Here is a 142,428-nt window from a genome sequence, read left to right as displayed (position 1 = left end):
CACTTACAAAGGAAAACTGTTAGATAGGACAAAAGTATAGCCATAAGCAAACCCTGCAAACTCCGGTACACTCTTCAGTAATTTAACGGGAATACAGCCTACAAGCCTGATGTGCCCTGCTTGTCCCTGGGGGGTTATGGCACTATGGAACACAGCATGGAAAAACAGGGCCTGAATGACCTTAACTCTGCTTTTCAGATGTCATTCCATTCCCTTCCAGGACCACAGACCTCGTGGAAAGGACAGAAGAAAGGTCTTGGGGCTCCTGTGTCCAGTCTTAACAACAGAGAAGGTTCCTGGCTATTTTATTTATGCATCTGTTTTCAAGCATGGCTATGGCAAAAATAAGGCATGACATGAACATTAGGAGAGGAATTAAGTGTAAAATGAACAACTCTCAAGATGCAAGTTTGTTTCTCATAATCTCCCTGTCAATCCCATTCTTCCATCCCAGCCTGCTTTTCATTGCCTTGTGTAGGGGTTCTCATGACTGCTGCCTTTGCCTCTGCAGGCAGGAATCACACCACCTTCCCTATGTCATACCATCAAATGTTTCTGAACATTTCTGGAGGCAAGAGAAGCTCTGCAGAACTTGTGCTGCAGGCACAGGCTAAAAGTATTCATGAATTACAGGAACATTGTCTGAGACTGAGGAGAGGTGTGCCTGAGGTAAAACATTAAGAATCAGCTGGGAAGTGGAAAAGGAAAGGAATTATTCTTTCTGCAAGAGATTATCCAGCTGTATTTTTGATGGGCTGTTAACTGGGATGCACATGAAGAGAAAATGTTTAAAATACATATTGTTTCAGCTGTGAGGTGGTTTTCTTCCCTGTCAATGCAAATATTCAGAGGAAAAAACAGATATTTTTGCAGGCCTGTATAACAAATGTGTAAAGCAGAAGGATTTCCTCACTGTGTCAATTTATGAAGAGATAGAGAAGGTCAGAGGGATAATGGGAAGAGACTCCATCCAACAGCTATAAATGCATGTCTGATTAGATTCATAATGCCCACTCCAAACTCAAATCTGAGTCTGTTCATAAACTAATCCTTCTTCCCCATCCCTCTCTACAGGATCGGGCCCTACAACAATATAAAAGTCAATGCACGGATAGGGGTGAATTATATAAACAGTTTTCACAGAGGACAAGATGCCTCAGGATGATGGAGCTGAGAATTCACTGTCTCATACCAGTGAGAATGAATTCTCTCATAGTAGCTCCCTTACTATGTCACAGAAATGTTGTCTGCTTAGTTTTAGGTTTAAAATGAAGGCAAGAAAAGAATACTTCAATGAAAATCTATGCCACTCATGAAGCTCCCTATAAGTGCCCTGTTATTTTTCTGTTTTACAAGGGGAGCCAGAAAAATATGTTGGGAATGTCAGAAATAACACAAAGGGAACTGAGAATTTATAGTGTAAATAATGGTGTTGGATTTTGTGCACATCTGACCACAACTGTATGTTTTAGCTTTGTCCAAAGACATGATTGGAGCCTGTGCCCAAAGGTGCAAGCCTTGATTCTGCTCAGTGCAGGGAGATGGCATCCTTGCTATTACAGAGACCCAAGCAATTACTTACAAACTTTTAAGAAAAGAGGACAGAGAACTGATCAGACTGTAAGATAGAGCCTCTAGGATCCAGGAAACTTGTGTACATCCCTCTGGCCTTAGGCACTCTGAAGTTGCAATATTCAAACCAACAGAAATCTTCCACCCACTTGTCTGCCCTTCCCCTCTAGGCAATACATCCAGGCGTGGCATTAATATTTGCCACAACTCTGTGATGAAAGGGAGCTGGGTACAGGTTCAGATGAAAACTCCCAGGGCAGAATAAGACCCAACCAAACAGTTCCACATCTTCCTGAATCCATTTCACTCTGCAGCAGCAAAAAGCAGCTCAGCCACACAGCAGAAGGTGGAAAACAGGAGCAGGGATTTTGTCTGCTGCTGCTGCCCCCAAACTGCAGACTGAGCAGCCTCAGTGATAATTTGCAGGACTCAAGACACCCACTGATGAGCTTAGCCAATGCTAGCAGCAAAAAAAATTAACAGAAGCCTCTAATAATTACTTGCTCGTTTCTAATAAATTCTTTGTAAAATACCTAGGACTAAATATATTCAATTCTTCTTCTATTTAAAGGCATTGTATTTGAAGACTTTTTGAATGGACTTTCTACAAGGGCATGTAGTGAAAGGGTTTTGACTTTAAACTGGCAGAAGATAGGTTTGGTTTAGAATCCCGGGTGTCCATCAATATGAATTAAATGGCAACTGCCTTTGCTACATTGTCCCTCATCAGCTTCGTCACCAGCATGTCATAGAACCAATTTTAAGGATCCTAAATTGCTTCCTGCACTGTAGCTCTGCAGTTATAACCTGTTCTTTTTGGAAAGGCTGTTTTTGAGCAAGTCATGTACAACATTGTCTTTAAGAACATTTTCCTGTAAGATGAAAAGGAGGCAGTTTTGCTAATGGCTTTTCACCTACTTTTCATTGCTTTGCTAAGAAGAAAGTTCTAAAAGTAATCCCTGTGATTAGAACAGGATGAAGAGTGGGAGGGGGTGGCAGACAGAAGTCTGGTTTTCCTCACCTTCATGAATATCTGCCATTCTTTCCTTATCACATTATCATCAAGGGTGCATATAATGTCACCAAGTGGCTGAAGAGAACTTCTGTTTCTCTACCCACAAGTTTTTTAGTTCCAAATTTCTACCTGACAGCTTTAGCTGATGACAAAAAAAAAAAAAAAATTCAATTTCCTCCTTGACCATTTTCCCATAACTAAACAGATCTCTGCAAAAATGGTTTCCTGCATATGGTCTCTCTCTCTCTCTGTGGAGCATAAATACATTTGACAAAGGTAATGCTCATTTTTTGGCAAGGAATAACCCACTGTACTGGCACTGTTTAACATCTTTGTCAGAGACACAGACAATGGGATTCAGGGTACCCTCAGCAAGTCTGCTGATGGCACCAAGCTGTGTGGTGGTGTTGGGGTGGCATCCAGAAGCACCTGGGTATGCTTGAGAGCTGAGTCTGTGCAAAACTCATGAATTTGAACAAGGCTAAGTGCAAGGGGCAATGCCAGACACAAGAACAGTCTGGGTGGAGAAAGGACTGACATTAGCCCTGGGAACAAGGACGTGAGGACGCGGGTGGGTGAGGAGCTCAACACAACCTAGGAATGTGCGCTTGCAGCTCAGAAAGCCAGTTGTGTCCTGGGCTGTATTCAAAGCACTGTGGGCAGCAGGAAGAGGGAGGGAATTCTGCTGCTCTGTTCTGCTCTGGAGAGAGCCCTCCTGCACCCAGCTCTGGGGTCCCCAGTATAATGTGGGCCTGTGGGAGGAGGCCACAGAGGTGACCAGGGGGCTGCAGCACCTCTCCAAGCTGAAGCAAAAAAGGCTTCAGGGAGCTCTTATAGCAACTTCCAGTACCTAAGAGGCTACCAGAGAGCTGGAGAGGGACATTTGACAAGGGTATGTAGCAATAGGATAAGGGATAAAGGCTTTCCACTGATAGACAGTAGGTTTAGATGAGATATTAGAAACAATTCCTCACTGTCATGGTTGTGGAACAACGGAACAGGTTGTTCAGGGAAGCCACAGATACCCCATCCCTGGCAATGATCAAGGCAAACACTAAAGGCTTGGAGCAATCTGGTTGCTAGTGAAGGGTGTCCCTGTCCATAGCTGGGAGGGTTGGAATGAGACAATCTTAAAGGTCCCTTCCTACCAAAACCAGAGGCTGGTAGGACAAGAAACTTGTCCATTTCTTTCCAATAATACTAAACAAAGGTAACACTAGATGTGAAAAGAAGAAACAGAATGAAGGGGGGAAGGGCCTTCTCTGCTGAAAAAGAAACCTTGCATTTCAGGGAACAATACAGCATATGTTCTGTATGATGCATTATAAACCATGGATTTATGATCAAGTTCTCTTACAAGAATCCCTACAAACGACAAACAATTTGAGGTACAAAATCATTTCAAATGCCTTTGCTGCCATCTCATGGCATATTTGGAGAAAGCCAGCACAGCTCTGGCTTTGAGAAATGCTACAGCCTCATCAGGCATTCTCAGCACCTTCCTAATGCATGGACCAGCCCAGCGTCCTTGAGGAGCAGAGCTGGGAAAGAACACCAGGCAGCTGCTGCAAGGTGATTAACCACCTTCGTTAATGGCTTTGTTAATACATTCAGACTGATTAACCACCTTTGTTAATGGCTTTGTTAATACATTCAGACTGGGGGGAGCATGAGTGAAACCAGGCACCCTGAATGACCAAGTCAATGTTCAAATAAAGAAAATGGAGGTGGCTAGAACACAAGACAATGTAGTGCATTTCCAAGCTCTGAAATGAATGACCTAAACACACAGTAAAAAATTGCCATCATGTAGACATATATACAGAAATAAGAAATTAAGACATTCAAACTAATAAACGTTCCAAAAACCAAAATAAAAATCACTAGAGGAAAGAAGATACTCAAAAATCAGCTGTCAACTTATACCTAGGGTACATGTACAAGACCCTGTCCTTCCCTTGTCTGCCACTCTGGCATTCATTAGTGGGTAATTAAGATGTTTCTGTAAGGTGCTCACCCATGGCATCTCCAAAGGATCTTAAAGCATTTTTCTAAAATAGCATCTGCCATTTTTGGACAACAGGCACCATGTCAGGGCAGCAGACAACTCAGATTTCCATTCACATTGCAACATTTTAGTCACTACCTCGGCCCAGAAGTTGTGACTGAAAGTGCTGGTGAATTAAGGGGATTTCTCCTTTAAATATAGACACCTCTCTGAAAACTCAGTTCTCACAAAGAGTTCTGCAGTAGCAGCTGGTTTTGAACACCTTTTCTTCATGTGAACACTCACACCCCAATGTGACAGTCTTGTATCTGCTGCTCATCTGCCCCGTGGCACTGACCACAGCTTCAGCAGCCACATGCCTCCTGGTAAAACTCTACCCACCATTTTCCCAGGGCAAAGGTTTCTGCTACTAGAACACACTGTAAACAAATTTCGCAGAGAAAATGCCATCTGTAGAGCTTTTCCACTCAGCTTGCCTTACTTGAAGCTGAGACTTGCTATTTTAGTTGTTCCTTCAAGGCTCACTGTATTTTGCTAAAGGACACCAGTGGCTGCAAATCCTTTCATCAAATAGGCATGACTATTTAATTTTACAGTTGTGCCTTATTTCTACAAGGAATACGCAGAATTCATTGGTAATCACACACCAGAGAGTGCATCCACCTGTTCTCCTTTGGCAATTGTATAATTCCACAATCATTTCTTATCAAAGCAACTTTCCCCTTTAACTTCCACACAATAATTGCCCATGACTTTCTGCCATTTTTCTCACATGAAAAGAGGGAAACACTAAAAACCCAGTTATGTAGAGGGTTGCTCTGGTTTCCTTTAAACAGCAAGACACAGGATATGTGCAGAGAGAAATGTAATTGTAGTCCTGAAAACATGGAAAATAAAACTTCAGGAAAAAGTATTCCAGTTGGCAAATGACAACTGAATAGACAACGACACACTACAGGGAGAAGTTGGGCATTCCAGGTGTCACTGCACTCTCTCTCTCTCTCTATATATATATACATATGTATATATATATATATATGTATATATATATATATATATATATATATATATCTCAATCACCCCTTCTCTCACTTTTTAAATTCCTGTTTGCCATTTTCTTATTAGTCCCCACACAGTAAACAACACGCTGCAAATTCTGGCAAATTGAACTCCTGAAAGGGTTATTCATCCCTCTGTGAGATTGATCTGTGCAAGGAGAGCTACATGTTCTGCATTCTGTGACTAAGATACAGTCCCATGTGTTTTCCCTGTTCAATCAAGTGTGCAAAGAACTGTCACAACAGTTCTTGATGCCAAGGAAATAAACTTTGGGGTAGAATGGAAAAACCTGAGTTGTATATTAATGGCATTGTGCTTGCACCTGGGTTTTTTCTAATCTTGGTATTTTATTCTTTTTTTAATCTTTATTGACAGTTCATGATAACCTCATCTTCCCTCTCAGCAGAAAAAGAAAAGCAAGTCATTAGTTGTTACTGTTTAGATAATTGTTACTGAACTGTCAAACTTAGAAGTGGCCATATATCTTTTGTGTCTGACCAGTGGGATTGATACAAAAAGATTTCCAGGCTTCTGCAGGGTTTGGTGATTTGGATTTTTTTCCCTCACATTTAGAAGAAGACAGAAAAAGAACAAATAAGTCAAAATGATAAATTATGACAGGAAAAAAAAATCAACATTTGAATTGCTTCTCGCAAGAAAAAACATGGGGCTTGAGGAAAGATTAGAGCAGCATCAAGCAAGTACAGAACTGAAAGTTATTTAAAAGTGATAGAAACCCTCAAGGATCTGCAACCCCCTCCATTGTTTCTGTATGGAAAATCAGTTATCAGAAGCCCCAATTAGCCTTAATTGAATTCTGCATTAGCAATACCTAGAATTTTAATTGACTGGGAAGGTGATCATAAATCTCTGTTCTAAATATAGCTGGGTCATGAACAATCCCCAGAAGGCCCAACAAAGTGCCACAGAGATGGACCTGCTTATTCTGCAGGCAAGGCTGCCTCTAGAGCATGAAACAAATATTCAGAAGGGGAAATCCAAGTAGAAAAAGCCAGCCCTGCCGACAGTCATATCCTCCAGTGCAGATATCTGTGAATTACCAAGGAGTCACAACACGAACATATTCACGTACATACTGCCAACACCCTAAAAGGCTGGTTGTTCCATCTTACAACTCTCCAGTATTTTCCATTTCCATTACCATTCGAATGGAAGGAGTTTTGGACAACTTTCTTTTGCTTCTTGCTAAACACTCTGCAGACCTCTGTGCAACATCTAGAACAAGATAGGGGATGTCTTCTGTGCTGGCACAGTTTCTCCTTGCGAGACATAGTGGAAAAGCTTTTTGCTAAGATGTAGACGACAAGAGACGCTAAAGACGAAAGTACAGAGCTCTCCGGAGCTAAGCGCCACTCCCGGGCGCCTTTCGGCAGAGACCAGCACAATGCTCTGTGCACAAGAAGTCCCTTCTTCTCCTCCGGGGATCTGAAAGAAGAAGCACAAGCTTAAGACCTGATTGCCACAATTGTCTAGTGGTTTGGGCAGTCCAGGCGGGTTAATAATGCCATTCCTTAGGGCAGGTGTCGCTGCTGGTCAAGCTTTGACTACGCCCAGTAAGTTGGGATGGTCTAACAACTAAAGGTAAGGTCAGCTATTTTAGATCAGTTTCTCACTGACGTAGATACCATTAGACATGGCACAATGCAAAATTAAACTGCTATCAATTCATTGTTGTTAGCACATGGGCATGAGTGTGAGGATTTTGAAGGAATGTGTTGTATGAACCTCTCTGACCATTCTGCAGTCATTCACAGGAAACTCAAACAATGACAAGATAACATGAAGAAATTGATTGAGAATGGGTGGGGAATGCATGAATGGTTTGAGAGGCGGGAAACAACTGGATGGTTGAAAGATCTCGTAAAGGGAGCTTTGTTATTACTAGTAGTATTGCTTTTTGTTATTCCATGCATCATGAAACTGGTGGGCCTCTTGGAAGAAAATACGGTGGAAAGGGTTTGGCTGGTGTAAGAAGAAGAAGGGGGAATTGTAGCAGTGTATCTGAACCACTTAGACTACAGGGTGCACCAGCCATCTAGCTCGGATCTGTTCTTATCAATTTTCTCAAGGCCCTCTGGAATTCATCAAGGTTACTAAGACATAAGCCATGCTAAAATAAGAAAGAGAAGCTGAGAAACCAAATTCCAAGACCACAAGAACTCCATAACAGGGGGCAGCAAAGTTCCTGGACTGTAACCAAACGCATCTTCTGAGAGGTGCACGCAGAATGAGTGGACAAGACAAAGGCACCAATAAGAAATGAGGGACTAGCACGTGCAGAGGGTTAGAACATGTAAGTGCTTCAAGTCAACAATCAACGGCTTCTGCTTAATCCTCTTGGTCCGTTGTCCAGGACTCCTGAATTTCCCACAAGGGATACTTACTAAAAGGGCTCGGATTTTAATGATAGAGGTACTGTCTAGACGATGATTAATGGGAATAATTCTTTCAAATCCTTCCCTTGCTGATATCAGTAAGTTTCATCTTTTCCGGATTGTACTGGTGGCTATACATTAGTTATGAATAGAAGGAAATGAGTTTTAGGGAAATGTTGCAAGGAGCTAGACTGATAGCTCTGCTTCCATTTCCATTGTCTAAGAAGAACTCGTTTTGGACTTTTCATAGACCTCTGACTAAATTAGCACTTGTCTTTGATTGACCCCATAAATTTTAAGCTACTAGGCTTGACCAATGAATAGAAAGGGGAAAGTCACAGAGCTCAGGTGGTTCCCTTGTCAGCAACTTCTCAGTAGTAGGGAGATTTCTGTCCTCAAGTTTGTTACTTCAGCTAGCAGATTATGCTCACTCCAAAAGAAGGTGAGAAGTTTGCTTCCCTAAATGGTCCAATAATTCTTCCTGCTTCTTTGTAACCCTTTTGTATTACTGGATTTTGTATTACTGGAGTTTGGTAGAAAAAGTTGGACTAAATTGCATGCGTCCGCTCTTGGGGGAAACAGAGTATTTAGCCAATAGCATCTAAGCTTTTATCAACCTGAGATTGTCTGGACCGGACGCTTTAAACACAGTAATTCCTGCTAGTTCCAATTCTATTTCCAGGCTCAACAAACTGAATGGTAAACCTGCACCAGTAGGGAGGGACATTGAATTGGACTTTCTCCTTTTTCGAGAGAAGCTAATGAAAAAGTTTCACCAGAATCAGAGCAGGCTGTAAAACAAGAAAAGCGTCATGAAAAGAGGCCAGTCTTATCCTCTTAGTATTGCTATTGTGATTGGACATGAATGAAATGTGTCAACTCTGTGTTCCTGGGTATCACATCAGTAACAGGTACTTCAGCTGCTGTACTTCTCTCCCAATGTTAAGAACAGAACCCAAAGAATTGTGATTCCATGGTCACAATTCACCCTGTGATGCTGACAGGTGAAAAAGGAGTGGAAGGTGCATGGGTAAATTAACTTGAAAGGCCTATCTAAATCAGCGGCCACTGATTTCCTGAAGGCTTCAACAGGTCAGTTGCCTATGTTTTCCTTGGAATTCTTTTAATCTTTGGTCATGTTTTTCTTAGGATTCTTTTAACATTTCCCCATTAGTTCAGCCTCTGCTCTCAAGCCTTTGCTGACATTTCAAGTATCTCAATTGCCTGGAAATGTGTTGTCTTTATTTATAATGTCATTATTCCCTTCAAAGGGTTGTTTGCCTCAAGTCTCAGTTTTGCTGGTTTTCTGCTAGTTGATTGTCAGAGGGCAGCAGGTGTTTTGTAACAGCAAGTAGACAATCCTATAGCTTGCTTTTCTTTTTATTTGACCTAGAAAATGGAATGACTGAACATCTCTGAGAGGCTTTTCTCTCCCCATTAGGTTTCACTGGAAGGGCAGATGCAAATCGTCTACCCAAAGTCTTGGCACAGAAGAAAGTGGCCTTTCTGTCTAGAAGTATACTGCCCAGAGTCTTTCTAGCATTTGATGCCATTTCCTTCCTGTTGTTTTCATACCTTCCTTCAGTTGAAAGGATGATACAATCTTTACATTTTGAAGATCCCTGTTAGGAAACACTATGCCAGAGGAGTCATCGCTCCCTTTTCTTCTGCCTCCTTTGTCATTTTCAGAGACTCATTTCAAATTTCTGCTAATGTCAAAAAGAATACTGAGACTACTTAGCAGGGTTGACGCTCTCAGCTGCTTTCCTCTTTCATACTGCTTCATACTGGATGTGACTTAATGGCCTCATTTTGTCATCTGCATTTTGCTGTGATCCAAAGCTAAATATTCCAGGCCTGTGGACACAAGAAGAACTCTTAGTCTTTTGCAAGAACTACCCCTAGGAGGATTTGTGTTCACTTTGATCTCTAGAGTGTTTCAGAAAAAAGGAGATTGTACTCTCTTCTTGTGTACTCTCTTCTTGTGCTCTCATTTCCCTCTCTCTGCCTTGCACGCCCTAGTTCATCTACCAGCGCGACTCATTTGGCATCATCTCATGGTGCAAATTCTGCATAGTTTCATGTCCTTACAAATGCCAGTTGCCAAGGAGCCTATCTAACCATTCAAGGTGCAAAGAATTGTAGGGCTGGCAAGTTCAGGTGCTGAAACTGTAAGTCATGCCATATCAAAGTGACAGAGCAAATCAATTGATCTAGGACTTTCAGCTGGACACCTCTGAGAATAGCAGCTTGTCAGCAATGACACAGCCATCTTCCTAGCTGTATTCCAGAAAGAGGAAAGGGACACTTTCAATGGTGAATATGTTTGGCATGAGAAAACAGCAAGAAATGTACGGCAAAATACTTTAGTCAGATAAAGTGCGTTTCTCTAGTGAGAATTTTGCAGTTGTTCTTTCTTGTCTGTGCCTTTACTTTTCACATAAGATAGGGGAGCACTTAATTATTATTGTTCTTTTGTTTTCTTTTGTTGGCCTCCCTCTTTCCACCTGCAACCAACAATTTTGCCTTTCTTTACTGGCTTTTCTTTCTTTACTTATAGAAGTTTACATGAGGTCCTCCAACCTTGTCATAAACATTCTCATACAGTGGAAAGAAGTAGAAGGTACAGCTAAATGGATAAAACAAACCCACAAAAATAGAGGTTTTTTTACAGTCTTCTGTGAGAACATTAGGACACAAAATACCTTTGAACTGAGTTATGCTGTATTGATGTAACTGTTAGCTCGCTCATTACTATCATTAAATGTGTTTGGCCTTTAGTACAGAGCTTTTGAACTAATCCAGCCCAATATTTTGGCTAATTTTGTTTTATTTCTAGTGAGGACTTTGTTTCTTAAGGAATAGTCCAGAGAAAGAGCGTCCACGGTAAAGTTATGGATCATAAATTCTGGTACAGTTTGTGCTGGTAATACGTCTAGGAAAGAAAGGTTTGGCATCTTTTTTGACTTTCAAATGTAACCATTCTTTGAAAAACTTAAGAGTTGGGGTTCCCCCCCCCTCCCCCAATACTTCTCTCTGTAATATTACTCAGGGATTACACATAAAAGCCCACCCTGTAAAATACGTTGCAGATACTTTGCAATAAGTGCAGCTTAGCAGCTAGAGATGATAACGTGGGTTAAATAACATTGCTTCTGCAGTGATGGAAACTGTCTACGCAGACATACTCAATAAATGTTACGATGGCTTAGCTCCCGTGCTCAAGTTAATGTGCATTTTAAAACTTCCCAAGAAGGTGAATTCAACTGCCTTCATTGCTCTCTGCTGGAGTCCCAAGAGAATTTCAGTCTGCTTTTTGTCATTTACAGCTGTCACTGCTTAGCTCTTGAAGATGAGACTCCCTCATGACTGATGAAAGTTGTCTAGTTAAGAGTGGGTCAAAGACATGGTCCTGCTCTAGAAGGAGATGAGAAGGTTTCTGCAGTCTTTGTCATCTCTACTGCTTGTGATTTCTATACAAAACCAGTGGGAAGTTTTCTGAAGGCAGTCCAGAAGCTGGCAATATGGACAGCTTATGACCCAACACTTGCTGCAGTGCTACCATGGTGACACCAGAAAGGACTTCAAAAATTTAAAAGGGCAAACCAAGCATTTGGAAGGAAAAGAATATTAACCATTATTCCAATCTTCTAATCTATCCTTCTTTAAATCATCATTTTCATGCAGTTTTACGGCTTGCGTTGGTATCCCTCCAAAGGAATCTGAGACAGAGTAAGCTTTTAAATGGAGTGGATGTGACAAACACAGGACAAGTTGCCTTTTTTGCCATCAAATACCAATTATGCTTGAGCAACCCTTTGCTTAAGGTACTTAGCTCACACTAAGAATTTTACTCATGATTGAGCAAATTTTACTGTCATGATTGTGTCAATTTTATTCATGACTGAGTAAATTTTACTGTCACTCAGAATTTTGCTGTCATGACTGGCATTGAAACTTTTCAAGGAAAGCTCTGAATAGCAGTGTTTGTGCAAAAACAGTATTTTATCTTCTGTCTTTGTGTGAAGCAGGTAAGCCTTTTGCTGTCAGCAGTGTTGCTTAACCTTTCATGTCATATCCCTCTTCATATCCATCTTCTGCTTAAGGGTTATTAATCTACTTTAGAATTGGCACGTGGAATAAGACTACTTTTCCTTTTTGAAAGCTAATGTCATTTGACCTACTTACAGCAAATAATTCATTAATTGCAAGTCCCCAGCTAGCCTCTTTTAGCCATGTTCTAACCTTCTAAAGAAGTAAGAAAAGCCCTCTCCAATTCTTTACTTTCTTAAGCACACAAAATGCTTCCCTCCTTTGCAGTTGGCATCTCTAAAATGAACCACGTCTGCAGTATTTTAATGTGTGCCATATTTAGCCAAGTAATTCAAACAAAAAGCAGTTCCTTCAATTTGGAAATATTTTTAAATTATTTTTGAATATACAAAACATACCCTTACCGTACGCATTGCATGCAGATTTAATGGTCATGAAAGCAAACCCTATATTTCTTTTGTGATAGAACGGTTTTCCACAGTTTTCCACAATTGTTTTCCACGGTTTTCCACAATTGTTCTTGGCACCGTTTTACACTTATGTGACTGTTAGGACACTTGAGGGTACTTCTAAGGTACTGTAGTAAGCAGAAAAGAAGGAGAGGTTGTGCCTTATTTCTGGCTTCCTTTGGTTTTCTTTTTGCTTTTCTTCCTCTTGCTCTTTTTCATGTCTCCTTTCTAGATATTGTGATTTAGATTGGTAGTTTACTAAGCTGTGTTTTCTGTCTGGAATTCTTGTAAATTCTGGAACCCAACCAGTAAATATGCATCTTGTTATGATTTGCTAGCTACATAGACAATCTTCCTGCTGCTCTAAAATGCTTTGATTTGATACGCATTTTTATCACCATTCAAATGAAAAGACAATCGTTCCTCTAGCCACTGCTTTTGTATTGGATTCAGTTCATTGTTCGCTAACGGTGCAAAAAAGTCCTGCTGGAAGAAAGGATCTGCATAGAAATTGACCAAGACACGTGCTACATGGGTCTTGGAAAGGTTTGAAGTTTCTCTACCTTTCTGGCAGTCTGTCTTCACAGCAAGACTTGAGGAGGGCTTTTGCTAGCATTTCTTTGACAGAAAGCAAGAACAAAGCAAGCAAAATGGAGCAGCAAAAGAAGATGGCAGCAAAAGGCACATTATCCCCCCTGTTACTTATCATTGTCAAAACAAATTTTTTCTTGCCATGTTACATAAAATACCTTATTAGAGCTAAAGACTAGAAAAATGTAATTCTGTTCTGGATTAATTAAAAGCAAAGCCATCTGTGGACAGAAGTGTCCAGCGTGATGCTGGGAACTCCCAGCTGGTTTCAGTAAGCTGTCTGGAAAACTGCATTTTTGGTGGGCTTTACTTGCGTGTCTGTAAGGTGGGGAGTTCATGTGCAGCCTTGAGCCCTGAGAGTGCCATGGGCACAGAGACTAATTGTGTAGCTCTCTGACCAGCCATAGCACACTGAGGCATGATGGATTACTCCCAGAGTTCATGTGGTAGAATGGTTTTCTGCTCCCATGAAAGACAACACGTCCATTTTCTTGCATAGAGCCATTCTGTATGTTACAATGGTACCTTGAATTCATCAAGCGCTATTTGCACAATGGCCACTGAGCTTGGATTCTTAAGCTTCTCGTGTTTGATCTGTTTCCTGCTTCAGTAAACAGCAAAACTTCCAAGGACTGCAATGACAAGAAGATGAAGTTGCTACTGTATTTCAAATGCTTGCCTATTAAAATGGTGATTCTTGCACATATTCGCAATGGTAATTTCAGGTACCGAAACACCAGCTCTGCTCAGGGCAATTCTGAAATTGACTTGAGCTGTTTTCCATGTTTCCTAAAAGGTGAACTGAGACACTTCTAGCTTTCAAGGCAAGGTGTTTTACAGCAGCCTCAAAAAGGCTCAGGCTGTTGGATGGAAAGGTGAAAACACTGAGGTGAATGGGGGGAAATTTCACTTCTGGTTTATGTCATAGATTCAGACAGATGAACAACAATCATTAGTTTAATGAGGTACCAGCGTAGTCTTTCACTCTCACAGATCCTCAAAAGCTTAAACCATCCAGCAGCTTCTTCCTTGCAACAAGTGCCACAGCCAAAAGCCAGGCCTGGCTGTCACCTTCTCCTCGCAGCCTACAAACTCTGCCAGATGTACCGGTGATTCTCACTTCCCTTCTCAGCTACATGGACAAGCACGTCCTCTCCGTGTCACCAAGTCCTTAGTGAAACCAAACAGCGGTTCACCTTCAAACAGCTCAGTGTGCCAAGACAGAAAGCTTTCATTCACCTGTCCCCTTGCCTTTTCCTTGCAGCCTTTTATTTTCAGAGCACACACCGAGGCATTGTGTTTTGCTTCTCAGCTGAGTGCATTGCCGTATTGCTGGAGTCCCACGCGTCCATCTCCTTCTTGCACAAACTGCTTCTGTTGAAACATGCTGATGTGATGTGCTTTCCTGCTCAGCTCTTCACGCCGTCACATTCTATGTCCTGCTTGCAGTCTGAATCTAAACGGAGAAGTTTCTGGCTATGTCTCAAACACGCAGATGTGCCAGGATGAAAAGGTTGCTTGAACCTTGCCACTTAAGTTCAAAAAAAATCCATTCACTCCACAATCAAGAGACAGCTTTCTTTGCTTTACATCCTGCAAACTTCACACACACACACACACACACACACACACACGAGAGCTATGCACTTTCTTCTTTCTTAGCTGCAATCACTCACCTATTTCCCACCTTTCCCACCTTGACCTCTCTACCACTTCTCTCTTGGCCTTGCTGTGCATGGACACTTCCTGTTAAGATATCCATTGTGTTGCCTATCCCTCCCCCACACTGCCTTGCCTTTCCTACCCAGTCTTGCATTTCCTTGTCATTGCTGGCCATTCCTTTCTTTTCCTTTGCCTTCCTGACCCATGCATGTCCTTCCTTTGCCCTTCATACTAACCCAGTGGCTTGCATTGACTTGCTCACCTATCCTTCTTTTGCTTCCCAGTTGTCCAGCTCCAATCATTCATTTCCTTCTCCTTCTAGGACTCTTCTTGCCTTGCCTCCCTCTCTTTTGTGTTTCCTGGCAAAGCCACCACTTGTCTTGCCTTGCCCTTGAACCCCTTCCTTGCCTTGCATTACCTTGCTCACCAGTCCCCCACCTGGAATTCACCACCTCTCTTTTTGTGGAATTTCTTCAACTTGCATTGCCCTGCCTGCTTCTCCTAGGATTCTCCAGGCTTCCACTGGCTTTTTTTCCTCAAGCCCCCAGCGTTTCAGGAGCATGTGAGAGAAAGCCTGGAGGAGGTCATGTGCAAGCACACCTATCTGTCCTGACAGCTTTCTTCTGACATCTATCCTTACATGTCTTGAATTTTGGACAGAAATTTCATCTTTCACCCTTGGACTTTAGGAGCAGAATGACAGTTCTTTTGCATACAAAGGAAAGCAGGCAACCCAAGTGTCTTAGGTGCAGATTAGAGAAGGCCCATGCAAGATCAAGGCTGGACAGAGCGGTCTGTCCGGGCCATTTTTGTGTACCAGTAATCTTTGAATGGACCTGCCACTTGCCTTGCTTTGGCAACCCAACAGTTTCCTTGCCTTGCCCTCCTGATTCTCCATTGCTTTGCATTCCCTTGCATACCCATGCCTCACATTTGACCTGCCTACAGTTTTCCTGTTGGAGAATTTTGCTCAGACATGGCTTATAGAGTTTTGTTCAGACATGCCATAATCATATACAGCTGATTGAAAAGTAAAAGGCAGCTGTAAGCTTTAAATTCTCAAGCCTGTTCCTGTAAACAACAAAATTCTCAGGCACGTTTCTGTAAACAGCAGATTTCTCAGGCTTGTTTTTTAATAACAAGTAAATATCTTGTCCTTGGATAAGTATGGGAAAGCAAAGTGGCAAACATGGAGGCCTTGAGAACCGTTCATAACAGGATGAGAAAAACAAGTCTTGGTCTCAATAACAAACCACAGGTAAAAAAAACAAAAGGAGGGGTTGGTGTGTAATCTGTAACCAATGATGAGCTCGGGTTTTGCAATATGTATGAACTTAATTAACACGGTTATAAAATGTGCATGTTGGATCAATAAATCGGAGTTCGATGCTGATCAAAGGATGGGTCGTCTCCCTTCGCTTCTACATTTTCCTACAGGGCTTTGCCTTGCCTAGCCCTTCCTGTTACCGTTACTTCCTATGCCCAGCCTTGCCTCTAACTTCTGGGACTTCTCTCACCTGCCATGCATTGGCTTCCCCTCACAGCTTCAGTCCTGCCAACCTCTCCCTTGACTCACCTACAACTGCCTACACTTGCTTTGCATTGCCTTACCTGCATGGAAGGCCAGGCAAAGAGTGGCAGGCAAGGCAAAGCAAAGCCAGGAAGTTATTTGTAGGGCTAGGCAAGGCAGACATAGGCAAGCAAGCAAAGCTAGGGTAGGGTAGGCTAGGAAAACTAGGCATGGTACTGGAGGCAAGACAAAGCCAAGTGACCTGGAGTGCCTTTCTTGCTTGGAAAGTAAAAGATATGATGGCAATTTTCGCAAACATATTTTCATTAAAATCCTTTCATTAGGATTTTTCCTGCTGAAGCTGAGAAGTTTCAGCAACAAATGTAAACAATGGTTATCTGCTGCTGTGGAATGCAACAGGTGGATCCGTGATTGGTCTCCTGTGGATGTTTGGATTTACTGACCACTCATGGCAGAGCTGCTCTCCCTCTCTGCTGAGAGACAGATCTTTGTTATTCATTCTTTCCTATTCTTTGCTTAGCTAGCCTTCTGAGAACCTTTCCTTCTATTTCTTTTAGTGGAGTTATAATGTAGTATATATATCATAAAATAATAAATCAAGCCTTCTGATCATGGAGTCAACATTTTCCTCTCTCTCTCATCCTGCAAACCCTTGTGATCACAGGCACAACTGGTGACACCTGGACTGAGGAGGACAAATCATCACTTGGTGAGAACCCAGAGGAGTATTTGCTGCACTGGGTAAACCCTGAATGTGTGGCATTGATGGTTGCTTCACAAGTGACCACAGAAGTGGATTCTAGCCAGGAGCTGAAGAACTGAAGACCCTGATTTGGACAGAGTTCACAGCAAGGCTGACCACAAAGAGAACCTTCTGAAAAGCCTCCAGGAAGATGTTCGGAGAGCCTAGCAGCACCATGGAGCTGGCCAGAGAGTGCTGGACACTGTCACAAGGTACTGTTGGCTTTTCCCTTCCTTATGATCCTGGCCTTCGCAGGTTATGGCTGCAAAGGTGGTGGGGTCTTCCCATCAAGGCCGAGGTTCCTTTCTCCCCTTCAGAGGAGAAACTTATTGCCCTGTGGCAAAAATGGGGTGAAGAGGATGGAATTCTTGGAATTTTCCTGGCAGAGAGACACTTACATGAGTTTTTTCAATGGGCAAAGCTTTTTGGGTTTTTTACAAATGTGCTGTATGCCCTGGATGTGTTTGTACGGGAGTGTATGGAATCCACTTTCCAATTCCTTTTGGACTGTGGATTTGGACACCCCCCAATTTACCTAACATTTAAGGCACTCTTTCTGGTCTTGGAACGGAGAGGAGCTGTTTTTCCCTGGATTGGTAACTGCAACGGGCTCGCTCCATTTCCCCCGACTCCAGCAGGAGAAGATCCTTTGGAGGGGGATGATTTCCTGCTTCCCAACCCCCTTGAATCGCAGCAGGGTGGGGGACAGCTTGCCCAGAGCCGACGAAGTTTTTTTTCTCTGCATTTTCAGAGCATGCTCAGACAGAGCCGCCATTTTCCCCAGCTCGTCTCTCTGTGGGGGATGATGAGTGGTCTGCGCCACTCCTGGCAGCCCCGCAGGCCCCGCCACGGCGACCCTCCTGGACCCCGCCCCTCTCAGAGCTGGGGGCGGCACCAGCCATCAAGGTCCCGCCTGTCGGGCCTGCGGGGCCACCTCCCGGACCCGCCCCGCGGCCGCCTCCCCGGGCGGTCCCGCCTGTAGCTCCACCGGCTTCCACGCCTGTGTGTGAGAGCTCAGAAACACCGCCGGGGGGGCCTGGCTCCACCGCTTTTGCCTTCTGCGACCGCAATCTTTCCGACCTTGCCGCCTCCGCCAGCCCCCCTGGCGGCTTCACCGCCTTCCACCGAGCCAGTCCCTGTTCAGGATGATGCTGAAAACAGCACCAAACCCGCGGGACCCTCGGAGCAGTCCGCGGTCCCGTCACCCCCGGCAGCGGCAGCTGTCGCAGCGGCTCCTGCACCCAGCGTGACTTCCCCCCCGAGTTTCCCGGGCTGTCCCGGGGCTGCCCCTGCAGGGGGAGCTGGGACAGGGGAAGAGGGCGTCGGTCTCCCCTTCCGTGGAGGAGGCGTGGCCCGACAGCTGAGTGTGAGGGCAGCCCGGCTGCCGGCGTTCAAGATCGGCATTCTTGGCGGGTTGGGGGGTGTTTGGTTGCTTGGTCCTCCTTGGGGGTCCAGAAGTCCCTCCCGCCCCTCGCGGGATTACTTTCTGCACTATCTTTATTTTCTTGTATTCTATCCCCCTACAGTTAAAAGTTCTAACAGCAGCTTAAATTGTTTAATCGTCATCTTAATTGGGGTGGTGTCACAGACATCTTTTGTGAAAAATCCTTTCTTTAGGATTTTTCCCTCTTCTGGGAAGCTGAGGCCCCAGAAGAAGAATGTAAACAGTGGTTATCTGCTGCTGTGAAATGCAACAGGTGCGCCTGTGATTGGCCCATGTTGCATGTGTACAATTAAGGGCCAATCACAGGCCGAGCTCTCTCTGGGACAGAATCAGAGAGAGCTCCTTTGTTTATTCATTCCTATTCTATTCTTAGCTTGCTAGCATTCTGAGGTCTTTTCTCTCTATTCCTATTAGTATAGTTATAATGTAATATATAGCTTAAAATAATAAATCCAGCCTTCTGATCATGGGGTCAAGATTCTTGTCTGTCTCTTCACCCCTGAGGAATCCTTGCAAGCCCAGAAACAGGGTGGGAATTTTGAACAGTTGTGGTGACTCTATTTTGGTTCCTGGTTCCTGACTGGAGCTCTGTTTTAAGCAGAGTGGTGACATCGGATAGATGAGAATTCAGATGCAGGGGGTAAACCTGCAGTTCTGAGTTCAGACACCCTGGGTTCACATTCCTGGGTTGTGGCAGCACTTGTGCTCCCCTTGAAGGGACAGATCCCTTCCTCACCTTGGCTTGTTGCTTTTCAGTTTGCTTTGAGAAGCTGAGCAACACAGCAAAGCTCCATTTTAATGGACAGCCTTTCCTGTTCTTTCCTCTCCGACTTCAAACACAAGTGCCTTCTACAACACCAGAAGGATGTGGATTGATTTCACAAGTTTCTTCTGTTTCTCAGCTTTGTTCCTTCCTTTCACTCTCAGATCTCTGTTTTCCCCTTTCTCTGCCTGATTTTTCACATTTTTACCTCAGGCCTATCCAGACAAAGAAGCTGATTCTGTGTTTTGGAATGAAGATAAACTCAAATCCAACTGGCAATGTGAGTGGAGGTTCCCTGTGTAGCCCTAGGAATTTTTTCTCTGGAAGCACCTTTTGAATGTTAGTTGATGACTGCAATCCCTTTGATACCATGCAGAGCCTCAACATGTTTTCCCTCCTGTTATTTCCTCTTTCAGATGCCAGACTGACATTTTCCAGAGTTGAGCACATGGATAAGTGACAGTCAGCCCCAGCTGATTGTAGGTAAGTATAGGAAAGCCATATTTTTTGATTTGTTTGTTCCTGATTTTTTTATATAATAAACTTCCAGGGGAATTGCTATCCCAAGAGGGAATTGTTCATTCCTGGAGGAGTCCTGGGCTGATCCAGGAGAGCTGTGCCTTTTAACACTTGTGTTTTGTTCCATCCTACTGCAGATTGAGGTGAATGGCTTCAGGACTCCTGGGGAGAGGAAGAAGCTGGGCCCACTGGTGCCTGAAGGATGCCCATTATTTGAAATTCCTGACGCTCCTCCGCTTACATAAAGCCCTGCCTGGAAGGAAAAGAGAAGTTCTTCAGTGATAAGGCCAGGAACCAAGGTAAAAGGAGCTCTTCTTTTTCAGCCTTTTCATGCTTCCTGTGTGGCCATCAGCAAGTCACACGCTGGGTCTCTGTGAAAGGTAGGAGGGCCCACGTTATTTCATAAAATTTCTCTTTAGAGGCAAACTGGGGATCTGCTTCCTCTCGACTTCCAGGGTAGAACTAAGCAGCAGGTAGATTTAAACTAAGCCTAGTGTTTAGCTCTCCTGCCAAAAAGGCAGTAACAAGTGTGTAAAAAATGAGCTGAATTTCCTGCTTTTGATCAGATCAGGCACTCTGAACACTCAGGACAGATTCTGCTTCATTTTTGAAAGGGAAAAGCGTAGTAAATGCCTATTAACTAAGGAAAATGTTGGCATATATGTAGATCAGCTTAAACTGTGTCAATTTCTGGTTTTAGCACACAGGGGCAGTGTTGCACTGACGAACTTCATTTCAGAAAGAAACTTGGACTATTTGAAGGAATCTAGGAAAACACAAAGCAGTTGCCAGCTGCCTTGACTGATGATAAATACAGGGTTTGATTGGGACCTCTGCAAAGTGAAATCAGTGGTAAGTTTTCCTGCTTTAGCAGTGCTCAATGAGGGAAAGTGTTCTGGCTGAACTGTTCCTAATTTATTTTCCCTTACATGGCAACTGTGCAAAAACTTCAATTATATTGTTCTGTGTGGAAAGCCCTCTTCTGAGCCCGGGTTCTTTTGGTTGTATCCCATCAAAGAGTATGTCAGCTCTGTCCTGAGAGGAACTCCTGTGTGGAATAAGAGCCTGCTGAGGAGGTAGCACAGTATTTGGCAGCTCTTTTGAGGTGATTGATCAAACCTCTTTCCTTAGCTGGTTGTGAATCTCTGATACATGGAAGCACCTTCTTGTGACCTTTTTAGAGCTGGATTAACAGCATGAAAAAATAGCAAATTTGAGGGTGGTAAGAGGAGAAAATTCTGTGCTTGCAATGGTGACAAATCTGATGGAGTTTTGGCAAAATTTATGTTGGATTCAGCACTTGAAACAAACCACAGTGCTGGAAGAGAAGTAAAATTCTCTCTCAGAAGTATGTTGATAACTTTAAATCATCAGATGCAGCAGACCTCGCGAGAAATAGAGCTCTCACTGGAAATCTGGTGTCCACAGACAGCTGTGATGAACAAACGTTTCCTATGGGAAATGGATGCAATCCAGAGAAGTGCCTCGGGCTGTTGACAGGCTGCTGTGTCCTTACAGCCTTACCTAGTCCTGCTGGCTGAGGAGAGCAGGAGGCAGGGCCTCAGGAGAGCTCCCAGAGGCTTTTCCTGTCCCTGGAAGGGCTGTGCAGAGCATGGGCATGAATTGCTCTTTGTGGTGCCTTGGAGCGAGGGTTTTCGCACTGAAACATTAGGAGTGTAAAGCCTCAGAAATCTGATTTGAGTCAGGCTAAAGAGTGAGTTCTGGATAATAGCAATCTGTGAGCCTGACCAGGTTGTGAGGCTAATGAAAACTCAGCCCCTGGGAGGGAAGCTGAGGGAGCAAAGCTCAGGGTAAGCAAGGATTGAGGAATCATCTACCATGAAAAATAAAGCGAGGGGCCTCTTTCCTGCATTTGTCCCCAGGGCTGTCAGGAATGAGACCTGGGACGTGTGGGGCAAATAGAAGGCTCTGGGAACCTGCAACATCTTAATGGCTGGAATGGGAATGGGGTGGCACGGACAAATGCAAGGAATCTTGGGTTTAGAGTCCCAGCTCCAAAGCTTTTCCCCCACTGTTCATTAAGGTTTTGTTAACACAAGGCCCTGAGAGCTTGCAAAACCCGAAGGAGAAATAATGCACATTCCATGCACGGTGAGATCAAAAGCTGGGGGTGCCTTAGAGGCAGACACTACTATGTGTTTCCTCAGCTTTGCCAACAGGAGAGGCAGTGGGCTCTGGTCTCCTCTCTCTGTTGTCCCATTTGAGATCCAGTTAAAAGTCAGGAAAGGTTTTGCACACCTTCTGTGACACATCTGTGATATATGTTAAGGGATGAGCCAAGTCGTGAAGTCTGTGCACATACGGAAGAGCAGATCCACCCACAGCCACATGTTCTACGACAGGTAACTGCCTACATGAATAAAAGTATCCAGAGTTTTAGTGTTGCTTCTTATTCCATTTATTGGGAAAGCATTGGCATTTTCTGGCAATGTAAATGGGGAAAAGAAATATGTCCTGGGAAGCTGGTAGGCTCCACACAGAGGAAAAGCACTTTATGAGAGCAGAATTATTAGCAGTGCTCCACTGAGCTGATTTGGAACAGGTCCATTGTGTTTTCAGCAACTGGCAGTTTGGATTGTTACAATTCCTTGGCAAGGACAATAGAAAGATGGTGGTTTCCGGGGGCATAATAAAAGGGTGAGCCCCAGCTTTGCACACTGCATTTTATAATTGCGTGCTTGATGTGCACAATTGGGCAGCACTGCCTTACTTGCCTTAATCCATCTCTCTCTCTCTCTCTCTCTCTCTCCCTCTCTCCCCCCTCACTTCCTCACCCTCCTTCAGAGCAGCAGTAGCTGCTGCAGCTCTGGCCGCTCATCGGGGAGAGCACCGAAAATGAAAAGAGCTCAGCTATCGCCTTAACGTTTTTCCCAGAGGATTCATTTCACCTGCTACTCCAGCTTTCCCAGTGGTTTCTTTTTCACTCTTTAATCCAATAAGTATGGAGTTATTTCACATTTTAAACCCCTCTAAAGGGTTTTAGGAATGGACTTGCTCTCTCCCTCCTCCTCCCCTCGCCTCTTTTTTTTTTTTTTTTTTTTTTGACAAGTCAGAAAATTGTGAAGTAAGCGAGCAGAGTAACTGAGAGCTGAGAGGGAGAAGACACTTCCATTCTTTTAGTGCAGTGGGCTGAGGCAAAAAGGCCATTGTAATGGTAAATCGCATGCAGAAAGGAAGAAAAGACTGATAATCAATCACAAATGAAGCATTCGTTTGGATTTTGGCAATTTACTGCCCGGGGGCTTTTAAATCCATAAACTTTTTCTTTCTTTTTTTCTTTTTTTGCCCCCATCTTTGAAAGCAGTTTTGATCTGCCTAAGGCAGGAAGAGAAATCTTTCCCGAGCTCTCATGCCCAGAGTAGCTGGGAATGGGGAGAGCTCAGTGCTGAAACTAAAATCCCGGTGGAGAAGCGGCGCAGTGAAATGTGGATGGGGCTGTTTTTAACCCATCACCTTGGACTCCGGCTCTGAAGCAGAACTTTCCACCTCAGGCTCTTCTTGTTCCTCCTGTTCAGGGATGACTTGCAGTGGGCTTCTGGGGACTTTGATTTGCGAGCTGGTCGTTCTGTGACTGCCTGAGTGGGTTTTGTGTTTGCCCGAGTATGTGATTAGGACAGATGAGGATGCTGGACAACATTAACACCAGCATATCCCCTTCAGAGTGCAGCATCACCCACAAGGGAAGATACATCTACCTGGAGGCACTGCTGCACGGAGGTGCTCCATGGGGATTCACGCTGAAGGGCGGGCTGGAGCACGGAGAGCCATTAATCATCTCCAAGGTAATTGTTCTCATTTTCTACGCCATGCAAGCAAGGTGGGAGTGGTGCCCAACTCAGAGGGCAAGAGTTGTGGAAGTAACACCGAAATGTTATAACTGACCTTGTATTTGGTTGGGTTTTGAGTGCTGAGCACCTGTTTGAGTCAGCAGCTTTGCTCAGGAGCTGCATATTTGAGAAACACAGGAGAGCTCTTGGCATTGTTTAACTATCCAAGTGCAGGTTTTGTCCCGCAGGAAGTGGCTGTATTTATTTCACTGCCATCAATGGGAGGGAGCAGGGGACTCTGGTGAAGTGATCTTGTGTCATGAAGCCGTGCCATATCTGAGCACAGTCAGTAATCCATCCATCCCCGCCACTCCTGAGGTAAAACACCGTGCGTGCTTCCTGTCACACGGGGGAATGTGCACTAATTAGGAGTGTGTGTGTGAAACTGTGCAGTAAACTCTTGCACCTGGTTGGTAAGTGGTTTGCTCACCCTGCTTAGTAAATATCTGTTAAGTATGGTACACCTTCAAGATGTTTATTACTTAATGATTGGGTGTTCTCAACGGGCAACTAGAGGCATAGCTCTCAAGGATGTTTTGAGGGGGGAAAATGGGAGAAGGAATTCCTTGCTCTCATCAGAACTGGTGCTGAAGACCACGGATTTTCAAAAGCATCACCTTAAATCTTTGAATATCTAAAATATGTATGACCTATGACCCTAAAACTGTTCTGAAAATAGGATATAGGTAATTCTGAAATTTCACCTCTAGTGGGTCCTAACCATATGTGTCCTGTGTCATCAATCTGGTGCATTCTGTGTTTATAGTGTGTATGTTAAACTACCAGTGCATAAACGGACTTTTGTCCAAACCTACTCCCTCCTGCAAACTGGGATGTATGTGGGGAATTCAATGGATCACAACCAGCAGCAGATACAAGAAAATGCTGATACTCAGAATCAATGTTGTTCAAATCCTTTGCATTTTCAAATCCTGTTGCAATTCCCTGTGCAAACACATTCACGTGAAGACTGTCAGTCACTGACGCAAATTAGTAACGATTACTACATTTACATGTTGAAAATAAAAAAAGGGGGCTCCTATTAAAGTCTTCCCAGCATAAAGGGATTTTAGAAATGTCACACAATCATCTTTCTTGCATCTTTCATCTTCTTGGAGGCAGTTTGGCATAGCCACAGACACAAAAGCCAGCCTCACTGAAATGGTGTTTTAATTTTTCTTTTATAAACACTTGGGACTAACACAGGCTGTTCACTGTTCCTGGCAGTGTTCTGCAGTTGTGAGGAAAGACTTTCTTTTTCCTCTGGCATTCCTCTGTGATGTAAAACTTGCACTCCCCCCTTTTTTCCTTTTTTCCTTTTTATTTTTTTTTTTAATTGGGGGCAGGGAGACAGAGAGGATGGGAGATGGCTCTGGCTGCTGAACATTAATTAATCTATGGGATTTGGTTTCCACAACAACCAAGCCCCTTAATGTCAAACATGCCTGGAGTGTGCACAGTGCCACTGGGAGCTGTATGACTTGTGCCTGCCTTTCCTGAAACAACGCTGCAAAAATGTGCTGGGTTTTATTTTTGGTGGGGTTTTCCCTTTTTTCTCCTTGTAGTCCCTGCTTGGTTTGTGCTATCAGTGTCAGCATTTCAGTGTTTTGCTCATGCATGGGTGATGCAGAGCTGGAGAATGGCTGCATGTGAAAGCTCTGCTTTCTGGAATGCAGGCAGCTCCTGTTTCCTGGTTTCCAGTTTCAACTGAGAAATTCCTCTGGTGCTTCAATTCACTATGTGCTCCTCAGAATTAATTGCATATTACTCATTTAGTTAATTCAGCGTTCCTTGCCTGAGTGTACTGTGAAGTAATGAGGAACTGTGGGGAAATGATGAATTATGTTACAGATTTAATTCTGTACAAGAGTGCTTGGAGAATCATAAAAAGTTTCAGGTTGAAAAGGACCATTAAGGATGCAGGCACTGGGAATGATTCCAGATAATACTACAAATGCTTTTTTGCAGCAAATCACTTTACACTGTGGAAAAAAAAATAAGAATCATGCATCAGTTTCTAATAACAAAGTAATTCTTAAGATTCTTAAATGTTTCCCTGAGAGAAGCCTCAGACTAAAGTTTTGTGGAATCCTCCCAGCATGTTTTTATTGTACCAGCAGGAAAGAAGGGGAAGGATGGCAAAAGGTAGGCAGTTGCATGTTCCTTTTCTGCTGCACCTCAAGGAAATGCCCAAAACTCAGCAGCTAAAGGACCACCAGAATGTCCCTGGGTAGCAGTGGGACAGTGCCCAAAAAGAGGCAAATTAACACCATGTATTTTCCTTTTTATATTAATTGTGTGGTACAGAACATGCAGTCAATGACGTGTGGTCAAATAGTCCTTTGGCAAGAAGGTTCTCACGTTTTTAATTACTTTCCTTTTTTAAAACAACAGGACACTTGCTCGTTTTGGTTTTAGTGTTTACACCCATTGGTGCTTAAAAAGTAACTCAGTGTCCTCAATGTGTCACTAAGGCTTCAAAATGAGTAGAAGTCAGATTCCCTGAAATGACCTCCACTCCTCTGTTTCTAGACCTTGGGTCCTACAGCTGAATTTCTGATTTTTTGTTATACCTGTTCAGTAATTTAGAACCCTGTAATTTTGGGCCAATTTGAGGATATTTGCTTGCAGTGGAAATTTCATTAAACAAGTGGTTTTTTCATCTGGAAATAGAACTTCGATGACAAATGCCACAGTGATACCAAGTGTTTAATAAGAATCCAATATTCTGTGGCCTCAAAATCATGATAATACCCAGAAGTAAACCCAGATTTCTATTTCCAAATTACTTTTTTGGCTCACCCTTAGCTGCAAAAATGCAAAAATGAAAGCCCTGACTGTTATAGGCAGTAAAGGCAAACTGGTAAGAGAAGGTAAGGTTTCATTCCCTCTCAATTTTCTCTAAGAATTTTTAACCTTAGGTAATTAATGTTAATCAGTCTGAACCATTTTGGAGCCAGGAGAAGTATTTCTGTGGCGTGTTTCTCCTCGCTACACAAACCTTTGGAACAGTTCTGGCTGTTGTAGGCCTCTGAAATGCCCTTTTATTTTGAGCTCTGTGTTGACAATGCTAACAAAGGAGTTGTTTCTCTTGCCTAGGAATTAAAGCATCCAAAGCCTTCTCCCTGGGATGGTGGCTGTGTGGGAACACTTTTCACATGCTGTGCTGGAGTTCATGGGTTCCCTTCACTCAAAAGGGCAGGTCGTTTGCAGGGACCTCATGCCAAAAGCATGACACAAACTCTGAGGTTTACCTCTCAGCAGGGATGTAGGAAGCAATAAAAGTTTAATAATAATGGGAATAGTTTGGGACAGAGTCTGAGAAATAATCTGGAATTCTTGTTAGGTGTTTAAACCTTGTCTGGAGCCTGATCCAAACTCTGATGGGTTGTGCTCTCAGTCAGTGCTTGCAGGGGCTGGACCCAGCTGCCTTTACAAGGCTCCCTTGCCTGTGCTACTTCTCTGGTATTTTTGGTTGAGGGAGCTCAAATGTGCAGTGAGAATTAGTGATGTGCAGTGGGAATTGTTCCACCATTCTTGACAAAACAAAACTCAAAAGGCCATTCTGTACCCAGCTGGTCCACAGACACTTAGCCCTGTCTGATCCAAACATTGGGAATCAGTGTTCTCCCAGTACCAGGAGCTCGTAGCTTTCCCCTCTTGAATGCCCAGAGTCCCTTTAAACAAAATAAAATTAGCTTATGCACTGACAGGCAAAGTTCCTTTGCACTGTTCCCTGCATCCCTTGGTGTGACAAGTGGCAGTTTAGGAACTGTTACCCTTTTTGTAGGGCGGCAGGCACCAAACCCATGGCCCATGCTCATGTTAGGGAGGCTTCTCTGAAGCTGGCAGAGTCATGAGAGAATTGTTGGCCTGGGCATTAGGACATGAAACTGAGCCAGAGGCACAGTGACATCTTCTATGATTTATTTGAGATTTATTGTAATTTTTCTTTAGACATTTCCACCCCTGTTGCTGTCAATATGGACTTTGTTTTTCTCCTTGCTGCTGAAGAATAGCTCAGTGTGTTGTTAATTTTTGACAAAACCACCCCTTCTCACCCTTTATCTTCCAATATTCTGCAAGTGGGCTGGTGATGGTGAGGGGTCCACGGTGCAAAATCATCTGCTGGCACATCTGGCTCCTGCTGCAGGCAGTGCACAGGGCAGATGTCTGATCCCAGAAACCAAGGAGATGTGGATGCTGCAGACTGGCAGCTGCCACAGTAACTGTGTGAGGAAGCAGCAGGCAGTTCCTCACCCCTCTTCCTGGCTTCCCAGGGCTCACATTAGGGCCTCTCCAAAGACTGCTGATGGCAGCAGAAGGGACAGGATCCCTACCTTTTCTTGAAGCGAGGGAGTTGCTGCATTAAAAGGCTTCTATTGTCAGCCCCCCCATCAGGCTGCCGAGCATTCTTCAGCACAAAAAGACTTCTGTTCACTTCCACAGCACTGCATTAGCAGCCACAGGCAAGCCCAGAGCCTGACGTGAGCAGGGCCTGGTGGGCACTGCTGCTGCCCCAGCAGGGTCAGGGCAGCTCTCAGACTGCTGAGGGGGCAGTGCCAGCTGTGCTGTGGGTGCATCCCAGGGAGCCTGGCTACAGGGAATACCGTGCTTGTCCCAGGCTATGAATCCCAAGGGGTGCAGACAACTATGTTATGAATGTGCCCGTGGAAGGAAAAGATGATGAAAAGGATTTCTCTGTGCTGAGAAGGGGTGGGGATGGCAGCTGCCAGATGTTGGGGTCCAGCTGACCAGTCATACTTTAGTTTCCTCCTCAGCAGAGGTCAGCCCAAGCTGTGAAGTTTTGGCCTAAATCCACTAAATCCTCTGAAGGATCAGGTCTCCACCCCTCATGGCTGCCACAGGAATTACTAAGTGTCATGTCCTCCAAAGTCACAGAAAGGTATGAGGGAAGAAATGTTTTCCTCTCAGGACAGAGAGGAATCCTGTGTGATTAAACATAACACATAATCCTTAAGGTCAAGAAATGAAGCCTTTGTGAATCCTGCCCTGGCTTTAGCTTGCATGAAAGATTAAACAGAAAAATGCCACATATCCTTGGCTGTAGCAGATACAGCCAGAGTTGAGGTTTAAAAGCTGATCCTAAAATGAGACCCAGGGAATACACTCTTTAACTCGGTGTTTGTACACAACAGATGTTTTTGCCTGTGAAAGGGTCCACTACTTTCAGCCTTTACCACAGTTCTTGGGAGCCCAAGGCATAGGATGAAAACCCATCAACCCATCATTGATAATAGAGCTGCAGCTGAGCTAATCTCATCTCAAATGTCATCATTGTTTCCCTTCAGGAACTTTTGAGGAAGCTCAAAATTGGGAAGCATGAATCCAGCATAGGTTTATTGCACAGGAAGTATTCACCCAGTGACAGGATCCCAGGGAGCAGCTGGAGCTGTGTCAGGAGGTGTTTGGCTGAATATTAGGAAAGGTTCTTCACCCAGAGGGTGGTCAGGCACTGAACAGGCTCCCCAGGGCCAGCCAGAGCACAAGGAGTGCTTGGAAAATGCTCCCAGGCACATGGTGGTCTTGTGCAGAGCCAGCAGTTGGACTTAATGATCCTTATGGGTCCCTTCCAACTCATGATATTCTCTGAACCAGTCAGAATTGGGAGGGAAGTGAAAATGAGGTGAGCTGGAATTTGCTTTCCAACAAACTCTGATAGTCAAAGGAACAAGTGCAGAGGCCTTTGAAGATAGACTGCTAAGGCAGAAAATTTCTGTAACTCATTTGTGTACTTCCAAAACCTGGAGTGAATCCCCATCCAGTGGCAGCAGAGAGCATCCAAGGCAGTGCTAGGAAACCCCGAAAGATGTTGGTACCCATCAGTACCAACTGAGTACACCCAAGAGGTGGAAAAAAACTTTCCAAATGTTGTTTGTTTTAAGCAAGAGAAAGTTTGTGTCCACTCATTCACACAGCTGAACCAGAAATAGAGTTCCCATCTTTCCATTTTTAGCCAACCACTGCCTAAATCATAAAAAAAACCCCAACAAATAAATGATTCCAGGTTTCTTGGTCAACTGAAATTAGGAAAAGAACAACAGGAGGAGAACAAGAGCAGCTTATCCAGGACACAGCTTGTTAACATCCTAACTGGTATTCAAGCATAATATTAATTTTTCACACTTGCATTAAAAAATCCCACCAAAAAAAAAATCGAACCCCAGTGAAGAATGATTCCTGCTGATAAGAAAATCACTGTGCTTAAATTCATTAATAGAATAGGCTGTGGGATACATTTCAAAGCACGGGGTGAGAAATAAGCTCCCAAATCCCATTAAGAAATAACAGGATTTATGTGCATTCCTCCCATATATTAACTTTCCCCTCTGGAAACGTCTTGTGCTGAGCTGGTGCCATTTTCCAGGCAGGTGCAGTGTTTTGCAGTTCCCACAGACTCGCCAGATAATCTGGCAGCCTGAAAGCCATTGCCCATTCTGCCCAAGAATGGGGATTTTGCGAGGCCCGGCTGCATGAGGAGTTTGGCTGGGTCGCACATTCTGCAGCGGTGCCGTCAGCAGCTCCAGCCTCTGCGACCCGGCCAGCGCAGATCCAGCAGATCCCGGGGCTTACAGCCGCTCTGGGGAGCGGGCATTTGCTGAATGTGACATGCAGGGTGCCATTTGTGAGCTGAAGTCTTCAGGGGATTGGTTTGTAGGATCAGCAGGGTCTGAAAATTTCCCAATACCTGTGGAGAACTGCTGACCCCCTGAGAAGGAGTGTTCACTGTAGCTCTATTACCTTGTTTTTCTGTTGAGTTTGTAGGCAGTATTTATTTTCTCTATCATGGTAGTGGCAGCAGGATAAAGGTAAAAGCTAAAGAAATGTGCTTCCAGGTGGTTGGAAGTTATGATACAGTCACGAGGTGTAACTATAAAACCCCAAATGTGGGGATGGGTGAAGAGTGAAGCAAGAGTCTGCTAATGCAGCAGCAAGTTTACTACCTCATACAAGAATGACGATGATGTTGCTTCAGATTTATGCTTCATTTAATACTGGATTTTAAGATGTTTACAATGGCACATAATTGCTGGAATAATCGTGCCCTTGAAAACTTGCAGTAGTGCCAGATCCATTATTGCTTTCTTTTAAATTTTTTCTGTAAAAATACGTGTTCTTTAAAGGAACGCCGCATTTAGAAAAGTGGATTGGTCCCCAGTGTCAGACCTCATGTTTTCATACACTGATTGATGACCACTCTTGCCAGTGGACTGAGATAGACCCACATTTCTCAAATACAGTCTCATAGAAACTGGGAAATGAGCTGATGGAATCCAGACCAAAGATCTGGCTGTTTTCCAGGGGCAAATACACGGCAAGACACATTTCAAGAGAGAGGCTTGAAATGGAGGGAGAAATGTGAAACATTTGGGCAGCGAGGGGTGAGGTCATGGGGGGAATCTTCATTTTCTCAATGGTCCCTCTCCCCTCCCTCCTGCCCTGCTCCATTTGGTGTTTGCTTAAAAGCAGTTGCCAGTGTTTGTTGAATAGTGTCAGCACAGAAGGGATGCAGCCACTGACCTGACTAAAAGGCAATAGCAAAAGGTTAGCAGAATTAGTCTTGTACTGCAGACTTGTATTAATAGTTGTATTGTGGGGTTGTTGGCACCAACTCTGCAATTAAATAAGTTGTTGGCACTCTTCCCTAGGTTAAATTACTATGGCTGTTCCCCCTGCTTGCAAGTCAATGAATACAACACTTTTGGGGAGGCAAGTTCAAACATTTTTGTTCTTTGGGGATTCTGCACATTTGTGGTCTCAAGCTAAGAGGTTTCTGCTGGCTTTCCAAGCAGACCTCTGTTGTTGTTCTGTCTCTGCAAACAGCCTGTGCAAACTAATGCTGGAATAACCAAGCAGGGAAGGAGGTGGCTGAAGGAGACACCACAAAAGACTGATGGAAAAACAAATGCCCTTAGAAGAGGTCCTTGCTTTCTCTCCTGCCCAGATCCACAGATGTTTCTTAGCACTGGGCTATTGTTGGAGAGGATTAGTTTTCCATCACAGCTTCATCAAGAGCAACTTAGCCTTTTTGCTAGGCCAAAACCACAGCCACAGACAGGGGAGGGGAGGGACTGCCTGCTTCTCCTTGCCCATAAGTGCAGAGCAGCCCCTTTGCCAGCCCAAGGCCCTGTTCCCTCCTGCTTTAGTCAGTGGCAGTCGGGCTTGGCCAGGTGTCCCCACACTCCTCTGTGCCATTCTGCAGGAACCACTCTCAGCAATACACCTCCACAGCTGGAAAAACTTTGGATTTTCAATTTATTAACAGTTCCTTCTACTTTGGGAACAGAAGTTCTTGTGCTTCTTTCTGAGCTGCCTCTAATGTAGCAACACATTGACCTGCCAGCAGCACCTGTGTCCTCACCTGCTCACTAAGGGGTACATCCAAAAATCGCTCTACCCTCCATGTAGTCCAGTCCCTGTAAACTCCAGGCACAAGAACTGCAGGTGCTTCAGTCTTTCTTTTCATGTAGACAGTGTGGAAAGGCAGCAAAACCATGGGGAGACTGTGCTCTGTACAGTCTGAGCTGAGAAACCTGTAGAGAGAACATCCAAGATTTCTAAGAAACTGGTGCTATGCAAAAAAATGTCTGGGCACAACTTTCATCTGTGCTTTCCTTAAGACTGGCTGTTATTTAACCAAGTGTTGGACATTAATCATGAACTGCAGTTCGAGGTTTCCCTGCCCAGCAGGGACATGGGCTTTTTCTGGTTCATATCACTGTTTGATGGAGACTGATGGAGAGTGAACTGTGGACACACCAAGAGAAGCTGGAGGTTTGGAGGAAGGAGTAAACAACAGTAAGTACGCTTGGGTGACTCAGTGTTTCTATGACTTGTTGTCTATCTCATCAGCTGCTGAAACAAAAGGTTCATGTGCTGCTTGGAGCTGAAGAGAACCAGGGTGAGCATCTGTTGTTCTGTAGGGTTTATTCTTCTCAGGTTGGGATCTTGTCCGCTCTCATTAGCTTAACAGGACGGACTGTGTCCCCCCTTGGATGGGGGAGTTTGCAAGGCAAAGAGAAATGACACAAAGTGGCTCAGTCTGCGGTCCTGCTCCCGCTGAGTCAGTGCTGAATCACTGACCCCTCGGGGTTTGTGGGGAGAGGGTGTGATAGCCCTGCTCTGGGAGACCTCCTGCCTCTGGTGATGAGACATTGTAGAAGCTCAGGGTGGCATATTGTACTAGGGGAAAAATGTGATGCCACAAGCTAAATTCTGGTCGGGATAAATCACATGGCAACAATAGCATTATCATCTTGATTTTTCCTGAGTCACATTAAGCCCTCTTTGTAATTCACAGGGGGTTGTAGTCTGCCCCAGTACTTTTGGTAACTAGTTGTGGACCAAGCACAATCCTCAGTCAAATGTCTTTGGTTAGTTGCTGACTCTTCAGCACTCCAGAGTGAGTCTGCTTCTCTTTAGGGTAATTTGAAAATGGGGGCAGTATCCTGCCATTTCCAGCAAAGGCATTATCTTCCATCGTGCCTGTGGCCGTGGCATTCCCCAATGACTGGAAGGGAGCATATCAATCCAGTGGCAATTGGAGCTGAGTTGGCCTCCTGCATCCCTGTGAGATGTCACTGACCAGCTTCACAGCAGTACCTAGAAATCTGCAAGGTGAGATTATTGTGCCAGAGGATGGCTTTAAAGTACTTCCTATCAAGGGAACTCAAGGCAATTACCTCTCTATGTGCTAAAAGTTGGGAATGTGGGAGCTGGGTAAGGAAGCCAAAGTTAGAGACACCTTTCTGCAAGGCGAGATGAGAGACTGGGCCTTTCCAAGCTCTGTAGCTGTCCCTGCAAATTCCCAAGCCAAGACAAAAAGAAAGGGAAAGAAAAAACCAAGATGGATAAAAGGAAAGTGTGGCTGTCTCATAGCTGCTCTACAGGCAACCCTGAGATCCCTCTGGCAAGAGCGACTGAAGCTGAATTTGTCATTGTTTGGCTTGTGTCACCCAGCTGGTCGGGTCAGAGAGCTTCTCTGACCTGAGTCCACGAGTGATGGACGGGTCTGTAGCAGGCATTATCACAACATAATCACATGGAGTGAAAGGAAAACCCTGTGTGCCTTTCTTAACTTCTTCTCTCCCTGTTCTCCAAATCTTTAGGATAATACATCTTTTCTTATTTTACTCTGAATCCGTTAATGCTTCTGTTGTGTAATAAGGCTTTCACAGCAAAATATGGCCTGGAGAGTAGTAAATGGAATTCTTCCAAGGATCCCCAAAGATCTGCAAAGATTCTGTTGCGCTGCTAAAGGAAGCATTAATCATGGTCAGAAATATTTCCTGCTGGGGTGTAGTATGCTTTCTGATTTCCTCTCTCCCTCAGGCACTAGTGGAAATTCCATCTGATAAGAAGGTGCGGGTTTTGGGGTTTTTTTGCTGGTTTAAGTTAGCTAAATTGGTTATGGAATGGAACAGGGGGTCTATAACTTCTTAGTGGTATTACTGCTCTTGCCTAAACTAACAGCGGCCAGGAAGAAAAATGCTGGAAACCCAAAGATCCTGGTCAGGAGGAGAACAGAGGAGGAATTTTCTTGGCCTGAGGGCTTATGAAATTCCTTTTCTCTTTCTGAATATCTGGATATATGTGTGTTGCTGGCTTGGGGGCAGCGTAGGAGATTTGGATTTGTGCATTTGGATCAGGCAGTGTCAGGAGTTCGGTTGTTCACTTGGATTTACTGTTTTTATTTACTCACAGCATATTGACCATGGCATGAATACTTACTTTTAATACATGGAAAGCTTAAAGAACATAGAACTATGTAATATTCTTGGTTTGGTGGTCTGTACAAAGAGACTGGTTCTTGTGGACCCTGAAACAAAATCATGGCAAGATGCGAAGAATAGAAAAAAATGAGGGACCAGTGCTGAACTGACAAGTTTTGTTTGACCCTGTATAGTAAATGCAGGGGAACTTTGAAATGAAAATGATCACCACAAGCAAACCTGAAGTATTCTACTTTAAAAATGTCAAAGCTAAAAGTTTCAACCCTTAAAAGCTATTCCTGCTTTCATGCCTGTTGGGGAGCAACACCCCTTGCTGCATTTAACCTGCATGTGGAAGCAGCCTTGTTCTTGCCACTGGAATCACTGTAGTTAAATGAGGGTGCCCCACTCCTGTCTTTTAAACTAAAACTCTGCTTGAATGTGGAGTAATTTAGCTCTCATCCCACCTATGAATGACACTCCTTATTATCTTTGGGGCTTATTTTGACCTTTTGTCTTCTGGTGAAATGGAGCTGAACCTTGCCAGAATCCCCCTTTTAAGACCTTTTCTTAATAGTACAAGGGGTATCTTTAGCTCCTAGGAAAACTTAGGTAGTGAGGCAGAATTTTCATAAAGGAATGGATGTGATAATATCACTGGATATTATTCCTGTGCATGTAATATTTCTAATGGAGAAAGATATTTCCCCTTATTATTATTGATAACTGGAGCTGAGTGAAAAATGGATTTTCAGGTCACTGGATGTGAAAAAAACATTTGCACTTGTTTCAGATGGTTTGTTTCAATAACATTTTTAGTTTTGACAATTCCCAGAGATAGCTTCAGCTACCAAAATCAAATCAAATAATGACACACTAATTTAAATTGAAAAATTGTACCTTTTTGTGTTAAAAATAGTGACCTTCAGGCTGTTTGCTTTTTAATTAATATCTTATGGGAGTCAGTGTGTGTTGGGAAGTGTTTTCACTATTAACATGACACCAATTGGATTTAATCACCCAAGTCACATAGGCATTAGAAAAGTTGTTGGGCAGTCGTTAAAGCAAAGTAGATGAGAACTGGATTTGCAGGAGCACTCAGTGTCCAGAGAAGTTTCCCTGGTTCTTGTTTGAATACCCATAAAAAATCTGGCTTTGTCACTCAGGTTCCCTGTTGGCAACTGCTCTTGTTTATTCACCCAGGGCTCTCAGCCGTGATGCCTTTCCACCTTTCGGGAGGGGATATTGTGGCCCTTTGCCCATGAATACTCGAGTGCAGAGAGGCAGGGAGAGTCATCCTGTAATGACCACCATGCCCAGGTGTGTCAGGGGCACTGGAGTTCCCTCTGCCTGAGTAAAAAGCTTGGCTCTAAGCAGAAGATTGGATGGAACTGGGTAAGGCCAGGAAGGAGGCACTGCGTGCTCAGCATCTGTGCTTAACCTCCCCACACAGCCCAGGCTGCCCAAACCTTGTTATTTCAACTATTCCAAATCACTTGTGAGATTTGTCTCTAAGTCTAGGAACAGCACTAATCCAGGCAAAGAGGTTTTGGTAGTGTAAGGCTTGGCAGTAGAGGAGCTTGTGAGGGTGAGGCAGCTTTTCTTAAAGCTGGTGTATGCACACCAATCTGCTACTTGTGTGCAGCGTGAGCCACTGGCTTTGTGCATCCTGCAAGTGTCTAAGGCTGGGCTGGACAGGGCTTGGAGCAACCTGGGATAGTGAAAAGTGTTCCTGCCCATGGCAGGAGGGTGAAACTACATGGTCTTTATGGTCCTTTCCAACCCAAACCCTAGGTGATTGTAAAATGGATATGCCCCATAGGCTCCATTTGCATGGGAGCCATAGGTTTGGGTTACAGTGTCCCAGGCATCCCAACGTGCCTGTAGCTTGCCACTCCTTGCTGGGCTTTGCTGGCCTGGTGGAGTATGGCTGTGGAGGTGGCAGCTACAGTGACCCAGGCATCCAAACGTGCCTGTAGCTTGCCATTTCTTGCTGGGCTTTGCTGGCCTGGTGGAGCGTGCTGTGGAGGTGGCAGCTACAGTGTCCCATGCATCCAAATGTTCCTGTAGCTTGCCATTCCTTGCTGGGCTTTGCTGGCCTGGTGGAGCGTGCTGTGGAGGTGGCAGCTACCTGTGTGCTGGTGAACCCTCCCGCAGCAATGTCAGCTGGAAGGTCAGAGTCTTGGTGTTCGTGCCCACCCTTGCTCTCAGCTCAGCGTTGCCCGGGCTGTAATTCCCAGCCCGTGAGCTCTCGGCCCCGGAGCGGCCCAGGAGCCGCGGTGGTGGCTGTGTCCCGCCCGGGCCAGGCCTGGGTTAGCTGAGGACAGCTCTGCTGCCCGCGGCCCACGGGAACGGGCGGGCGGCGTTGGAGCGAGCCCGGGATGGGTGCGTGTGTGCGCTAATGAGGCCCAGGGGTGCTGCCAGCCGGGCCTCTGCGAGGGCACTGCGCGCATGAGTGCACCAAGAATGCGCCGGCTATTCAGCGGTAATAAGTTTTTATAAGAACACGTTTCTGACCATGTCAAATTTTGTACCCATTCAGCTGCTAAAATCCATGGAATTTGACACTGGGGAAACAATCACATTTGAGAGGAGCTTGTACAAAGGGGAACTCACATTGCTTCCCAGCTAGAGCCTGAGCAGTTGATTGGCTTTTCTAACACAATATCACACATTTATTCCTTAAGCAAGATTAAAAGTTTAGAAGAAGAAAGATTAGTCAGCAAGATTAGAATAGAAAACATTCTTAGAGAGTTGTATTTTCCATAAAGAATCATCTGCTCTCCACAACTGCAAAAAAGTAAAAGGACATTTTTTTTCTTCCACAGTTTTGAATAGCCGAGGTCTACAAACACACAAATGGGGCCTAGTCCATTCTCAGCTCACAAGTCCCGTTATTTTCTCTAATATTACCTATGTGGGTAAAGTAAAACTCGCTCAAGGGTATGAGTAAAGTGAACAAACAGGAAAGAATCATATTCCTGGAGGTCTTGGTGTCCCAATACCTAGACAACAGCAGCAGATGCTGATGTGCCCAAGGGGTTTCCACACTGACATGAGGAGAATGCAATATCTTCTCCATTAGAAAAAAATACACAATTTAAATAATGGAAAATCACTGGTGAGAGAGACCCAGTAAGCATCAAGGAGTGACAGCCATCACCACTGCACTAGCAACAAGGTGTCATCCTTGTTAAAGACAAAGAAGGTTCTTAGGTTGGCTCTCTTTGCCTTCCTGGATGAAGTGTTGAAGTACAGGAGATGAAGTCTTATTTCCCACACTGCTGGTGTGATATCAGTTTACCACAATAACTGCTCTCTGGAAAAATAAACATTATCTCAGCAGAAGGCAAACTGCAAAACACAAAGAGATGGAATATTAAGGAAATGGTGAGCAGTCACTTGAGCTTGCAGAGGAGCACTTAACTTTCTCACCCCAGGGACTTGAGTGAGGTGAGGGGAGTTCCTGGGACTCATTAACCACAGATCCATTGTTCATTGGAAGCTTTTGCTGTGGGGTGATCGAATCTTCAGAACCTGCGTGGGAACTGACCAGAGATTAGGAGCAAACAATAAAAGTGAAACCAGCTTACAGGCCTGATCCTTCTGCACTGTGCCTTTGGGCAGGTTCATTCCTGGGCAGTGAGGAAAGCAGAGTGCTTCAAGAGAAGGGGCCCTGCAGCAGGACCAGGGAGCTGCTGCTTACAATCCAGTCCTGCCTCGGGCCCTCACTTGTGCCCTCTGTTACCTAACTTCTGTTTTGGGGTCGTTTGAGGTCTTCCTGCTGGCACACAGGAGGTGCAAGACAAGAGCAGACACATAACACAGTCTTAGGTGTAGGTGATGGGAATAAGATGGACACAAAGGACTTTTTGGGGTGTTGCACAGCAAGGGCTTTGAAGAAATACCCTTGAGTGCCTCTGTGAGGAGCGTGATGAACCATCAGAGTGGGAATCTGCTCTTGGAATTTCCTGTGGTAAACCTGGAAAGAATGAGTGAGGTGTCAGCAGTGTTTCCTCTGCTGTGCCCTGATGTAACTGGGGCAGAGTTTGGTTCTGGCTATTTAAGTGTCATGGATGAGCATTATTATCTGCCTGGAGAAATGGAGACGCGACAGCAAAGTCATCCAAAGACACCCTTGGGAGCTGGCCAATATCCCAAATCTGTGCTATGGCATCAAAGAACAACACTTTTTATCTGGGCTGCTTCTCTCCAAGAAGCAGGGGAAATAATCTCTCCTGCCCTGATACTCCTTTGCTTCACACCTCTCCTGCTTTTCCCAGGCCACAACGGGACTTGGAATTAGCTACTGATGGGAGAAAGAGAAGTGAGTGCTGTGTGTGAGCTACAGAGAGGGGATCTTTCATAGGACAGTGTGGCCAGACCTTAGGAAATAAATTATGCCCTTTTTCTTTTGAGTTCTGGAGAAAAACTTGTATGATGCTGAAGAGCCATGGGACCTCTTTCTTAGATCCTGGTTCAATATTGCCTTCCCCATCATTCCCAAGAAAGCTCCCTGATTCATAAAAATCAGCGGATATAATGCATGGAGCAATGATTTCCAGAGGCCAGTGCTTTTAGCTGGTGTAAATAAACACATTTGTCATACTGGAACAGCACCAGGATCTCGGCTGAGAAATTGCCCTGTGTTTTTCTTTCACTGGAGTGAATAATGTGTCCCTAAGGAACAAAACAAATTACTTAGGCATATTGCTCTGTCACAAGGAAAAGACCCAGGAATTCAGGTAGGCAAGGTTAGGCATAAAGCTCAGGCACAGTGTTCAGCATCTTAGAACAGAATTTCATGTGCTGCTTCAGCAGGACATTCAGCTGCTGAACTGACATTTTGAAGAGAAGGAGACAAGGAAAAAATGGAGAAAAACTTTAAAAAATGCATCCGGTTATTCAGTCCTTGTGCTGCCCAAATAGCAAGCCACACAGGTTTTGTTCAGAGTGTGCTCCTCAGGAAAGCATGAAGAACACTTCTCATCATCCTCCCAAAAGAGAAAGAAGAAATATCTGTTGGCAGACATTTGCTTCAAGATCAGCCACTTCCATCTTTGCTTGTGAGATTGGAAGGGATCTCAGAAGAGTCTGATTAGGCAGCAGAGTGGATCCTTGCAGAGTTGGAAAAAAGGTTTCAAAACTGAAAGTTTCTAAACTCCACCATGGATGTATTTCCACAATAGGAAAATCTGCATAATGAAGGGTATTAGACAAAAATATTTTGGGGAGCTTTGACTCTATATATTTCATGGCTTTCATTCCCTGCACACAATGAATCATCTGCATTTAGTGAAGTCTGTGCCCAGCTTCTAAACCTTCTGCTGAAGTAATGGAGCTAGACCATGCCAGACCACTAGATATTAAAACTTGGTCTGTGTTTTTGGACTGATAAGGGAAATGTTGTTTTAATGCTTTAATGCATTTTCCTATCACATTACGTCATCTATGTGCATTTATTCATTCATTGTCAATCAAATAGTCAAATTCTGGTTTAAAAAGTAGTATTTCAAAATCTGCAAAGAACTGTATTGACACGTCATGCTTCAGTACTTAACTCCAAACAGATTTCACCTGTGCGCATTTGGGGACCTGGGCCTTTATTGATTTCTTCCTGAATTAAATAATCTTTTATGGGACAAGTAGACACCTAAACATATTGCGAGCATTTCAGCAAAAGCCCTTGTCTGAAACAGTAGTTTTTAAACCAAAGGACAGGGCTGCAATTTTGCCAGTGTTGTACTTTTTTTTATTGGGCTAGGGAGAAGCCATATTTGGAGTTGCACTAAACCTGCAGGTTCTCTGGCTGTGTTTCAGTCTGCCTTCCACTCAAACTGGCATTTGTCTCCCAGTTCCAGAAATGTTACTGTGATGATGATGTGTGAAATGGAAACAAGACAATTAGCGTTTCAGACACGCCAAGCTGGCACTGGAACCAACTTACGTGAACTCCGAGGGAACAAATCTGACGTGGAGCCCATTCAGGGTAAACAGTAGTCTCAAAAGAGCAGCACGCCTTTATTTTCTGATCACGGTGGGTTAACGACTGCTTGTTAGTCCCAAGGTGTTCTCTCCTTCCCCACATCCATTCCTTGGGAGAAAGGAATGGGGTTTGCCCTTATTACTCAGATTACGAGTTTTGACCATGAAGTGATGAAGCATATGCAGGGAGCTATTACAGCTTCATTGGCAAGTGGCAGGGCAAAATTGTTCAGGGACTGTGAGCACAGGAATGGATGATAAGAGCCTTTTCATTTATTAATCACTTTAATTCACATCTAAAACTCAGCCAGCTGAAAAACAACCAGCTCTGGAGAATGGGCACGTAGAGCGCAGCACGGTCAGCTCATAGCTCGGTCATGACATCCATGTTTTACTACTTGTACTTTGGGAAGCTGTGCCAGGATTAATGACTCAGGACAATGCTGAGAAAGTGTTCATTATATGAGGAAGTTTATTAGATTAACTGACTAGGAGACATTTTGTGGAGATCTTCGTGGGGATGCTGCCAATCCCATGTTTTAAATGGAATATTAAGTGTTTTCAGTTGAACTACAAAAAACACATCACCGGTAGCTGGATGCTGAAGGGAAAACATTAAACTGAAGATGCAATTTTTATTTTTAATTCTTTTTCCCCCAGAAAAGAAAAGTTTCAGATTGGTTTATGCAGGAATTACCTACTCATGAACCTGTGTTATCATGCTGAATGTTCACACATTTAGCACTTTTTTAGCTGTATTCTAAAAATCTTCCAAGTCTTACATCCCCTGTAGTCTGTGGAGATGGAGGTGGCAATAGATACCTTGGGTACATGGGATAGCTGATGCTGGGAAGCTTGTAAGCTCCCACAGCCTTGGAGGAGGAGGATGTTCATGGTGATAGACACCGTGATCATTCTGTCCTTGCACCAGGGTTACCCTTGCTGCTACTTGGAGTCGAGGGAGAAGGAGAGGATTTAAAACATTTTCGTTCATTAAAGTATGACAAAAGACCTCATTCTGCCCAGGCATGCAGCCCACAAAGCTGTTTAGGGCCTGAAAGAATCAATTGAGGCGATCCAGCAGCAGCAGGACAAAAGACCTGGGGCAGTGTAATTAGCTAAGTACTGCATGCTGCTCCTTCAGTCCCCTCTCAGTTAATCAGTCAGGACAGGGATGGCTGGGTGCAAAACATCACTGAGATCATGCACTGGCCCCTGTCGCCTGGGCTCCTCTGAAAGCCATGGCTGGCTCTTGGGTTTGTAGATTTTATCAGTGATTGAAACCTGCTTTCCCCACAGATGGACATCCAGACTTAGCAGTTCTTGTGACAAATGGTAACGATGCCAGCAGCAAGTAGAGAGGAGAGACTCCATCCCTGCATTGCATGCTGTTTAGCTCTGAAGACAAACACCAGCACAGAGTTACATCTGCAATTTAAGAGGAATCTCTAGGATCCAACAGGAACAGCCAAGAGGCCATCATAATCACTGTGCTGTTTTTGTACTCGGTATTTTGTCTCTCCATGCAGTGAAGGCATTAATCCTGACCTCAGTAAGGGCCAGAATGCAGGAGAGATCAAACTGCTCAGGCTTTGTTCAAATCTGGGGGTCTGTCCTGTCAGCAAAAGGGAGATTCAATCAGCTGGCTCTGTTCCTAATTCAGCTTGAGGAACAGATGCTGGGATTTTACTGGAACCGGTGCTCTGTGCAGCTTTTCAAAGGGCCAGCACTGTACATTTTTAATTATTATGTTGGCAAGGGTGAGAGCAAACAGCAGCAGTTTAGTATCAGTGCTCCTCAAAGTCTCTGCTAGGACAGCTGGAAACTCACACTTGCAGCCTTAAGGTTTGTTGTCCCATTTCCTGGTGGAAATCTCCTGCCAGGCCCTTTGAACCTGAGCTGGCCTTCAAAGCTCATCCAAGCTTTTCACAAGTTCACCACAGTCTGCTTTGATACAGACAAGGCAGTGCTTGCTTTTCACAACTGACATAAAGACACTTCCTCAGAGAGTAACTTTAAAAATTTGGAAGCCTGGAGGAAGGGTTGCAGCTGGCCATCTGTAGCCATAGCAAAGGAAATATCTATCCCAAGCCCTCTTAGAGAGGCACATTTTCCCTGAAAAATCCTTCTGTGTTGCGATAATGAGCGATGCAGGGACCCCAGGCAGTGCAAAGGAGGGCTCTTTATTGCCAAAACCATGCCAGTTCATGCAGTTTCAAGGCACAGCAAGCCCAGGTGAAGCAGCCAGCATTCACCACGATGTGGACACATCTCTCACATCCCTCAATTCCAGCTGAGTCACTCCCTTCTTCTTAGCCTAAGGAACAGGCCAGAGCCCTGTTGCAAGACCTTCCCTTTATAAAGCCTTACCCATCAGTAACACTTCTGTATAGGCTTCATCCTAACCCCATGAAATGAAAAAGGCATACACTGAATTTAGCAATGCCTGGTCAAATCCCTGGAAGGATATTAATAAAACTAATTCCAAACAAAGCAGTGTCTGCCACACTATTTCTGCTTTGAGGCTTCCATTGAACTTTTTGTTCTTTCCTCTTGGAACTTTTACGCAATATTCAAGTTTTCTGCAGCTTGTTTGTCTCAAAGCTGTTGTTGCAAAATTGTTTGCCAGAAAGGACATTGTCATCATTCACAGGACCTATTTTTAAATTCCACCAAGATTCCTTAAGTGAGAATGTTATCCCAGAGAACTGTACATCCCAGAGATGCTGTGGAGCCTCTTGGAGCTGAAACAATTGAGCACATTCACTGAAGTGGCGGGGGGGACCATGGGGAAACAGTGTCGTTACCTACACTGGAATTTGGCCAGCTGCCCAGCTGCCACTAATGCCTCCACTCTTTCAGGAATGTCCTGGGATTTTCATTAATGTGTAATTCAGCTTATAAAAACATGTGCCTGCTGCCTTATCCCCTGGAGCTATGGCAAGTAAAGAAATGCTGTTTGGCCTCTGTGTAGTGGCTGCCTTTAGCAGGCACATTCCCTTCCTTTCTAGTTATTCCTGCTCCTCTCCTTCCTCCTTCCAGCCCAGGATGCAAGGGTAAAGCTTCCAGTGTATTGTGTAAAAACATGAAGCAGGAATATGATTTTTCAATGCTTAAGGCTGAAGCTAAGAAAACAGAAGGGCTATTTTTACTCAGAGGTTCATCATCACCACATTTGTAACAATACTTCCAGAACCTGGCATTATGTGCAAGAAGAGAGGAGGCCGGCGAGCCAAATGGCCTTCTCATGATGCAGGAGTTGGGGCTCATTTTGAGCCAGATATAAAACTGGAGTATGAAATCTTTTTAATCCAATTCTTTCCTGACATCGGGGGCCTTTCGCTGCTGAGAGCTGAAAACATAATTTCTCATTGCCCTTGTTAGTGGGAACCTCGGAGCTGTTTGTCCTGTCAGTTTATTTTCAATGACATTTTTGGAAACAGAAGAGCAGCAAAAAAAAAAAAACCCTAACAAACATGAAGAGAACTGTGAGAGATCAGGAAATGGGGCCAAGTGGAGGAGAAGGCAGGAAGGGAATGTGTGTGTTCAATTTGTGTTTGCAGTGCTTGTGTGGGACTTGTCCCTGCCACAATATGGTAAAACAACAATTTGAAACCCTTCCTCTAGAAAGGAATGCCCATGTCATCCTGGAGATGCAGGGCAAGGTGTAAATCCAAAGCAAGCAGGAAGGAGGAAGACAGCAGGCAATGTGCCTGGTGTTTTTACAGGTCTATTTACCTCATCCATCTCCGTGGCACCTGACAGCGTTGGAAACTTGGACCTGCCTCAACCTGAACTGCAGCTGAATTAATCTCTGTGTCTACTGCAGCTAAAAATAGTTTTGCCAAAAAGTGTTTGGCTTGGTAAATGAATAAGCTTGGAAATGCAGGTATAAATTCCCCTCCCTAAAATGTCTGGATAAGACATTTCCAAGCAGGATGTGGCCACTTCAGAGGATTCAGGCTAAAAGAGGGAGAGGTGCTACATGTGACTGTGAGAGTGGCTTTAGGGAGCACCTGTCCCTGCCACCCAGATCTGAAGGGACTGTTTTAGAGGCAGAAGAGAACAAATGCCTTTCTTCTCTCACCCTGTCAGTTTCTGCAGGATTATGTCAGTATCTGCAGTATAAAATCAACAAGAAAGTTCCCGGAATGCTCTGAAATGCCTTGTTAATCACTAGCTAAGCCTGCTCTTATCATCTTAGTTTCCAGATTGCTCCAGCATTTCTTGAGCTGGTGAAAAACCCTCCCATGCAGGTTAAAGACATTTCTGCTGACATGTGGACAGGGAATTTCAGGGGCTTTTGGGCAGTAGTTAAAGAATTGACACGGAGCACGAACAAAATTAATCCAGTGCTTATTAACATGAATGTTCAATAATTTTTAGCAGCATAAGGTACTTTCAGGACAAACTCGCAGGGAATGTGCTCTGAGCCACAAGGTGAACGTGATACTATCAGGAAAAACAGACCTCAGAGATCATGTCTGGCAGAGTGGGAAGCACTGAAAGATATCAGCCAGGCAAGCTAAAGGGGTCAGGACCCCTTCCCTCTCATTTTGTACGTGGACAGAGGACTGCAGCATCTCCTGATGAGCCTGCCTGGGTTTTCAGAATTTAAATTGAGGAATAAGGTAAATACCATTTCTTAAACAGTTTATTCTCGCTTTCCCACATTATAAAATTTATTCAAGCATCTGCCTTTGAACCTTTCAGATACTTTCTGTGGCTTAAGTGCAGCACTGCTCTATTTTCACAACACCAGTAATAACTGAAAAATTATTTCCATTGAGAAATGAGTTCCATGGAGAAGCAGTTGTTCCCTGGAGCAGCCGCGGGGTGACAGCAGAGGACAAGGAAAGTGACTGCAGGCCAAAGCGGCCAGGGCTGGGTATCCCTCACAGGGAGATCCTCCTAAGTGCTGCTCCATGTCTCTCCTGCTCTCAGGAAGACCAGGAGGCATCTCAAGACATCCAAACGACCAGAGCAAGAACAGGCGCTTCATTTCCCGTGCTCTTTTCCATTTGGATAGCCTGCTACACGGAAATGCCAGTTCTGTAAAACTAGCTGCTGCACTTGGATCTGTGGAGCTGACCATCCCTGGACATCTCAGAGGACGAGTCTGCCTTGGAGACAAAAGAAATGGAAGAAGGTGGAAGGGAGGAGGGGTGACAAGCTGATCTGCAGGCAAGGAAAAGCAATCTCCCGGGCTGCGAGCCTGGCATCTTTCATGGGCACTAAATTCACTTGAGAAGAACTTACAGTAATTACAAAAGGCTGGGGGAATGGAGAAGGGGTTTGCCAGGAGTGATGTGATGATGATGGCTCGGGCTGTGAAATTCCTCTTTTGTCGCGGCACCGTGGCCCTGAGCCGTGTGCTGTTGTGTGTCCCAGGGCAGCTCTGGCTGTGGCATTGGGCGGGGATGTGACCTGGCACCGAGTCAGGATGCTGGGTGAGCTGGCTCAGCTCCCTCTGCAAAGTCTGTTAGCTTTTCCTGCTCATCCCTAAGGGTGCCAGAGGTACTCTCCTGCCCTGAAGGACACCTCTCTGAATGTTCAGCTGGGTTTTATTTGCTGTTGGCCGCTCTAAGCTTTGATCTTCAAAGTGTGACTAAAAATGTTGATGTCTGATTCTCATTAAAATGAGGGAGAAGTGCATCCCTAAATCCCTTCAGCAGCTATTGAATCCTGGCAAGAGCTCCAGTTGATTCATCAAGCATGGCTCTGCTGCATGATCTATTTTTATTTCCTCTCAGATATACACTGTTTAGTGGTTAATGGTTTGTATCACTGGGCTCAGGGAGGAAGAAGAGCATGATAAGGAAGGGCAAAAGGTAAAAAGGCACATGATAGTATCATGAGGGAGAGGACAACCACAGCAAACAGACGAGAATTAAACCTGTGGAGACAAGTGGGAAGCCAGAAATAATGATGGAAGGACATCCAAGAGCACTTCCTCATGCTTGTAGGAAAGGGAACAGTGCTGTGAGAGACAATGCCCCAATGCTGGGGACATGGATGGAATATTAAAGGCAAGGAGTCTGGCTTGGCATCAGCACAGCATCACCTCAGTCAGAGCAGGGGCTCCAGAACTGCTGTGTGGTGCTTTCTGTGACCCTGGAAAAGTTACATAAACATGGCTCCTGTTTTTATTCCTCTCTAATTTAGGAACAATACTTCCTGCTGTCTCCCTATGGTGTTGAAAGGCCAAATTAGCTAATGGAAGGAAAGTTCTTGAGGATGATTACTGCTGTTTTCATTACTATCATTATTGCTATTTATAATAGGTATAATGGAAGTGTTAATATTGGGGAAGGGAAATAAGTGAAAGAGAAGTGGCAAACATCAAAAGCAGTAACTGGCCATGCTGGGGCCAAGGATCTGTCTACAGGAAAGATAAGTACTACCTGTTCCAATAGCCAGAAAATCCCATAGCTTTAGATTCACCTAATTTATGGAATTACCTGATTGCAGGGTGGGTTTTCTTGACATTTCTGGTTTGAATCCATGTGAGCAATGTGCCAAGGCAGGAAGTTCACTGCCTAATCATGTGATGAAAAAGAACCTTGACAACTGTCCTTTGAGAGCTGCTGATTGTCTCCTTTCTCCTCCAAACTGATCCCAGGTGTGTACATCTCAGCTATATTTTTTTACCTGGGAGTATTTTCCAGTTAACCCAAAATGAGACAATCCCAAACAAGTCTCCTGGCACTTGGTCACCCTGTCAAGCCTCAGGGGGTTACAGCAATATAAGTCATAAAAGCAAGTATAAAAACAGTAATACAAAAGTCTGGGAAGACTTGTTAAACATCCTGTAGAGAAGGGCACACTGCCATTTGTGCCTTGATTTTAGAACAGCCAGGAGATTAAAGCAGTGACTGAATTTCCTTCTATGGCTCTTCCTGTGATGCTAGGGTTGTCTTTCCCAAACCTTGGAAAGTTGTCCTTGGAGTAGGGAACAAACACAGTTTTGAGGACACATCTCCAACTGGTCTGCTTTCCTAGATGGTGAGGACAGCCAGAGGGAGGGGACAGAAGGTACAGAAGGCCATGCAGTGCACAGCAAATAATCTGCCAACAGCAAAATATAATGACATGTGCCTAAACTGATCCAATTGCACTCAGTCCCAAAGGGGGCATTTTGGGGTGGGCCAATTCTTGCACCTTTAACCTTTTTGTGAGTGGATGGTAGTCCGTAGCACCCCACAGTTTGAGGGATAGGCTGCAACCACAAGGGCTGTTTGGGGATGGTGTGTGAGCTCTGTGCAAGTGCCTGTGGGAAGGATTAGGGAACAGCTAATGCCACTGACTGTATATCCTAAGATTCATAGGGTTCAGGCAGTCCCTGAACAGCACCTTACCTCAGTTTTAGTAATTACAGCTGCTTCCACAGGCCCATGTCCATTTTTGAGGAATGTGTGGCACTGAGTGAGGAGCACTGAGCGCCACAGACTCACAGCTGTGAGGCAGTGCTGTCTCCTGTGCTGAGTGGCCACAAGTTTGACAGCCTCTTGCATAGGCTAAATGGACTTGCTGTCAAAATGTTCTAGGGACTGGATTTCAATTGCTGAAAACTTGTGAGAAATGTGAGGAAGGACTGTAAGGTTGGGGGCAGGATGGCAAAGCAGGGTGAAAAAAAAGAATCCTTGGGTGTGTTTGGGGCAGAGCAGAAGGCCTTTCCAGCAGACTCTTTGGCAAACAGCTGTTTTTAACTCTCCCCTTGCAAAGCAAATATTAACTCTCAGCCATGTGCAGCCACTGGCTTTGTGTGCTCTGGAGAGGGGCGAGCTGTATCAGCTACAGCAGAGGAACAGGGAATGAGTTCTTGTAGCCCCTTGAGCTGATACCGGCCGATAATCGCCGCAGACCAAACAGGATCAAGTTAACGTGCTCCAGGCCCCAGTATTTGTGTCACCTGGTGCTATGCTCTCTGTGGCATGCTTGGAATGGATTGTTTGCAAAAACCAAACAGTGAGCAGAGAAGTAAGGCTCTCTGATTGCCAGGAGCACGGGCAGGGCATGTTCTGCAGGCTGGGATTGGAGCTGGAAGCAGGAAGCAGAGGATGAACAGGACGAAGTGGGGCCTCACAGGGCAAGAACTGCTCTGTACCTGCACTGGCATCGCTGTTCTGTAGCTGACCCAGGTGTACCTCAGTCCTTCCTTGCCTTGCCCACTTCCAGTGGGCTGTAAGCAACAGGAGGGAAAGGCGGGAGGAGGCTGTGGTGATGGATTTATGCTGGCTGAGAACCAGCTGGCTTTGCCTGTCCTGCAGCTGCTCTTCTCCCTACCCAGAGGTTCAGTCCATGTGTCACCCATGTGTAGCTGAGAGCCGACTTTGGTGCTGCCTCTCTGCTCGATCATCACAGCTTTCCCACATCTGTTTTCCATGCCTCTCTTTCTCAAAGCTGCAGGGCTTGGGGCAGGAATTGTCCATGATGAGGTGTTTGTACCAAGCCTCTGAAGGTGGGACCTTATACAGCTCGAGGCGTTGCCCACAGCAAACACAGATTAGTTCCTTGTCTTGTATAATCCAAGAGGGGTGGAGAAAATGTATTGTTGGTTTTGCCTCCTGTTACAGAAAAGATCCTGGATGCTTCTTGAAGGCCTGAATCCAAGCTGCATCACAGGCCCATCTGTGCATTAGTTGAAAGAAGACTTGATTTTCCCTGCCCCTTCCTCTTTTAAATGTAGAAATCTCTGTGGGAGCCTAGCAGTTTTGTGCTTAAGAAGGTGGAAAATTATCTTAAGAGCTAAGCCTTCTTTCCTCCACTGGCTTAGGAATTTAGAGTCACCAAGAGGAGTCAGACACAAACTCATCCAGGCATGACTCCTTATCTCTTGGAGCCCAAGCCAGCAATCTGTTTTCCATTCACTTCTTGCCACTTTTTGCTGAGGGGCTGGCTGCTGAGATTAACCTTGCTCCCAGGACAGGAAACAATCACACAGGAAATGGAAAGGTGTGGAAGTGTTGGAGCCTGCAGGGCAGTCCTGGCAATGACCTTGAATCCTCAGCACTTGTCAGTAACTTGCACCCCTCCTGCACAGATCCCACTGGCATATCTGCAGCTGGATTGCAGCTTTGGTGCCCACAGTCCCTGTACCATCTGTGCCACTTGCACTCACATCCTGGGTGTTCATCAACATGTTCAGGCTGAGTGGGGGAGAAAATGCCTTCTTCTGCCTGTGTTAAAGAACAGATTTACTTTAAAGTATTGCAAAGGTTTCAGAGCACTGCTAACCCTTCAAAACTGTGGAGTTTAACTTGTTCTTCCACTGAATCAAGTTCAGCCTCTCAAGGTGCAGTCATTCAATATGAACCTTGTATGATCACCTGGAATAAATTAGTACACTACTATGCTTTGTAGTTGGGAGCAGAAATGTTATTGTAAAACAATGCAGAACACTATGAGAAAAAAAGCCTTCCTTGCTCAGCTGCAGCATAAAACAATAACTAATTTGGAAACTCTTTCCTTAGCTTGGAGTAAATGGCAATAGCTGAATTCTCTCCAGATGCATCAGGGATGGGGAAATCCAACAGAGACATGGCTCCAGGGGGAGACCTTTGACTTAACTATTTCTTGATTGAATTGTCTTAACTGCTCTGTCACGCTGACACAGAGGTTGGGGACAACGGGGAGGAATTTCTGTCTGCTGCATGTCACTGCCCCCCAGTTGTGCCATGGCATTAAGGTTGAACAAGGGGAGCAGCATATCCTCTGGAGACATTCAGCAGCTCTGCAACTTTGTTTTTGGGTTTTGAGAACCATCTCTGAACTCCACAGGGGATTAAAAATCTCCAACACAACGCCCACATCTATTCAGCAACTCAGTGAGTTTTCTGAGCAAGCCAAAATATGCGTGCCCTGCTCTGCACTGGGTGCAATGCACAAGTGGTCTGGTGTGGCTCTGCTACACCTCATAGTGCACAAGGAAATGAAACATCCCAGTCTTCCCAGTTTGAAGCTCCAGTCTGGGCTCTGAGAAGTGACTAAAACCTTGGCTGTTGAACTTGGAGTGAATACAGTCAGATTTTCTGGTTCCACCCTTTCCCTCACATTGCACTGGTGCTGATGACCTTGTGAAGAGATGAACCCCACATTCAAAGGAAACACATCTTACTACTGGAAAGAATGGAAATGGTTCCAGTGAAATACTTGAAAACAAGAGCTCTAAAGCAGAGAACATTTTTCTGTAATGCTGCTCCTAGGAAAGTCAGGGATTCCTTGCATTGGAGAATGCTCCCTCTCTCTATTCCTTCATGGGGGGAAATTGCTTCCTCTTTCACCCTGTCAGTTCCTATAAAATCTTCAGCAGCTCAGGAATTCTGAACAGCCACCTCCAGCAGTTCATATGTGATGCTTCTCTTCCCATCATTATAATACCTGACACAAAAAGGGCAGCAGTTTGTCATAGCAATTGCTGCTGCTTCTGTCAACACCCTGCTATGCTGGCTTGCTGCTTTTTCCAGGGCATCTCCAGGTGTCCCCCAGGAACTGTCCTGACCTGCTGCATGGCTCTGCTCTCACCTGTGCAACTGCATGCATCAGTGTGCACACATCATTGCTTGATTGCTCCTCTTTTTGTTGAGAAACTCAAGCAAGTTTACAGTTTCAGAATCACATGTACTATTCACCATAGAAAGGACACAAAGATGGAATAATCCATCTTAAGAGCTGCAGAGAATTTGTTTTTACAAAAGCTCCTAGAAGAAAGGGAAGAGAGGGATAAATCAAGAAAACTTCTTTAAAATAACCAAGAAAGGCTCTCAGTTAGCCAGTGTTCTCTGAACCTACAGTAACCATAGTGAGCCAAACAAAAGGCAGCAGTACTAAGTCTTATGTATCCTTGGTGATCTGTTTAAGCAACTTCTTGCTTTTACAGTAAGCCAAAAAAAGGGGGAACACATGGGTTTGAAGTCTCCTGCAGGATCTATTGAGTGACAAGAAGCCTCTTCTAATGCAAGAAAATGGTCGGGAATGTTCATGCAAAGCAGGACCGGGGGTGGCCTTTGGGATTTTCAGCAGAGGGCAGTGGGCATGGAAGGCTTTGCTGCAGAAAAGACAACGGCAGGACTGGAGTTTGCATCAGCCCAAGGAGACTCTGGAGGCCTTTTCAAGTGGGTATATTTTAGGAGAGGCCAGCTTGGCAGGGAGCTCCTTGTCTTCTCCTTCCAAAAGAGCCTGACAGAATTGGCTAGATGGCTTTGTGATAAACAGGAGAAATGAGGAGGTGTGGGACATGCTGGAATCACAGAAGTTTGATGGGGTTTCACCAGAAGTGGGAACCATCCTCTCTGGAACTTCCTCAGGAAAGGAATACTTTGCTGTTGCATGTTTCTAATTGGCATGGACTCTCCCCAGGGCCAGGGCCTGGGAGCTATGGATTTGCAGAGACATCTGGAATGAGAGCCAGGATCTGGATCATCACCACCCACAGAGCACTCACACATTAATTAGACAGGACAGAGGAGGTAGAACAATTGTGTCCATTCCCAGGGGGAAGCTGAGGCATGGAAAACAAGAGTCTTTATGCTATTGACATGTTTTGCTGTACAGATGTTCCTGCTGATTTCAAGGTCAAGGAATTGTTCTCCCCTCCTGGCACTGCCTAGGCTCTGGCCACAGCACCTGTAGTAAGCACCAGCCATTGAATCCACCCCCAAAGGTTCAAGGCCAGGCTGATTTTTAGGTATTCCCCTACCCCATACTTGTCAGAGTCACCTTTCATAACTTGACTTGGCAGAGCAGTTGCCTAATTCAGCCAAAAGGAAAAAAACTCCAATCCCTGGCTGGCTCCCGCTGGCTCCTCCTGCTCCTGATGGATGAGTGACAATCATTACACCCACAAGGTGTGCTGGCTGCATTTCACCTCGTTTTTCTCAGCTTAAATAAACTGTAAGAGGTCTTGCTGGCTACTGATTGGCCCCTTGCACAAGGTCCTGTAGCTTATGGCCATCACATTTTTGACACAAGTGACTACCGAGGGTGGTTTTGGCAATGCTGTGTCTGCTCCACTTGCACACTGAAAACAACAGACTGCAGTGCTGGCTGTGCCGTGGCTGAGTGACAGCACTGAGATCCACTGGGGATTTAGGGAACCGTGGAAAGCTCACCTTCCCACTTCCACTCACTGGAGATCTGGCGCCCAGGGCGAGTCGGAGCAGGGAGCCACAGGCTGAGGTGGTCCCCACTTGGTGTTGTTTGGCTGCTGTGGCTGCATGGTGTGCACACATCTCCCATCCTCTGCTCTGTGCCTCCAGCACATCCCATCCTGGGCTCCGTGCACCCCCCTACAGCAAAGCAGGTGTTCATTTAACCAGGTTACCTGCATGGTGAGGTTTGTTTGCTTTGTTGATAATTGTTACACTGTGATAGAGCTTTGTGTTTATAGTGCAGCTCGTTTTGTTTGAATCACTCAATCCTCCCCAGGAAATTTCACCACTCCTTAAACACAAATATTTTCAGAGGCATGCAAAAATGAAGAATGGATGTGGAGCATCTGAGCTTTGCTTTGGACTTTTGATGGAACCTTTTAAGTCTTTTTGCCTTTTTTGCTCCTCTGAGCAGTAGTACCAGGTCACAGGCCTTTTGTGAATGTTTTCTTCCAGGAACTTTCAGGGATTTGTATGCAGGTAACCCCAGCTGGGTAGATGAGAGATGAGGATGCTTACAGGTTAGTAATAGATGAGAGAAGAGTGTCAACAGTAAAATGTCAGTCCACATCTCCATTTATATTCTCTCTAAGTCCGTAAGTAATACAGGTTTGAAGCTGCCATCTACACCTTCCAAAGGCAGCATGTGGGTCTGGTTTTAGGTCTTGCTCATGGACAGTTTAAGCACACAGGAGCAAAGCAGTTCACTTCCAGCCTCTGGAGTAACTTGCAGATGACTCCACCCATGCTAACAAACTTTCCTTCAAGGCATCCTTTACTCTGGTACTGTGGCTGGCTGCTTGGCCTTGCAGGCTGCAGTTTAAGAGCCCTTGGTGTAGGGATAAGCTGGAATGCATCAGGATTTGAAGAAAGATTTCTTTCAGACCAGTTAATAACGTTATCAGCATGATCAGAAGTATTGCAGGGTTTAGTCTTCCCTAAAAGTGTTTGATTTCACATTCTTTATAAAGGTGAAAATGGAAGAATCCAAATGTCCATTTTCACTGCAAAAGAAGAAAAAGGAAGGTCTAGCCCCTGTAGTTGTAAAGACAACCTTAAAAGTGTTCCTGTGAAGTGAAAAACCTCAAATATGTAATTACAATTGGAATTATTAGATGATAAATCACAGATCATAATTCTGCTGATTTTTTTAAGGTTAGGGTTCCTCCAGGCACAAATGAATACAAATGCTTCTGATGAGTATCACAGCCTTTGAAGTAGCTGATATTTGTTACAAAACATATTTTTCCAAGCAGCACTTTTCTCCAGTATATATGCTGTAACATAAAGCAAAACCAAACATAAAATCCCTTCTGTTGACTATATCACAAGTTAATCTAACCCCTAGTACCCCACTATTGTATTTCATTGAAATGATACCCACCTGTTCTGCTTTACAGCAGCAATAAACTGCAGCAATACTGCATTTTTCATTTGTTATTTATTTATACTGGCAGCAAGGGCTAATGTTTCATCTCTCACCCTTCCTGGTAATTGTGATACAAGGCTCTTTATGGGAAGGCTCATTCCTGTGGTTTTATTCATTCTTAAGAAAAAAAGAAAAAACTCATTCATCAGTGGAATGACTTCCTGGTAAAATGAAAGACAATGATTTTTACCTCCCTTTGTAGGGGGTTTGGAAACTTTATTGACTGATGTTTGGGGAAGTCAGATTTTACATTTTAGAAGGTACCTGGGCTGGAATTCCTTGGTTAGGAGGAACAGACCAGCTTTGCCAGTGAGAAACCACCATTCAACACCGAAACTAATGCCCTGGTAAAAACCTGAGCAGCGCGTCTGCATGTGCTGAGTTACATGTCTGGGGCATGGCTTAATTACACACTGCTTGGCCTGACTTGAAATAAAAGCAACTTCCAGAAGCATGCCTGCAATTCCACTGCCCTGGAAATCTCACCCCTGCACACAGCTGCCCTTCCTGCCTGGATCTGAGGCAGAACCAATGCAGCCACATCTCTTTGTGTCAGCAGGATGTCTGGGGAGGTGAGTGCCTGAAGGAAGTGCTTCTACTTCTGCTGTGCCAGGAGATGTTCCACAGGAGGGAACGTGTGGGTCCTGTGGCATCTGCTAACACAGGTCACAGCCTCTGTTGAGCAGGGACTACAGGGTGCTTTGAAAAGCAGGTGTTGTGGTGGCAGGTTTTGTGGTCAAAGTAATTATCAGTTGCACTTGGAGCTGGTGGCACTCCCGAGTCTCCTGGAACTCAGCATTTGCAGTGCCTAATCTGGCCCTCTGCTATGCTAGTGTATGCCTTTGCAGAGAGAGTGCATCAGTGCACAAGGCTGCAATTCCCAGATCCTGGGCCAGATTTTCTTCTCTGCCTTGTGTATTTCTACTGGCACACAGATGGGGAGTCACTACACTCTGTACATGATGGGCCATACAAAGCAGAGGCAAGTGCCCTGGGACTCTGCTTCTAGCCTTGCCATTCCATAGCCTGGATCAGACTGCTTACTTTCTCATAAAATTCAAATAATCATCTACTTTCTTTATATCCCTAGCTGAAAAACCCTACAGAGATGCTGCACTTCATTAACTACCTACACCTGAGTGTTCCTGCTTTGCTGCTGGCCAGTAAGAAAGAAGCTGTTGTTCATCAGGCATCTGGATCCCAAAGGGGAGCTTGAACAAACAAAATCACATCCAAGCTCTTCTAATCCTGGCTTTGCCCTTGGGCTGGTGCCTGGGTGCTCTTATCAAGAGGCGTTCCATGGCTGTTTTGCTGGAGTTCACTGCTTCCAAATACCAAAGACTTTTCAGGCTTATTCTAAGCAGTGCTTCCTGGCAGAGCTCATCTGGCTGCTGATTCCAACTCACTTCTATAAGAAATGTAGGGGTGGCAAGCAGAGACCTTTGAGTGAACTGGCTGGCAAAGGGTTTTTTTAATCCAAGAGCAGAGTTTGGGGCTGGTAGATCAATTCTTGAACAGAAGCACACTCTCAGCTCTGCAGGTGAAAGCCAAACCGTGTCAGGCACGTCTCACTTTTTCCCTTCTCTCCTGTGCAGATTGAAGAGGGAGGGAAGGCAGATTCCCTGCCTTCCAAGCTGCAGGCTGGTGATGAAGTGGTGAACATCAATGAGGTGGAGCTGAGCAGCTCCAGGAGAGAGGCCATCTCCCTGGTGAAAGGCTCCTACAAGAAGCTGAAGCTTGTCGTCCGCAGGTAGGCGAGAGCCACAGTCATTCCCTGCCCTCCTCCTGCCCCACAGGCCACCCAGCCATGCCCCTCACTTCTCCAGCTGGAGCCCTATGGCTTGGCCTAATCTGAGCACAAGCCTTGTTTTGAGAGCACAGGCATGAGCCCACGGGCAAATGCCTGTTCTTTCACCAATATTTCTAGGGCTCCTTTGTCACTGACAAGTCCAAGCACGTGAAACACCCATTTCTCTTGCACTGCTCCCCTGCCATGTGGAAGGAACTCCTGCAATGTGCACATGACATTCCAGGATCCCTGTTCAGTGATGTACAGGCAGTCCCATCTTCCTCCCATGTCCCTGGGGCTCCCTGCCAAAGGGTGACAGTTCTGTACATAGCTCTTGCCTCATTTGCTGCACGCTGTCACTGTTGCTGTGGCAGCACAAAGATTTCCACTGGCCTCATCAAGATTTGGAGCTGTTTGGTGTTCTGCAGGTAAGTGATAGAGGATTTTGAATCCAAGATGTTTGGGTCTGGAATTTGTGTTGTTTTTTTTAAAACCTTAACAGAAATGCTACCTATGTCTTTTGCTGTGGCCATGGCCAGTTTCTTTCTGTGCCAGTAAAGTGATAGCTGGTATCACTTTATGGAGAGCTCTGTCCTCAAGCTCCACACTTGGGCAAAAAGAAGTCTGGGTAAAGATCAGCACAGCACCCTCCTGCTCTCTGGGCTGTACTTTGTGCTTTTGCTGACTCTCTTTGGTTGTTTAACTAAAACGTCTTTAGGCAACCTTGCAGCAAATTTTGAATATTCATGTACAGAACTGTTACATGGTTTGTGCGCTCATTGGGAGAGGATTTGCAAAAGGAGTTCATTGCAATTTGAGTGTTTTCCAAAAATGCGTTTTGGATTTGGTTTTTACTTTAAGCCTATGTAGATTGTAATCCAAATGTTTAATTCAAGCTACCTTAGCAAAACTGTGGAAACAGAACATGTTTGTTTTGCAATGCAATAGTTTCTCTGCATTTTTTATTTTCCCAACACCTTTCCACCTATTTTTCCCTCTTTAAAGAAATGCAAAGGGTTTTGATGCTTTTATGGATTGAATTACTATAGTGAACATGAAAAAAATTTGGTTGGGAGTCTTTCATGGCTTCATTCATTACCAATAGAAGGATCAAGCACATTAACTTTTAGAGGTATTACATTCACATACCATCCCCTTGCCAAGGTACTTTGAATCCATTGTGCACATTTAAAGCTCAGTGATAATCCATACGTTTAGAACTGGAAAATTGCAATTAAGAGCTAAGAGCCCAGCCTTCAGGTAATTTGACCCAATCTCAGCTCACCCTGCAGTGCTGGCATGAAAGCAGCAAAAATCAGGAAATGTGAGGTCCTGACTGCTCCCTGGGCAGTGGGTCACAAGTTTCTCTGAATTCACTCCATCACCCCAAGTGGCCAGACTCAGCACACTGGCCAGGGTAGAAGAAGAGATTTCATCTCCAGTTCTAGAAGGTAAGAAGAGATAAAGTGGTTGGCTGGAGATCTGCAGTACTACATCATCTGAAAATAAAGTATTTTTGAAATGCGTGTGGTGATGATGCTTGTAAACTTGCCATAATGATTGAATTGAACTGGATTAGGGTTTCTTGCTGCAAATACCAGTAGTTTGAATACTCCCTGACCTGTTTGTAACCTGAATTTTCCAGTGCTCTCAGTATTCACAGAAACTCTTTCTTATGGGGTGACACAAACTTCCACAGACATGGACTTTACTCCTTACAAGTCATATACAAACAACAGCAAAGTCTGCTTGGTGTATGTGCTTCTGGCTCTCTGCAGAGCACATTCCAGGTCAGCATGTTTTTGAGGGTTTAGCTGTTTGTTTTCCAAATGAAAACCTGAGAATTTCTCTGTAACTGTGTGGTGCTGACACCAACCATCATACCAGACAGAAAGCACACATTTTTAAATCATATGTATTGTGGCATAGTCCACACAGCATACTCAGATTGCTATTTAATCTTGGTTTTTATTTCAGGACAAAGGTAAGCTTTTCGTTTTTAAAGGGTGAGCCTCTCCATGTGTTACTAAGCAAAAGTAGATGTTACAACACCTTGCAGGTCTGCAGGCTGATGCAATGATGTGGTACTTCCCTTGGAATGTCACAACTGATGTGTCATCATCAGTCTTCATCAACTCAGGTTTGATCAGTGTAATGGAGGGACAAGGTGGGAATAGTTTGAAAGAAGGGAATGTGAGGGCAAAATTAGGGAAAATTCAGGGCAAGATAAACGGCTACAATAAGTAACAGTAAGAAAAATTATCTGTCTCACATGACCAGCACCAGAGTATTTAGTACATGAGGACCACATTCTGCCTCTCACTCCTGTGCAAATGTCCTGCTGTTCCCAGGGAGGAACTTGCGGGAGGAGAGACATGAAGCTGTGAATTTATAAACTTTCTAGTTCCTCGCTCACAGACTTATAGTAGGGCAGAGGCAGAAAATGCCCTAATGAGCCCCAGTGTTAAGTAAATCCTGTGCCTGTTCCCTAAGAGGATCTTTATTTGGGAGATAAATGCTGAACAGTTTTCACAGATGCTCTCTAGCTGCATTTTGTTTGTCTTGTCCCCAGCTCAGAGGCCCTCAGTGACAGTTTTCAAATGTTCCATTTTCTCTGCTTCTTTAGCACAGCTGCTCACACCTCCCTTGTTTCAAAGGCTGTTCCCAAAGCCAGGTCCTGCCTCTCTGCCCATTCCTCACTGGTTTTGCCCATTCATTTCCAGGACAATGGACTCAGATATGTGTGTTCATTCCTGTAGACCTCAGGCCTGCAGCTGGTGTGCTCTGAGTGGCCTTGCTGATGCTCACTCCATCGTGCTGAGGCCAGAAGCAGCTGGAGCAGGAGCTGCTCTGCAGCCCAGGGAGTGACTCAGTGTGCCTCAATCGCTGCTGGTGACAAATGTCTCTCACCATGGGCATGACAACAACCAGTTTCATCAGGCCTGAGGAATTCACTGGCTGGTGCTGGGGAGGTTGCTTTGCTCAGGGTTTGCCCATTTGGAGCAGTTGGTGTGAATCACAATGGGAAACTGGAGAGACCAGTTTGCTGGATTTTGTAGCACAAGGCTGGCCTACTGTCCTCAGCAAACTGCCTTACAGAGGTTTTGATACTCAGTTGATCTTTAACCAGGTGGAGAAAAAGCTGATTGAAGGATATAGCTACAAAAGAAGTAAGACTTAGCTGGTTTGTTGTGAAATACATTATTTCCAACCTGGTTTTTTTTCTGTTGCTTCCTCTCCAACTCCATCCAAGCAGAGTTGGATGCAATCGCAAAAAGACCCTTTTCAGTTCTATCAGTCTGATCTAATTGTGTTGTGCATGCCTTCATCAGCTGAAGATAAGGCTCAAACCACGGGCAGGGCCTTGTGTGCTTTACAGCCCCTACAGTGGCCCGGAGCAGTTGCCAAAAATAGGCTTTAGCACAGGTCAGTGGGCAGGAATGGCTGCGGGAGCATCACACTGTTTACATGGCTGGACATGCAGCCTGTCCCTAACAGCGGCAATCAGGGCAGCCAGGCGTGGTGGCACACGGGGCTGTGCCACCAAGGGGGGCTGTGCCACCAAGGGGGCCTGGCCGCAGGGGACAGGTCCCACACGGCCTTTGCAGCACAAACACCGCCCGGCCAAGGCCTCCCACAGGCCGCTCCTCAGCACACCTGATTTGCTGCCACAGTAATAGATGGCCTGAGTCCCAGAGGATCCAATCCCCAAATGTTAACAGGTTTTGTAATTTTTAGTATTTTGTTACCTCTAAATCCAGTGTTGTTCTGGAAGAGAGGACGGAGACTAAATTCTCGTTTTTAAATCATTTGGGATGAACAGGAGTATTTGTAACCACTGACAGAATTAAAAGCCATCCTAGAAACACAGGTGGTCACATGGTGATGCTTCTGAAACTGAGATTAAAGCAAGGAACTCTTCTTACAACTTCTACAGCTATTTGTAGACATTTCCTGATATTCTTCCCTTTGTCTTAAATCAGAACCTAAGAGGAAACCCCCCTCCACTACAGAAACAGCCAACAGCACATCACAGACACAAAAATACAGACAAGCACCAACAAAGCTGAACTGGGCTCCGACAGGCAGCAAGGAGCCAGAGGGGTTAATGCTGCTGGTTTATCCTCACAGCACCCCAGGTTACACAATGTCACAGGGCAGCCCGAGATGCCCAGCTCAGCCCAGTGACATAAGGAGAGCTGGGCAGCCTCACCTCTGGCTATCCTCATCCCTCAGGCAAGCTCTCAGCAGCTGCCCAGCCGGAATTACGGCTCCTGGGGCTGCAAGCAGCATCTCCACGGCAGTGCCCATCTACCTCCTGGCAAAGGACAAGCCCTCCCGTCTCCTCCCTGCTGTCAGGAGGGGGATGCAGAGCAGGGAGACACCACACCCATGCCAGGCACCCACCTTGGCTGTCGCTGTCCTGCTGTGCAGATCCTCCCGCTCTGACTGCCCGTGCAGTCCTTCTTGTTCAGTGGACAGTGCCCTGCAGAGGGATCCAGCTCGGGCTGGGTTAATTAATGCAAAGCTCTATTAATATTTGCTGGTGGAACAGCAGTGGAAAATGTTCTGCAGAGAATTAACAGGGTTTTAGGCCCTTGCTCTGCCCATTAACAATGTGCAAGGGCCCTGCAGATCTCTTCCAGGGTGTTGTTTTCAGGGCTCAGGCCAGCACAGATTGGGATGAGATGGTGACACTTGTGTTTGCAGAGCCTGTGAGACTGGACAAAGCATAAATCTCAAACTAGCTGATTTACAACAAGGCTGCTTGCTCCGGGATGCACATGTGTGCTCTTAGCATTTATCCAGTCATTCTGACACCAGTGACTGCAAGAAGCCTGTTCAAGTATTATTTATGTGGTGTACACAATATTGTAGTGAAGATCATTATTCAAGGTGGTTGATTTTCTGCTTTCAGTGGTAGTGGTTTTTGTCTGCCTCAGGCTTAGCAGTGCCTGCAATTCTTTTCCTTCTCAAAGAACCTCAGACTAAAAATAAAAGTCAAATAAAGGAGTGGGGATAGAAAACATCCTCCTTTTCCTGTTGTGCTAAAAAATTGTACAGAAAGGAATTATTAAGCTTATCCTTGGCTATGACCATAATCTGCATGTTTGTTTTCACGCTTCCCTACAGATTCCCTGCATCACTTGGGTTATTTGGTAATTACCTTGGTACATCCCTGGCCCTGGGCCCTCTTGCCTGAATGATGAGACCTGGGGGAGATGCTGGGAGCGAGAAGGTGCTGGGCTGCGTAGGCCTCCTGGGGCCAGGGCTGTGTTTTCAGACACATCTGGTTCTAATCAACTCCTTTAAACACCTCAGTGGCAAGATCAGGAATTAAACCCAGACATCCTGAATACTTGCACTTATGCCATAGCTACAGAGTTGTTCTTGGTTTGGCAGCAAATTGCTATAACTGAGGCTTTAGGAAAAAATACAGGAGAAAAGTCTTGCACTCCACTTGATAAATGACCTTATGGAGGTGTGGAAGGACAGGAGGAAGATGTCAGCACAGCTGACATCTGCGGCTCAGAGCTGATTCAAGCCCATGGAAATTGGTGGAAAGATTCCCACAGACTCCAAAAGGCTTTGGCTTAGACCCTCACTGAGCAGTGATTTCCCTCATTGACCAGGAGAAAATGGGCTATTCCTGGAGAGAGGGGAAGCTGCTGGCATTTTTACAAAAAGACAAGTGCCAACACAATTCTTCAAAGAAGTCTGTCCACTAATCCTTTCCTCTTATGACACTAATGTAATTTTGTGCCGTATTTGACACTGTGCCAGAAAATTGCATCGAATAAATCCAAGTTTTGTGAATGAAATGAATGAGAACTGGCGCTGGCCCACGCCCCGCTCTGCAGCAGCGCCTTCCCAAAGAGCTGCTCTGCGGTGTGCTGAGGTTTGTTCCATGCTGATGGCCGGCGGAATGGCAGAAAGGAAGGCTTCATGCACATGGAATGTTTAGCTGACAGCTCAGAGGCCAAAGCTGGCATCCGAGGGCTGCAAGGGTGGTCCGTGTCTAGCGCTGGTTTCTGTTTTTTGTGAGCTCCTCCTCGGCTTTCCAGCGTGCCCCTGCTCATGTCTCCTTGTGTCTCGGCTCTTTCAAAGTGCATCCTTATATCACTGAAAAAATGAGCCTTTGCTTGGGGCTGCAGCTCCTCATGTAATGGCAATGGGTGTGACCAGCCCAAGCCCACCAGGGGCCCCACCCACTCTTTGGATGGGATTTCCAAGCCCTGTACACCCCGGTAAGGAAAGGCCTTAATAATTCCTTGTGTCTTGAATCAAACTGGTCAGTCTTTAATATCTCAGGCATCAGTATTTTCATGGAGGAATTTCCCATGCATTCACTGAAATGTTTGCAGTCCCTGTCTCATTAGGAAGGGACAGACAGCTGAGAGGGGAACAGAATTTAATTTTTAAATCCCTGGCAAATCCTTACTGTCTAGGATTTAATTAGCTACAGCTCAGGAATGATAGGGTTTTAGTAAATGTAAGGGAGATCTAGATACAATTTTTGAACAAAAGCTTTTAGGTCACAGTGGGCAAATGCCTTGAAAAGAAATAAATGCCAGCCACCGTGATGTGTTATGGTTGCTGGGATGCTACAGACTGACCCCTCAGCTGAAGCTGCATTAGGAACCCAGGAATTTCCAGCCACTGCCATTCCAATTAGCTGCTCCTCTCACCCTGTGCCTGTGGATTAGTTTGCCTTCTTCAGGCAATAATCAGCCTGGGGTTGTATTTGTCAGCAAGTGACTCTGGAAAAGCTGGGAAATCTCTGCCAGTGCCATACAAAGTACATTTACAGTGTGAATCTCCTTTTTTTGGAATTTCCCAAGGATTAGGTTGGAGCTGGATCAGATCACAATAATATGAAAACTCAGACAAACAAGCATGTGTTTTCCCAGCACTCCCTGCATTGTTCACTATCTGGGATGGTCTAGAGGTGACCTTTAGACCACAGGGCAAATACTGGGACTGGCCAGGGGTTCTGGTTACCTGTCCAGGTGCAGAGGGGTGCAGGGTGACACCTTCACTGGGCAGTTGCAGGGAAAGCTGAGAATAGCTGCATTTCATCATCCCTGCGCTGTAAAGGAGCTGCAGTTGCATGGGAGCTGACTATAAATACAGATTTATGAGGGGTTTCTTGCTTGGGTGACATTGATGTGGACAGATGTACATGTGTACACAGCCACAGCCAGGTTAAATATTTAGTTGCTCAGCTACTAATTTAAAATCATTTCACAAAATCTTTTCCTTGCTTTTCCTGCTTGGTCCAAGGTTTCCTCTGAAAGGGAGGTAGGGTCAGGAGAGGTTAATGAACACTGATGTAATCCTACTGATATAAATTGTGTTTGCCTGGATTTACTTCAGCAAAACAGATGTTAGGGTGTAGTGATTACTGTAACTCCTTTAAGTTTTTTATGAATGGGCTTGTACAGGTCATCCAAATCCCTTGGAATTGCTTCTCCCTTAGGGCTGGATACATGGAATATCTCAGGCAAAAGAACAATGAAGAGCAGACACTGCACAGACAGTATCAAATGCTCTTTTATATGCACAACTCTTCCTGTGTGTAGCGCAGAGCAGCCTGAATAACTCACCCAAACACAGATGGACAAAGAATATAGAACTTTTTTTTTTTCCTAATCCCCCTTTCTTCAGCTTCCTGCCTGACTTTGGTATTAGAAGGGAGGCTGGGCTGATCTTCAGTGCATGTATGTAACGCATTTTTAGGTACGTTATACCTGCATAATAAACCATAACTTTTTTTTTTCCTATTGAGAATGTGTAAAGAACTGAAAATCAGAAATAGTGGTTAAAAAATGCCTGTTTCAGGAGCTGAAAAGAAACTCAGCTCAGAGTTACCACTTAGGCTTTTGTGTTTACCAGGCTTTTAAAAACGATTACTATTGTCAGGTGAAATGTCAGGGGGTAAGTGGAGGCATTCAAAAACGTAACCGTGTGGAAGAGGATGATGTATTTCCTTTACATGAAGTCAAGGGGACATTGGAGTAGAGAAAATGTGGTGAACAGTATGGGTGAGACTGTGAATGTTTTGGTTTTACAGCTGGCCTGGAAAAGAGAACTGTTTAGGGTTAAATGGAAATGCAATTGTGTGTTCTGTTTGAAATGAACGATTTTGCTCCTGGTAGGAAAAGCATGTTAATTTAATACATTTAATGTATATTTAATGTAGGTTTTCAGCTTTCTCTTGGATGTTAAGGCAGCCTGGCTGGGTATAGAGCACCTGAACCTCCCATGCTGCATTAGGCTGACTTCCTCAGTAGGAGGATGCGTCCAGTGGGTTGAGGGCCATGTGGTTTTCTGGGATTATTTCCATGGACTTCATCCAGTTTCCAGAGCCTTCTTCTGTGCCATCTTTTTCAGCCCTGCAGTCGACTGCTGAGCCCCAATTTAGGGGCCAGTGAACAACAGGGACCAACATCCCTGCTGCACCTCTCCTCCACCGCGTTTATCCCCCACCCTTATCCCCGTTACATTCTTCATCAGCAATGTGAGGGGCGAACTTCGACAGAAACAATAGATAGTTCCTGGCCGGCTGAAAACACTTTTTTCTTGGATATAGTTTCTTTTCCCCTCTCTCTTCCCGCACAGCCCAGTGTTAATTACAAGAGAGGCCAAGCCCAAACCTGCGGGGAGCCGGGGCAGAGCTGACTGGCACTTTCACTCAGCACATTCCCCCTTTCCTCACGGTCTCTGCTCCTGTCTGTCAGGCCTGCTGACGACTGCCGGGTAGGAGGGCAGTAATCCGAGCTGCCTGTGCCGAGCCAACCTCCTGCTTTTTCCTGCGGGATTAGCGCCGAGGTGCCTGCGAGCGCAGCACCTGTACCCGCGGGGCCTTGTCCGCTCCGGCCGCTGCTGCCCTTCCTCCCTTCCCTTCCCTTCCCCGCCGCCGGCCCCGCGCTCCCCTCGGGCGGGATGGGGATCCCGAGCCTGCCTCCGGGGGCTCCAAAGGTAAGCGGCCTCTGCGCGGTTCCGTGCCGCGGGGCTGGGCACAACGGAGGGCGGGAGCCTTAGGGACTCTCTGTGTCCTAAAGCTCAGGGGCATCGGAAAGTTGAGAGCGAACGAGTGTTGGTGCAGTGCCGGGGGGGCATTTTTCGGGCGCCCAGCAAACGGGGAGCCGGGTGCTGTGCCGGCGCTCAGGGTCTGTCACCGGGAGGCTGTTGGGCAATCTAAGCAAAGCTCTCGGACTTCAGGCTAGAGAAGTGCCAGGAGCTCATAGGAGAGGTGAACTTGGGAGAGCCTCCAGAGCTGTGCAGCATGTTGGCATCCCCACCCTCGGTGTCCAAGGGTAATATCAGTGCCATGCACTTGGGATGCTGAGTCTTCGCCATCAGGGGCTCTGACTCACATCCCCACCACGATTTGTAGGGTGCAGTTTGCAGTTTCATAGTCTGGAAGAATCCATGCTCAAGTTCGTGGCACTCTTCTTGGCCTTCACCTTGGAGAGTGGAGAGTCATTTAAAGCGGGTGGCAAACCGGGCACGAACTTTACGTCACTGCTGGACAGAGATGGACCAGCCCACAATCTGGGATATGCTCTTGTTTGAACATTGCAGGGAGCAGAGAGAGAATGTGAAAGAGGATGGTTCATGAGAGATGGTGATTAGTACAGCTCCAGTGCTGGCAATCACTGTAGCTCCAGGTGGCCCTGCACAAATTTGCATTCTTTGGAGACCTGACATATGTTGTACACACACCTATCCGCCCTTCTAGATTGGTTATGAATCATAAAACTAAGTTCATTGAACTTGGATTTGATTTTGAGTATTTCCTGACATATGAACTCCTTTAGTAAACCCATTAACTAATCTTCAAACTCATTAGCTGCCTCATTGCTATTAGGATATTTTTAGTTTGGAGTTTGTTTGGGGTTGTTTTATCTTTGAGTATGGGCCAAAGCTTTAGCTGTGCACTTCAAGGGAAATTGTAACTGTTTTTCTCATCTAAGCTGTGGTGATCCACTGTGCTTAGGGGAGGTTGGCCGTGCAGGTTGTAGTGGTGCTAGTGGAATACTGGGACAAAACTAGTGGGCATGGGAGTATCCCTGATGATTCCTGAGGCAGTGAAGCAGACAAGGATCCAGAGCATGGAGGAAGAGGTTGTTTCACAGCACAGATCCCACCACCCTGCCTGGCCTAATGCCTACAGGGGTGAACAGGGTGTTCCCAGGCTGCAGCAATCAGAGGAACCTCCCATCTGAAATTTGAAGAGATGTCTGAATTAAAGAGCTTGGGTGGTCACTCCCTTCAAGCAAATTGAAAAAATTCATCTCAGGCTGATGCTACTGTTTTCTCTGGTGTGCTATACTGTGTTAAAGTGAAGCCTTTTGGATGCCTTCAAAGGGCTAAAGGCAATACCTCATAGAAACCCAAGTGGCTGAAGAATTACCAGATATTAGCATTTACCTCAGTTGCCAAAGCTTGGACGTTTCTTTCTGCCTTTCATAAATTACAGCCTGCAGGGACCATTTAGTAATAAATCGCAGCAACTTGGCTCTTAGAGGGCAACCCATGTACAGAGGCACTTCAGGCCTGTGCCAGCATCTCTTTTGTTCAATAAAAGTAACAGCAGGAATTTGATTAAAGACTGATAGAAAAGACAGGGAGGGAGAAACATAGCAAAGATTAAAGAAAGAAAGAGCCACCTGGAAATTTCATTCCTCCTTTATTTCCAACTTAAGCTCGTAAATACCAAATCTAAACCATTGTGTGTGTGTGAGAGGGAGGGAGAATTTCCTGCATGCCTGCGCAGAAAAGACTGCACATGCAGCCACCTGAACGACTTTTAGCAGAAGTCAGATTCTTTCCTCCAACATGCCTTGCTCCATGTCTGCACTGGAAAGAAAAGGAACTAGAAAATGACATTCTCTGGGAGGAGGGCATTTAGGAGGGTCAGGCGAGTCCCATGCCCGAAGCGGAGCGGCGCTGGCTTTGGGCTGAGCCTGCCCGGAGCAGGGAGCACATTTCCCAGGCTGCCTCGGAGCAGCAGCCCTGCAGCTCGGCACAATGCGATGGCCAGCTGCACACGGCCGGCCCACAGCATCTGCCCCTTTGTCTCCAGCATCCTTGCTGTAACACCCCTCAGGAAAAGGAAAGCCCGGTGGCTCCGGCAGCCAAATGCAAATTAGCCCCGAAGAGCCCCGTCCTGTGTGATCAGCGAGCGACAGGCAAATCGCATTCAGATTCCTCACTGCAGAGCCAGCCCCGCCGTTGTTTGGGTGTAGGAGAGCAGAACGCTGCCATTGAGTGTCCAACGGGAGCCAGGGTGCATTTTCCTTGGCATGCCTGTGCCCTGGGAGAGCTTTGCTGGGAGTCACGGGCACGCTTCGGTTCCCAGGCGGGATTTGCAGGGCACAAAAGAGGAAGTCTGGGACCGTGAACTCCCTGGGAATGGGGAGTTCAACCCTCAACAAGGTTTTGCATACTTTGGGGGCTCTTGCAGGTAATCTTGCCCTACTGCAGCCTAGATGGAGCAGCAAGGCAGAATGCTGTACCTGAAGTCTTTGCTGCTGCATCTGGTGTCCCTTTTCTATATACTTGGACATCTCTGCTTCTTAAATTGTGCTTTTCCCCACCTGCCACTTCTCTTAGTGCATCTTTACACTGGTTTCTCTCTGCTCACTTTCTCTCACGTTTCTCAGCAGTTTGTAACACCTGTTGGACAGTGAATCCTTTCTGGCCGTGGCCTTGGCTCTGAACTGTGTTCCCCTCAAGTGGTTAGGATGCAATGATGTCTTTGCAGCAAAGAGGACGTCTCTGCCTCCGTCCAGCCCTCCCCACCTCAAGCCCTTGTCCTGAAGGCTGCTGCCCCCTCCACCCAGGGAGCAGGAAGATGCCCAGCCCTGCACCAGGGTCTGGATCAGGTGCTGTTTTCTCACTCCCAATCAGATCACTACAAGGACGCAGGAACAATGTCCAGGACCGAGCCTCTGGTCGGCAAACCACATTCTCCCAGGCAGTGAAACTCTCCAAGTACCGAAATCCCGTATCCCGACAGGATTTGTGGTCCTGCTGCTTCGGAGAGGAGAGGAGAGGAGAGGAGAGGAGAGGGCGGCGCGGTGTCCCGGGGACCGGCCGCCCTCGCCGGGGCCGCGTCCCGCCGGAATGCGGGGAATGCGAATGGCATGCTTGAGTGGACAGCTTCAGAGCCGGGCGCACGGATGGCTCTCCTGCCATCTGTTGTGAGCCCCGCGGGCCCATAGCAACAGCGGCTCAGGAATGGGGCTGCTGCTTCTTTCTTGTAAGGAAATTCTTCCCGAGCCTCTTCTCTGCTCCTACATGCGCACACTCATGAATAAGCGGGAACGGGGCTGGGATTCCTGCTCCGGAGTGATGCCTGCTGAAGGAGAAAGGGCCTTGAAGAGCTCAGCTTGCGTTTGGTTTGGGGAGGCATTTTCCTTTTTGTGCTAGGACATGAGCCCATGTGTGTAATTTATTGTTAATTGCTTTAGGGGGATAGAATATAAGTAAATAATGGTAGTATAGAAAGTAATCTTACCCCTTAAGGAGTTGCAGCTGAGCCAATTATTAAAGATTAGGAGCAGGCCTGACTTTAACAGGCCACTGCTGTAGCCAATAACAAGAAGAGTGCTATAAAAGAGTGGCTTGGTTGGTTGAGGGGAACTGGAGTCAGCTGGCTGCTGCGAGAAGAAGGAGGAGTCAGTGCTTGGAGGAGCAGACTGCGAGAAACATCAAGGAGATACCAAACTCTAGCAATGTGGAACCTTTGCAATATAGTGACTGTAAGACTCTTGCAATATAATGAAAACAAACTGCCAAAATCTAGTTCTATTCAAATCAAGTGTGAACCTGGGTTTGCTGTGAGGTCAGTAAAATCTCCAGTGGATGTACAACCACTTGATTGTCCTCAATGAAATAGAGATCACTTCTGCCTTGTTATTACAAATACCAAGGTTATAACTGATGTAAATAATCCCAGTGGACTGATTTGTCGTGCCCATCATTTTCTTCTGGCCCTGGAGCTCTTCTGTCATGGCTGAGGGGTTTTGCTGCATCATGAAGTGGTGGGACTGGATTCTCTGAGGTTACATGTAGTTCAGCATCACTGGTGGTATGAGAGATGCCAACTTGCGTTCCAGGGAAGATTTTGCCGCACAAGAGCTCTGTCTTCCATTCACCAGTGTGAGGTGGCATGCCATGGGGAAAGGTTAGTGCTGAAAGAGCCTTTATTCTGTCAGCAGGGGTAGGAACAGACTGTCAGTCTGTCTGAATGGTTTTACTCCTTCCTTTCCTCTGGAAATTCCCTTCTGAAATGCAGATTTCTTTTCTCCCCATACCTTAACTTTTTTTTCCTGCTGTCAAGCAGCTGAGGCCTCATTCCTGCACATTGCTCAACCTCTCACTGTGACTCAGCAAAGTGGATTGCGTTTAAGTGTTTTAATTCCTTTAAGATGAGGACTTGTAAGTTGCAAATTTACACGAGTGTTTCAAGAGGTTTGACGTGAGACATTCAGAAGTTAGGGGTATTTAACTCTCCCAGACAATATATTGGTTTCTTTAGTGTTCTTTTAGTATTTTATTTCTATGCCTAACAGCATGCAACAAATACCAAAATTTGCAGAGAATCCTCCATGGACAAGAGGGAATCACGGAACTGGCAGTTTTATGTCCTTTGAAAGGAGATGTCACAAAGAGGAGAGGGGAGGAAACTCAGTGGTTTTCTCCTCAGTGCTCAGGGCTGTGTTTGAAGCTGGGCACACAGCTACAGTGGCTTGATCACAGGGAGCAGGGTATAATTTCAGTGAAAGCTGATATGTACAGGGAGGAGGGATAAAACTCTCCCTATTACAGGTATTTATTATCACTTGACAGCTGTCAGTTTGCAATAGGGGATTTGCCTTCCTGTCAGCTCTCTGAGAACCAGGTATATTTGCCCAAGGTTGTGGGGAAGGGTAGAAATCCTGCTTTCAAGCACGGGTATCATTTAACCGTGATAAGAAGGCAGGTAAGCATTTCTTCTGAAAGACGGCTGTGGAGAACAGGGGAGTCAAGTCTTTCTGGCCCTACCCAGATGGGAAAAAACAAGTCATTAAAATCTGATACCTACCTGCTTTTAATGAGAGAAATGTTGTTCGAAGAAATAATCTCAGTCCTATCACCACCGAACTATTTTCAGGAGCCATTAGCCTTTCACCTCCTCATATGTTTTATCTCTTACTTTTGATCTCATTCAGGGAAAACGGCAGTGCTGCTGCAACCAGAGATTTGGGCTTTAGTCAGGAGCTTACTCAGTCATAGCCATGCTCTTTGCAGCCATCCTTCCCAGTAAATGACCCCCAAAAAACCATGGGGAGTGGGGTAGGGGAAACAGCAATTAAAATCAAGCACTTGGTGTCTTTAGTCACATTTAGTTCTTCACTGAGCCAGTATGGGTGTTCTTACGGGTTCTGCAGCGCTCCCTTCCTCTTTAGCCTCTTCTCCCTCCCCAGGAACTCTTGCACTGTGAGCTGCCAGCCTGAACTACAGGCACCAGGCAGTTGTGGTTTTGGCTGGAAAGAGCGAAGAGCAAGAGCCAGCTGTGGAGTGATGCTCTGAGCTGCACCAAGCAGTCAAAAACTCTGGCTACATTTAACTGCACCTCAGTGTCAGCTTGTGTCCTTGCTGTGCTCTCTACTTGAAAGCTGTTCTAATGTAGAATAAGATCTTTGATCCAGGCATGGATGCTGTCACAATCCCCCAACAGGAAGGGAATGAAGCCGAGTTGGGTGGTTTTGGTTTTGGATAGTGGGATCAGTAAAGGAAAGCTGTAGATGACTGAGGGCTGTTAAGGTTCAGTCTCCTTCTCCCTCTCTTCAGTGTTTATCACGCTTTTTGTTCTTTGTACCATTCAGAATAACATTTCAAAACAAAACCAGCAATGTAGGCTTGAGTCTGCTGAGACAAGTCTGTGCCTTCTGCCTCATCCTGCCCAGGAGCCCACTTCTCCCTATAAAGTATTGCTGCTGTTCCTACACTGCAACACACCTCCTGAATCATCAATGTTCTTCAGTATTTTCTGCCTCAGCTCCAGCATGTTGCATTGGATATTCTTTGATGTCAATTTTTTTTCCTTGCATCTGTTAAATTCAGACTGGGATTCATTTTAGTGCCAGCCCAGTTTTATTTCAAAAGTTATCTGTCATCAGTATATGAAGATAAAGAGAAATAAGTGAAAGAAGGTCAATTATGAATGAGATATAATACCTACACATTTATTTCTGTGCTGCTTGTCCATATTTATTCCTTCTCTTTATCTATGGACATCAAAAGCACCCAAAAAATGCCAAGAATGCCACATCCCATTGAAGTTCTCCTGACGGGACATTCAGAGCAACCCACAGCAACAGCTGTACTGCCCATTTATCCTGAAGCAGAAAATTGTACATGGCCCGGGACAATGGCCAGCGTCACTGAGCGACACGGGGCCACGTCTCTGTCACGGTGGGAACGCTCCCTGCGCTCCCCTGGGCTGTTTGTGTGCACAAGAATCATGCTTATCATATTGCTGTAACACAGCACTTTGCATCTAATTTAAGCAATACTGAGCCTTTTGTTTGTCTCGAGAGGTCTAACCCGGGGACAAAAGCCGTGGTCCAGCCTGAAGGTTATGAGACGTTAGCAGACATTCATGTTCACACATACACGCTCCCTCAGAGGAATTTATGGCCATTACCATGTTCTCTAATGAGTACAAAATGAGACCATTACATATTCACATAATTAGTTTGACAGATTTTCATTTAAATATAAAAAGACTTCTAGTCTTCAGAGAACAAAAGGAGGGGTTTGTTTCCAGGGCAGTTTTTGACTGGGCTTTGCTGGAGCAGGAGGTTGGGAGTGACAACTGAGGGGAGACAATTTGGTGTGAATAATTCTCAGCTTTTGATTTCATATTGCCATTTCTTTGCTGTTTATCCAGTTCCCCTGGAGCACCTCGAGGAGAGTTGTGTGATGAGGCCTTTCAGGTGCAGCCAGGAAAGCCCAAGTGTCATTTTTTATTCTTAGATATTTGGGCATCAGAGAAAAAGATGTTGTTTTTTTTATTAATTTACTTAGAGTGATTTCTCTTTGGAAAGGTTAGCACCAGCTTTCTCTGTACCTTTTCCCATGCCTCTTTCACACTTCTTTTACCTGTGGTCACTTGTCCTTCAGGTTATTTATCTTTTTGTATTTCAAATGCACTGTTGGCATCACTTCAGCAGTGTTTTTCCTGAATTGGTTGGGCTATGCAGCTTCTTCAGGCATTTGTGGAGGAGCTCTTGCTTAATTTCATGTCTGGGTTTTAGAGGCCACATGTTGGCCATCTCAGCATGATGAACACTACATGTGACACTTTCCAAGCAGGAATTCTTAAAAGTCAACATGAGGTGTCCTCCAAAGACTCATGCATGTACCCAGTGTATCCAAGCCTAAACTCCTTGGATTATGGTAGATTTGGATTGCTTTATGTTTGGGTGATACAACAGTATAATTGAGAAGTTCCTTTGGTTCATAGCGTGCATCTGTGGGGCCACTCACCTTTGTGTAACCAGCCCATGTCCTTATCAGAGCTGACAACGTTTGTTCCTACACAGAGGTTACATGCTGGGAGCCAGGACTAAGTGCACAGCTATTTTATTTACACATCCAAGTGCCTCTTGGATGATGCTGGTAAATTCCAGGACACTTGAAGTACCCTGTGACATTTCAAAAAAGAGCTTTTGTGGGAGAAGATCTTGAGCAAAATCCACACGGGCTCGGTTGTGACACTTGCCAGCCCTCCCTTTAACTGGGAAAGCTCAGGGCCCCCTTGTCCTTTGGTTTCCTGTGAATGTCCCCTCCTGGGATGTGCCTGCCACACACTGTGCCCAGCTGAGAGTAGGGAAAACTTTATTCACAGTTAACATGTAACCACACTTTGGAAATAGAGCTGTGAACTCATAGAGAGCACAAAGCATTTTGGCACTGGCAGATGCTAAATCCTCAGAAGGGCCTTATGTTCATCACCTGAGAAACCCCCCTGCCTTGTTCTTCTGGGACATTGCTAGGTAAAAAGTGACCTTTTAAAAAGTGACCAAGTGCAAATATAGTACATTTGTGGCTTTTTCAGGATCCAAGCACTTTTATTCTGTGTTTTTTAGCTCTGTCTTCCTTAGTCTGGCATAGACTTTTAGAATGATGGCATGAGGAGGAGTTTGAGCTTAATGATGAATTAGTGCTATTGGAATTTGAACTGCTCTTGTTTTTCAAGTAATGCTTATCAGAGAGGCCTTGTTTCTGGAAGGGGAGCAGCGGCAGCTCCGTTCAGTAAAGCTGACAAAGCAGGAAATGATCACCAGCCCTTCACAAAATCCTAACTGAACATTTACTTAGAGCCACAGTGGGAGAGACCCAGACCCATAAATCAACCTATTAAACCTTCAGACATGAGTTTTTGGAACCTCCCAGGCATTTCTTTTTCCTGCTGCTCTTAAGAAGTCTTTTAAAGGCACAAGCTTCGTGATGTCATTAAGGATATGAGCAAGTGATGTTGTTCCAGGCCTGGAATCAAGGCAGTGAGTGACCTTACCCCTCCAGGAGCAAATCCAGTGACTTCAGCCCTGGCTATTTATTAGACATAAGCACAAGCTGACAGGGGGTGCCAGTTTATCAGGCAGGAGAGGTGGTTGTTTCTGTGTAGAAGGGGTAGAATCCCCTGGACTGTTTTAAGAAGGTCTGTGCTGCCTTTTATGGCAGGGTGTGAAGGTTAAGCCTAGCCTGGGTGGCTGAGGGGATGCATCTATCCTGATCCATCTATCCAGAGCCAAGCTACCATCTTCTCACAGTCCAGTTCTGCACTGTGGAGGACAAGAGGCTTTTTGGTGTGCCCAAAATGGAGCCCTTCACTAAGCCCTGTGTACAGTGTGACTACGTGGGAATACCTCGTGCTCTGCAGAGACACAGCAGCCCTTCAGGGCAATGTTTAGGGGCAAAGAAAAACACAAACTCTCAGCACTCAACATTTAAATTTGGGGGTAAGGCAGCTAGTATTATTCCTCACTGTTTAATCCCTGTGGAAGATTAAGGAAAGGATAATTAATATCTGCTGTTAAAAAATCAGCAGTATACTTCTTTCCTCATAGACAGCATTAAACTAAAGGCCTGTAGTTACATGTGTAAAGCCTGATTAGTAGGTGTGCAACTATTAGAGGGCCAGGATGCCTGGGTATCATTTCTGCCTGTGCCACATACTCACTGTGGGATGGGAGGCAAGGTGTTTACTGCTGTGTATTTCCATTTCTCTGTGCAGGCAGTACGTGTGACAGCCCTTCCTCAGGTGAGGGATGTTGTGAGGCTTGATTGCCATGTGTGGTGCACTTGGCAAAATACCCTGCACCACTGAAGGTATGAAAAGGCAATTAAAAGAAAAATACAAGGTCTTTCTCTCTAATTTTCAGAGGAATGTCTTTGTACTGGTTGCTGTAACCACAGCCCAGATTTTCCTGCTAAGTAGATGGTGAGAACTGCTTCTTAGAAAAGAAAATATTGCCTTCGTCAGCTGCAGCCACCCAAGAATGAGCCTTTGGTAGCTAAAAGGGGGAACAGATTCTTCATCATTCTCCCTCCCATGCAAGGCTTGGAAGATGGGGCTCTGCTCACAGGCCCAGAGTATTCCTGCATCTTCCTGCTTCACCTCTGCCTCAGTGACTGAGTGCTTATTCTCTCTCTGGCATGGGGCTGCCACCGTGAGCACTACCAGTGTGGCTCATAATTCCAGTGCCTCTGAAAGTGTGGATACTAGAGACCCCAGGTGCCTGTAGCTGTCCCTAAGTGTGAGAATATATAGGGCACTGGTCTGCTCCTGTCATCCCAGTAGGCCCTTGGCTGAAAGTTTTGCTGCTTCACTTGAGCTCTCTGCTGGAAATCACTTTTAATTCCAGCACTTTGCTGTCCCTGAGGATTTTGCAGTGCTTCTCAGTGCAGTGTTCACAGGGTTCCTCAGGAATAAAGAACACATGACAAAGAACCATAAGGGAGATACCATAAAGCAATTCTGCTGCAAAGGAGAGCCCAGAGAAAGTCAGCGTTGTGTCGTGCTTTATATCTTTGCAGTTGAAGATAAGTCATAAGCCAAGGGGCTGGAAGTTCCTGGTGTGGGAATGGGTGTGGGTGGGTGTGGGCGCATGAATGGCTTCCGAGTGAGCCAAAAGGGAGCTGTGCTGAGACAAAATCAGCGAGGAACAATGTGGAGTTGGGTTTTGCTCTGCAAACTGCCCATTTGTCTCTTGGGGTATTTTGTTAATTATATAATTTACATACACAAGGCCAGCAAGTCACAAAAAGCAAGTTGCAGCTCAGACATGTCTGTTGATGGAAGTAGGGAAGCAAGAGCCTCTTCTCCTCCCTGTGCTGTTTGGGAGGGCAGCAGGAAGTGCTGACTGACCCTGTGAGTGGTGGTGCAGCTTGAAGAGAGCTGAACAGCCAGAGCCTGGGCATCAGGAAGAATTTCTTCACTGAAAGGATTGTCAAGCATTGAAATGGGCCACCCAGGGAAGTGATGGAGTCACTATCCCTGAAGTGTTAAAGAAACAACTGGACGTGACACCCAGTGCTATGGGTTAGTTGACAAGGGAAAGGCTGGACTTGATGATCTTGGAGGTCTTTTCCAGCCTAAATGATTCTGTGATGCCATTGCTACACAGCACATCCAGCCTGTGATGTGTGTGGGACATCAGGAAACCTTTCCAAGAGCTTTTGCCTCGCTGACGAGATCAAGCACTAGAGGAAGAGAAAGGAGAAACAAAGGGATGGACTGGGAAATGCTGCAAAGTCCCAACAGGAGAAGTGGCTGATAAAATGTCCCCATGCATGTCTCAGCACAGTTTCCATGGCTAAGGGCTCTTCTCCTCCTGCAGGACTGCATGGACACCCCCTCGCTCATGGCTGCAGTGGGACTAAGCAGACAGTGAGGACTGCTTGTGTGAGCAGTGCTTGCAGGCCTGAGCTGCCTGCCCACACTCCAGCACTGATCTGGGCCATGAGGAGAGCACTGTTTTCCAGGGCCCTGGACCTTTTTGCAGCAAACAAAATGTTAATTTGAGCTGTGTCTTATGACCTTGTGACCCACAACATGCTCTGGGGTGAAAGGTGCTTTGTTCCTTGTCCCAGTTTTGTCAGAGCCTCTGAGGGATGGGCAGTCTGATAATGGACACTGGTCCAGCAGTGTCAGCTGTACTTGGCGCTAATGACCAGTCCCCAGTTTCAGTTTTAGCAGGTGGCAGGCTGGAGCAGCTCCTTTGCAATGTCCTAAATCTATTTTTACAAATGGCTTGGTCAACTTCATGAGCTAGTTCCTGTCCAGAGGGTGCTTTGGATCAGGTCTGGTCCTGCAGTGCTGGAGTGAGGAGATTGAGACCAAACATTTTACAAGTAAGTGATCAATGCCTGGCAGAGAAGTGTGCTGGATGCCAGAATCAGGACTCTGGCTCAGAATTATTGCTCATTGTTATCTACATGGTTGTATCTCATACAAACAGGTGGGTTACAAACCAGCAGTGCATGCTGCCATAAAAGCAGAGCAAAATCCAAGGCAGGCCCTCAGGCATCAGGAATCTCCAGGTATGGCATCAGGCAGGCAGTCAGTCAGCATCAGCCCAGAGGGCATCACAGGAACCTTTAGGGATGATTCAGCAAGTCACTGCTTACTGCTGACAGGGTGTATTGCCTCTGAACATTTATTTTATTAGTGACGTTCCGTGTGAAGCCACTTCTGAAAACTGACATTTTGCAAAGCGTGCTGGTGGGTGACAGACACCAGTAGCTCCAGTTCTGTGCTGGTCAGAGGTGGTGTCACTTCCTCTGCAGTAGTCCAGACATGGGAGATCCCATTGCACTCCCAGCTCTGTCCCTCAGCTCCAGGTTGGCACCTTTGCCTAAAGAAAAGGCCTAAGAGCTGAGCATTGTGTTTTCATAGTTAAGGTGTATGTAAGAGGGTCTTGCTTTAATTTCAAAGTTATTAACATATTTTCTGTCACAGAGCTTAACAGACAGACATCTTTCATCTGACTCACCCCTGTGTGTAGGAGGGAGGGGGGTGAATGAGAGTTTGTGACAAATGGCTTTTTAAAAGAATGAACAAGGGTTCCTAGTTACCATAAGCTGCCTAAGAATTCTGAAGGATCTTATCTTTTTAATGGAAATGACTCTGGGTTAAATCTGCCAGCTTGGAGTTCATGTTGTCACATTTCAGGTTCTTTACCAACCTTTGCTCTTAGGGGCTAGCATTCCAAGCTGGATTCACTACAGATCAGATTTGCTTGTTGAGAAGATTTTTATTTTTCAGTGTCACTGCCATTCCAGCTTCCCTCCAGGGAAATGAAGAGTGTGGTGTAATAGCTGCTGCTGGGATTGCTTGCTGTCAGTCACAGTTCATGCTGAAGGCAGGTAGGATGTGGTGATGCTTACATATGGCAGGAATGAGCAAAGTTTACAACAGTTTTCCAGGAAAGGAGTACACTGGTTGCCTTTAGTAAGATTTCACTGTGATGATGCACAGCTATACTGATCTTCCCGGTTCCTGAGCTCTGCCTCTGATTCTTCTCCCTAGGCAGATACCCAACATTTTGCTAGTTCCTTCTTCTAGACTAAGAGAGAGGAATGGGATAGAGACTGGAAAGAAGATCCTTGGGATCTGTCCCCATGTTACACCCCAGGATTTAAAAAAATCCAAACAACAAAATGCCTTGATTTGACTGCTAGCCTGTATGTTTTAAGGCTAGGCCAAGCAGGATTCCTGATCAAGGTCTGATCTCTGGCAGTACTGATTGCCTGCCTTTATCACCTGACACAGGCACAGGACAGGAGGGTGGTGGGGACATCTTTTCCCTCAAAGAAGGGGCAGTATTTGTTCCCGAGGTCAAGGGACTGGCTTGCCTCTGCCAGATTGGAAGCGCAACCTTTCCAACCAGTTTGTCTGCTCAATTGTTTAGCAGCCTGCTTTGTTTATGCTATAAAACCTGGCTCTTGTGTTCAGTGTGGAGTGCCAGAGGGCACAGGAGCAACAGAGTGAGCTGCTTTAAATCCTGTGCTTAAACTCCATCGGGCCTTAGAAATGTAAAGAGAAGGTTTCTCTCTAGCTGATAGATTTATTTATTCCCAGCCACATTCCTGTGACCCCAGAGGAAACAGTCTGAGCTAATGGGGTGGAATACAGCTCCTGGGATGTGGCTGGAGTAGCCAGAGCTCCAGAGCCAAGACCTAAACACATCCTGCACCACTGGGGATTAAAGTCAGGCTGTCAGCAGGGCTTTAACTCCCTGCAGATCTTTCACCTGACATTGTCTTTAAACCCTTTTGGGCTCTAACAGAAACAAAGGTGAATTAGAGGAGATTTTCCTTGAAACCTGAGCTCCAGAGTTTTGAAGTTTTGTCAGTGCTCACCTTGCAGCATCCTGCGGTGTGTCCCCAGCAGCTCAGCGAGCTGCTCCAGGCCTGGAGGTCAGGAGGTTTCCTTTACTTGCAAGTACTGATGTAGCCAAAGGCAAGCCAAAAATTCATGATTTAGGCTTCAGTGTAGCTCTGACCTGTCCCAAAGTCTGGCAATCGCTGCCCTCGTGGTTTCACTGCCTTTATCTCTTACTGGGGGTATTTGCTGGGCTGCTCAAGCTAAAGGGCTCGTAGAACATGAGTCACCAAAACAAGTGGTTCCCAAATTACCCAGTGCCAAATATTCTGGTTTGATCCAGCAAAGCTTTTTAGGTCATGATCAGCTTTAAGAGTGTGAGCAGTTGCACTGAAATGCTCTGGATTACCCCTGTGCTGGTGTGGGGACAGCGGGCACAGCCTTGCAGGATCAAGCCTGTGGATAGGAGGGGCCTGAGGCCATGTGCTGGAGGAAGGGAGAAGGTCACTGCCAGCAGTCCTGTCACAGAGTAGCACCCTGGAATTTAGGGCAAAAGCACATTGGGCTTTTTTTGTTTAATGCCAATCTGCCCGAAGTCCTCAAACTGTGAAAGCCAAGATCAACAAAGGAGGCTAAAACCTCTTAACACCGGTTTCTCTTCTTTGCTGACAGCAATGTCAGGCACAAAATCAAATTCTTTCTGGGTGTCGGGTAAGTCAAAGACTGCAGAGTGCCCCAGAAGGGGATTCTTGGGGATTTATGTTCCATCAGCAAGACAAATGATAATTAAAGCCTGAATATTTCTGCTAAGCTGGGAAACAAAAAAGAACCGTCTTAATTCCTTAAATTCCTCATGCCAGGCTGTAAAATATATTCCATTCATGCCCGTGTCTTGCTGCTTGTTCTCTCTGTGTGTCTTTCTTTAGCATTCAGCCACCTGTTTGTAAGGAGTGTCCTGCAGGTTCTCAGGGCACTTTCCTCCCCGCTCTGCCTGCCCTTGGACGTGCTGCTGTGACACTGAGGCCTCCTTGTCTACGGGAGACAGTCCCTCAGAGCTCCCCAGCCTGCCCCGCTCCCATAACTTCATTCTTGGAAAGTTTCTGAGTTTCCCGGGTGATAGAACACGAGCAACATTTGCTCTGACCCGAATCATTTCTGAAGGCATTGAGCCCTGTTTTGTTATGAAGGTTAGTCAGGGTGGGTGGTGGGGCATGAGAATTCCCAGTGATGGCAATTCCTGACAAGTGTCAGGAAGTCGCTGCCTGCACCTTTCACGCTGCAGGATTGTTTTGATTAGTTTTTTAGTCTATGCTGAAAAGTACATGTGACAAGCTGAGGGTGAGAGACGCCAGCAGAACAAATTGGCACGTTACAAGATTGTCTGCCATGGCTTGGCCCCAGCTCTCACCAAAAGGGGGGGAAAAAAAGGGGAAAGGAAAAAAAATTCCAAGCCCCAGCTCTGTATATACAGCAGCTATCAAACTGTCACAGATCACCAGTGCTACAGCTGGGGTTAAAATAATATAATAGCAGAGTGTTTGCTGGTCTTGTAAAAACCTCCTGGTATTCACTGGAGACCAAACTCATGAATCAAGAGGACAGTGTTTAAAACTGTTAAAAAAACTATCAAATTACAAAAAGCCCCACACAGTAAATAGCTCTGGAATGTTGTGGGTTGACTGTGGGTTGTTTTTTTTTTTTCTTTGCTCTGCATTATTTATCCCCTTAAAATTAATACTGTCTGCATGATGGGTGGCTTGGGGCTTAGAGAGACTTACAGAGCAAGTTCACTACCAGTTCTCAATTACTGTGGAGTCTGATTCTGTTCTCATTTACTCTAGAGTACATGGGAAATGGTTGTGTTCCCCTTGATAGACTATATGCAGGGCATAATAAAACCTTGAGAGTCTGGCCTTTGCAAAGAGAGACCTAGGCCACACCAAATACTCTCAGTCAATTGATTTAGTTTTTACTGCATTTCTGGTGGTGATGACATGCTGCATCTCTGCTCCCAGCTCAGCTCACAAGACCAGCATCACTTCTGTCAGAAATTAAAAAACTTCAGGTTTGAACTTTGGAAATAATCAGTAACACGTCCAAGCTTTAACTTTAATAAAAAAGCCCAACACCGTTTCCATCCCGAGGGTTGTTGCCTGGCCGAACCTGGTAACTGAGCAACCTGCACAGGACACTGTGGTGTCAATTCCCAGATCCATGGCAGAGGCTGGGCGGCACTGGCTTTCCTCCTGAAAGTAATAATCATTTTCTGCTCAAAACAAAGAGTTAACTTTTTAGCTTGAAATTTCATTTCCTCTTAGGAGCATGAAAGATTAGGAACAGGATCATTTAGCAGTCAGACACCCATCATACACACTGACTTGGCCTTTCCTGAAGCTTCCCAGCACATTGGCAGCTCCTGCCAGCGTGGCTGAAGGTCATTCTGCAGCATCTGTGCCATGAGGAAACAGGAAGGTCATAGCTAATACTGTGCCACATTAACAGACAGGGTTTTAATTCAACACCAGTTATGGATGAACACTTGCCTAAGGAATCCTGGGCGTGCTGTAAGCAAGGCCCCTGGGCATGTACTTCAGGCTAACCTAAGTATAAGTGCTTCCTTGTGTTGTGTCTTGGAAGTGATGAATGCTGAGGTGCTTTCATGTCCTGTTTCCAGAAATCATATTGCCTTCAAAGAAGGGGAATTTCACTGTGCTGCTGGTGGAAGGAGGTGGAATGTTAGATGGGAACCATTGTGCCCTTTCAGTTTTTCATCTGAGTAAACTACTTTGCATGTAGGTTGACTGAGTGAAAACTTGTACTATGAGGTTGTTAATTTCTCTTTAGCAATATTGAGACACTATCCAGCAAAGCATCTTGTGAAGTATTAACAAGGCCCTGGTTGGCATTCATGGGATCTTTCATCCAGGCTGTAGCTGCTTTCAGCATTAGCAGCTCTGGAGATGTATCCAGGGAGGAGGGAAAAGCCATAGCAGGTTAATTTGAGAGAGCAGATGGCTACCTGGCAGTCTAGGGACCAGGTGTAATTAAAAACATTCCTGTCTCCAGCACAAGGCTTATAGATCTGTCCTGCCTGTCTGTAATTAGAGATGTGGAGTGAATATATTGGTTTGGGAGTGGGATTATTTACGCTTTCCTTATTTCTGGTCCTCCTGTTTTATGGTGACACCTTCTCTGGGACATGCAGGGGAGTTGGACACCCAGAGTGATCCCAGAGGGAGCGGGCTGAAGATCAAAGAGGGAGCACTGCCCTGCTGGATGTGTACTCTGTAAAGAAAGCATGCTGGATTTCAGCACATGGTTAACGAAGCTGGAGGTGCCCTGATCTCCTGTTACTGATACAGTGAGGAGATACAGCCTGCTTGAATGGGGATGGGAAGATAATCACACATTTAGCAGACACACACTGTACCAGGGCACTGGAGCTGAGCCTGTGATGTGCCTTCATTTTGCTTAACCCTGTTTCCCATCCCAACCCTGAGTCACAAGCTTTTCATCAAAAGCGATCCTTATCTTTTTTCCTGCTTTTCCAAAATTGTGTGAATGGCCAAGAAGGACTCTTTGAAGTCAGTGGGGGCTGCACACTGCTCTGTGCTTTGGAAACTCAGACCGTGAATTTAGACACCTGCTTTTTAAAGATCTTTATCTATAAATTCATCAGTGCTTCAGCTTCACTGTCCATATGACAGGTCAAGTAATTCCTGCTTCCTCCAGGATCAGAAATGCCCTTATTTAACTTAATGTGGCTCGGCACAAGATATGCCTAACTGGGGCATTATCCTTCAGAATATAATAAGGTAGGAAATCCTTTTAATCAATGTTTTAATGTACTCTCTATGAGATATTTAGTGGTTAATTTGATAGCATGGCACAAAATATGCACAGGAAAGTTATCATGTGTGATTCTGTTAGGTGACCTTTTCTCTAAGGATTGCCTTGTCTGCCTTTCTCCATGTTTCTTTGTGGTTTCTCTTATTTCTTCTGGCGTTTCCTTACTAATTTCAGCCTACTGCTCCTTTTTCATCCCTTTCACCCTGGGGCAGAGGAGAAGCAGCAGCAGAGGAGGAGCAGAGGGATACATGTGAGAGCAGCTTTTCCCCAGTCAGCCCTGCAGTATCACTCCACCAGGAAGCACAGGGCTTTCCCAGGACTGGTTCTCATTGCTGGAGGAGGAAAGGCAGTGTCTGAGCCAGGAGAGATCAGGCTGTTTCCCAACCACAGTCCTGATGCAAGGGCTGGGCTGAGAGCATCCCTAGGTGTGGTTGTGAAACTGGCAATAAAATCTGTTCCTGAGCTCTCTTCATGGGTGTTGGGGATCACACAGGGAGCTGTTGGAAACCAGGAGTGAAGGGACAGCCACTGCCATTGCCTTGGCTTCCTTTTGTTATCATTTCCCAAGGAGCTGTGTCTCCACTGTGACACTGGAATGGGAGCTTGTACAGTTCTAAGATCATTTCAGGTTCTGGAAAAAAAGTGTCAGATGAGGCTGGGCTAAGCCATCAATCCTTTGGGCAAGCTGGTGTGTTTGAGCTTGGACAACTCAGGGTCACTAAAACACAGGCTCCTGCCTTAGCTTCAGAGCCACGGCAGGGCCTTTCTGGGGGGTGACAAGAAGGCACCGTCTCCCTCCTGCATCCCTTCTGCTGTTGCTGCCCTGCTTTAGTCACCTGGCTCTGCTGTGCTCCTGTCTCATCAGCTGGGTGCCTGCAGCGAGGGCAATTACTCCAGAGCCGCGGCTGGCTGGCTGCTGCCCTGTCATTACTGCGGCCGCCTGTTAAAAGGGTGCGCGGGGCTGGCTGCGCCCTGCGTGCCCCTGGCCTGGCTCCCCGTGCGCCGCCTCGCCGAGCCCGGCCCAGGCCGCAGCTGAGGCTGCCGCGGGCCCGCTGCCCATGCAGAGCCACCTGCTCGCCCTCAGGAAGGTTCTGGCCCTCTGGAGCGCGTCCCACCGGTGGGTACCCGGCTCCGCGGGGTCGGGGACACCCGGGCACCGGGGCCCGGGGAAGCTTCAGCTCCCTTCGGTGGCAGTGCAGAGCAAGGCGCTGCTGCTCGGTTTGTCCGCCTGCTTTATGAGGGATGGGACGCTCGGAGACTCGGTGAGCTGGGACGCCGCGCTTTGCTGTCGCCTCTCGTTCTCACTGGCGTCGTTTGCTTGTTCTTTTAGACGTGAATGGTGAGCGCAGCTGGATCTGTAGTGCTGACACAACCAGCCGGGCACAGAAGGTGGCATTCAGCTGTCAGGCAGTGCCAGCCTGTCCCAGCCTGGCATGCTGCTGTAAGCGGGCCGCTCTGCTGGCTGCTTCGTGTCGTGCTCCGTGCGTGCGCCACAGTGTGAGAATGTGTCTTTCTGATGGTTAGATGATGACAAGCTGATCAGAACAGCATTGTATCACCTGGGAGGTTAATCACAGGTGGCACTTGTCACTCAGACGAGTCCTGCCTTTGTGTGCTTGGTCACCGTCCCTATCAAGTGCATGGTATTTGCTCCTTTTCTGCTGGTGTGTTTGTCCAGGGGTGGGGGTGAGATTCAGGAGTTAGTTGAAGTACAAAAGACTGCAGAGAGATCTGTTTTCTGAACGTAACTCTGAGTTGCCAATCCTTTTGATCCAATTATAGAAAACAACTTCTTTGCCTTTGCATGGGTGCATAATTAACTGTGGTGGCGCTGAGAATTTTCACCCACCAGGAGTGGCTGCCTAATGATACCAGGTGTGCAGCAGCCTTGTTTTATAGTAACAGAGTATCTTATAATTTAATCTTGACCTTATGAAATTACAGGACATCTTCCTTTTCTGCCAGGGCACTGTGCCTGCCAGTGGCACCATCCTTAGTGCAAAATGCTCTGGGGTTTAGGCGAGGTGGCCTCTCTCCTTTAGAGCAGATTGAGGGCATGGGCTTGTTTTCAGCCATTAAATTATGCCTCTTTCAGAGCTCTGTTGTCACATAGTCTTGAATTACTATGCAATTCCTGATAGCATCACTGTTCAAGTGATTGATTACTTTCCTTGCAGACCAAATATCTGGGAATTAAGATATAGCTGGCTTGGTTTTTCTAAAGTATTTCCCATCCATGACAATCCCAAGGAAATTATCATGAGCTTTAGTTTAGATATACTTATATTGAGGCATTTTTATTGAGATATCTAAGATGTTAGTTTTTACCTGTTTTACCCAGCTCTGGGTTATGTCATTCTGTACCACTTGGAGAGTCAAGTGTTTTTCTTTTGCTGTTGACTCGATAAGCATTAAGTGCAAATTCCTCAACTTGGCCTGTTCCAATGTAAATAAATCAGAATTTGTTTTAGTGATGGAAGTTAACAAGAGTTTAATTGACGTCAGCACAGGGTGAACAACATCATGGTATCACAGCATCAGAGGTAGGATGTGGAGTGGCTCCCTGGGCTTTTCCCTCTGCCACAGCTGAGGATACCAGCTGGGAAATGGCCAGTTCCAAAAGTGCCATTGCAAAACTTCTGGAAAACATGGATGGAACTGCTGCATGGAAGCAGTCAGAAAGGTTTTTGAGCCTTTATTCCTACAGGGGAAGCAAAACTTAATCCAACTGTACAAGGGAGTCGAGGCACCTAAACATTTATTCGGCAGGTTTTGAAAGTTCAGAAAGCAAAGGTTAGTGTAAGTGTGCCTTCACACACGTGGTGGGTGCAGCTGTCACTGCAGGAAGGCGTTGGTGAGGTGTCCCTCTGAGGACTAATGACAGGGCAGAGCAGACAGAGCCCTGGCTGTGTGGAGCAGCCCATGTCCTCAGAGCAGCACAAACAGTACCTACAGCGGTGCCTGACACAGCTCTACCACAGGCTCCTTCCTGCCTGGTGCAATTAGGCAGCTCACAGGCTGCTGGGGCTTGGGAGAGACTTCAACGGGCTCAGCCTGTTCTGAGATGGGGCTCAGAGATCCTCCTGAGGGATCTCATGAGATAACAATTGAATTACTTTCATCAGCACCTTGACAATGTCTCAGACTTAGTTCCTCACTTGGTGGGAGCGGTGTGGTCCAGTGGTTCTGTTCCAGTGCTAAACAATTGGCATTTGAGGTTCCTGCTTTGGCTTTATTGGTTTGCATAGCTCCTGCTTGCTAAACAGCATGTGTAGGAAACGGAATTACTCTTCTCACCAACACTTTTGAATAACTGCACTTACCCCAAGTGTATTTTAGATCCAAATATATGAAATTTGGACCAGCCTCAGGCATTTTTTCCCAACTGATCAAATAGTATTCTTCCTTCCAGGAAACAAATTCCAGTTGCCTTGAGTTCTTATCACAGAGGCAGAGTCCCTGTACATGAGGGACAGTTCTGACTGAGGACAGTTTGACAGAACTAGACCAGGATCAGAAACTTCACACTCCTCATACTTTTGAGGTGTTTTTCTTCATTTTCCCTCACAGCATTCAAACCTTTTATCTCTACTTTTGGGTCATATTTTCTGTGCTCTGGTGACCCTGCCTTTCTCTCCTGGTTTCCCTGAGCTCTGTCAGTAATTCAATGTAAACCACCCCTCACTGCAACAGTGATTCTCAAGTGACAGCAGCTCTGGTGAGATGTTGAGCTGCTGCCTGGCACACAGGAATGCAACCAAAACCTCCACTTGTTTCTTAAACCTTTATCAACCCATTAAAGCAGGAGTGAACACTGACCTAGAAATGTGGCAGCTGCAGCTCTGGCCATGGCTGCAGAGCCTCTTGGTGACCTACTTTGTCCCAGCCTGGAGCATCCTGCTGCATAAGAGTGGGTCCTTCCCAGGAAACTCATCAACAAATGCCTCTCCCTGCATTTGGTTTCAGGGGAGGTTGCAGCTGAAGGGGTTAAACAGCTTAGGAACCTTGCTGAAGCCCTCCTCTTTTACACCCAGCTGTTAGCCTGACCTTATCTCTGCAGTTACAGTGGGATACCTTGGACATGCACTTAGGAAGCCCCTGAGGGAATTGCCCAATGTAACCAGCACAGACCAGGTCAGAGAATTCTCTCCTGTCACTTTATTTTGGTTTAATCACCTTTCTTTGCTTTCCCATTTTGGTTTGTGCAGAGCAACAGTGACATCCATTGGCTTATTAGGTGAATCCAAAGTCCTTTACAAACACCATGTATTTACTTAAGTGTGCCTGAGAGATTATAAAATGTTGAATTCTCTGAATAATGGTTAGCACTGCAGAACCAACCCAGGTAGGGAAAAGTTAGACCACATTTGCTTCAGCTTTTTCACTCATGATAACACCTAAAATGTAAATTGCTACAATAGAAGTTTGTTCTATTTTAAAACTGCATCCTTTCTTGAAGGCAAGAGGGCTTAGAAAAAGAAGAAAATCAGTAGAAGTTGTGGGGAAGGAACTGACAACTGAGGGTTTTTTTACAACTGAGGGTTATAAAAAAACCCCAGTGAATGAAAGACCGAAAGTCTGAAATAGAAGATTCAGTGATGAAAAAAAAAATAAACAAAACAAATCATTCATGTGAGAGGCTGTTCTGGAGGATTCTCATTCCATTCCAAAAAACCTGAAAACAGTTCAATTTCTTTTTAACCATGTGAGTGAATCAGTGGGCATTTCCTGCAGGTATTTCATTGAACAGAACAGTGTCTGCAGTAAATTTTTGACCTGCTGTGGTTACAGTCCCACTCCAAGGTCCAGTGCCTTGGCCTGGCAGGGAGTCCCTGTGAGAAGGAGGATTGAATTCCAAGCCCATTGGCCCGGTTTTGTTACTCCACAGCCCAGCACAGCTCTTGGGGCTGTGTGTGCAGCTCCTCCCTGTGACTGGGACACCTGGGACTTGCACGGGCAGCACGGGGATCTTCCCTTCCAGAACCACCAGAGACAGAGGAGAAAGGGAGTTATGCTGATGGACACCATCTGATCTGGAGTCTGGTTCATGGCTCTTAATTAGAAATTAAATTGTAAGTGCTGTGTAGAGCAATCATAACTGAGGGGAGCTACAGGTGCTCAGCAAAAGGTTTTCCATTCCATTCAGCAGCTTTGGAGCAGGCATCATGTCCACAGCACCCAAGAGGGATTTTCCCTTGATTTAGATTTTTATTTCAGTGGGAGAGGTCATGAAACATTCCCAGCTGATGCTCAGTGTACTGGGGAATTTCAGACTGCCCTTTGTGGATATGTGCACAACAGAGAGGAGGGGAAGTTCATGAGGAAGTTTTGCCTTGTATCCCTCCAGACTCCAACATGCTGGAGATGCTTTCATCCCATTTATGTGATTTTAGCCCTTAGAGTCTCTCTGCTTTATCTTCATATGCCATTGCTTGCCTTTGGCTGGCTCACAGCTTGAAAATATTTCTTCTTGCTATTTCAGACACTGACACCGCAGTCCAGCCAGAAGTGTCCCTTTGGAGACCCTCTCTTCTCCCTGCCTGCCTCTGGGGACTCCTCTGTGGAGATTTCTTGATACGTTCCTTGCTTTCCCTCCTCCTGTGAAGTGCTTCCATGGCTGCATGTCTGCAGTTAATTCCAGGGCACTGTTGCTGTGCCTTCATGGACTGAGAGAAGAGCTCACAATTTCTTTTTTTAATCTCTTAGTCATTCTCTGGCTGATCTCTCTCTCACAGCTGCTTTGCAGGTGAGCTCCACGCAGCACTGGGCTTTGCAGGCCCCCGATCTTCCCGAGCCCTTGCCAAACGCTGGAATTCCCCTGGGTGTTGACTTTTTGGTGCCTGTTGAGCTCCTTTTCTCATGGCTGCAGTATGTGGTTTCACAGGGAGTGGCTGGCTGCCGGCTCAGGTTCCTTTGGCTATCCTGTGTATACATTTTCCACGATCAGAGAGGGAGGCCGGCGGATAAAATCCCGCTGTTTGCGGATAACAACGGATAGCATTGCTGTGCTAACAGACATTTGCAGGGCAGATATGAAAACAGCCCCATTCATACCCTCCTGTCCTGCTGCTGGCTCTTACAGCTGCTTTGAAATTTGAGGTGAGCTGTTGCTCCATCGCATAAGGCTTTGCCACGGCTTCCCACAGGTGTGCACTGGACTTTCTGAGCCCTGGTCAGCCTGCTGGCAGCAGGAGGGTAAGCACAGCCCTCCTGCAAAGCTCCCAGCATCCTGGGGGGAGTTACAGACTGCTCGTGGCTGCCTTGTCTGCAGATTTCCATAGATGGAGGTGAAAACGCTCGATTTGCACTCCAGAATAGGCTTAGCCCTGTTCTTCCCCATACAGTAGGGATAATTCAGCAAAAACGCCACAAACATCCCAATTCCTTTTGGTAAGGAATAAGCCAGAAAGATGGGCTTCTCTCCAGAAAAGATACTGACATTTCAGTGACACCCAGAACGCCCCCAAGCGCAGTTGCGTGTCTGGAGACTGCACCGACCCGTTTGTGCCTGCGAGGCCGGCGCTCAGTCGGCCTTTGTGGTGAAGACAAACAGGGTTATCTCCTCCAGTGTGCTTGGAGCTGCCATGAAAGGGAGTCTTTCTTCCCCATTTCTGAGAGGAGCCATGCCTGATGCTCTCCAGTCACATCAGGACCTTGTTGTGCCTGTTTGTCCCCAGTTAATGACATCCGGTGCCGATTGCTGGTGTCACAGTAGCTACCTGCGCTGCCCACTCTGGTACTTGATTTTCCTTGTGCTGCTACACCAGATTGCCAAAATGCAGCAGATTTGAGGCAAGTTTTAATTTGGAAAATTCAGCCTGACCTGGGATCTTGCTGGGAGCTCCTCTGAGACTTGCCCAGGTGTCTGAGGTGGCACGATGTGGCCCATTTCTGTGCCCTGCCTGGGTTATGGTGGGGCCAAGTCCCTGCCTGGGGCTTTTGTGGCTCTGCTGTGGCAAAGAACAGCTCCCACTGTTTCCTTGCTCTCACACACTGGAACTGTTTGCACATTTAGAGCAAGTAATGCTTTATTACTGTTTACATGAAAGGGGGAAGGCAAAATAAATTAAAAAAAAGGAGAGCGAGAACATCTTGTGAACCTTCTGTTCTCAGATCTCTCCGATAAGGACGGTTCCAAGTGCGTGAGAAGTTTCCTACTCCAAGATTTATTTACTTCTGAAAGAAAAGCCACCTTCATCTCATTATTTTATTTTCAATACAGGTTTTAATTTGGTGAGAAAATATCTTCCCCTTAAAGAACCTATTCTGCCTCATTAACTCCTATAAAAAGCACCCCCCCAAGCTTGAAATGTTTAAAGAAGCATAAATTAAGGCTAAGTTTGTTGTTTGCTGCTTTAATCAACAAACAACTTTAAAAAGGACTCACAAAAGGTTCTGTACACTAAATTTATTAGTGAGCAGGAAAACAGGCCCTCAGCTGCAGCCTCCTCCCCTTTCCAGCCCCCTGGATTTGAAGGGGGGTGGGTTTTTGGAGTGACTGGTTTTGTTTACAGTGTCTTATTCTCTTGGGCAGGTTGTTGTGGTCCCATGGATCTCTGTTAAGCTTTTGTGATGCAGCTGAACTGAAGTGACTTGGGACAGTCTGTTAATTAGGTCTTCAAAGCCTTCTCCCTTTTTTCTTCACTGTACAAATGTCCTTTTTTTCCTCTTTTTTTCCCTAAGTGTTTTTGTCAGTAGCTCAGAAGGAAAAGAGGGTTTTTTTTTCCAGAGAGGGTTCTCTCTGCCTTCCTTTCACCTCATGTTGGAGGAAAAGTGGATTCACATCTATTTTCTGCACTTCTCTCCTTGGAATGTTTAAGAAGCCTTCTACTATTTCCTCTTTATGCTGTCATCATGATGTGTTTCTCTCTTAGGGATATCTCCACACACAGAGAGGTGCTCACAGTGACTGCAGTGCCAAGAACTGAGAGAAAACTTTGGGGCACAGTCTAGAAATTTTCAGTGCAGAGGAAAGGATAGTTGAATAAAAACATCAGGAATTAACTTCCCGGAGTTGGCACATGTGAATATGGGATTTCTTGCATCTAGACTGAGTTCAATCTTAAACTGATTTTTCATTGGGTTTATTTGGGTGAAGTCTTCATGAGGAAATTTATGGGTTTTATTCGTTGCTGCAGGATTTGGACTTCCTCATTTCTTAATTTTTTTCACAGCTATCTTAAGTTCAGTCTGAGATATGCAGTGTAAGAGAGATCCAATAAAAATCCTTTTTGTTCACTGGAAAAAATGGCCTTGACCCATTAGAGAGAGATTTGATATTTATCTGAACACCACCTCACCTTCCAGGAGTTAATTTGACTTGGAGATAAGCCAAGACAGGGAGTTTCTCTAAACTTCTCCCAGCTTTACAGGCTTGGATTCAAAGAGACCTGGCTCTGAGCAACTCATGGTTCGAGTTTTCCAAACCAAAAGGCGACTGGGCACGTTTTGGAAAACCAGAGCCTCCCTGGGAGTTATGTTCCTCCCTGATTGATGGCCCTGGCTCCAGCCCCTCTGTGTTCTCACTCTTCATGGTCTGTGGGTAGGTCAGCACTGCAAACACTCCTCAGAGGAAATCATCCTTCTCCAATGCAGCCCATGGTTTATGTCAAAACCCAATTTCCTCTGTGCATCCCACGCCTTCCCTTCCTCCCCAGCAGACGTGCCAAGGGTCTCACATTTCACACCAGCTGCCTGGGCAAATGCAGGAAGGGCCCTGCTGCACTGCAGCCTGGCATCTGCAGTGCCCAGCAGGCCAGGGCCACAAGGAACAGCCACAGCACAGGCTCCCTTGGGGCTGTTTCACATCATCTTTTCATCCTTCAAATAAAAGCTTTTCTCCATCTCTGTGACCCAGCCATATCCCAGCCCTGTGTCCAGAAGCTCGTGTTGCCAGAAGCGAGAAAACAGCTGGGAAAACAGCAAAGTGTGGGATGAGGGGGAGCACAGGGATCCAGGGGAACTCTTCCTGAGCCAGCACTGTGGGCATGCAGTGCTCCTCCCCCTCATAGCTTCATTTTACTGGGAAGGGGAAACCTTTCTTGGTTATCCCATGCCCCCAGGAGCACACTGTTCATGGCAGTACCAGGAATCCAGCTGGGCAGCTGGAGAGCAGGAGCACTGGAGGAGTTTTTGTGCTGACAAGAAAAAAAGCAAAAGAGAAAGGACTCTTGGATGAATATCAGAGTCCTCTGGTTCCCCACAGCAGAGCTATTCCTGTCATCTCTGGGAAGGGATGGGATGTGGATGTGCATGGTCCTAGGGCATCTTCCCCTACTCCCAAAGGCAAACAAAGGCAGTGCCATCAGGTGGTGTGTACACAGAGTTTGTGGGCTCTCTGTCCCTGTTGCAGCCCAGCTGGCAGCCCATGGAGCTGATGGCAGCAGTGTGTGCACTGCCTGTTGGCTGTGATGTGGGAGCTGAGGTGAAACTACCTGCATGCTTTTGATCCAGGTGGGAAAGGGCAGGGAGATGGGCAGGGGCTTTACTGGACCTTCCTGACACTAACTCTGCCATAATTCACTCTGCTTCCAATGCAACTTGCTGCAGCTGGGGGAGACAGGTGAGGAATCCATCTGGGCACTGCAGGGTCCAGCTCTGATTTCTTCAGGTGCTCTTTAAGTCCAAGGACAGCCATTTTCTAAGCAGTGAGAACACCAGCAGGACAGAGGAAAACTTACAAAGACCCATGATTGTTGAGGGAGATTATATGACCTCTGCTCTTGTGCTTAGATAGGATTAAACTGCCATCGGAAGCAAACACCAAGTAAGGAAACAAAATCCTGAAGAAAAAAAAAGAATTAAAACCAGCCCTCTGGTTCTTACCCCTTGCAGGATATGATATTTGATACTGGTGTCACAAGAGTCACCCGGTGGAGAAATCCTGCTTAGTTACAGACATTCTTTCAGTTTTTGTATGGAAGGGCTTTTCTTTCCAGAATAAGCACTGAAGGCCATGTAGGCTGGTCCTGGTGGAAAAAGTTCTGGAGGTAGTTCAGTGGGAGCGGAGCTATGCTGTCCCATCCAGGACGTGCCATCTGGGGCTGCTCCACCTGAGCAGGGAACAAACACAGCATCAGGAGGGAATTGCACAAAGGGCAAGGTGTGACCGGGATGGGTTTGGCTGTGTGGGGCCAGTGACATTCCAGGCAGGACACTGGCAGGAGGTGAGCTGTGAACACTGAGCACCTCTGGGCCGTGGCTGCCATCAGGCAGAGCTGCCTGCAGCAGCTCAGCTGCACCGTGTGGGTGTTTGGAGCCAGCCCCATCAGTCTGCAAGGGAGGCCGTGCTCACTGCTCCAGGGCAGCAGGGACCGTGCGGAAGGTTTCGTTTTGTCAGCACTATGTGCTTGTTGTGATCCCTCCCAGTGAATTCCCACTCGGATTAGCTGCCTGTCATCTGCCTCAGGGCGAGTCCTTGTGCTATCCTAAGTGCTATTTTGCTTCAGTTAATAGTCCAAGGTTATGGGGAGCCTCAGGTTTATGCTATGGTGGTAATGTTTTTGTTGTTGTTTTTATGACAGAAGGACAAGCGTTCATGGGTTTTTATGATCTCATCCCAAAGCCGGACTTTGTTTCCTTGCCTGGTAACGTCTGTGACCCTGTTTGCCGCTCGGTATCTTGCCAAATGGTTGGCCAAGATGCAAAGTACACTTCAAGTGTTTAAAATATCAATAAAACCATCTGGAGTCATTTACGGAGCAAATTATCGTGGGCCCTTCTGGGTCCTAATGGAATGATCCTGAGCAGGTGACATACGCTGCACATGCTGGTGTGGGAATGTACAGTGCTCCGTGTGGTTTTCCAGTCAGGGAGGGGAGAAATCATGCCTTTGGGAGAGGTGATAGCAAAGGCCATGCCTCCAATGGGTGACATCTGCACAGAGGGACTCTGCTGGCAGCAGGGTCACCCTGGCTGGTGGCTGCAGACACCAGCTCTTGAGCGGGGTGATGGGTGTGCTCAGCTTGGATCAGAAAGGGCCTCTTGCTGTCAAAGGGGACAGGAAGGCAGGCACTACCTGAGTCATCCTTATTCCCAGGCTGCTTAATCCTGCTTCCTAAACCTGCCCTTTTGTGTCACAAGGCAGTGATCTGGAGCTGTTGAAATTCTTAACCCATCCTGATGACACATCCCCTTATACACGCGCATGGGAGAGGTCTGTTGTTGTCCCTGGTGGAAATCCAGGTGTGGGAGCTCAAAGCCATGGCAAGACAGGTGTGTGACACCACCCCAGGTTTTATACAGACAAAATATCCTCCCCAGGAAGCACAAGTGAAAACAAACAGGAAATCACCCTTAATCTGCTGAGAGAGGTGCCACCTCATGATGGGTTTCATCAGAAGTGTTGCTCGCTGCCTTTGTAACCTCACCTCTGGTGCTTTTCTGCATCTGCCACTCTAGTTTATCGCTATGATTTCTGCAGCTGATGAAGTATGAAACATTTTGGGCTGCTGATTATGAGTGTGCAGGTAGGCAGAGAGACATTAACATCAAAAGTAGCTCAACTTGGCTGAGCATAATTTCACCTGACACATGTACCTGTTCAATATTTTACTTCAAATGAGACCAAGAGAAACCATTTTAAGCTAGGTCAGAACTAAGTTACATATAAACAGAAGTAAAATCATCTATGTAACATGCTGTGGTGGCTTAACAGCGGGTGAACAAATGGCTTCAGGGAGGCCTCTTGTGAAGAGCATGTTGGGAGTGGGATTCTTTCCTGCTCACAATAAGATCACATCCTTTTCCCTCACTCTATAAAATACCAGTCTCTTTCTGTATAAAACAGAGATATTTTTGGGTGATGTTTAGATACTCCTGGATAAAAGATCCATTATGATATATTGTGAAGAGCAATTTTTCCAGCATCTCCTTCAGCCACTTCTCTGGGTATTTCACCACCTCTAAAGGTGTTTTCTTTCCCTCACATTCCCCCATTTGCCATCCTCGTTCTGCACCTCTCTCTGTTGCTGCCAGCAGCTTGCAGAGGAGTTTGAGTTCAGGGGTTGTTACAGGGCCAGGTGCTGTATTTGCATCCATGTGCAAATCCAGGAAACGGGGGTGAACATGGAGCCACCCCTTGAAAGGAAACAGCTCCCAAATAAAAACCCAGGAGGGTACAGAGCAGAAAGGGAGAGGCAGGTGTTGGCATCACAAGGGCAGGAAGGAGGATGGCAAGTGGCAGGGTGGGAAAGCAGCAACCGATTTCATTTCACCTGCAAAATCTGTCACCACTGGGAAAGGGAAAATGAAATCCTGCAGTCCTCAGCCAGGAGGACTTCCAGAGCACCTGGCCACTTCAACTCCTAGGCACAAACCAGCTTGGCTCTGTAATAGCACCGTGCTTGTTTCGTGCCAGCTGAAAGCAGGGTATTGGGAGTACAAATTCTTACTTGAAACTTGAACTCCTTCCATGTGTAACACAAATCATTGTGCAGCATGAAGGATTTTCTTGAGTTTTTCACAATATAAGAAATGGAAAGGGTTTATTTATCTTGTGTCTGCCTGACATCTTCCTTTGTGAGACACAACAGTTCAGCTGTATGTAGTTTTAAAATTAATTTAATACAACTCATTTGCTGGTTAAGTGTCCTGTATGAAACGAACCTAGCAGGTAACAGCAGACGCTGTTAAAGCCACCCCAGCAGCAACGTGGCTTTGCTGCGGTCCGTGACACTCGCTCCTCAGACAGGACATCAGCGGGCAGGCAGAAAGCACCCGCAGCAGCCTCTGATTAATGGGAAGGAGCGACTGGACTTTTTCATGGACCAGGGAAGAGCGGCAGGCCTTGGAGGGAGCGCAGCCCTCTGAGCTCCGCGGCCGGGCGGGAGCTCGGGCGGAGCCGGCGCTGGCGGTGCGGGATGCAGATGCGGCGGCCGGGCTGCGGCGGGACGGGGGAGCGTGCGGGGGCTCCGGGCCGCGGCCGCCGTGCCGGGGGGGCTCGCTCGGTGCGGGGCGGTGCCGGGGGCGGGCTGCAGCCGCGGCACCTGCCGGGGGCGCCCTCGCCCGGCGCGAGTGCGAGCGCGGAGCCGTCCGCGCCCCGGGGCACGGTGAGTGCGGAGCGCTGCGGCCGCGGGCAGCGGGGAGCTGGGGGCGCGGGGAGCGGGATGCTGGAGGCGGGGGGATGGACGCGACCCGGCGTGAGGGGGCTGCCTGGGCTGCGGGGCGGGCGCGCTCCTTCTCCGAATGCCGGGCAGGGCGGGCTAACAAAAGGCGGCAGCCCCGCAGCTCGGCCGGCACCGGCGGAGTCTCCCGGGGAAGGGCGCCCGCCCCCTCCCCTTCCAAGTGCTGTTTTCTCGTTCGGTGTTCTCGGCGCCTGCGGATGCTGGGAAGAAGCAGTCGGGCAGGGAAGTGGTGTAGGGTGAGACCCGCCGTGCCGCGCTCCCCCGTCCGCATGTGAAACTCATTGCTCGCAGGGGTTTCCAGGTGCGAGCTGAACGCCCTCGTTGTGCTGAGAGTGCACGGACGCGTCCGGGGCTGCATCACCCGCTGTGGGCTGCAGTGGGCAAGAGCTGCGGGGCTTGAGGGTCCCTTTACTGCTCTTTCTCTGGAGCCGGGTGCCGGGCATCGGAGCAGCGGGAGGTTCCGTGTGCGCTCTCACTGTGTTGTTACATGTTTTAGTAAGCAGTGTAGTGTTCCTGCACGGAGTTCTGCTGGCAGGCACCTTGCAACGAGATACTGGGACAGAAGCTGAGAAGTTTTATCACCTGGTTGGAGTGACCCACAGACTCCTTAAAATGGCTAGGAAGAGAATTGTATTCAAATCGAAGACTATTAGCCAGTGTTTTTCTTTGTAAATTTGGGAGGAATGTGTCCCACAGACCTCATTTGCCTTCACTCCAACTTTCTCCCCTGCTTCTTCTGCCCACAAGGTCCAAAGGTCTGCTTTTCTCATTCCGTGCAGTAATGCCTTTTAAACTCTGATCTCTCTATGTTTTTCTGCCTAAAAAACCCAGCCTTAAATTTAGTTGGGTGCCACCAGCAGCACCCATTAAAACACATTCATTTCTCATCCCAGCCTGAGCCCCCTGTAGCTCATTCAGGAGAGGGGTGAGGCTCAGCAGCTCACTGTTTTTGCTCAGCCCGACTCTGCTCCTACAAGGTGCTTGTCCAGATTTTCCTCGACACCAGAAGAAACAACAGTAGGGAAAAATCAATGCCCTAAAACTCCTTTGAGTGAGAGAGGTGAAGTCCAGGCCAGCCTAGAGCTGGGAGAGGGAGGGCTGCTCTGCACGTCTGTAGTGGGGGGATTTAGAGGATTGAGAGCTTGTTGGCCCACATTAAATGGTGCTTGGCACCTCTGGCTCTTTAATCGAAGAGGGAAGTTCAGTTCGACTGAAATCAGGATTACTGTAAATTTTAAGGAAAGTTCATTTAGTAATCACAGAGGCTTATCTTCCAGAGGTCAGCAGGCCAGAGGTTTAACTGTAAAACATTGCTCAAAATGCAATAAAGACATACCAGGCCAGCTGTGGCCTATTTGGCATTGCTCTGCAGAGAGGGCTGTGGCACGTGGCAGCCCTGCCTCTGGGAGATGGTTCTGCAGCAGCCAGGGGCCTCCACAAATGCCCCTGTGTTCAGTAGGCCTGAACAGATTTTTTTATGAGAATAAAAGCAGGGTGATGTAGAGCCTTTCTCCCTGTACAGAGTATCCCAGGTCTTGGCAGCAGTGGGAGAAAAGATGGGCTCTAGTAGGAGGATGCAGCTGGCATCAGTGAGCAGATGGACTTGGGAAGGCTGCTAAGGGAAGAGCAGTGATGGGGAAAACATCCTTCCTGCCTTTGTTTAGTTAGGGTGGACCCTCCTTTAATGGTCAGCCCTCTGGGTGAGCAGCCATCCTTCACTTGGTGTTTGCAGAGCAGCTGGCATGGTGGAGCCTGGTCCATCCCATCCCATCCCATCCCATCCCTGGACTTCTTCACCCAGCAGCAGTGTAAGTAAATAAATCAGGAGGATATGACATCAAACAGGGTGTTTTATAATGCCCTGTGTGATTCCCAGTTGGCTAACATTTGTTCAGGCCCAGAGTGCCTGTGGCTGGCGCTGGCAAGCTGCTGGACTTTGGTGGGTGTGGGAGTAGAGAATGGCTCGTGGTCAGCAGGATCAGGCTGTAGCCACACTCAGTATCTCAAGGTGCACGCCACCCAGGTGCTCCAGGCAGTGCAAAAGAAACCCTGTGTGCTCAAAACCATTATTTAGGAGGTTGTTGCCCAGTTTAAGTGGAATGAAAAGCTTGGCTGCCCTTGATGAGCTGCATTGCTGCATGCTTGTGTCTGTTCAGACCAGAGCCACTTCCCTAATCCTTTACGTTTCAGTTGCACCAGGGCTCAAATTAGTGGCAATGTCCTTGGGTTTAAAGAAGCATGAGGAATGTCAGTTAGCAGTTGTTCAGAGGGAAGGGGATGGGGTGGGTTTTTCATGTAGCAGTAACTGTTGTATTGGCTCAGTTCTAGAGGGTGGGATGAGAAGGGTAAATTTATGCCTTTGAAAGGGGAATTTGATGGAAATGAAACCAGCCCACTTCACCCTGATTAGATTACATCGTGTTGTGCCTTCAAAATGCCTTCAGCAGCCTGGCAACAAGGGCAGAGATTTGAGAAATATCCAAAAGTTGAAAGAACATGGTTCCTCTGGATTATCAGCCTGTCTGTTATTTAGGAAAAAAAAAAATCTCATCTTTACTATTCTTTCAGCAACTCAGAACGGTGTTGAAGAAAAGTATTCGGGAGGACAATAAAAATAGGCAGGCCAAGTGCTCTCCAGCAGTGACCTGATCCTGTCTCATGTGCTGCAGAGGGCACAGATTCCTTTGCAGTTACAGGCAGGCTCCAGGCTGGAGACAGACTCCATTTCAGCCTAATTTAAGCAAAGTACGTGCTGATAGCTGGTGGCAGTACAGTCACAGTGGGGACAGGGCCCCCCGTGCACGATGACTGCATCCTCATCATGCTATGGCAGCTTGAATTTCCCTGTGTAGATGGGAGCAAATATGTGCTATAGTAAGGCATGGCTCTAAAAACTCAGCTACAGCCCTGATGGAAATACTGAGAGCCTGGAGCGGGTTTGTCCAATTCTGTGTTTTCCCATCCAGGCTAGGCAGAAGTCAATGGCATATAGATTCCTGTCCCCAAGGGCAGGAATGATCCGCAGGGAGAAGGAGAAGCTGGGATATTTGAAGTGACTCTGGCAGCCAAGGAGTTTGCCTTGTGAAATCAGGCTTGATTTGTTTGTCTTCCTGTGCAGACATTGTTTGCCTGGGAGCCCACTCACTCTGCACTGGCTAGAGTGCTTCATGCCCTGCAGCCCAGACCTTGGGATGGATCTGCTCTGTGCTGGGCAGAGAGTGGTTAAGCCAGGCCAGAGAGAGGTGTGTGTTGAGAGGTGGATTGAAAGGGAAAGGTTTTATGGGGCCCAGTGGCTCTGTTGTGAAGGTTGCCAAACCTCCAGGCTGGGAACTGGGGGCTATCACTGTTGAAGCAAAAAGGGAGCTTAGTTTCTAAGTGGTTGCTGAGTTTACTACATTGTTTCTGTCAAAGGTTTGCAGGGGTGATGCTGATTAATGTTGCATCCTTTCCCCAAGTCTGTCTGTTCCCTTCTTCCCTCTCACCAGGCTCAGCCTGACACTGTTTATTAGGCCACTCGTCCCTGCTTTGTGGGGAATAAATATTGACACTGATGGCTGCTTAATAGGATTTGGGTTTGCTGCTTTCTCTCCAAATGAGTTTGGCACTTGTGGCTCGATTTGTTTTTGGGGCTGGCTCCTCCATTTTGGGAGGAGTGTTGGTGATGACAGTGTCACCATGTGTGCTGCATGCAGGAGAGGCTGGGAGTGGGGGTGTCTGTTGCTCCCCTTTTCCATCTGGTGTGCAGAGATCTCCAGGCTGGGACTCCAAATCACTGCATGTCCCTAGCAGAGGTGTGGCTTCCTTTGAGAGGGTGCTGCTGTTGCCACTGGGCAAGAAGAGTTTTTGCTGTCTTGTTAACCTGTTCGTGCTGTGAGGGTCAGGTCAGAGTGCCAGCTGGCAGTGATGTGAGTGCTCCTGTCCTCGCTGCTTCCTTTGGGGGCATCCACTCCAAGGAAATGCAGCCCATGCTGTTTCAGAGGGCTTTGGGTGGATTTTTGAGATGTGTCTGAAGTGAGGAAAGGCCCATTAAAAGCTGATAGGCATTTAGGCGAAGTGAGGTTTTCTTGGATTTCCCAAGAGCTGTGGAAGGTTTTGCATCTACAGAGCAGCACTTTCATGTTCCTGGAAACCCAGGAGGATCTGAGACTTCTCCCTGGAAGTCAAAGCCATATGCTAAGCTCTAGTGGAATTTCTCTTGACTCTTGCTGGGAGTGGTCCACCTCAGTGGTACTGGAGGGCAGCATCACTGGGGAAGCCATCTCATCCAGGTGAGATTCCCCAGGTGCTCATCCAGCCCTGCAGTACTTGCAGAGAACATCCCAAGACCCAGCCTAACATCTTCCTTCAAGCCCAAGGAATGACTTGGCATCACCAGACTCAAGATCACCAGACCAAAACACAGTAGACAAAGGTGATGGGGAAGAGTTTTCCTGCTGGCAGGGCACATGGAAGGGGTCCCACACCCAGGGCTGTGTACAGGAAAGATGCTTGTGGCACCTCCTCAGCAGAAGGATGGCAGATGACTCCTAATGCTGCTAAAATAGCTCCCTGCTGGGGGGAGTGGAGTCAGGAAGGCCAGCTGCCCCTTTTGCAGGGTTTGTGTGAGAACAATGGGGATGCACAGAGGCATGGGACCAAGAGAGAGGAGCCAAGGATTCCTCCCTCATCTCATGTTCCTTGTCATGGCTGCAGTCCTCATGCTTTTTCAAGCTCATCTCTGCCAGACTGGCAGATGCTAAAGGTATTTGGAGTGACAAACAGATATTTATTAGCTTAGCAGCCAGCATTTCTGTCACTTGCCTTTGTCTCTCTCACTGAGCTGGCCAAGTCCTCATCTCTTTACTCAATCCATCATCACTTCTTACTTGGGCAAATCTCCTGCTGAAATCCCCAGGAAGTAAATGGAATGCTGTGTTGAGTAAGGTGCCCAGGAATTTGTCCAGGAAGAAGTTGTGGGATGGAGAAGCAGCTCAAAAGGAGTAGCTCATATTCTGGGGATTAGGTATTGCTACACTTTCAAAGGTGATTTACATCTGCACGCTCCACCCGTCCAGTAAGTGCAATTAAAATCTGGAATACCAGGAAGCACTGCAGATAATCAGGTTAGAGAGGGCTGAGACAGCTCAGCTGCTGCAGACCTGAGTCCTTGGTGCTGAATGTCCACTGTGCCTGTGACAAATGGGAGTACAAGGCTTTCTTCTGCCCACTCTGAAGGGATGCTCAGATTGTCACTCCCGTTAGTACAAATCACTGAGAGAAAACTCTAGCAATATGGAACCTTTGCAATATAATGACAAAAGAACTCTTGAAAGATAATGACAACGGTAGGAGAGCTGCAGTTACATTTTTAGTTTCGCTTACACTTGTCCTTTAGAGGCAGCTTGTGCTTGGTGTGTGTAATGTAAGAGAAGTTAAATGTTATAATTTATCAGAAGGACTTTAGATCTACATGATTCAGTGTGGGGATACCCCAGAAGCTGTCAGGCTGCTGCTTTAGCTGTGTGTGGTGGCCATGGCCCTTACAGGGACAGGTGTGTTAAAGACCCTCCAGCTTACCTGAGCACCGCTGTGCATCATCTTCTTCTCAGGCACCTCTGCCCAACAGATCTGATGCACAGAGAGAGCTGATCCCACTGTTTTATGGCCAGCTCTGAAGGACTGTAACTCACAGCCTCCTGGTCCTGAACAGCCTGTGAGGAGAGGGGATGCTCTGATTCCCCAAGCCAATCCTGCAGTTTCCCCAAAGGCATCTCTGGAAGACCTCAGGAGATGCTCAGCAATGGTCAAGAGCAAGTTTATAGGATAGTCCTGTTAGTTGTGGGGTAGAAAAGAATGAAACTGTCATTTATCTGTGGTTTTACTGCTGTCTTGACACAATAAGTAGGTAGATATGTTTTTGAGAAGGTTAAAGCTCTCTGAGCACAAGGTGCAGGTAGAGGTGAGTTGCAGGATGGATCACACAGCACTTTTTTGACAGACCAGGACAGTTCTCACTTCTCAGTTGTCTCCTCCTGAGAAGGTGAGATCTCCCCTGAGCAGGCAAAGTGCTACTCAAGTCAGTACTGCTTTAGAGTCATTTGCTTCCATTGAACTTGATCCCAGATTAGAACTTCAGGGAATGAAGCCACAGTCCGAGGAAGATGTGGGCAGAGCTGCACGGAGCGCACTTTGGGAACAGGCTGCCTGGGTGCTAACGGCAAGCTGTGACAGAGTCTAACCATACACCACTAACACAAAAAGCCAGGAATTCACTAGGGATAAAAGCTAAATCCTGAGCCACCAGGTTGTTTCTCCCGGCCAGGACCCAGGTGGTTTTGGCAGGGCTGTGCAGGGAGCTGTGCGCTCCAAGCCGGCTGGGCAGCACCAGAAAGGACCGTGGGCTCCGCGGCTCCGTGCCCAGCTGCCTCCGAGGGCCAAGTGCTCATGCAAAGCAGGGAAGGCCCCCAATTGAGAAAGCGTGGATTTAGGGTGCCTGGAAAAGGGTGGCAGGCTCTGGGTCGAGGTCTGGGCGCAGTGGAATGCTTATTGTCAAAGCTAAAGACCAAAGGGAACGCTGCATATTGTGGGCTTAAATGCAGCTGGCACGAACCAAAAATGTGCATGTGAGTGCCTTTCTAAGTACCCAGTAATCCTCCAGGGCAAAACGGGGATTAGAGCTCTCTCCCAGACAAAGGAGGAGTTCATTTTCTCAAAGATCCCTTGGCCAGTGAAGTGAGGAACCCAAATGAATGCCAGGGCTCCTTTCAGCTCTGTGCTTGCAAACAGGTACGGCGCCGGAGCAGCTGGTTTGTGTGGGGCTGTGCAAACACAGCGTGGCCAGATTGTGGGATTGAGGTCAGGTCAACTGAAACCCATCCACTCCCAGAGAAAAGGAGAAGCCAGGAAAATGCTGGACAAGTAGGACTAGACAGCTTGCACAGGGGAAAAGTGGTCTCCTTTCTCCAGAGTTTTTTCTCGGTGGCCCTGAAGGTCAGCACTCATTGAGGTTGTTTAAGTTGGAGTTGCCTGAGTGAAGAGCCCTCTGAGAAGGAAAGCTGTGAGTCTGGATAAATTCCAGGTGACTTCTCAGCCTCTCTTGCTTTGCCCTGAAATTCTGCATGCTTGGAATCTCCAGTAGGAGCCATAAGACTGAGAGTGATGGGTGCCTGAATGGGGGGATGGATCCATCTAAAATTCACCATCCTGTGATTTCTTTAATTTGCCTTCGAACAATGGCCTGTGCAGGTAGAAAAGCACAAGCCCCTCTGCACTGTTCCTGGGAAAATTATTTTCCCTTTTGGGATTGGCTTATGGCACAAAGATCAGCTCTAGTAATCCTGTCTTACCAGGTATCAGGATAGATGTGCTTGTGATGTGTACAGAAAATGTGCATTAAGTAGTCCTGTTTCTTAGAAGCAGCAGCCAGCAGCACTGTGAATGGGTTTAGGTTGTGTGGGTTTTTTTCCCTGGGTTTTACTGACCCATCTGAATCCTAGATATGGATATTGTTGTTTCTACTTGAGAACTTGGACCTTGCTGCAGATCTCGGGGAAGAATGCCTAATTCAGTCCCAAGATTCATGTGCTCAGTGAGCCCTACTGAGATTTGAGAGGAGTCTTGCTCTGCTTATGATGAAAATGTGCTTCCAGGAGTTACACAGGTGGAGCCTGTTGCGTTTTGGATTCATGAACCAGTCTTGAATTCCTCATGTGCCTAATTAAGACTGTGGAGTTAAACCTGGCTGTTCCCCATCTCAGGTGATGTTGTTAGTCACAAGCTAGAACTTTTACCCAAGGAGTGAGACTTTTTCTGGCAAAGGTTTTACAGGTTATTAGAGTGGGAAGTTTTGGTGCAATTTATAAATTTTTTTTCATGGTAAGTTTTGTCCACACGTTTCCTCCTGATCTTGGTGTGGCTCGGGGGTCCTGTGCGCAGAGTAACAAACCTGTGCAGGCCTTGCTGCTAGCAGGAGAGCACCTGGGCCCTTGTGCTGTGACACAGGGACACTTGCAGTGCAGCTCAAGGAGATTCTGGGAGCGTGACAGAGCTGTGGATTACAGGCTATTTCTGGGCCAGCCACAGGAGGTAACAAAATAAGAAATACGTCAGCACTCCAGTCGGAGCGGGAGGATCTGCGCAGCAGGACAGCGACAGCCAAGGTGGGTGCCTGGCATGGGTGTGGTGTCTCCCTGCTCTGCATCCCCCTCCTGACAGCAGGGAGGAGACGGGAGGGCTTGTCCTTTGCCAGGAGGTAGATGGGCACTGCCGTGGAGATGCTGCTTGCAGCCCCAGGAGCCGTAATTCCGGCTGGGCAGCTGCTGAGAGCTTGCCTGAGGGATGAGGATAGCCAGAGGTGAGGCTGCCCAGCTCTCCTTATGTCACTGGGCTGAGCTGGGCATCTCGGGCTGCCCTGTGACATTGTGTAACCTGGGGTGCTGTGAGGATAAACCAGCAGCATTAACCCCTCTGGCTCCTTGCTGCCTGTCGGAGCCCAGTTCAGCTTTGTTGGTGCTTGTCTGTATTTTTGTGTCTGTGATGTGCTGTTGGCTGTTTCTGTAGTGGAGGGGGGTTTCCTCTTAGGTTCTGATTTAAGACAAAGGGAAGAATATCAGGAAATGTCTACAAATAGCTGTAGAAGTTGTAAGAAGAGTTCCTTGCTTTAATCTCAGTTTCAGAAGCATCACCATGTGAGCACCTGTGTTTCTAGGATGGCTTTTAATTCTGTCACTGGTTACAAATACTCCTGTTCATCCCAAATGATTTAAAAACGAGAATTTAGTCTCCGTCCTCTCTTCCAGAACAACACTGGATTTAGAAGTAACAAAATACTAAAAATTACTAAACCTGTTAACATTTGGGGATTGGATCCTCTGGGACTCAGGCCATCTATTACTGTGGCAGTAAATCAGGTGTTGGCTTAGACTCAGCAATCATGGCTCCAAGAGGAGGAACCATTAAAATATACCTATTCTGAAAAATTTTTAAAAAATTAAATAATTTCTTTACATAGTTCCAGGTGCTGCTTGTGGCTCACCTCAGGCATATCCTAGGACTCATCCCTGGAACTACAGGCAGCTAAGCCAAGAGTGCAGGATGGTAGTGCAGCCAGAAGAACTGTAACACTGTTGTCCTGGAAAATAAATGCTATGGGCAGACAAAACTTCCCAAGTTGGGTTTGTGCCGCCTCCCTGTGCAAAGTCTGTCTCCTCTCTGGGAATTACAGCCAGGCAGCTGAGCTTGCACTGCATCATTTCCTCAGTGAGAGCAGTGATTTATGCTGCTGCCATTACTCAGGGAGCTATTGTTATGAAACATGGGCTTTAATTAATTAAGAATATGATCTCTGCAGACTCTGATAATTGTTAGGAGAGCTGCTGGGCAGGGGCACCCACCCACACTTTCTGTCCAGGCTGACTTTAGAAAACTGATCTGTGCTGGAATGTGAAGGTTGTAAATAAGGATAAGGAAGACTGAAGAAAGTGAGGAGGAAGAGCCAGGAGCCCCAAAGGTTAAGATAAGTGCTGTGAAACGTTCCAAGCACGCAGGTAACAGGAGGTCAGCATGGGAAGCAGATAAGGGGCCAGAGGAGCTCGGAGTCAGCCCGGCTCAGAGGTGAAGAATCTCCCCAAAACAGCAACTGAGTTGTGCAAAGACTGTGGCAGTTCAGGGGACATCCAATGGCAGCAGCTGGCAAACCAGTCTTATGGGGAGTTGATTAATGTAAAATAAGGCCACCCATGTGTTCTTGAAGAGCTCTGAGGAAGGTGGTGAGAAGGAAGGAGAGTTTCACAGATGCCTGCTGTGGAAAGGCTGTGCTGGCTGTGTGGGGAGAGATGGATGTGGGGTCAGGAGGTTCTGCCTCTCTTCTGGAGGGGGCACTCAAACTTCTGAAGGAGGTTTTCCTTGAAAAAAGCCCTTAATCTCTAGCACTGTATTCTTTCACTGTCAAGCAAGCAGCAAGGAAAAAATTCAAGCAGGCCATATTTTTAGATGAGGGAAAAGCTGAGCAGAGTGTTCTCATGCACATGTGTGGTATTAAATACCAAAGGCACCATGGAAGCAGCAAGTATAAATAACAATTCATAATTAAACACGAACTTTGCAGAAAAGGAAAGATTTCAGAGGCAGCTGCCAGCCTCAGGTGGGAGGTAAAGGAGTTTTAAATAGACTGTGTGTGCTGGGTTTCCTGTCTCCCACTTGAGACCTTTAGAAACAGCATGATAACAAAAGGAACAACTGCAGGCCCCTCCTTGCCAGGGATACTTTTTGGCTGTGGAATTGTGAGGCCCTTTGAAACATCCCAAAATAAAATGCAGCCCCAGGCTTCAAGAGCATCCCATCGGGCTGGGCGCTGCCACAGGGAGCTGGAGCTTCCAGAGAGGGGCCACTCTAAGGAGAAGGTGTGAGGACAGCCAAGAGGAAAGGTAGGCCCCCAACAGCTTTGCACAAGAGTGGCTGTCTCCATGTAATGGTGGAAGAAGTGTCTTTGCAGAGATTAACACCCTCCTGGTTATTAGACCTAAGGAGCTGCCTTCCTTAGGAATGCCATAGCAAATGCTCTGGGCTAAGCAGCCAGGTGAGGCAGAAGGCTGCAAGGGCAGGACAGGTGTGGGCTTGGGGTCCTGTTTGGGGAGGTGTTCAGCTCTGCAGCCCTGGCTGGCCTCAGCTCTTCTCCCTACCCTGCTGTCACAGGGACCCCCCTCCCCTGCATGGGGACCATCCCTCTGGCTGTGCTCTGGCCCTGAGGTGGGTGTGCTTCCCAGCTGGAAGGATCCTCATCTCTTGTGTTCCCTGCTGGGCCTGGTTAATGTTATTTCTAGAGTGGATGATTAGTTTGCAGTGTCTTACTGAGCCTGCCATGCACCACAGAGCTCTGCAATTACAGTTTTCTAAGAGGCTGGGGAAAAACTCTGTTGCATTTCCTTGTTCCCCCAACAGCACCTCCGGAGCCCATGGAGACAGTAATGAAGGTGTCTGTCTCTGTGAGGTAAAGCCCAAAGTGATGCATGCTGGAAGCAGGGGTTGCTCCTGTGAGGGGGAACACCCAAGCTGCCTCTGCTTGGGGCTGCCCCTGGAAGGTCAGGCTGGGCAAAGGCACTTCTTCAGAAAGCTCTGCTCACAGCAGAATATAGGGTCTGTGGTGTCTCTCGCTTTCTTAGCATCCTTCAAAAGCTGCTTTCCCTTAAAAAAAAAAAAAAAAAAAAAAAAAAGATTCCAAGTGCTGAAAGATCTCTAGGCTGTGGTGCCCATGCCCGGGGAGCTTACTGCTCCTTACTGGCACTTACTGCTCCTTACTCCAGGCACTTACTGCTCCTTTCTATCAGTTCTTCAGGCTCTTGATGAGTCTTCTCTTGGCCCAGGGGCAGTTTCCCAGCCCTGCACATTGTCCCTGGCTCCCTCAGAGACACTGGCTGCATGGAGGGCGTGAGCAGCTTTGCCCACTGCCGTGGTGTGGCCTGGCACAGCCAAACTCTGCTCTCTAGGAAACAAGCAGGGAAGCACAGGGCTCTGTCCTCCAAACGCTGAAGCTGTGAATATGTTTTGCTCACAAAACTGTAGACCTGTTTGTAAGGATAAATCGTTTATATGCAATCTTTTAAATCCTCACCTGTCGCAGGCCTTCTGTCCTTTCCGTGTCTTGCAGTAAAATCTCCTCTGGAAATTGGTAATTTTTCATGGTGAGTTTGGTGAGCTAAGAGAAATAGAGCATTTAAGGATATTGACACTTCCAGGGCTGCAGGAAAAGAGATTGTGCTCCTGGTGTACAGTGAGGCTGGAATGGGAACAGGGAAGGGAAACTTTCAATTTTGATCAGAGGCTTGACATCATCTCAGAGAGGAGTGGCAGAGACAAAGCAGGACGAGGTTTGGCACATGGAAAGAAAAGGCAGCCAAGGCAGGATTTGGGGTAAAAATCGGATGAAGATGAGCAGGGTGAGCAACAAAAGGCCGCTCCTGACGAGTCGCTTTCCCTGATGGAGGTGAAAGTGCTGCTGGCATCCCCGCTGTATCTCATCCGCAATGGGAGGCTTAACATTCCTGCCTGGCACGTGGGGGCGCGGGGGAGGACCCGGCCGGACACGCAGACGGCCGGGCTCTCAGCGGAATGGCATCCGAGCCATCTCAGCCATCCAAAGCCCCCGATGCCGGCATGTGGGCTCAGCGCACACCGAGAGGCAATTGCAGCTTATGCCGGGCCAGGGAGAGGCGCAGGGAGCCTTTCAACCCCGCTTTTATTCGGGGTGGAGGCTCCCTGAGTGAAATCTCAAATCCCTTCTGCACTGCAGGGCTCAAAATAGGAGCAAGTGGGAATAGTGGAGCCTTCCAGAGGAAAGGAAGGAGCTGAAGCAATAGTTACATTGTGTTTTTGTGACTTAGAGCGGGGTAAATATGTGTTTGCTGACTTGGTGGAAATATCAGCAGAGGTGTAGGACAGGTTTGTCTTTCTCCCTCTCACTGTGTGGAGTTTTCTCTTGGCTTTTCTCTTGTGTGTTCAGAGCAATCCCTGAGCTCTCGTAAGGTGGTTACATGTGGAAAAAGCGTATCCCACAGTGGAACCCGTGACTCCACACCTGGGGATTTAGTGTCCCCAAATGCAGCTGCAGGATAATGAGTTCTGCGCCCTGTGTATTGAGCTAATTTCACTCCTGTGTGTCGTGGGATTGGGCAGCTCCTCCAAAACACTCGTGAGGGACACTTGCAGAGCCAAGCATTGCCCAGAATAGAGAAAAACAAGGATACACATGACCTGATGCCCCTGCCTTGCCCTCTGGGTCTGTGCATTGCCCTCTTTCCTAAAATCCTGTTGGCTAAGGGCTGAGGTTTTGCGTGCTGGTGTTTACCTGTCCTTGCTCTCCTTTGGCAGGGACACCCATGCAGCACAGGGATGCTCAGAGCTGTCTCCCAGCCCGCTCAGCCCGGACTGTGTGACCACTGACTTCCAGCCCGGCAAAGCCACGTGGGCAGCAGGAGTCAAGCTACGGCTGAAGACCAGGTGAGAATGTGTTTGTGTGTGTCCCTGAAGCCTCTGCAAAGACAGGGTGGAAAACAGTTACTGCTCTGGCTGCCTGTGTGCCTGAGGGGCAGTAGCGGGGAAGGAGTGCTGAAATTTCTCCTTACGAGCTTTTGTCAATGCTGGTAAAGGTCATCAGAAATGCTGAACCCAAATATCTCCGCATAAATGGTGTTAGTCTCCTCTGACTTCCCAACTTCAGGTGCCTGGCATTCCAAAATCACCTGGCTTCTTCAGAGTCTGGGTGGTTTAGTGGGAGTTTGGCATTCATGACTTTTGCGCACCCGTCTGCATCTTAGAATGATTAAATGTATTCAGAAATCACTTTGCTGAACTGCTCTGGATTGGCTGGTACTGTGGCCGAGCCTGACTCCCCTCCTTTGGCCATGCAGTTTAGAACCAAGTCCTACAGCATTTACTCAGGCAGAGCTTTTACTGGCATCAGAAGAACCTCTTACATCAGTCAGCTCTAGTCTGGGTGACCTCATAGATTTTTGTGTCTCAGTCTTGTGAGATTTGTTCTGTGAAGCAGAAGCAATGGCTTTTATTTGCAACATTGCATTTGGGTCAGACCTTGGCTTATTTGAAGTCAAGAAGCTACACTGATTTCCTGGATCTGGTGGAGCTGTGGCCCAGTGCCTGTGAGTGAGCAGCTGAGAAAGGAATTCCACATTCTGATTTTATCAGCAAGGATGCATCTCTGGAGCAACCTCCCTGACCTTAGTGGTGGTGCTCCAGCTTCTGGCCACTGTAGGCAGTCATGGATGCTGACCCTGCCCAGCCTTGGATGGAGCAGATTTTAGAGGCTGAAATATCTCCTAAAGCTGATTTGTTGAGAAGTTCATCTTTGACTGAGGAGTGGGACTCTGCATTTCCCCAGGTTATGTCACCCACAGGGAATTTGGGAAAGGACCTCCCCTACATCCACCACCTCCTTATAACAATGAGTCATTCACCATATGCCCTCTGTAAATCCTTCTTGCCCAACAGTTTAGAACCAGATCTTCACAGAAACTCCAAAGTTTGGCATTTCACTTGGATAAATTTGCCTTTGGGTGTAGAGCCCAGTGTTTAACTTTACTTTTCCAGCAGCATTGGAAGCTGTGGCTGCAAATCTCAGTTTGACCCGGGCTGAAGCTTTAGTTACAGACAGGAAGCTGCTCTAATGTATAAGAATGTGCCTGTGGGAGGGTGTTTGAGACTCAGCAGCCTTTGCTTTGGCCCAGGCAACGGGTGCAGTTCCCTGGCACATTTGACTCGCCCTGTTACCCCCCCAGCTGTGTGCAAGTACCTCCACACATCCTCCTGAAGGCCCTGCTGCTTCTGTCCCATTTATGGCTCCTCCAGGAGCACTTGGATGTGGAGCCCACACTTGGATGTGGAGCCCATGAGCATTGCCTGTGACTTGTAGCCCTGTAGCTCAGGGGAGAGCCCAGCTGCTGCCTGGAGCCTTGCCCTGCAGATCCCCTTGGTTACCTGCCCAGCCTCATTGTCCACGTTCCGTTTGGATAATCGGGCTCACGGGGCAGGGTTCCTGCTGCCAGCCACCCAGCTCCTCCTAAGCACTGAAAACACATTCCTTCCTTTGTTTCCAAGTCTCTCCTGTTGCAAGTTGCTGTGTGTTGGATATCGGGTGGTGAAAGAATCTAAGCTATGCTTGGGTTTCTGTCTTTTTAACTAATTTACTGACTGGAGAAGAATGAGAAAAAATTAATTGAATTGAGCCTGTGGGGCCAGTTTATCAGTCTGGATAAATCAGTGCAGCTCTGAAGAGCTCTGGGCAGGGAAGCCACTGCAGGCTCTGGCTGTTAGGATTTTCCACACTTGCTCTGGGAGAGAGAATGTGAATCCCTGCAGAAGATGGGCAATAATAGGATCCTCCTCAAAGACTCTAAGTTAGTTAGGTTAAACTGCTTCTTTTCCATGTCTGTTCTTTCTTCCTCTTTTTCCAGTAAAGGAAGCAGAGTAAAATTACAGAAAGAAGAAAGTTGCAGAGTGTCTTTAACCCAGTGCTCTCCTGCTCTTCATTGTATGCATGGTCTAGGTACCAGGCTGAAGGCTCTCCTGGCTTCTCCATGTCCAAGCTTCAGTCCTGTGAGAGAGATGGACTATCTTGGTGGCAAGCACCTCTCAAAATAGAGATCTGAAATACTCCTCGTTTTGAAATTTAAATCAAACTCTGTTGCTTGATAATGCTGTCTTCAAAATAGAAAGCTGTCAGAAGATCCCTGTACAACAGAGTCCTTGAACTCAGTAATCAGGAAGAGTGAGGTTTGTGTACATCACCTCTGTTCCTGTTGAAACCTGTGTCTGGTTAGTGTCAGGGAATGCCAGGGGACCCTTTCTTTGTGTAGGGAAAAGTCCTCAATCTAAATATTGCCTGTCAACCCCGTGCTGGGATGAAGGGAAGATGGAGCTGCAGCACACAGCCTGGCTGCCAGCCCCTCACTCTTTGTTTCCTTTGCTGGACACTAGATAAATGCCTCTTTCTTGGATAAGACAGCGTGGGGGTTCCCAGAGATATGTGATAACACAGAGGTGTGACTTGCAGGACCAATAATCATTAATTACAATGTTTGACTGTTCCTAAGTTCAAGGAAGGAGCGCCGTTGCTCACAGCTGCCATCACCTCTGAGCGATCCCAGCACTTCCATCTGCAGCCTGTGCCTGAGGGCACTTCAGTCAGGAAAAGCCTGCAGGAAAAAATCTGTCTCTAGATCCACATGGTTGTCATCTCTGCTGCCACAGAGGGATTTTCTCCCCAGTGGTATGGTGGGGAGTTTTTTCCCAAAGAGTTTGTGATAGGAATGGTAGGAATTCTGAGAACAAACTTCTGATTCCCTTCTTCAGAGATTTCAGGGAGATTGGTACCTGTCTCCCAGTTCCCAGATGGCACCCAGGGCATGGTCTGATGCAGCCGAGACATCTTCAGTGATGTTTGTCAAAGGGGAAAAACAAATGGTGTCTGATGTGTCAGCTGGAAACACCACACAGGCACAGGAGCTGCAAAATAAACATTTTGTGGAAAAGCAGGTTGTGTCCTGGTATGAGAATATTGAGAATATTAACACATTTCACCCAGCTGCTCTCAAGTGAAGGGTTTTTCATGTGTTTTTTACTCAGGGAAAGTTTTCATGTGAGCATTAAGGGGTGGGCAGTGTGGGCGTGATTCTCCCTTTCCCCTGTGGATGAGGAGACACTATTGGCCAAGATCCATGGTGTGAAATAACATTTCATAGACTTCAGGTCTTTCTAATGAGTCTTCTTTCTTTTTAGTCAAAATTGTGAAGGGGCAGAGCTCACTCCACATCCTTTCTGCCCCAGAATTTACCAGAAGGGCTCAGTGAGCCTAAAAAGAGAGATTTAGTGAAAGACACACCAAGCTGACGCCATTCTGGTCCGACTCCTTTCTAATTGGCCTCGTCTGTTCTGCTTATTTTTAGAACCATGACTGAGCCTTAATTAAGAGCGACGTTGCTTTGAGTAGATTGTGGCCTCGCTCTGTGGAAATCCTAATAGGCTTCTGAGTGCTTTACTTTTTCCTTCATCTCCTGTCTCCTGCCTAGTAGATGGACAGAGAGGCTGCAGCCACGTTTGGATGTCTGGAAAACATCTCCTTGTCATGCTCTCACTCCTTTAGCAGTGTCTGTCTTGGAGACAGGTCTGTCCCAGTGAGAATTCAGATGGTTGTTCTGCTTTCTGTCGGTGCAGGTGCACACTCACCCTGGAAGGAGGGTACAGGTGAATTGCTGGGATCAGGATCTCTCCATGTACAAAGATCCTGCTGCTGCACGTACAGGATATGGCTCAGGATGTAGTGCCCCTGCCACGTGGATTTTGTTAGGTTAGAGTTATCACCAGCTTGAAATCTCAACTGCAGTGAGGATGACGTGGTAAGGATGGGCAGCTGCCCTCTTGGCTTTCTCTCTTGTGACTCAGTGCCTGGGATCAGATCCAGGAGGCACCAGCTCTGCACTTGCATCCAAATCTTTCATTTCTCCTGCAGGAGGACGGTCTGTGCTGCAGGGCCCCCATCCCTTCCCACCTCCCCACATGATAGGCTAGGCCATGGCTGTTCCCTTCCAGCCATGCGTAGCCCTTCCAGCTCCAGCAGCCTCCCACACAGCCACCTGGCTGCAGGGCTGCTGGGGGAAGCACATCCACAGGGATTGTGGTTGTGAGTGATGGCAGAGTGACCTTCTCTCTTCTCTGCCCCATCCCATCTGCCCTGGACACAGGAACACCAGCTGCTAGTCAGAGCCATCCCCTCAGGTCATGGAGGTGTGTCCTGGTGACCTCTGCTCCTGCCTGGATCCGCAGGTAGATTCTGCTTTCCTTGAAAAGTTTTGCAGTCTTTATCTTCAGCATTCCCTGTGTCTGCTGAGGAAGGGTTTGGAGCTTGTGGGGACAGAGAAAAATGACCACAAGGTCAGTGATACAAGAAGCATTGTTCACAGTTCTCTCTTCTAAGCCACCTGGATGATGTTTCTGATGGATGTGAGAATGGTGAAAACAACTCCCCAGGAGCTGTGTGGGAGTAGAAAAAGATCAGTTTATTGGGGCACTGATGACCCTGAGTGGCTGGTTAATCAGCCACAACATCCCTCTCTGGCTTTCACTTATTAGCTTTCTAAGGATGTGGAAAAAATGCAAATGGCAATTTGAAGAAGCTGGGTTGTTTGCTCTGGTTGAAGATGGACTGCACCTCCTGAAGGATGCTGGGCTTGAGGTACTTTTGAACTTGCAGAGCACTCAGGTTGTATGTGTACTCCAGAAGTGGCAAGGAACAGTACGTGAAGAACAGCAGTCAGACTGACTGCACTCTCCTGGATGTTCTTAGTTTGTGACCTTGAGGAGAAGATAACCTTTCAGTTAGACTCTGAAGAAAGCCTCAGATGCTGATTCATCTCTAGAGTTAGTGCCAAAGTGTCTCTGTAAAGTTCCATTCCTGTTTTGCATGCAATATAAAGATAATCTCCAGAGATTACAGAGAAGAGCACACTCAGCTCCTGCCAATAAGAGCGAGCTGCAGAGCTGTTCCTGGGGAGGGCCTCAGGGATGTGGATGTGGTCCCTGCAGCCCAGACTGCTCCCAGTGTGCCAGACTGCCACTGAGGAGCCTCTGCTGGCCTGGGTGTGTTTCCATCTGCAAACACTGGGGCCAGCATAGCAATGGGCAGCTCCCACATGGCAGCAGCTGGATGAGATGAAAACTATCCCTTTCTCTTTGACTTTCCAGTCTCCAGTGTGAGCTGGCAGTACCTGGTCTGTAGCCTGGGTTACAGCTCCATTCGGATGCCAGCCTTGCATCACATCCCACTGACTTCTCCAGGTATTTTCACTCCCAGGCACTTGTCATGATGCCAGCCTGACCTGGATGCCCAAGTTATCTGATCACTGCAAGTATCCATGAGGAACCAGGAGTCTCCTTTTCCAGCCTTGGCATTTACAACACAGGGATCACTTAGTCTATTATTTGAAGAGGAGAATTTTTTGGTAGTAAGGCTGTCCAGACACATTCACAAGTACAGTAGAGAATATGTAAAAGATAAGGTGTTGAGGTTGGTTTGTTATTGTTGTTATTATTACAGCTCTGCAGTTTTAGATCCTACAGCCTTCTGTGCCAAAGTGTCACCTGTTGCTCCTGGTTTTGTTGCAGGCAACTTAGCTGCCCCAAAGTAATCCCAGTTAAAGATCTAACTATTTTTTTGTCTTCATTCAAATCCAGCATTAGCTGCTGCATTTGCAGGTTGTGTCATTCTGCCAGTTTGTCTGGGATCAGTCAGGATCTGCCACATTTCCAAGACAGGGTAGGTGTGGAAACAGTGCAAGGTTGTCCCACACAGAGCTGCTAAGCTGGTACCATGTGTCTTGTGACTAAAATTCACAGCTGTGCACATGTGGTATTATTACAAGGATATCAGACAAAAGAGTTAAAATACCTGTGGCTCGGATGATTGGCTACACAGCTCCCTCACTGTTTCTACTGATCAAACCAAGGGATAACACATGCCTTGCACAGGATCATTCATTTTCCCAAGCTAAAAACTGGCGCTGATGGCTTGTACTCCACTGAAGTATTTACAGTCTTTAAAAATCTGCAGAGGAAAAGGTAAGAATGTGGGTTATTCTTAATAAACAGTTTTGTCAACTTCCCATCTGGCAGTGTCCAGGTTCTTTGTTTTCTGGGCAAGGAGCTTAGCAGAAGAGCTCTGTCTTAAACACACCTACACACGAAAAGGTAAAGTGATGTTGGGTTCAGCTTGTCCTTTGCAGACCTCCAGTGCAGTTTCCCTTAAGACAATCCTGCAACAAGAGACGTTAAAGAGAAAAGCATGTCCCTTTTTCTTCCTTCTTTGAGCAGACAGTGAGGAAAAACCTTGCACTTGTAAAATCTGTATGGAAGAAATGCTGGAGAAATGGCTCTGCCTCTCACTCTCTGCCTGTGCCTTTCCATGCTGTCCAACATCAGCAGATGCTGATGTTAACTGATACTAGGAAAGGACCTGACCCTAAAAAGCATTTTTAACTTTTTGCACTTTCCTGTACTGTTCCTTTTACCAATCTTAGGCAGTGCTCTCAGTGTCTGTGTGCCAAGGGCATTTTAATCTGTGTACTGATGTGTTCAGGACATGCTGTGCTGTGGATTTTTCAGTGAGACAAAGACTAAAGATGTGTCATATCCTCCTCTTGCATTTATTTAGTCAGAATTGTCCTGCAAGGTGTCATGTGTCAGTAGGACACAGGTTCAGGGCTGCTCCTCACTCTCCCAGGGAGAGAGTGAGAAACTGTGGAAATGAGTGCTAGAGCAGGGGAGAGAGATCCCTCATGGAAAGCAGCAGGAGGATTAAGGACAAGCCCAAAGGCTGGGGCAAAGGAGAGTCTGTGTGGCCTCTTCAGGGGATTCGATCCCTAATCCCCTGCTTTGACTTTCCATTGCACCACTCTGTGCTTTAAATAAGGTGTCAGTGGGGCTTTTTTCCCTCGGGGCTGACAGACACAGGCCTTGGTGCTGGTGACTGAAGGCACCAAAGGGCAGCTGTGCCAGCGCCACGCCTGGGGACACACCCTGGGGACAGCTGTCTGCCCGGGGTGGATGCGAGGGACACACATTGCTGGCACTTGGTTGTCACGTCTCGTCCTGCATTTTTAGCAGCCCCGAGGAGAGATCAAAAGTCCCTTTGCAGGCTTCCACCCCCTCATGGCATTCAGCGACTTGTGCAAATCCCAGAGGGAGCTGTTGTGGCAATGGGACATTCACACGTGGTTACTGTGGGACTTGCTTGGAATGGACAGAAACACAGCAGGGGAGCACAAATGAGCACAAGCAGTTTTAAATGGTGGTGTTAAGGTCACATCCATCTTCCTGGGGAGAGCTGGCCTGTTGCTGATGTGCAAACCCCTTCTGCTTTCACCTAGGCGGAGTGAAACTCCAGGCCGACCTCACTCCTGGCATTCCAGCAAACTCGCGGAGAACCAGCCCGATCCCAGCATGATGCAAATATCTCAGGGTACGCTTGGCACCCCTTGGCATCAGTCCTACCACTCCAGGTAAGTACTGCACAGCTGGGGAGGGAAGGGAGGGGGCAAAGGTGTAGTGGGAAAATGGTACCAGTCACCTCCATACACCTGGACAGGTTTATACACAGCCGGGGTTCAGATCAGAGTTAGGAAGGCTTCAGTTCCTGTTTGGTTTCCCAGATAAAGTGGCTTTGTTTTCCTCCTATAAGTGCTCTGTGGGGTGATTAGCAGCTAGGAAGTCTCTTCCTACAAAGATGGGAGCCCACTGCCAGGATGGTGGTAGAGCTCTCTGTGGATGATCTCCCATACAGAAACACAGCATGGTTTTTTCCCCAGCAAAGGAACAGAAATCCAAAGTCTAAATTGGCCTATTGAACAAAAAGGAAGAAAAGGGTGTAAGTGGCAGAAGCTGTCAGTGTAACAGAGCAGCCAGCAGTGCATCAGCAACAGTGCTGCCAGGGTGAGGAGTTCAGGGAGGGATTTCCTGCTTTGGCAGTGGCTTTCTGCAGGAGTCAGCTCTATCACAGCTGAACGTGCAGGGCAGCTTGAGGAAGGACAAGTTTAAATTCCACCCTTGAAAGATTTTACCCAGAGAGGCAGAAGGGTTTGAAACCCCCCATTATAGACTCTGGGATTGAAACATCACTTTCTTCTACTGGCTAGACTGATCCTTGGCAGAGGAGAGGAAAGAGAAAAAAGAGCATTAAAGAAAGTGAGGAGATGGTTGCAGAAAATAAAGTGTGTTGGTCTGTGGCCTCAGCACAGCTCATGCTGGAGCACACTCCTTTCCCACCGAGGGGCTTTGCTTCCCAGGCAGTTCCTGGCAGAGCCTTTGGCAGCATGGCTCTGTCTCCTGGGTGCTTGAGAAGGAGCACGGGGAACATCTAGTGGCCAGCTGGCTGGGGCTGTGCTGGGCATTGCCAGGGAGATGGTTATTTGAATCCAGTATAGGGTGGTGCATTTAAATGAGCAAACCACTTCTGTCCTGAGATTTGCCATATCTCTTCCTGCCCGTGTTCTTCTGCATCTCTCTGCAGAGCTGCTGTGAGCAGGCTTCCTTCTGCCTTTCCTCATCCTTAGCACCCTTCTCCCCTGGGTCTGTCACTTGTTTGGGATGTGATGTGGAGCCAGCTTCCAGCTCTGTGCCTTGCCCTGCCACAGCCTGTCCCTCCCTGCTGCTTCCCTGTGGCTCTGACAGGACAGCACATGTCGTTGCACAGGGAACTAGAGAAAGTGATACCTGAGGAAGGGAAGCTGGGAAGAGAGGGAAGAAAAGTGAAATCCTCAGGCTACCCTCTCCAGTCCTCAGTGTATTTGCTTAAATCTGGAAGGGGAGATTAGCCAGGGTAAACTCTGCAGAAGTTTGTGACATCCCCTTGTGACTGGCATGAAGAGCTCCCTTCCCATGGATAGAAAGATCTCTGAATATCCTTCTTTTTTGATCACTTTTCTGACGGCCGTGAGTCCTCAGAGGAAGTGCCAAGGTGTACCTGCACCTGCTAAGCTACAAGAAGAGGTGGCAGTGCAGACTTCCTGGGAATTCTCAGACTGTTTCTGTGGTTGCACCCCACTTTCCTCCAGGCACAGGCACATACATCTCTCCTCTTCTTGTCAGCTTAGTTTTCTCGCAGCAAACAAACTATCCTTGGGACAGCTGAATTTCCAGGAAGCCTGCCAGGGCATAGCCTTCATCTCCATAAAAAGAAATGAATTGGGAAAAAAAGAAAGAGATTAGATCCCCCCCAGAATGCCCCTCGTGCTCCTCTCCTCCTCAGCGGCGTCGGTGCTCATTCAGCTTTCCAAGGGCTTTGGATGGGTTTGCCGGGTGGGGTTGATCCTCCCTGGCTCCAGAGATGGACGATCTCTCTGTCTGTATTTCCCTCCCACCCTTCTGTGGTAAGTAAGAGCCATGTGTTGCAATGTCAAGCAGTTCCTCTTTGTGAACTGGGATGACTCCAGACAGGGGATGGAGCAAGGCCCAAATATGGGTTTTCATCTCAAAACTAAACATCTTGCTTCTGAGCTCACTTATAAGTCGTTGTGCCTCTCCTCTGCTGGTTTTCACTCTTCCCTCGCTGTCCCCCAGCTCCTCCACCAGCGATCTCTCGGCGTACGAGCATGGCTACCTGAGGAGGAGCCCCGATCAGTACAGCTCCCGGGGTAGCATGGAGAGCCTGGACCACTCCTCCCCTGCCTACCACCCTTGCCACCTGTCCCCGGCCAAATCCACCAACAGCATCGACCAGCTCTCCCACCTGCACAGCAAGAGAGACTCTGCCTACAGCTCCTTCTCCACCAACTCCAGCATCCCCGAGTACCCCGCAGCCCCGCCGGGCAAGGAGCACTCGTGCTCCGCGGACAGCGCGCAGTGCCGCGGGGGGCTGCCGGAGGGCATGCGGCAGGCCGACATCCGCTACGTCCGGACGGTCTACGACGCCCAGCAGCGCATCTCACAGGAGTACGAGGTGAAGCCCTCGGCCCTGCTCCCCGGCGGCGACAGCCGCGGCCACGGCAGGCTCCACGCCTTCAGCCGGCACACCACCGCCTCCTCCTGGGCGCAGCCGGCGCAGGGCCCCTCGGACAGCAAGAGCCAGCCGCCCCTGCCTCCCGCTCGCAGCGACAGCTACGCGGCCATCCGGCACCACGAGAGGCCCGGCTCGGCCACCGGCCTTGAGCCCAGCAAGCCCGGCCGGGGCCAGCCCAAAGGGGCCTGGGCGCCGCTCGTCAGCTCCCTGTCGCAGGGGCCGCTGCTGAAGCCACCCTTTGGAGAAGGGCACCTGCACACCGTGGTGGAGAAGAGCCCGGAGAGCAGCCCCACCATGAAGGCCAAGCAGAGCTTTTCCCAGGCGGCCCAGCCAGGGCAGCCCCTGCTGCCCACCGGCGTCTATGCCGTTCCCTCCCCGGAGCCGCACTACGCCCAGGTGCCCCGGCCTTCCGCCGGCAGCACCGGCACGCTTTACCCAGCTCTGGCCAAAGAAAGTGGCTACTCCCCAGCCCTCCCGGCCTCCTGCGACAAGGCCAAGGCCGGCGGCACCCTGCCCTTGGATGAGAATGGAAACCAAAGCACTACGAACAGGTCGACCATCTTCTACCAGCCCCCTGCCACTGAGAGAAAGCACGAAGCCAAACTCATCCAGCAGAAACCTCCCAGCGCAGCGGGCCCGGAGCTCGGCCCGGCTGTGTCGCGGAAGGAGGAGCTGCTACCCCTTTACAAGGCAGCACACAGCCACCGAGAGACCACCGGTACCATACAGACCTCCAAGCCCCTTTTCCAGGGTCCACAACCCCAGCCGAGGGATGCTAGTGAGAGGAAAAACCATTACCAGCCCAAAGAGGACTGGACACCTGGATCCCAGGAGGAGAAAAATGGTAACACACAGGTAAACGAGAGAGACACTGGTGCTGCCCACCCATGGGGTCACAGCAAGGCCAAGCAGTATGGCTTCTCTTCCTTACAGAACATCCCAGAGAGCTCCAGAAGGCAAAGCAGCTCTGACCTAAGGGAGACACAACCAGGTGAGGGTTATTCCAGCACCAGACTGTCCTTCCTGAACAGCAGCAGCAGAGAGGAGAAGGATCACAGAGAGCAGGGGCACAGACAGTGGAGTGATGTGGACCCCCAGGCCTTCACGAGGCAGGAGGAGGACGGCACGAGCATGGCTCTGTTCCATGCTGCTGAGCCAAAGTGCAAAGAGCCCCCTTCTCCTCAGCTCCCAAAGCCCTCAGATTTTGGGAGGAGCCGGCTCAGCTCTAGCAGCACCCCGAGCTTTCCCTACAGCAAACCAGAGGCTGGCAAGTCCCGCTGCTCAGTGCTGGAGAAGGTCAACAAGTTTGAGCAGCGGGAGCAGAGCGCTCCCCAGCCCCAGAGCGCCGGCGTTCCCAGCTTCGGCCAGCACTATGGGCCGAGCAGGACGAGCCAGCCTGCTGGCATGAGGTGCTCTGTGCACAGCCCAGAGGACATGAGAAGCAAGCTGCCCAGTGAGCCAGGCAGGGGCTCCAGCCCGTCCATCAGGAACGGGAAGCTGGAAGAGGCTGACTGGCACCCCGTCGAGCTGCAGATGGTGGCTTCGGTGAAGCAGGCAAGACCCAGTGAGTACTACGGCCTGTGTCCTGAAAACGAGGTGCAAATAAGGGCGCCTCAGCTTCCTCAGAGTAGGAGCACATTGCAGCTGGGAGGCGAGCCTGAGAAGGAGATCTTCTGGAACGATAACATCCAGGATGCGCACGGGTCGCAGCTGGACACGTCATTTAATAGGGCCTACAGGAACAGCATCAAAGATGCTCAGTCCAGGGTGTTGAGGGCCACCTCGTTCCGGCGGATCAGCCCCCCGTTCGGGAACACGCCCAAGAGGGTGCCCCAGAGGCCTGCCTCGGCCCACGTGGGCATGAGGAGCACGGCGGCGTCCCCGCACACCCCCAAGGAGAGGCACAGCATCACGCCCACGGAAGGAGGCTTCTCCAGCCTGGACCACGCCAGGACGCAGCAGGTGCTGCGCATCGGGGGCCGGAAGCGGCTGACGGCGGAGCAGAAGAAGCGCTCCTACTCGGAGCCCGAGAAGATGAACGAGGTGGGCATCTCGGACAGGGAGCCGTCCCCTTTCTCCTTCCAGAAGAAAAGCATCCACTTTATCTTCCCAGAGAACACGGTGGCCGACCGGCGCAAGATCTTCGAGAGGGACGGCAAAGCCTCCTCCACAGCCAGCCTGTCCAAGCCGGAGCTCAAGCAGCTCCAGCAGAACGCCCTGGCCGACTACATCGAGCGCAAAATGGGGCGCCGGCCGTCCTCGCAGGACATGGGGCTGCTCCGGGAGCGCTCCCACAGCTCCTACCTGCAGCTGGCTGGCCCCGACAGCCAGAGCCTTTCCTCTGCCTCCAGCATGAATTCCCTCCAGGACCAGAACCTGTACCGCCGCAGGGAGTCCATGGAGCGGATATCCAGGACGGGACGGATGTCTTCTACCCTTCCTCCTGGGCTGATGGACTGCTTGGACACAAGCGGAGATGAGAAGGTGCCAGGGCGCCAGGACAGCCTGGTCACCAGCCGGCCCAAAGCAGAGAGGTGCCGGGAGCACAGACCCAGATCGGATCTCACCAAAAGCACGCAGACAGACCTGCTGGGCATGCAGGGCCAGCCTCGCTACAGGAAGCAGGAGCAGGTCTTTGAAACCCCCTCCACCACCAGGAAATCTGGGAAATCGGTGTCCGTGGAAGACTTGCTCGATAGGTACGACAATCAGCCGGTCCCCGTGCACGTGCGCTCCAGGTCGTCTCCCACGGCAGATAAGAAACACCAGGTATGTGGGAATGGGGTCATGTGCACCCACAAGAGGGGATCTCACAACCAGGGAACGGGGGGGAATGTCAGAGAACAGGCTGATGTCCGGTCATGGCCAGGACTCCATTGATTAGAGACACATTCAGCATGTACTGAGGCAGTTTAGTGCACCTTAATTAAAAGATCACTTTTGGGGTTCAGCTCTCTCCCTGCTGGGGAGTCAGGGGTGTCAGGGATGCTGGGATTCCAGTGCATGTGCTGCTCTGGACATCCTATCTGAGCTGTCCTGTCTTTACCTGCCAGCAGCACCAGAGATGCACTGAGCACTTTTCTAGTGGAGTGTCCCACTGAGATGGTGATTTGCCTCAGCCCATTTTCCTGGTGCAACGTAGAGAGGATTAGAGGCTGCTTGGAATTGCCTTGGCTCCCACTGTGCCTGATAGTGCTGGGAAGTGCTGGGCAAAGGCACTGCCAAATAACCATTACGTTTAGCCTCCAGCCCTGGAAGGAAACATCACAGAGAAGACTGAACAGAGACCCTGGCCCTTCCATGTCCCCTGCTTGGTGGTTGGGAACATCACACTGATGTCACAAATGGGGAATTCGACTGACTCTGAAGATGGTAAACAGTAGAACCAGGCTAAATTCTTAAAGAACAACTGCCCAGGCCAGCTCTTCAGCTGGCTGAAGTCTGTTCAGACCTATTTAGGAAACTGCAAACTGGTCGAGCCACATGGATTTGCAGCAGTGCTGGGTTTGCTGCCCCATCTCTATTTCCATGCCAGGTTCTATTCATCATGGAGAGAGGCAGCAAACAACCAAAATGTGTGGACAGGCTCCTAGCCCCAAATAAGCTGAGTGCTTGGAGAGGCTCACATGATTACAGGGCAGTGGAGACCCAGGAAGTCTCTTTCTACTCCTGCACTCACTCTTGGCCCAGAGCAGATTATCCCGGAGCAACAAAATGGTCCTGAGTCAAGTGACAAGAGAGGAGGCTCTGGGCAGCATCTCACAAATGGCCCAAACTGGGGTGGGGGAATGAAGCTGCCCCCCCAAACTCATGGTGTGCTTCATTCTACACATCCTCCCTCAGCAGCCCTCAGCCCCCCTGCCACATCTTTAAATAGAGTGAATTAAAAAAGCATCTTGTGAATATCAAGTGACCGGAATGCACTTCTAGAACCACCCCTGTCTCATGCCACCATCAGTATTTTTCCACCCCAGCCAGGAAGCAGCCCCATCTGTGCCATTTTGTCACACTTGAGGATCAGAGCAGCAGGAAAACCAGACATCCAGAAAGAGAAAAATCACCAAAGTGTACTTTGCAGTGACAGGTTGGATGACAAGCAGCCCCAATTCATTTTGCCTTGCCTAATTCTTATCAGGCAGGAGGTACAGGGCAGTTCTTGAGATCTTCATTTTCCCCTCCTGGTTAATTTTTAATTGTTCATACACTCAGCTGCCAAACCAGAGGTTCTGCCTCTTGGATGCCAAGTTGAGGAAGAGGGTGAAGAACATTGCAGACCTGAACACAGGGTCCTAAATCAGGCAGTGAAGAGGGAAGAGCCATTAGGGCTGTTTCCCAGAGGGATTTAGCTGTAACCACCTGTGGAACAAGGATTAGTCCCATAGGCAGCAAAGCACTTGTGAAAATCCCGGTCTTAAATCCTAACTTGACTTCCAGTGTATATATTCCAGTATATACACCAATCCATAGGGTCTGTTTGAAAGGGAAGTATATGTTGAAGTGCTTTCTTCATTAGGTTTGTTTTTATCCATCTCCAATGCAAACCCACAGCTATAAACATGGGGTAGAAAGCCAAACCAACAGAATGAGGTTTTTTTAATTATTTATTAGATTTCTTTTGGCCTTTTCAGATATTTTTGTGGGAAATGTTTATTTCCAGTTTAGCAGCAGACCTCTCTGCCTCACTCACTGTCTGTTTTTCAGGGCCTTGTGTACAGTGCTTAATGTTCCTTTCAGGTTGCATACAAATCACATTGCACTGTCACTGCAGGAATTTGTTTGGAGCTAGGCAGGAGTGGATAGCCATGGGGAATTACTTGCTCTCAGGCTTTGGAAGGCATTCTCATCCATGCTTTGGTGTTTTGTTTTGCTTGCTGCTGGTGCTGTGTTGGTGCCCCAGGAGCTGCTGAGGAGGGAGAGCAGCGAGTTCGGCGCCATGGTGAGGGATCCCTGCTACGTGCTCAGCGCAGGAGCCAGGTGGGTGTGTGTGTCCCTGTCCCCTGTGTCCCTGCATGGCCAGCTCTGGCCATCCCCCTGCCTGCCAGCAGTTGTCTAGAGCTCAGACCTGCACAAACATGTTCCACGTGTGCTGTGCCCAGCAGACTGAGGAGGAGTTGCTACAAGCTTTTTCTTCCACCACGGACATTAATTTACTATCAAGTCCTCTTTGTGTCATTGTGAGCATGTTTGTGCAGCAAATTCCCACTTTTGTAACTTCAGAGTGTGTTTGGTCTGCTGTTGAAACTCACAGTGTATGATAGCATTAACTGAAGGATCCTGAAGGAAACAGTACCTCCATGTCCCACTCTGGGTGGTTTTATCCACCAGGGATGCTGCCTCCCCAAAGGCAAGGGACTAAACCCAGGATATTTCCTTAATCATGCTCAACTGGGAGATGGCCTTTGGGCTGCTTCCCTTCATCCAGGCAGGATGTTGTGCTCAGCAACAGGGGAGAGAGAAATGTTTTTAAAAATAGAAGAGCATAAGCACAAAACTCAATGTCTTAGGGCTTATGTAAGTCTCCACTTAGCCCCTGATTGTTTTGAAGTTAATGAGAACTGAAGTTGGTCGTGCTGTATTTACATTTAAATAATAAATAGATGTTTGCCCTAAGCCCTGAGTGCCCAAACAGCTAACTCCCATTACAGTAAAAGCCATCAAGAGGGACTAAAAGCATTGTTCACAAAGGAGCTCTGTTCCTCACAAACTTGCAGTAAATGCCAGCCCTCTCTGTGGTCACAGTGGGAGTTAACACTGCTGTGTCCAAAGGTTTCTTCATGCAGCTCTGGGTCAGGGAGTGACAGCTGGAAGCAGAGGAAGGTTCCTACTCTGGCTGATCCTACTGCTGGCCATTTTTGCCCCTAAGAACACATAAATGTTGTTTTAAAGGGACTCAATCTGCCTTCGGGCACATCCTTGTAGGATTATTTAAAACACACTTGTTTACTTTGATTCGGAATAACTTTTTCCATGTTTTTTCCAAAGAGAACAATGCAGCTGTTTCAATTCCTCCTGCCCCCCTTCTCTCCTAGAGATGGCATTTCATCCTGCTGCTCAATCACTGCTTATGCCTTCCTTCTATTTTTTTTTCCTTTCCCCAACCTATTTTCCAAGTAATGGGATGGGACACCCAGACTGAAAACAAGTTTACTGGGGCACGAAATGCAGGTTTCTCATTTTCATGCTTCACTGCACAAAGATTATTTGTTATTAACAGTTTTATGATGTTTGTGCAGCATAGGCATCCCACGTGCTCCACAAGCACATTTCTCCTGGGAGATGGGAGGTTGCTTTCCCTTCTTGCTTGGAATTGGACTTCCCAAAGGATAAAACAAAAGGACAGGAGAGGTGTTTTCCATGCATGGACCCTTCAGGGAGGCAAGGCAGGCAGCAGGAATTACGTTTCTATGTTTCCTTGGGACACAGCTGCTCCATGTGCTGCAGAGGAGATGGGACCATCCTTACTACCTCTCCTGCTGGAGAGGAAAACAGTCAGATGGTTAAGTGAGGAAAACCTTAGTCAGCAATCACTTGGCCCAGCCACACGTGCTGTTCCTCTGTCCCCCAGGTGTCACAGACCATTGGGAACTGCTCCACCAGTTTTAGAATGCACAGTTGCTTCCACAGTGGGAGAGATCTCTAAATTAGAGAATCACCATCTGGCATTCCCGACAAACACTGAGCATCTGAACAGAATACACACTACTACTGTCCAGGAACCACAGACAATACCAAGAGTAGCCTGTCTGGGAAGTTTCTCCACCCCCAGGCACAGGCTGCCAAATTCTATTCTCGGTCACACCAGAATAAAGCCAGAACGACCCATGTCTTTGACAGAGTTGTTCTTAATTAGTACCAGTGCATCTGAGAACAAATTTGGGGCCCAAGTCTCCAGCATGACAGATTGGCAGGATTATTTGACAGTGCATCTCAAGAACAGAAAATGCACTGGCAGTAGAGCTTCGTTGTGTTTTACTGTTTATGATATGGCCTTGTGGTTCCAGGCCACCTTCTATTGCCTCTGCCAGTGCCATTATTACTGCTCAGTTTGTTTTCCAGCTAAACACCCAGACAGGCAAATAGGTTTGGCTCTGGATTCCCAGCAGAATCCTCAGTCCAAAGGCCAGATGCTGTTTCTCAGGCTCACATGTGAACACCCTAAAAGACCTGGAAGGAATAATTCAATCTGCTGGCTTTGCAGCCTTAACATCTGCTTGCAGTTGGAATGTGCTGGCTTTGGTGTATGTCACACCTGCCTGTCTGAGGGAGCTCTTCCTTCTAACAGGATTCCAAGGCTGCAAGAGCTTTTTTCAATTTTCCCTATAGTCAAAATAGTGCATTTTTTGGCCTTTCTTCATTCTTGGAGACAGTTGAATCATTTTAATGCCTTTCCAAAAGGAGCAGATAACATTATGAGAATATTTGGCTCATAGAGCTGAAATTCTTAAACTTTCAAGCAATTGAGAATGGAATTTGATGGTAGATAATGTCAAATAGTCTATCTTACAACAATTGCTACTCAATCCATGTGTAACAAACAAAATTGAAAGCAGAGCAGGAATGGAAGCCAGCCATTAGGTTCTCCTAATAGTTTTTCCATTGAGTTGCTGCTGTGGTGCATGCTATGTGTGTGATGTAGCACACACTGACAATGATGGGAGATGGTGAGAGGGAGTAGATCTGGCTCAGGATTTCATTTCCAGTTTCAAAGCTCAGCTGTACCTCACCTAGACCAGCAGGCAGTGATGCTGGCCTCTGGTAGTGTTGGTAACTTGCCCATTAAGGAGGTGCACAGTAAATTTTCCTGCTCGTTGATGAGTTATTAATCTCACCATGTTCTGTCTCTTGGTATTCAGGTCTTTCAGCAAGAAAGAAAGAAGCCACTCAGAGAAAATGGCATTCACCAGCTACTATCCCCATCCCCTCCGCAGCACAGAGCTTGTCACCGGGCCTGCCACGCTGGTTGAGAGTCACAAGCTCTCAGAACTTTCCAGGCCAGATAGCAGGACTTCTGCATTTTTCCCAGCCCCAGCAGAGGCAAGGAGTCACTATCCTGAGCAAAAACAAGGCTTTAAACCCTTGTTCCTTAACCTTACTCCTTCTGGGCCTGGCCACTCTTCCCCTAATACACCCACCCAGGCTCCCTCAGACTTGCAGAGCACAGGTGACAGCCAGGCTCCGAGACAGCACCATGCCAAACGAGAGGCTGTTCCCCCTGAGGGCAGCGGGAGCACTCAGGCACAGCCTCTGGATGCTGCCCAGGACAGATCCCCCGAGACTGCCACGGAGGAGATGATGTGGAGGAGGAAAGCGGGGCTGCTGCACAGGTCCCTCCCGCCCAAAGCAGCGTGGGCTCATTCGGCCAAAGACAGCGGCTACACCAGGGCCGTGGTGTCTCCTCCGGCGGCCGGACCCAAGCCCTCCCAGAGGTGGCAGTCCCTGCCCACGCAGAGCAGCACTTCCTCCGACCCAGAGAGCCCTTCTCCCCAGGCCGTGACCCAGCTCCGCATCTCGGAGTCGGGGCTGCAGCTCACGCCCCCGCCGCCGCTGCAGGACGAGGAGGACGACGAGGTGTTTGTCGCGCCCTTCTCCCCGCCGCCGCCATCCCGTCCTCTTCCCGAGCTCCGCTCTTGCACTTCTGCCAACGGCACGGAGGAATTACCACCTCCTGCCCCTCCTGCTGAGGGGAACGGGGCAGCTGGAGACAAATCCCCCTGGCTCCCAGAGGAGGCCGGTGTGAGGTAAGGGCGGGCTGGAGCGCGGCGCCTCGGGCGGTTCTGGGCCATATACAGTAAGATATGCGGGGCTGGGACAGATGGGCTCGTCCCTCGGGCCATGGGACCCGCAGCTGCTGGCCGGGCTGGGAGCTTGCACGATGTCAGGGGACAGAGAGTGACAGACTCACTGCTGGTCCACCAGCAGGTGCACTGACAGGTGCTCCCCAAAACCCCCAGGACAGGAGATTATGGGGCAACACTCCTGGGCTGGTTCTCCCGCAGATTTCAGTGTGGCTGCATCTGACTCGCTCCAGCACAGAGCTGGAATGGCTGCTGGCTCCTTCCAGTTACTTGGTTTTGAGAGACAGCTGTGAAAATCCATGATGGGTTTCTCCAAACAGTTAGTATTTCCCAGAATATATTTTGGACCTGGCACAAAATAATGCTGTCATGAAGCGGTGACCGTCTGCCAAGAAATGACAATGCAAATATGTCACAGCCAGGCCTTGTATAGGGAAATTCTCCTGAAGGATAGGACTTTGGGCGAGGTGCCCAGGAGGTTTAACTCTGCACAGCTTCCCTCACTCCCAGGGAGCTGCTCTGATATCCATCTGGGAAGAATCTGGCCAGGGCTGTAGTAGTGACTGGCCTTCCAACATAGCAAGGACAAATGGGGTAGAGGCTGCTCAGGATGGCACTCCCAGGTGGGGACGTGCAATGTCCCCAGCCTGCCAGTGGAAAACAAAGTGACTTGGTGTTCACTAGTTCTTTCTGTGCTGGAAGGACAATCCAGCAGTGCCCAGATTGAAGGGACAAAACAATTCTGGTGCCAGTAGCTTCACACTGTGGACCCTCCATATTGGAGTGAGAAGCGAGACACAAAAACAAGTGAGAGACAAGGAAAACTCACTCCTTGTAGGCTTTTACTGTGTGGTACAATGGGAGTCTCTGGGTGGTAGGTTTCTCTTCATCTCACAGAATGTTTCTGTCCATAGCAGCTTCAAAAGCTTTCCCAAAGCCCTGGCTGAGAGGGAGACCACAGGGTTGGGCACCAGCACCAGTGAAAATAACTGGCCAACCCCATTAAAGAGGACTGGCTCTCCATCTGCTGTGGATCAGCAGCACCAGTCCCCTGCTTCTCCTAAAGGGCCTCAGAGCATTGACAGACAGCCCATAACTCAGCCTGAAGGTAACTCCAGAGAGCCAGCATTGGAAAATGCCAGCCTGGACTCTGGGATAACCAGCACAGCACCCCCAGTGAAGGCAAAGAACAAGACCCCAGAGGATATTAAGTCAGAGGCTCTAGCAAAAGAAATTGTCCATAAAGACAAGTCCCTGGCTGATATCCTGGATCCAGATTCCAAAATGAAAACTACCATGGACTTGATGGAAGGGATTTTCCCCGGTGGAAGCAGCGTGCTGAAGGAGAACAACATGAAGAGGAAGATGTGGCAGACACAGGCCAGCAGGACGGCGGTGGCGGGTGACACGTAAGCACCGCTGGGCACAACTCCCTACTCCCTTGCTTCTGAAATTTGACCTGTGCCAAATTTTTCTGCATGTCTGTAGGTGTGAGTGAGTTGTGCAGTTCAGAGGTGTGAGGCCTGGCAGGGCATTTCCAAGCAGCCTTTCCCCTTTCTCTGGGCTGTGTAGAGAACGATGCTGAGCTTGGGAACAGAGCAGAAAATGAAATGTCCCTGGAGATAGAACTGGGTTTTGCTATCTGCACCTTAGTAATCTGAAGCAGTTCAGTCCAAAGCAAAGAAACAGAGATAGTGAAGTAAAATCATGATGAAAATAATGGCAGGCACAGACATAACAAGAGGCCAAATTCTGGAAGGAGGGTTGAGGGGAGCTGCTTGTTACAAGATCAGCCCAAGTTGCCCAGTGTGGGTTTTTTAAGACAGAGACTTCCAGGTAGCAGCTGGAGAACTGTCCAGAAGTCAGGTGTACTACATGAAGCCAGGTAAGGGCAGTCTGGCCACCTTCAGCAAGGTAAATCCTGTGCAGTGCTATGTCCAATCACCTTTAAACCCCTGGCTGTGCTGTGCATCAGGGACCCCCTGATGGCAGGAATCTGCCTTGTCCTGGTGGATAATCACCTTGGAAGGTACCAGAGAGGGAGTCCTGGAAAACCGTGGGTCTAAACACCGGGAAAAGTCAGGCTCAGACTGAACTCTTGCTTTTTCTTCACTCTGGTGTAGGAGAGAGGAAAGGGAAGCTCCTGTCACCCTGGTCACCTGTCCTGCTTACTACAGCGTTTCAGCACCCAAAGCAGAACTGCTGAATAAAATCAAGGACTTGCCAGAAGAAGTAGGTGAGGAAGAAGAGCTGCTGGACATCAATGAGAAAAAGGTAAATTCAGCACACAGTACTGTTTGCTGCTCACATTCCTGAAATAATAATAAGCTCTGAAGTGCATTTCTATTTGATGTCAGCTTTTGGCAGCACCCAAAATTGTGTGGGAGCGAGTAGGCCACCCGTGAATCTTCGTTAGAGTGACCCAAATTGTATAAGAGAGTTAATCTGAATTACTCACTGCAGAATGAGTACCGATCTTGCACCACCCTGAGGCAGGCCTGATCATACCAAATGCTGAGTGTACAGACTGTCAGGAGCTGTCCCTGTTCAGCAGCAAGGAAGGAAAAGGGAGAAGTGAAGCAAGTTGTGTGAGGCCAGCATGAGATGGAAACAAAAACAGAGTCCAGCAAGTGACTGCACTGAGAGCAGGAGATTTTTTTCCCCAGGACTTTCCTCTTCAGTGAAGTCAGTTTACCCATTTCACCTGCTGTCTGCACTCACTGCATCCAAAGGAACATGGGTTACTCTTTTTCCCGCAGACTATTGTTTCTCTGCCCCACTGAAAGCCAGGTGCACCTCAGTGGCTCAGTCAGCACAACCTCCCTGTGATGGCTGGGAAGGACAGAGAGCAGGCAGAAGGGAAGGACACATTTTGCTCTCTTACTGAGCCTACATTTCACTGTGGAATGGCCCCCTGCTCTTGCTGCAGGCTTCCATGCTCTGCTTCCAGGGCATTTGAAGGGCCTTCTAATTTGCCCCATGGTTGTCTCACATTAGTTACCTGGTAATTACAGGTATGCTGCTTAGCTCCCACATCCTAGGGGCCACAGGCTGGTGTTTGTGGCCTGTCTGTGCCTCTCCTACACACCACCTACCTTCCTGTCAAAAGCTGCCATGCCTGCCTCTAAGTCTAAACCATCCCACGCTGCCATGGAGAGTAGCACAGCCTAGATTTCATTTTCTGTTCACCACCTTTCCTTTCTGTGGAACTGCACAGATTCTGGGTCACAAATACACAGGTGGGTCACTGATCAAAAGCATTTGCCCAGGGCCTTTGCCTGCTGCTTTCATCATGTGGCCCAAAGCACTGGTTGTAGCACACCCAGCTCCAAAGGCAGCCCCTGCCACATCCATAGCATTCCTTGGACTCCCTTCCAAATCTGCCTGCTCATACCAAGGTGAGAGGTGCAGAACAAGACAAGGGTGCTGCACCATGAGCCTGCCATGGAGGGCAAATCCATGGCACAGTCTGGCCCCTTTGCTCATGGTCTTTGTGCAGGAAAACTTGCACAGCCTTACCTGAGGAGAGGCTCCTGAGGGCAGCACCTGTGGGAAATCTTCTGGATAAACCAAGCACATTTCCACTGTAAGTGGAAAGAAGCTCTGTTGGCTGGTATTTGGGATTGCAGGAGAGTCACTGATTAATGAACACAAACCTAAGTCACAGCTCCTCCAGCTCCCAGGCCTTCAGAACAGAGGTACCTCACTCTCAGGAGCCCCATAGCCTGCTGCTGCAGTTGGAGAGCAGATCTCCTGGAGCAGGCAGGAGCAGCTGCTGGTTTCCAGCAGCCCCATCCACCTGAAAACTTGCTGAGGTTAGTGCCAGACTTTGAGACCACCCCATGGAGTCCTGCCACAGAGACTTCCCCACCTAACTGTAACCCTGGACATGCATCCTTCCTGTTGCTCCTCAGGATTTGGTACAGCAATCAGCTGCTGAGGAGCTTTCTTTGGATGGGGGCTTTAGAACCACAGCCCCTGGGAAGGGCAAGGGCTGTGTTTTGTCTCTGGGTACTTCTGAGGGAAGAATGCCCATGAAGGAGTTTTGGTTGGCCCTTAGGAAGTGGGATTTAGTACTACCTTTGCTCCCTCTCCCCTGAGCTACCCTGCTAGCAGTGGAGGTCATTCCAGGCAGTGGATGTTTGTTTCAGGGAATATTAGTGGCCTTTTGCTCAGCCTTTGCACGCGTGTGGCAGCGGAGGGCGGGCTGTGGTGCAGGCACAGAGCAGTGCATGTCCAAGTGTTCCATCTAGTGGTGCCTGGCCATACAGAGCCATGTGCTCCCTGCTGCCAGAGCAGCTGGGAACCCCACTGCCAGCCCACCCTGGGCACCAGGGCCAGCTCAGTGACCCCAGCCTCGCCAGTGTTTGAAAATCCTGCCTCCTGCCTGCAATGACACTCAGTTGTGATGGAAAGGACTCGGAGAGAATCTTTTCAGACCACCTCGTTCCACCCTGTGGTGTTTGCAGATGAACACACAGGTGTTTGTGCCTCAGCAGTGCAGGAGCTGGAGACATTGAGAATCCCCACCCGCTGTATGGAGAGCTGCTGCTGCTTGCTGTGCTCTCAGTTCCAAGTAAACAGAAGTAGGAATTGCAAGCCCTAGGCCAGAGACTTGCTTCTCCATGTGTCTTTCCACTAAATCCTAACAGAAACTGGGATCTCCTGCACATGTGCAGCACTGCTGTTCCTGGAGTAACCAAACCCCGGGGGCCTCCTTTTCTTTGGCAGGGAATAAGTGTCAGTGTTTCTGCAAAATGGGTGTGTTCTCTGTGTTCAGACACTGACTAAATCTAGAGCATCTTTGGTGTGAAGGTTTCCTCAATGCCTCTGTGTGTGAGACACTTGTTTGGAGCACTTCAAGGCATTTCAGGCTGGGTATGAGGAGCACATCAGAGACATGGCTGCAGCTCTTTTCACTCTGAGGTTTTACAGAACATTCATCTGTAGGTAGCTGGGTATCAGAATACAGTACACCAAATCAGACATCTCTTTTATAAATGTTCATGGAACAAATACATCATCATGCAACCTGATGAGCTGCTTGGGTTATCTCCAAGGTGGGGAATTTCAGTATTTTCTCTGTTTCCTCCCTTCTTTGTCAGCTGTTGCTGACCTGACCCTGCTCCTCAGGACCTGCAGCCGTATCCTCTTGTTGTCATCACCCATATGAGCAGGGTGATGCTGGTAACAACCAATGTGGCAATGCTTCCCCTCCAACAGGCTGAGCTCATCGGGAGCTTGACCCACAAACTGGAAATCCTGAAGGAAGCCAAGGAGGGCCTGCTCAAGGACATTAAGATGAATAATGCTCTCGGGGAGGAGGTGGAGCTGTTGATCAGCACGCTGTGCAAACCCAACGAGTTTGACAAGTACAAGATGTTCATTGGCGATCTGGATAAGGTGGTGAACCTCCTGCTCTCCCTCTCGGGACGCCTGGCCCGCGTGGAGAACGTCCTGAGCAGCCTGGGGGACAACGCCAACAGCGAGGAGCGGGTAGGTATGGGCACAGCCCCGGCCTGCTCGGGCCTGGGGCAGCAGCCACCGCCGCCACCACGGCGTTACAGCGACCTCCAGGGGCTGCCAGGAGGGCAGCACGGGGCTCTCGGTGCTCCTGTACCAGCAGTTGCTCAGGCATTGTTCCTGTGAGTCTTAATCCCCCTTTGTATAAATGGCTGGGATCCTGCAGCCCTTGTCTGGATGCAGAGCAGCTGTGTTGGGCACAGCCACATTTTAACATTTTTGGGGTGGCTTTGAAACCAGATTTTCCTGGTAGTTGTCGCTTTCAGGCGAGGTTTCCTGACTTTATTGCAGCACTTTCTGCCTCCCATTGGCAAGGATGTTCAGAGTCCAGTACAGTGGGGGTCACAGTCACTCCCTGATGAGGAATTCATCCTCCTCTCCCAGGCTTTTAACTGTGCTCTGGGAGCTCTGCAGCCATCTGCAGAGGTGGTTCTGGGGGGCAGGAAGGGCTCAGGGAGTGTGGTGCTGCTGGTACTGAAGGGCTCTCTCTGGTGTGCAGAGTTCCCTGAACGAGAAGCGGAAGCTGCTGGCTGGCCAGCACGAAGACGCCCGGGAGCTCAAGGAAAACCTCGACCGTCGGGAACGGCTGGTCTTGGACATCCTGGGCAACTACCTCTCTGAGGAGCAGCTCCAGGACTACCAGCACTTTGTCAAGATGAAGTCTGCGCTCCTCATAGAGCAGCGGGAGCTCGACGACAAAATCAAACTGGGCCAGGAGCAGCTCAAGTGCCTGATGGAAAGTCTCCCCACGGACTTCACGCCCAGGGATGCAGCAGCAGCAGCTGCCCTGGCTGCAGCACTTGCTACCTCCTCCGGGGCCGGTGGTAAAACACCTCCAGCATCCTCTTCCTCACTCTAACCTGGCCCAGGTGGAGCTGGGGTGCAGCCCTGCCCGAGTCCCTTTAGTCCCTTACTTGGCAGGTGGTCCTCTTCAAAGGCCATGGACAGAGACAGGTCTAAACCAAGATTTTAATGAAGGAAAAAAGAATAGCAATAATAAAGGTTTTATTTTCCTTTCCCTCCACCTCTACTTCCTGGAAACTTAAATCATTGTGGAGGGAAATCTCCTCCTGCCCGAGATGAGGAAGAATCTCACAGGAACTAAACACATGACCTTTAATAAAAAACATGACCTCCTCTCTTCCCTCCCTTTTCTGCCTACCTGACACCTCATTAAATAATGAAGGATCTAAGAATGAAGCCTTAAAAATAAAACCAACCCATTTTACTGAACATTATTGATATTTATATTTTTTAAAGGACAAGACCGAATGTGTAAGTTTTTGTACATACTCTAATCAGTTACTTGATTCTACTTTGTTCTGTATGTAGAAAAGACATTTAATTTTGTATTTGTGAAGACCTTAACAAAAAGAGGGAACCCCAAAGATAGTCATGCAGTAGCTTGAAACATCTCATCGTGGTTTTATTGCTGTTGTTGTGGTTGTTTTTTAATATAATAAAGGGCTACCAGAAGCAGCTTCACCTTGTTTCAACGCATGCTAAAGATACCATTAAGTGGCCTTACAAAGGAGATTTTGGCCACAAAAATAACAAATTTTCCCTCTTCTTGATCCTGTGATCCTCTGAGTCTGGAGTTCAAACTTCTTTTATGGCAAGCTACGTGTCAGGAGTCCAAGCTAGCACTTGGCAAGGAAGCAAGGAATTCCCTGCAGGAACGTGGGGGAAATTCTGTCTTTATTTTGAATACTCATAGCTGTGGCCTGCGTTTCTTTTGAAGCCTGAAAGATTTCCCTGAGGTGTGACAGGGATCTCTGCTGATGTGATTTATAGGCCCTGCTTTGAGCAGAGTTTCAGGGAAACAGCGGGGGGAGCTGTTTCAATCCAATCAACGCATTTCATTTGCCCTAAAAAAAATCCTACCCACTGCTGCAGTTTAATTTATTAGATTTAAAAGCACTTTAAATCCAGGTTACTTTTTTTTTTTTTTTTTTTTTTTTGCAGCCACCCTTCCATCTTATACTTAACAAAACAACTCACAAAGACATTGTAGATCTGGGAGGTGTTTGTGTGTTTTCCATTTAGCAAGCTCTTTCCTGAAAAATACAAGTCCTGCACTTTGTCCCCAGATCAGGAAGAGGCTCCATCCAAACAGGATCTGCCTGTTTGCTCCAGGAACCCACATGGCTTCAGGGAGAGCACCTCCAGCAAGTTTAGGGTGGACAAGGCAAGTCCTGTGTGTGTTCCCACAGTACAGAGAAACATCAGCTAATGAGGCAAGTGATAGTCACTGATATTTTTATAACAGCTTATATTTTCAAGTGAGAAATGAGTTAAAGCCACAATTTTTGTTCTAAGTGCATAAAAACTCTCTTTGCACAGTTTTGTTCAAAAGTCACCTTCCTAACTGCAAAGTTTACTGAGTTTTGTAGAAGTACACCTTGATATAAATTTAAAGGTACTTACACATCAGGCAAGCCTGAAGATTTACTTCTCAGCCAAAAATATTTACTTCTTTTACTTCTGGCAAAAAGTGGAGTGTGTTCATTGCTCTTTATCCCACCTTGCTTTTCTGTTGTGGCTATGAAACTAGAGGATAAAAGAAACACAGAGTTTTCTGGACTGATTTTGTGGGACAGGAATACCAGGGATAAAATTTTACACTTACTGTCCAGTCCTGGTAAATTTACCGACACAAATCTGCATTTTGGGTCTGGCTACATGAGATTTTTAATACTGAACCTGTATTGAAGTGGCTGCAGTGAGGAAAGCCGGTACACCAGATACAGTGAGCACAATCTGCTGTGCTACTCCTTCCCCAAAATGCACCTCAGGGAAGGGGTTCTCAGCAGCCTGGCAATTTTTGCTAGAAATGAACTTTATAACAGAAACATCTGGTTTGGATATTGCTCTGGAATGCCCAACATCCCACCCTGCCCCAGGGATGACAGCCTGGCCTGTTTGCCAGCCGGGAGGGGCTCTGTTTGTAGGTAACAATGAGTGGGACTCCTTCCCAAGTCATTCTGTGGTACCTGGGTCAAGCACCTTCTCCAGAGCTGTCTCCAGGTAAGTCATGGACTGCTCAAGGATTGTGTGACAGCCACCTTCAGCTGGCCACAGGCCCAGTGGGAAAGCAAGATCTCCCTTGGGTGACTTTAGGAAAACCCTGGTAAGGACAGAGTAGTTAGACTGCTACACATGGTGCCAGCACCAAATAAAATCTCCTTGTGCAAAACCAACACCGTTATGTTAGATTTGCACATTAGTTAGGAACAGCCTCTCTCCTGGGTCAGCATCGCTGAAATTATCATCTCCACTCAAAGCAGGCCAGCTCTTAGTGAGGCCTCACGTGCTTTTAGCAACATGCATGTGATAGAAGCCAGGAAAATCTACTCATCCAACTTCAAATTGGCCTTTTTTTATCAGAGCCCTTGGGCAACTGGCGGTCACAAGGAATTCACATCAGATGCTTCCTTCAAGACTAAATCTAGTAAAGAGTTTACATACCAGGGTCTGTTGGTTGTAGGTTTACACACAAGCTCTTTTGTGAAGGTTACCTATAAAACTGGTCCAACCCAGAGCACAATAGTTTATCCGTCATCTTTACAACTCAGCTGCTGTCCTGATTGTTTAGGCTGGTAATTAAGAAAGTAAAGCAGACTGGATAGCACTCCATACCCACTCCACATAAATCCTGTCCTTTGCAGAACAGGAAACAGAGAGCTTTTCTTCAAAGAGTCCCTGCTTTAAATCAGTGTGAGCAAACTGAGGCACACCTAGAGACCCCATCCCAAGCTTCTCTGTGCCTCATTCACTCACCCTGCAAGGCAGTGTTTCCATAAGAGCTGCTTATCCCTTTACACCCCTCAGAGGGGACGTGTCCTGACTGTGGCACAGTGTTACGGCTTGGCTGTGTTCCCACAGGAGTGCTGCTCGTGCCTTTGCACACCAACCAAGTGTCCTGCAGCTCTGCTGTGTGAGGGGGTTTTTCTATCCCTGTGTGACTGAACAATCAGCCCTTGTGTTGTGCAACTGGCTGTGTGTCTGTGGCCAGCCTTTGTGCAGCTTGGTGTGCATCGGTGCCAAAACCCATTGCAAAAATCTGCTTTCTTCTTGCCCGTTTCAAGATGTCGAGGAGATGGAGCCAGCCAGGCTCAGCACCCTCAGACAAGCTTGAGAGGGGGGTCAGTGTGGCTCTGCCTGCTTTGAGATCAGGAAAAAGGGCTTGTTTTCTCCTCAACCATATAAGGGACAGGGTACATGTGAGCCAGGCAGCTTTTTCCTCTGTGGTTTGCAGCCTGAGGCCATAGCCTTCTTCTAGGGCTGCACTGAGAAGCAGAGGCACTTCAAATGAGAAAATCCAGCCTTACTTGTTAAATTCTTCCTTTTAGCACTAAATGAACTTAGAGAACTGAAATGCAAAAAAAAAAAAAAAAAAAAAAAAAAGAAAAAACAAAACAAAAACGAGGACATAATTCAGCTGGGGAGGATTAGAGCTGGTGAAAGCTTGATGGAGTATGGGGGAAACCACTCATGAGGTGCTTGTGGTTTTACTGAGGTAAAATAAAACTTTGATTAAACAGCAACAACAAAAATAATAAAAAAAATACACACAAACCACCAGCTTAGAAAGGATGAAATTGGAATATGAGCAGCTGTGAGGGGAAGAAGTTTAGGGAGAGAAAGGGGGCCCTGAGCAGGAGCTGCTCATGGCTCTTCCCACCAAATTTTTCGGCAGGAACTCTTTTCCCTAAGGGACCCCGGCCGCCATCTTAGGGGGCTGCTGAGGGGAGGGCACCCTGTCCGTGAGGGGCTCTGGACGCCCAGGCCTCACCAACCTCACCTCCAAAAATCTCAAAAAACTTCCAAAAATGAGAGCAGGGCTCACTGCCTGTCCCTGCTGCTGTGTTTTTATTGCCAACACCTGTGTGGCCATCAGGGCTAACGAGGGACAGCTGGGCTGGGGCCAGCCTGACAGGAGTCCAGTCTGAGGGAGTGCCGGACAATGGACATCTCAGCCTGAAGCCTGCTGAGAAAAGGTGAGTAAAGCTCTATTCTTTATGTATTTTTTTATTCTTCATGAGGCAGATTGGTAGCATGCAGCTGCATTGGAGGTTTAAGGGGAAAAAAAAATTGCTGTTTGTTGGAAAGCAGGAGGTGTTTGGTTTCTGAAGGGAGGGAACGTGTTGGCCTGTGGGGATTGCAGGGCACCCACACCATGGGGGTCTCAGCTCCTGCCCACAGCCTGGACAGGACAGTACAGGGTCTGCACCCATCTGACCCCAAGGATATCCCACCCCAGCACCATCCAGGCACATGCCCAGACCTCCATTGCATGCAGGGAAAGGGGAATGGTGTGGTTATGGTTTCCTGTGTGCTGCCCCAGAACAGTGGTGAGGTAACACAGCACAAGGTTTGGGGCTGACTTTGTGAAGTGAGTCCTGAAGTGCCCTTTGGTTTGTACATGTTGGAACTGGGGCTGAGGGAGTGGGAGGTGAGGGCACAAGGGAGGAGGAACAGGAGCCAGCTGGTGTTAGCCTCCTCATTTTGTACACGGGTTGTTGGTTCACTTCATATGTGTATATTGTTCAGAAGAAATTGTCAGGAGACATTTTGGTTGTCAATTCCACGGGAAGTGACCCTGCTGGCTTCTCGTGCCTCACCGAGGGCTGCCCCTCAACTTCCTAGCACCCAGCTCCTAGGTGCCCAGTGTCCTCAGCCTGTCTTTTGAGGCTGTGACAGTCAGTGCCACACGCAGGCTCGTGCAGCCACAGTCACTTGGATGGCCTATTTCTGTCGAGTGAAGTTAATGTGAACTGCTCAGGGAGAGGTTATTTTCTGAGAAGACAAAGCTGCTGGTCTGTCTTAGCCCTCACTGCTCTTCTAAGCTGTGCATGAGATTTTAATTCCTGTCCAATCTATTGCTTCCAAACTCACCTTCTTTTAGAACTGGTTATTTGTTCTCATCTTCCAAGGTGTGAGGTGAAAGCACCTCTCAATCTGTGTTGATAAAATCATTTAGATCAGAAAAGACCCTTAAAGTCAAGTGCAGCTGTGAACCTAGCACCACTAAATCCACCACTCTGCCCCAAGTGCCACATCTCCACCTTTCCTAAGTACCTGCAGGCATGGTGACTCCACCACTTCCCCGGGCAGCCTGTTCCCCTGAAAAAAATTCTTCTCATACCCAACTCAGTGTCCATGTTATAAGACAGCCTCACAGCTGTTTTGTAGAGGGTTTTGAGGTCCCATTTTCCCTGGCCATGACACTGTAAGGAAATAAAATGGTGAGTGCCCACTGTGCAGGATTTAAACTCAGCAAAGAAAGAAAATCTGCACCCTTTGGCCATGTTGTGGTGCTTTCTGCTCCTCTCCAGAGCAAGCAGGGCTCAGGGTTCTCCCAGAAATCTTGACATGAGTTCCCTGTGCTTCAGGAGAGCACACTTGGCAGGGACAAATGTCACTTTCCCATTGACTGTGACCCTCTCCTCTGCAGCAGGCCACGGAGTTCTGGCTTTCCCGATGGCCCTAGCAGGAGACAAAGCCTGGACAGGAACCAGCCAGGGCACTCTGCATTTACTGGTGTCCCTTAAAGGAGCAGGATTACTTATAGCTCCTGGACATGGGAGCAAAGACTCGAAGCAGCAGGAAATGCTGGCAAAGGGAGGTTTCCTTCCTCCCCTTTCTCCTGTTTTGTGGTCTCCTGAGTGGTAACTGCCAGTGCGCAAAAGCAGCATAAAGTGAATTAATTCTTGGGGGAAGTCCAGGAGGGGGGTGGCCCCAGGAAGGCGCTGTTTGTGCCCTGAGCACCGCAGTCAGGAAGACTTGTGGCTAACCTAGCTGGCAATCAGGGCTGCCAGCTTAAGGAAAAAAATGGGATTAGCTTTATTCTTGTCAGTTCTGAGGCACACAGACCTCACCTGACCAGGGCAGCCAGGAACAGAGACACTCAGCTCTAAGCTCTCCTGTGCCACTGCTACATCAGGGCTGTTGTACCTTTTCACTGTCACACACCTGATTGGACTTACCTTCAGCCAGGTTATGTGACAGAGGGAGAAGCAAGGCAAAAAGTGCTCTCTCTTCCCCAACTCCCCACCTCAAATACCCTGCAAAACACAGAAATCCCAAGCCTTACCTGACAGGGCAAAGCACCAGCAGGACTTGTCTTCAGCCTTCCCTAACAAACACACCCAAGCCTCTAAACACGTAGCTTCCTGTGCCATAAATGATGCAGCAGATGCAGGGCAGGAATGAATCCCTCCATTATCTGCACCCTCTCCCCTGGGGGTGCCCAGCTCCAAGCAGCTGCTGCAGTGCAGGGGGGACAGTGCTGCTGGCATGAAGGCAGCCTGTCAGCCTGCCCACAAAGAGCCTGGGATGGCTCAAATGCTCCACAGAGGGCCGTGGCCCTACCCGGGCTGGCTCAGCTGTTGGAGGAGCAGCTGTGCCTGGATTAGCCAGCAGGGATCACATTCTAGCACGGAGCAGCTTTTGGCTAAGGCAGCCTCACCTGCACAGGCTGTTGCTGACTGACTGAGCCCCACTGGCTGCACAGTCACACAGCCACCAGCCAACCTGCCCAGGCTCCCCATTCCACACAGCATGCAGCACTTCCTTACTTTCCATGGGTCCTCCAATGCCACAGCAGTCCCAGCTCCAGCCCTGGCTTGGGTCAGCAGGCTGTGGGGAAAGAGCAGCAGCAAACACATTCCAAGGCATTGCATGAGTACAGAGGTTCTAAGCAGAAGAGACTCTTTACCAAGCTTTCTTCCTTCTTTGTCTGCCTAACTGCAGTTAGTTGTGTTCAGTGCACTCAGGATTAAATGCCCCTGGTAACTCTGTTGGATACAGCCCTGTAGCAGGGAAATGTTCCAGACACTGACCCACAGGCTGCCACAGGGTTTGTCACCCATACTTGACGTGTTGCTCAGTCCCTGACTGTGCCTGATCGTGTGTCTCTGGCAGCATCCACACCTCAAGTCATGAGCACCAGGGACAGCCTGGATTCCCTCGAGTCAGTCCTAAGCTTTCTGCCAGGCTTCACCTTTCATTCCACATCTTGTTCCCAGCCTGCCTACTGTTCACTGCTCCTCAGGTACACCAGTGCCAGCCTGCAATGCACACAACTGGGAAAGCAAAGCTCTTGGCAAGAGCACAAGCCATGCCCCGAGTTCCCTGTCAGTCCCCCATCCCCAGCAGGGAGCATCCCTTCATGGTCAGGGATGGCACTGTGAACAGCCAACACTCACTTGTTCCTGGCTGGGACTCATCCTACACTGGAGGAACCAGAGAGGGAGCACACAGTGGAGCCAGCAGGGTGAACGGAGCAACTCCTGCTAAGGCAGCTTCGCTCAGCAGGCTTTGCCAGGCTCGTGTCTAGCTCAGTACCAGCTGCAAGGCTGCAGTGTAAGGAGGAAAATGGCTGGATACACATCCCCTCCCTGCCCACCCCCCTGCAGCACACACAGGAGCAAGCAGATTAGAGCAGGGAACAGCAGAGGAAGCAGCCATTGCAAGTTTTGGTTTATTTCACTACACAGGGGGCAGAAAACAAAACAAACCAAGCTATAGCTGTTAACTGAACTTAATGGCTTTGACTTTGAAGTCACCCTCCACAGCCAGGTATTCAATTTTCTCCATGCCCAGCCGATTTGGGAACTTGAACTCTGCCTCGGGCAGCTTCACCGTGGCCTCAGCTTCATCGAAGGAGATGCATATCTGTAGAGAGCCATGAGAGAGAAGGAAGAAAGGGAGGAAGGAATGAAGCTAACACAGTGAGAGTGAGAAGGCTCCCAGGCCTTGCTCACTCCCACTACCTCCCATCTGGGCGCAGCAGAGGTGAGGTGCTGCTGCTGCCAAGGCCATGCTCAGCAGCTCAGCCCCCTCCCTGCCAGCAGAGGCATAGGAGGGAGGAAGCTTCTGCAGCCGTGGGATGAGACAGACCCAGTCTGAGCTCAGTGCTGTTGCTGCTCTGAGGGGCACAGCTCAGCCCAGAGTGGGGCACTGAGCAGCTGGGCTTGACTTGGGCAGTGCAGCTCTAGACACTTCCTTGGCTCTTCCCCTGGGGCTCGTTCCCCTTTCCACGCCTGCTCCTTCTGCCCCACACAGGCACAGGGCAGCATAAAAAGCTGTGCCCTTGGCCACTCGGTGCCTGGGCGCAGTGCAGCCCCTGGGGCCTCACCTCAATCTTGTCACCATGCTGGAAGGGGAAGTCAGCCTTCCTGTCCTCCTCCCCCCACACGCCATCCTCCTTGGAATTGCACACGATGGTGTTGACATCCCCGTGGCAGTCAAAGCGAGGGTTGAAATGCAGCATGAGGGTGCTGCTGTCCTTCCCCACGTTCACAGCAAACCTGGGCAAACAGAGCTAGTGCAGAAGGTGCCAGTGCAGCAGCTCCAGCTGCCAGTGCTGGCAAGCTGAACACAGCAGGAGCTCTGGCTTCCCCCATCAATCCATTCACCACCTCACTCACCCTTTGGCATCAGACTGGATCTTCCCTTTGACCTTGATGCACTCACCAGGCTCAACATCCAGCTGAGTAACAACCAGTCCCTGCAGGGCCAAACCACAGGAGTTAGTCTATCCCAAGGCAAGGCTTCCAATCCTGCTTGGGCCAGAGCACACAGCAGCTGTGGCACACCCAGAGATGAGTTTTGTGCTAGGGGAAGGGCTGAGTCAGGCCCCTGCCGCTCCCCATAGCAGCATAAGGTGACAAGGAGGTGGGGTGGGGTGGCCCTGGCTGGATGCCAGGTACCCACTAGAGCCGCTGTCACAACTGCACGGGGGCAGAAAATACAACAAAAAGCCCATGAGTTAAAACAGAGACAGGGAGGGAGACGTCACTCACTGATTACTGTCACAGGCAAAACAAAGTCAACTTGGGGAAAATAATTTAATTTATTACCGATGAAAATCAGAGCAGGAAAATGAGAAGGAAAACAGGCTTTAAAAATGCCTTCCTGCCACTCCTTCCCGGGCTCTACCTCTTCCCCGTCAGTGGCACAGGGAGGCAG

At 47.6% G+C, this 142,428-nt stretch overlaps 2 protein-coding genes across 2 annotated transcripts in view; one reads left to right on the top strand and one right to left on the bottom strand.

Annotated features, from left to right (window-relative positions):
- The first annotated feature begins 23,442 nt into the window (after positions 1 to 23,442).
- SHROOM3 (shroom family member 3) lies at positions 23,443 to 133,848 on the top strand. The gene is made up of 11 exons (XM_054283808.1): positions 23,443 to 23,607; positions 55,544 to 55,698; positions 107,944 to 108,072; positions 115,509 to 115,640; positions 117,697 to 120,904; positions 123,033 to 123,109; positions 125,989 to 126,873; positions 127,845 to 128,339; positions 129,054 to 129,204; positions 132,154 to 132,426; positions 132,953 to 133,848. The coding sequence occupies exons 1-11, from the start codon at positions 23,443 to 23,445 to the stop codon at positions 133,310 to 133,312; spliced, it is 6,030 nt and encodes a 2,009-aa protein (XP_054139783.1). The 3' UTR covers positions 133,313 to 133,848.
- A 7,055-nt stretch (positions 133,849 to 140,903) lies between these two features.
- The window catches only part of LOC128941843 (16 kDa beta-galactoside-binding lectin), a 2,727-nt gene continuing 1,202 nt past the window's right edge, over positions 140,904 to 142,428 (bottom strand). The window contains exons 2-4 of the mRNA XM_054283823.1: positions 141,888 to 141,967; positions 141,596 to 141,767; positions 140,904 to 141,132 (exon numbers count right to left, since the gene is read on the bottom strand). Coding sequence (XP_054139798.1) covers positions 140,989 to 141,132; positions 141,596 to 141,767; positions 141,888 to 141,967 — 396 coding nt within the window. The 3' untranslated portion in view covers positions 140,904 to 140,988. The remainder of the gene's footprint in view (positions 141,133 to 141,595; positions 141,768 to 141,887; positions 141,968 to 142,428) is intronic.

This window comes from Melozone crissalis, unplaced genomic scaffold, assembly GCF_028551555.1.
Source record: "Melozone crissalis strain CALT ecotype California unplaced genomic scaffold, PUWL_Pcris_2 ptg000039l_1, whole genome shotgun sequence".
NCBI classification, from domain to species: domain Eukaryota; kingdom Metazoa; phylum Chordata; class Aves; order Passeriformes; family Passerellidae; genus Melozone; species Melozone crissalis.
The sequence above is the reverse complement of the archived record's forward strand: the minus strand, read 5'-3'. Positions and strand labels throughout refer to the sequence as shown.

Bases quoted from the DNA above. Each gene is read 5' to 3' on its own strand.
- SHROOM3 (XM_054283808.1), top strand. From the start codon at position 23,443: ATGAGGATGCTGGACAACATTAACACCAGCATATCCCCTTCAGAGTGC. The intron at 123,110-125,988 runs GTGGGTGTGTGT...CTTGGTATTCAG, and splicing joins GTGCTCAGCGCAGGAGCCAG to GTCTTTCAGCAAGAAAGAAA. The intron at 129,205-132,153 runs GTAAATTCAGCA...CCCCTCCAACAG, and splicing joins TGGACATCAATGAGAAAAAG to GCTGAGCTCATCGGGAGCTT.